Raw genomic sequence first — 144,179 nt, 5'->3', positions numbered from 1 at the left:
TTCAACTGGGCTGGCCAAAGGAAGGCCAATGATACACAGCGATGTCACTTTCCATTATCCACAGCCTTTGAAAACACACGAAGGTCACTGAATCCTGTTGTGCATGATTGGGTGCTGCTCCTATTATAAGCTACTATGATTCAGAGTGCCAGTGTGGAATAAATGTACCATTTTTTTACTTTTTATTGAGCAAAAAGAGAGGAAACTTTAAATATGTAGTGACAACGCGTATGAATTTGTAGTTAAATATTTTAAGCCTTACGGGCATTCTTCTACTGTGTCAACTTTTATTATTCTGCTCACTGGGGCCAGTACACTTTATTTCAATCATAGACCAGAGAGAGCAAGTCCCTAGATAATGTTTCCAGAATACACTGGACTGGCTGGTAATGATAAAATGCAGGCCAATAAAATGGCAGGGGAGTAATGGACTGTTAGATGCTGGAGGAAAATAACAAAGTAATAAGGAATAGAGAGGATATTGCATTGTGAATGGTGCAGAATCAAGCCAGAGGAAAAGTCTGGTCAGCTGCAATCTATACAGCTCTGTTATGGGAACATGCAACACAATGACAGGTTAACACACAGTGATAAGCACCACAGTGGCCATAACTCTGTGTTCGATCACACAGTGGTTGAACATAAATGACCTTTGCTTCGTTCTTAATAACTATGGCTCACACAACCTGTGCATGTGTGTGCACCATGTACGAGAAGGGGGAATGGTTGAACTGACTATCCTTGCACTCTAGGTGGCAGGGAATAGGGAGCCTTTTAAGCGTGCTAGACTAAAAAGGTTGCTTTGGTGCACAGTTTTACATTTCTAAGTAATTAGTTTCATAGCTAAATTCAACACTTGCAAAATAAATAGGCTGAGACTGAATTTTCACATATAGCTGACATAATTAATTCATTTTAAAGAGGTGGGAAGGGGACCCAGAGACTTTTGCACATTTGTACAATGCACAGAAATAGTTCAGTGTGTATCTTGCATTACCTGTTCACACAGTGTGGCGATCAGTCCTTCCAAGTCATGCTTTTCATGCACCACCATCTGCTTTTCCTCATACTCTTGTTCCAGCTGCATTTCCAACTGTCTGAGCTGAACAAAAACATGCACTTATTTTAATACCTTGTCAGGACATACAGTCATATGCTATACCTATATTTCCCCCAATATATTGTGACAATATTAATATTCTTAGATCTATACTGTATATTACATAAAGGCAGTTGAAATATGGGCATTTATGTTTTATTTTTTCCCCTAGTATGTTTAAATTAGCAAAAAAAGGAAGTGTGCAATGATAGCAGATGTGTGTTCTTTGCAGACAATGTGTCCAAATTTTCACTTAGGAAATCAACAAAACATTTAATTTGATTAGGGGTGCCTAAACTTTCACATATGACTGTATAGCTACACATATGTAGCATAAATATTCTAAGCCTAGCACTAACCTTGACCTGTAACTTCAATAACCAAAGGGATATGTTTTTGTCACCTAAGCAATGAAACATGGAGTATGATGACATATTCTGGACTTTTTTCTAATTCAAATGTAAATTCCAAATGGTAATTCAATTGCTTATTTACAATGGCACTTCTCATATCAGTTCATTTAATTTCAAAATGTGTATTTGCATGTGTGTGTATAATAACTGGAAAAGGTTATTATGGAATTGTTTTTTACATTTCATTTTCATTGTCTTAACTGACTGACATACAAAGGGTTCTATATAGCACCCGAAAGGGTTCAGCTACTGTTATCATGTCAAGCTTGTAAACATTTTCCACTATTTCTATTTCATGGTGCAAAGAACCCTTTAAGCATGCAAATGGTTCTGTGAGTGATCATAGTATATAATATAGATCATAATATAGAACCATTGCCATTCCTAAAGAACCCTTTTTAAGAGTGTAAAACAGGAAAACTGGACAGCTGAGATGTGGAGTAAGGTTTTATGGACTAAATAGGTCTAAATGTGTAATTGGGAATCCATTGAATTGTGACAAGAAAATATTGTGACCAACTTTTAAGACTGAACTTTGAAATTGTTTGCAGGAAGCACAGAAATATTTCCCTGCAAAGTTCTTTGAAAAACAGTGCAACAGTGGAGAATCTTGAAAGTATTACCAAGGGTGACATGTCTCTTGAGAAGAAAGGAAGCTAATGAAGACAAAGCATGACACTGAGTACTGAAACATTTGACAGTATTTTTAGTTGTTGTTACCTTTGTGTAATTTTCAGTTAAACATATCGCTGCTGTCGGATCAAAACCTTGTATCTCCAAAATGGTAACTTTATAGGCGAAGGAAAAAACATACTTCACTTTTAATGTAAGTGAATGGAACCAGAATTTTTTCCATGTAATTCTGGGCCAATTCTGTTGGTCTGTTCATCAAAAAATGTATACACAATGTATAGGGCAACAGGTATTTTCAAATTATGTCAAAAACTGAAAATTGACAAAAATGGAGATACAAGGCATTGTTCTGACAACAGCAATATGGTTTCTAAAAAACAGTTAGTAAATTTTGAGTGGAAATTAAGTGCATGAAGGGGGTATCACTTTTGCACAACACTGTACACAGTCAGGGCATTTATGTCCTGAAAATGTACACACTGAGACACAAATTTCTTCCCCTGCACTTTATTCCTCTCATCCCCTGCTCTCCCTCCTTGCTGCTCACTCGTCTCTGTGAAGACTTCTGCACATCTTCCAGCTCCTCTTCCTTGTCCTCCAGCTCCTTCTGATGGATCTGCTTCATTCTCTCCATCTCCATCTCAAAGCGCAGATGCATCTTGGGGGGAAATGAGAGAGAAGGGCACTGAGTCATCCTGTTCGAGTCAGCCGCAGAGAACAACCTCATAAACCCCAGCAGGCAGCTCATCTTGGCCGCCAGCTTATATCCATCCACAAAACCTTTTAGCTTAGTAACTCCATTAAGTGTCAAAGCGCAGCATAAAGCTCTACTTACTGTTGCTGTTTTTAGATTTGTTATCAGACTCGCACTGCAGGACGCGATAGAGCTTGCCTGCAATTCAGCAGAATGGCTTATTAATGTAAGCAGCCGTTTTTTTTTTACCATAAAAGGCAGATTTGGGAGAATTTCTGATTTCTCTTCCACAAAAGAGGAAGAGGTGGAAAAATTCTCTACCTCTCTTTAAAGTTGAGGTTAACATTTAGAAATCTAGAGTTATTTATGTCATGTTGTTACAGTATGTAAATGTATAGAAGTAATTGCTTGCCAAAAGTTTCAAATAAAATAATAAAATCTTCAAGCAAAATGTTAAGTAGCAAAATGTCTAATGCTGCAAGTGCAAATAAAAACATTTTGGCATATTTTCACATTTTCACAGGCTTAAAAACTTAAGATACTGGCATATCTGACATTTTGAGCAACATTTGTCATGTTTTTATATGCGTTAATGTTACTTGTTTCCCTTTTCTGTTTCCTGTGTCAAATGATGTAGCTGTTATTTTGTGCACTGAAGAACATAAACTTAAGTGTTGAATGAAGCTGTACCACCTTTCAGGTTTGTAGCAGCTAGCGCTAACAAGCCCATCAGTGTCATGTGGAGCAATATTTCTTGATCCTGGTCCTGGAGCCCCACAGTCCTGCACAATACTTTACCTGACTTACCACAGCCACCTTAACTCAATAATTTGCTGTAAATGAGCTGAGTAGTTGGAGCAGGTGTGCTGGGATTAGGTAAAGCACTAAAAGGTTCAGGGCAGTGGGCCTCCAGAACCAGGGTTGAGAAATACTGCTCTAGGGCTAACTTGGCTAGCCATACTGGTAATCGAAGTAAGACTATTATCTGAACACTGCAACAAGATGGCAACAAAACACTTTTGAAGCAATATTGAAACCAACTACATGCTTGACCACATGAAAAATTTGACTGTTCTTCATATTCGAGATGATATTTTTTTGTTGTTTAAAAAGTCATGGCATGATGATAAGTTTTATGTTACATTTTATGTTACATTTTATGTTACATTTATGTTACATACATTTATGTTACATTTATTGTCACATCTTATTGTGAGAGCCTCTTGGTGGGGTGCAAAGCAGGAATCCTATTGCTACCTTACTCAGTTAGACCTGAAGTAGTACCCTAAGCATATTTACATTAATAAACATGACAAACATTGCCCATAACATTGGACCTGCCAGTACAATCCTCTCTGTTCAGGTCATGGCAGGTCACAGCTCTCACCTCATAGCAGGCGTGGCTACATGTTCAGAAGCCCTGTCACTCTCCAAATCAGCTGACCAATACAATGTCAGGTGAATGCCCTCTTCTAAGACTTTATGATGTATTCTAAATGCATTCTTAATAAGAGACTTTTTATGTATTTTAATGGTTTACTTAACGTAGGACTTTGTAATAAGTATTCAGCTGTCAATACTTTTTCAAAGAATTCTGTCCAGCCATGTCTGTAGATATAGCTGATGTTCAGCAGCTCTACCTGTTCCTGCTGCTGGATTTTGGCTGTCATTTTAGCAATCTCCTGGGTCCGTTCCTTTTCCCTGCTTTCAAGCTCACGCAGCTGCTTCTTCAGCTCAGGAACAGAGTCAGAGCTGAGGTTCAGAGGCACACTCAGGTCGCGAATCTGTGCACACAGCTCCTCCTTCTGCTGCTGCAGGTGGGCCACCTCCTCCTGACTCTCCTGTACATACAAACATTTTCAAGTCCATGCTTCACACAATGCTAATGCTAATTTCATAAGATACTGTGTGGGCATGCTTAGCTTCATTCTTGATGTGCAGTTATTCTCTCTTTAAAAGGGTCATTTTTGTGTGACATACTACAACAGCCTCTATATTATAACTTGTAGACCACCTTACTTTTCTTCATCTGAAGCAGGAGCATTTTGTCTATTATAGGTATAGCACAGCACCCTACTAGTTACCATGAGCAAAAAAGAAGAAAAAATCATGATAATCGAGTGTCCATTGGCAGGCAAAATTAACACACTGCTTTAAAACAAATGATCACACATTCTCTGCATCAGGCATCAGGTTTAGTCAACATGGCTAACATAACATTGCCTGATGATAGAGTTGAAGTTCTAACTTTAAATCTATTTGTGAGAACTCATGTTGAAAGATTACATGTTAAGCAGACATAGTTTATGTTTAACTAGGATAAAGATCATTTTTGGTGAGTATGCCCAAAGGGCTTGTATTATTGCATGCTATACATTACAGCATTATTACTATTGTACGTATTTTGAATATTCCTGTTATAATCTTTCAGCTGTGGCTAAGTGTCTGTATATATTTGCATGTAATTTTTCTAAACTTCCATTATCTCGTTTTTGGAGATATTTAATGTTCACTTCTTAAATGCTTCACTGAATTGTGTTTTCAAACAGGTCTGATGGAAAAGAGTTCAGTTCCTCTTGTGCTGTTTATCTCTAGGTTGATATAGTTAATGCCGATATTGACACTAAAGTAGATTTGTGTGCATCATTGGAATAACAAAACTTGCATGGAAAACAATTATGGAAACCACCATAATTTTTGTATTTATTTTATTTATTCATTTAATCAGCTAGATTGTGGATGCTTACAGACAAAAATGCAGCAGAACAGCTACAACGTCACTGATTTAGAGTATTCTTTGTTTCAATATATTGTTTTACATTCATATATTGTTATTTGAGTCACCAAATGTAGATGTTTTTTATGTTGAACTGACTGAACATTTATCACTGTGTGATAAAAATCTCCATGCTTCTGAGTCACATAACAGGCCAGATTGTGAGCTATCCAGTTTATTTTTTTATGATTTTATATCAAAGCAGCTGATTATGGACCGTTTCCAGAGGCTAGTTTCATAATTCAGAATTGACTGAACTTTTAAACTATGTTTAAACTATGTTGGTTGTAATGTTGGTTGTAATGGATTACTTGTAATTGATTACTACTCCAACACTGTCCTTCCTCTGAAACATAATTATGTTTGTGGATAAGTGCACAACATTAAATTTCAGCAGGCCCCTCCTAAATTGAGGAGGCAATTCACAAAATCACAGACTTTGCTTATGTCAGCCACCAATTTACAGCCATGTTACCGGTGATAACACATTCCATCTCATTTTCCACTGTTTAAATCTTTAAATCTTTGCTTCTGGCCACATTTTGCAACAAAGGCACGGCAAGTACATGGGTGTTACTAGATACGGCTGAGGCGTAACCCTGAGCCATTACCTTCAGCATGCGGCGCAGAGAGAAAATCTCGCCCCCAAGAGCTGTGCACTCCTGAATGGCCTTTTCCTTCTGCTCTCTCTCGCTTTCTGCCTCCTCTAGAGCATGGGTCAGCTCGCTGTCAAATCTGTATTCACAAACAAACGTGCATGCATACATAAACACATGCACCCATGCAGATGTACAGATCCACACACAAAGTCATCCACACACAGGAGAAGGAGAAAGGGGCAAATGTATATTAGAGGAGTGCCATAATGAATGGTAATCACTTCTATGCTAATGTGACATTTCGGTTAAGGTGAAGCGACAGACCTTCTCTGCTTCCTGTCCAGCTCGTGGGCACGTGCCTGCAGGCTGTCGGTCAGCACACGGGCATCTTGCAGGTCAGAGGTCACACGTCTGCAGTGGCGCTTCAACTCTGTCACAGAGCGCTTGGACTGGTCGAGCTGGGCCTGCAGCTCTAGGACCTGCAGCAAGGGAGTGAGAGAGACACTCTCAAAAAGTCTGTACAGTGTTAAGGCGCCACCCACAGGTAGCAGTAGATAAGGAATCTAACTTTTTTTCTCTATAAAATTTTCCTTTTTCCTGTGTGTGAAATCAACAAGAAAAAAGAACAGAACATGCAGGACACGTATCAGTCAGATGCACAGTGTGAAAATACAAATGTGGAAAGAAAAATGTTGGCTTCTGTTTGTTGAGGGGCAATAAATGTACACACTGTAGTGTAATGTGACCCATGTGATGTTAGTGTTGCAAAAAGAAATATCAAAAAAAAAAAAAAAAAAACCTTAGCAAAGGTTCCAAATATATGCAACTGACAGAGGAGGTAGTGATGAGAGCATAATCCATAGTAAAGATTCTTGAGGTAGTATGCTTAGTGAAATGAAGTGACAGTTTTTAAAGGCTTGACATACAACAGAACAGTTAGGGTTAGGATTAGAGTAAATGTTAGGGTTAAGAAAAACAAAAGAGAATTTAACAGATACAAAGGTGTGTTTGTTAAAAAAAAAAAAAAATATATATATATATATATATATCATGATATATGGCATCTGGTGCCATCTGAGTTGTCACAACAGATTTAGTCCAGTAATACTTGTAGTATTTTCCTTATGTTTACACGATTTGCATATGATTGCATTTTATTTTTATTTACATTCTACACAGTGTCCTAGCTTATTTGGAAATGGGGTTGTATTACTGGACAACACATGAAAATTTGATATTTGAAAAAACATTGAGAAATGTTATTGTTTCTTGAAAAATATATGCCCATTTCAATTTTGATGCCAACAAAACATTCCAAAAAAGCTGGGACGTCATGTTTACCACTGTGTTTCAGCACCTCTTCTTTTAACAACACCTTGTAAGTGTTTGGGAACTGAGGAGACCTGAGGAGACCTCAATGTAGTTCTGAAAGTGAAATGTTTTCCCATTTTTGTTTGATATATGGTAGGATTTCAGCTGCTCAACGGTTCTGTGTCTCTTTTGTCATAATTTTCATTTCATAATGCACCAAATGTTTTCAGTGGATGATCGGTCTGGACTACAAGCATGCCAGTTCTGCGCCCAGACTCTTAATATAAAAGAGTTTTAATGCTGTTGCAGATTGCATTTTGGCATTGCCCTGCTGAAATAAGCAAGGCCTTCCCTGAAAAAGACAACGACTGGATGGCAGCATATGTTGCCAAAACCTGTATATATCATTCGGCATTAATGGTTCCTTCACAGATGTGCATATCACCCATGCCATGTGCACTAATGCACCCCTATACCATCATGATTACTGGCTTTTGATGTGTGCACTGATTACAAGCTAAGTGGTCTTTAGCCTGGAGGACATGACTTCCAAAAAGAATTTCAAATATTAATGATATTATGTACCATAGATGATGAAAAGCAAAAGTTCTTTGCTGTTTTATGTTGAGAAATGTTTTTCTTGTGTTGTTGCACTATTTGATCATGCAGTCTCTCATTGTGACCCCTCTTTTCAGTGGTTTTATCAAAGTTATGTAGCAGGTATTACTGAAATATCAGTGCTACAATATGAGTAATACCACATGTATTAGACAAAATGCAAAATGTTTTTCCTTACAATGCCAGCTACTATTCCTTTCAAAAAAATGTTCTCCACTTTACCAGTAATGGTTACAAATGGATATACAGCACTTTGGATAAAAAAGCTGGCATAAAGTATTGATGGGGAACACTAGAGTAGCAGTGTGTAGAGAGTCAATGACTATGTTTGTGCTTTTTAATACCTTGTTGTCTAAATGTTCTCGTGCCCCTTTCTCAGTCTCCAGCCTCTCCTCAGTTTGTCTCAGGCGTCTGCGCAAAAACTCCACCTCCGTCTGCGCGCACTCCAATTGCAGGTGGATCTCGCTGTCTGAACACATACAAAAACACATATACACATATATTAAAGACATTATTGGGCTTCACAAACAAATATGAGACAAATAATCCCAAAACAGTTTAGACTTTGTATTACAATCCCTGCAATCCTCAGTATACAAATTTCAAATCTATGAACACATTTAAGAGGCAAGGTCCATTATTTGGCTTTTATACTTTTTCCAGTTCACCTATTTATCATCGATTCACTCCAATTCTGGCACAAAACAATATGTCCAATGTCTAAATTGTATGAATTTGTTCTTTCATTGATTAAACAAGACTAAACAATATTTTGTGTTAAGCAGTTGGGACCATCAAGAAATTGCTAAATAATTAATAAGATATTTAAATTATCTTTGTATATTTGCATTACCTGTGGCCACTCCACTCAAAGCCTCTTTGCTCTTTGTCCTCTGCTTCTCCTCTTCTAACTGCTTCTCTAGAGCTTCCAATGAGATCTTACTCTGATCCAAACGTGCCTGTATCACACATCACAATTAATAATAATAACTATAACAATAACAATAATAATAATAATAATAAAAGTGCTTTACAAATGTCCTGTATCACACACTACAAATAATAATAATAATAATAATAATAATAATAATAAGGATAGAGGAAGAACAGAAAAATATAATAAAAATAAACAAATACTAAAAATACGGCAGAAAATGGGATATGATAATAATAATGATAATGATAATGATAATAATAATAATAATAATAATAATAATAATAATAATGATAATAATAATATTAAGTATAAAGTAAAACTAAATTTAAAATGCACAAGATAAAATATTAGTATATTAGTAATATTCCAGTAAAAACAAGAGATACATTAAAAAAAAACAGCTAAACACGAAAGTAAAGACATATGTTGTGACAGTTTAAAAAAAAAAAAACATTGATAGAAGGACACGATTGTTTATTGGTAATGTGTTCCAGATCTTTGGTGCATAAAAACCAAACACTGCCTCTCCACTCTTTAAGTTTCATATGGAGTAGGCTTGCACTGGATGAACTGAATGGATGAGGCACTCAGAGATGTATAAAGGTGCTAAAACCTTAAGAAAATAAAAAAAAGCAGTAAAATTTCAAAGTTGATTCTACAGGAAACAGGCAGGCAGTTAAGGATGCTAAACTGGTATAAAATGGCCTTGTTTTCTAGTCTGTTCACTGTTAGTTCACTGTCACAGGTAGTTCTCGCTGCTGTACTTTGCACAAGTCGTGGTTTGCTTGTTGAACTTGTAGGGAGTCCTATTAACAAAGCTTTACAACAGTCATTATCTATGTTTGAAGTCTTGAGTTATTAAACACATGAACAATCTTACATAGAGCCACTTTAATTATTGCTTACAACACCTGTAGCTAACAAACAAGCAGAGATATTCTGTCTGAAATACAGGTTTGAAAGTTTTGATTCATACCACATAGTAGTAACAGTAGAGTTTTGCTATGATTTGAATTTGATAAAAAATGATGGTCTTGTTTGGTGGAAAATGAAACACTTGGTTTTGTCATTTGTTAACATGTACTTACTCTAAAGCTCATGCAAATGCAATTTGTTGCAAAACGAATTATGTGATTGAATATTATATAATTACATAATTTCATTTGAATAGAGCAGCACAAAACGAAAGTAATAACTCAAGACTTCAAGCATATCTTTTCACAGCTTTCCCTTTGGGCTTCATTATGCAAATGAGATATATGCTAAATGGTCCTGCTAACTTTCTTTCTTTGACAGCCATGTTAGCATTCTTGCCTGGTAATTTTAAAGAGCCTGAAGTTGTTGATAAAAGAGAGAGGGTAGAGAGGGCGTGTTAGTAGAAGACGTTTTCATATGTGGTACCTGTAACTCCTTGTTTTCCTTGGTGAGCCGAAGCCTCTCTGTTCTCTCGGTGTCTAAAGCCTGGCTCATGGCCTCTCCACGAAATCTCTCATCACTCAGCTCAGACACCACCGCCGTTACCTACACACACACACACACACACGCAGCACATTAGTCTTGCCATTACCGCAATTCATCACTGTCACAAGTTGAGGACTGTCTATTCATCAGCAGTGCAGATATAAGCAGGATTACAGCTTTATGAGTTTATCTGAGCTTATGTTAATGCAGCTTTTTTTATGAGATTAATTTAAAAGGATTTCATCAGTCATGTAAGAGACAGACTCCAACACAGATATCTAATGGAGATTTCTACCATTTAAAAGCAGAAGGTTGGATTACAATGATACTGCCAACACACACATACATATACACACACCCAAACAAACCTTGGTCTCTAGGTTGTCCACAGTCTGTCTCGATTCATTCCGCTCTTTCTCAGACTTCTCCAGACGTCTTCTGAGGGCAGTGATCTCATCCTACAAATACATTATACTCAACATTTTTTACCCTTTTCAAGGCTTATCATTTCTAATGAGCATCTTAGGATGGCAAAATAAAAATAAAAAATTGATAATTTTGGTAGCAAAATACCAATAATAACAATATGACTGTGCAAGTGAGAGAGTACTCTTTATAGTTATGTGGAAAAAATAAATAAACCCCATGAAAATGTTTCTCTTATATTGACATATATGGACATATCAGTATTTGAGTTAATGGTATGTATAGATAAATGTCACGTAATAGACCAAAAACAATGGAAATTTGACTTTGCAATAATTGATTAACTGAGATGTCATTTTTATCTGTTTAAAAAGTAAATACATCCCTGGCTTTAGTAACTGGTATCGACCCCCCTTGGCAGAAAGAACTATTTGTCCACAGCACATTGTTATAGATATTCCTAGACACCTAGATGCCTAGATATTCATGAGTAAACTTTAAACTTGCCCCAGTGTTTTTTTAGATAGCAAAGGCTTCCTCTTGGTGCACTTCCCATGTCTGTGAAATTTTTGCAGTCTTTTTATTATGTTAGATGCATGCACTTTTACATCAATAGTTGGAAGAGCTAACTGCAGATCCTGTGATGAAATTTTGTGGCTCCTATTGGCTTCTTTTAGTATCTTACAGTCTCTTTTTGCATAAAATTAAAAGATGATCTTCGGACAATGGAATGATTGTTTGGATATCATCATTGGATATATCCAATATTTTGGATATCATCGTAAACCAGAACTCAAAGGCATCCTCAGCTTTCTTTCTGAAGGCTTCAGAGAGCTCTCTTGATTGAGGCATAATGATACCACAGACTCCAATAACAAAGAGCAATCCAGACCAGATATCTGAGATTTAACTGAGAAAAGTTCCTCCAAGATATTCTCTGTCAGTGTTCTAATCATTAGCACCTGATCTAGTACACTTGCTTTTAATTTGACACCTCTGAAGTAGTGATATATGGGGTGTACTTACTTTTTCTACATAAGAAAACTGCATTACTGTTCATTTCAATGACATAAAAGATGACAAAATATTAATTCTAAGTGTGATAAATTTAATTTTATTCAAATGAAGACTTGATGTATGTATCTCCAAATATGGCAAACTGTTCATGGGGTATACTTACTTCTTCACATATTTTATTTTTAGCCAAAATGCCCATTAAATACAAGTTCTTCAGGTAATATTACTGTGGACGTTATATATAAAATAAACTACTTGCATAAGTAAGGACACAGTCAAAGGAAAATAAAGGAAAGGTTTCCAAAACTAGAGTTTACCAAATTTTTAGAAGAAATAGAGAAAGAAGAAAATGAGACTCCTAACAACATGAAATGTGAGGTTTTTCTGCCCATGTTTCCACTGTGAGAAGACAACTCAACACTACTACACTGTCTGAACAGACGTGTGGCTGTCAAGTAGCTGTTACTGAGAAAAAGAAATAGAAAAAAAGAACAACAACAACAATGGGCTTGACCTCAACACTACTGAATGTTTTTAGATTACTTGGAGTGTGAGAATGACAAAAAGCAACCAACTTTTAAGAAGAATAAAGGCAAAGGAGGGACACACTAAATACTTACAAATATATAGTTACGATTTCTGTGTAATACACTGTTAAATATTAAATACTTATGTAAATTTGTAATAGTTAAATAGGTTTTTTGCTTTTTTTCTGATACTAAAAAGCATATACCTTATTGGTCTTTTTGACTGGTAAATTAATTAATTAAAAATCTCTGATTTTTGCACAGTTCTGTAATATTACCACACACATAATGCATATTGCAGACACTGGATAAAACATTTAGCTGTAAATGGAATAATCATTGACAGTTGCTTAGCAACTATAATTTACTGTTAAATAAATGCACTGCTTGATGGAAAAAATTATTATTTTTAATAATACATTTAGGTATTTAATAAATATTTCATAGTACTGCAATTTGTCAATATTTTATTTTGCATCTAACGATGTCTCTAACCTGTGGTAAAATGTGGCTTATTGATTTAATTAATAGATAAATAAATAAACAACATGGTAATGGTTGAGTACCTCTTTGGCCCGGAGCCTGTGGTCATCCCTGTTGATGTCCAGTAGAGGACGCACTTTACACAGTAGTTTCCACCAGCTCCAGCCGGCCACTGCAGTCAGAGCACGCAGGTTTCTCTGGATACAGCTCACCGCCATCTGCTGTACCTGATCTCAGAACAGCCAAACACAGCTATTTAGGCTGATTATGGCAAACACAGGGAACATGCAGATCTATCTTAGATCAATATTCCTAAATGTGGCTCTCATCTTATCATGAAAGACAGCATAACAAAAGAGATTTGCATTTTGACAACCTAGAGCATTGGCATAGTGGGCTAAGAGAGCTGGCATAAAGCAGCTTAATCATGAGCACAGGTCATGTTGTGCAAAAGGACTAAAATTGTTTTCAAGTATCATGAACAAAGCTAGGCTTTGCTACGTACTGCAATCGTGATATGCCTTGCAATAGATCAAAACACACTCACCAGTTTCACATCATTAAAGACTGACCTGCATTATTTTGATCAAAATTCCATTCTTTGGATCATGTGAATGCCTTGATGCATCAAAATACATAAAGTTGTTTGGAACATCTGAGATGGCTCAGAATGTTAGAATAAGATGTAATAAAAGTAATCAGTAAATTGCTTGAGTGTTTATTTGCATATTAGAGTTTCCTGGTTGAGTGTCATGATTGCAAAGGCCAATATGGTCATAATAATTCATAACCTATATGGCCCATTCTACCATTTCAAACTACAGTCCTACAGTAAAATTGAATAAAATATTCAATTCAGACCTTAGATTTTTTCAATGACTATGTCATGATCTGATTAAACTTAAAGCATTTACAGAGATAGCAATAAGCCTAATACATACAAAAATCACAATTTTGGGGAACCTTTTCTTTGGAGATGGCTGTAGCAAATGCTTTTTTTGTGTATTTTTTAATTATTTCTTTTATAGTAAAGATTTAGATTTATCATTAGTTTTAAAATGTTACTCCTCATTTTCATATCACTACCAAAACAAAGTGTATTAGAACCTAGATGGAACTTTATTTTATCCAGTGACATGAAAACACCCCCTGCATTTTAGAGCAGGAAATGAGCCTGCAGTGCTGAAAACAACAGGCTATACTTGTATTATAAGTATTATAATTTGGAAATATTGTTGCAGAGACAGAGATTAGGCTGAAAAACACAAGTGTATTCCTTTACTGCTTTATACTAATCACAAACCAAAACGATACTTGAACTGTTCAGCGTGCACTGCACATTGGGGTATTTATGGGAGTCCTCTCACCTTCATGCGGCGATACCTCTGACGGCCCAGGTGCCCCAAACACGCAGACTGCATCTGCACCAGCCAACTACTGACCAAACCATCTCTCTGCATGTCCAGAGACCTTAACACACCACGTTTCATAAATACCTAACACACAAACACACAACCATGATCACAAACATCAAGGAATGACTGCCACACACCATGACAAGGCCCTTTTGTGTTAATGTAGACTCTTACCCTGCTTGCACCCAAAACAATGCTCTTCTTGTCCAGATCCAGTTCAATCAATAATTCCTCCACTGCCTGAAAGCAAGAGATAATCAGAGGCCTATTGAACTGAGCGCTCTTTTGTGCTGGTAACTTTCACATCAATAAAGGGCAAAGCAATAACCTGCTTTCTGAACACAGGCTGACAACAAAGCAACTTAAGTCACATATTTCTGAACATGTCATTAAATGTCACAGATGGAAAGAAAGTTGGTGCGCGCACCTTCCTCTCATCTGGCGTGATGAAAACAGAGCCATAGCGCTTCATCACAGGAGGAGACAGGGCCTGGTAGCGGCAGCGGAAATCACTCAGATTCATATGCTCCGGGTAGCCTAAGAAAGGGTTGAGTGAGAACAGAGCACAGCAGTCACTAATAAACATCAGTGCTAAGGATTATGTGTATGGTAGCTTGACTGTCCAGTTTATCATAATAGATGGTGCTGTAGACACCTCTTTCTTTTTGGTTCCTAAAGTTAGGGTTAGGGTTAAGCTTATATAAAATGTATATTATAAATTATGTGCCCTGACAAATGCATGTGTGAGTGTAAGACCTGTGCGGTACAGCTGCAGAGCGGGCAGCAGGTGGGTAGAGTGCAGCTGGACACGCAGCACTGGAACATCAAAGCTACCGCCATCTGCTTTAGCACTGAGACACTGCAGAAAAACGGGCTGGGCTCGGCGAATCAGATTCACCAGAGCATCCTGTAAAGAGAGAGAGAAAGTAGAGAGATAGAGAGTGGAAACGAGAGTCAAGGACAGAGACAGAGTGAGAGACACAGATAGAGGGAGAGACAGTGGGGAAAAAGAATGAGGACGAGAGGAGAAAATGTGAGAGATACGAAAAGAGCAAGAGAGGAGGAAAGCAAAAAAGGTAGAGGGAGAAAAAAGTAAGAGGGAGAGACAAGGAAACAGAACAGGAAAGATAAAGGTTCAAGAATAGGAGAAAGAGAGAATGAGAACAGAGTGAGAGAGCAAGAATGAGATGAAGGATTAGAGTGCAAAAGAGACGAAGAGAGTGAGAGGGAGAGAAAGAAAATAAGAGTATGATTGTGAAAGAGAGACAGAGCGAGGAATAGAATAATGTAGCTCATAAAACTGATAAAACACAGATGGCCATTTTAGTAATGGCTAAACAGAGACGTCAAATGCGTCCAGCAGAACTGCATGGTAGATGGTTTAGCTGGGGATGGTTTAGTGTGGTCCTCACCGCCTGCAGCTTAATGGCAATACAGTGCGAGTGTCTCCTGAGAGCTGCCATGCCCCCGCTGAGTGTCTTCCGCACTGTCCCACTCCGCTCCAGAGAACGCTGAGAGCCCCCCTCAACACCCCCTAGACCACGACACAGAGGGGGAACAGAGGCCCGTGGAGCAAACAAAGCCTTTACCACACCACTGAGTGAAAAAGAGAGCGAGAGAGAGAAAGAGAGAGAGAGAGAGAGAGAGAGAGAGAGAGAGAGAGAGACTTTTAAGCATTTTTGTTGTATATACCTGTATAAATTAATGTAATATGCAACTTTTAATGTAATAATGCAACTTTGGAGATACTAGATGTATTTGTAAGCAACTGTATTACAAAAGTGACTGGAAATCCTTTTTTTCTAGACTTAGGTGTAATCTGGGTCAAAAAATTGCCCTCAAAATATTTTTTAATCTATACTGCACATTGTTTATACAAAATAACAAAAATGATTGATCTGACAAGTGGTTCTAAACTTTTGAATGTTATTATGTATGCAATCTATATATATTGCTGCATAATCTTTTTTATAATGTGTGAAATCTTTAAAACAAACAAAATACAGCAAAGGGAGAGAATAAGAGACAAATGGAGAGAGAGCACTATCCAACATGCAGCTTTGCGATAGGACAAAGTTATGTAGGTGCTCATACAGAGAAGAGTTCTGCAATATGGAGATGGCATTCAGGGCAGAAGGGTTGTTTTGGACCAGACCAAACCAGCCGGACAGGTCATAGCGGACTGGGTCAGAGCCCATTAGATGAGCGATCTCGCACTGTAGAGGCTGTTCACACTGACGCACTAAAGGTAGAAACAGAGAAAATATTGAAATAACTGTATACAGACAGATTTATTTAATATATAGGATGTATACTAAAAAAAACCTTGTGAAGTAAAAAAATCTTGTGAAGTTCATCAATGTGCCAGTGACTTTAGTATACCTCCTATTTTAAGTTTTTTTGTAAATGTATGCTGGAATTTCCCTATTATATTTTTCCTGTCTTAAGTTTATAGGAGAAGAAAAATATTCTTAATATTCTTATTCCTAATAATTTAGATGTCTAATTGTACTTTCATCATGGGATGAGTAAATAAATACAAAAAAGACCAGAGGTATAACAGTAAATGTGAGATTTTTTCATTTCTCCAGAGTGATGTTGGACTGTCTGTAATTCCTTGTATTGTGTGGTAAATTTAAGCAGCCTTCACTGCTATTTTGATCTGAGTACCTGTATCCCCGAAATACTGACATATCCTCTCAAGAACAGTATTCTCAGTAGAGCCAGGGGTAACCATCTCTTCATCCAAAACCCACAGCAGCCCACGAGAGTCACCTTCTGGCCCCCGCACCTGAACCCACACAGAGACACACAGATATTATACTGGCTCCTTTCTTTAAAAACAACCTTAAAGTATTCTTAAGGACTCAAAAGAGAGAATTATAGGGTTACCTGGAGCCCAGCTTGGTCTATAGTTTCCACCACTTCTCTAGGGCTACTCTCAGGAGCCTCAAAATCTACAGACATACGCTCCTACAGACAGAGAGCAGAAGCACTAACAATCAGCTCTCACCGTATTCCAGTATGAACAAATAAACAACAAGGGACCCCACAGGGACTTTTTTTGTACCTGTGTATATCTGTTGAGGGAATTGGTGAATGTGTGAGTGAAGCAGTGGTCCAGTAGCCTCTCCTGCAGATAGTTGTGGCAGAGTTCAGAGAACCCGGCTGCTCTGTCCGCTCCACTGTATCTGGGGTTACGCAGACCTGGAGTGTCCACCACTATCACTGAGCCAAGTGTTAACTGCTGAGAGCATAGAGCTCTATGGAGAAAAATCAAGCAAAAGCCAAAAGTTTCAAATGCCAACATGCCTGACCATAGAAAAGTCAAGACATTTTAGTTGTACAGGAGCTATGAGGTTAATGTAGCTGACATATCATGAAACTTTATACCTAACAGTTAACATTGTGCACAATGCATGCTTCAGACTAAATTCAGTCTTCAAGATGGCTGTTACTGATAGCTACTGTTTTAGCTATGTGACATACACTACATGGACAAATGTATGTGGACACCTGCCTAATTATTGAGTTTAAGTGTTTCAGACACACCTATTACTAACAGGTGTATAAATTGTATATTTGTACACCTTGTGTGTTGTGTATAAAGCACATAGTCATTTAATTTCCATAGATAAACAACGGTGGTAGAATGGACTGTATTGAAGACTTCAGTGACTTTAAATTATGGCACTGTGATAGCACACCACCTTTACCAAGTCAGTTTGTGAAATTTCTGTCCTACTAGATCTGACCTGGACAACTGTAAGTGCTATATTGCATGTGGTAGACCACAATGTTGTGTGCTGAAGCACATAGCACATAACATGTAAAAATGATCCTTTATTGCATCACTGGCTACACAGCTCCAAACTGGTTCTAGAGGCAATGTCAGTACAAGAACTGTGCATCAGTAGCTTAATGAAATGGGTTTCCATATGCAAGCAGCTTTACACAAGCCATGGGCTAGACCCCTTATCAAGGTTTGGGCTAGGATCCTTTGTTTCAGTGCAGGGCAATGTTAATGCTATAGCATACAAAGCCATTTTAGACAATTACATACTTTCAACATTGTGGCAACAGAAAGGCCCTTCTAGTCCCAGCATGACTGTGCCTATGTGCACAAAGTGAGGTCCATAAAGACATGGTTTGGTGAGTTTGGAGTTGGAGCCTGCACGGAGCCCTGACCTCAGGACCTTTGAACACCTTTGAGATGAACTGGAACATTGACTGTGAGCAAGGCCTTCTTATTCAACATCAGTGCCTGATCTCACAAATGCTCTTTTGACTAAATGGGCACAAATTCACACAGACACATGCTGTGGAAATCTTCCCAGAAGAGTGGAGACTGTTTTAGCTACAAGGGTGGTCATGCCCATGGTTTTGGAATGTGATGTCCAACAAGCTCATATACTGTAGGTGTGATAGGTAGCTATACACACATTTTGGCCATAGTATACTTATGTCCAATTTTATAGATAACAGGATGATGTACATTGTCAAAAATACAGTGGTGGACAGTAACTAAGTAAATGTAATTAGTTGCTGTACTTAAGTAGTTTTTTTTGTGTATCTGTACTTTACTTAAGTATTTCCATTTTGGGTGACTTTTTACTTTTACTCCACTACATTTCAAAGTCAAATATCTTACTTTTTACTCCGCTACATTTTGAGAAATCTGTCGTTCCTTTTGGTTTTTGTGTGAGAACCGCAAAGCATCATACCGACCCAGTATAGCACAGAAAAGTAATCTTAAACTGAAACTTTGCTTTGCGTTTGTAAAAGTGATTTCAGAGCCACTACCTGATGAAAACTGTTTACCTTCAGTGTTTTGTGCTTGCGATCATTTTAATAGATATCAGCGTCACTAATTAATGATGTTCTATTAAAAGACTGGTTTACCAAGAGAGACACTGGAGTATTTTCACCTAAAATGAGTTCAGGAAGCGAGTCTTGTTCTAAAATGATACCAGGACATCAGAGCCATAATTAATCTTTTAGTACTTTTACTTTCGATACTTAAGTTCATTTGAAGGCAAATACTTTTGTACTTTCACTCAAGTTGAGGTCTAGAGTAAGGACTTCTACTTTTACTGGAGTAGTATTTTGCCTTGGGTATCTCTACTTTAACTCAAGTACATGATTTGTGTACTTCATCCACCTCTGCAAAAATGACATAAGCGTCTTTGACATTATTTAACATTGTTGAGACTAAAAACTTCACTTGGCATTCTGGACATCCTAGATAAGTCACTGACTGTGAATGCAAGCTGTAGCAGTCTAACAAGGTTTCAGTCCTTTAGAAATGGAAAATAATGGCACGGCTCAGTGCCAGGGCTCTTTAGGAAAGGAGGCCTAATTCAAACAATTTCAGTTTGTTACAGAATATATGCTTCCATCACTTGTTAGCAACCATAAAACTAAAGAAGCAAATGTCAGACACTAAATATATCATGGCTGAATAAATACATTAGCAGTAATAGGCAATTAGATTTTTGCTGAACTACAGCTATACATACTTGCTTTAAAATAACTTTTAAAAACTTTGTGACTTCAGAAATTCATTTATTTTGAAGCAGAGGTATCCAGAGGTATCTTTGCGGATAAGATTGAACACCCCTGATTTAGAGGTTAAAGCAATGTCATTTGTTTTATGAGAGTGTTTGTGTGTGTACCTGTTAATTAGAGATACAATTGCAGTGAACAATTCCTCATAAAGACCAGAAGCCATGCCATCCACACATTGAGTTGCACTCAGCTTAGGGCCTAAAATATAAAACACAGTCATGATTTACATAGAACATTATGGATACCCTGCATGAAGTAATATATTGCAACTGTGCAATTAATAATACTATTACTTATTATGCAATCAAACACATTAGTACACCCTCAGAAATGAAAAACACAGTGGACATTGTTGTCTTAAGATAATCTTAAATCAGGAACACTGCTGGATTAAAAATATGGTTAGAAACTATGACCTTCTTGTTCATCAGTCATGTGACGTTCTCTGGTGCCACCAGTGGCTCTCTGCAGTAGCTGCCGCAGATGATGTTTGAAGACTGCAGTGTGGAGCTCCTCTCCCTCACAGCCCAGAACAGCACTAGCAACTTGTGCACTGTCAAAATTCATGAACTGCTTTCGTCCCACTGGAGAAGCAGAAGAGAAGGTGAGGAGAAAGGTATTAGATGCACAAAACCTATATTAGAACAATAGTTTTTTTCTTCTTCTAAAGATTCACTATAGAAATGGTAACAATTAGTTTTATAAACTAAAAAAGGCTGACTTATTGAATAAGGCAGACTTACCTTTGCACACCCCTGCTACACCTAAGTGGTATATTCCAGCCAGAACATGCCAAATGGCTCGCTGCTCCTCGCCTGAGAATCCAAGAGTGTTCATGGCCGCCAAGAGTCTTCCAAAATCCACCGTGGCCCTCTGCTTCTCATCCACCTGTGGACAGAATTGAATGAAAGTTATGTAAGGATCAACAACATGACATTTAAAGGATGTTTAACACAAACCAGCTTGCATAATGCTAGTTGACTGATAAAGACATCTTTGGTATCTGAAATTTCCTTTTTTAGTTTTGCACTGGAGCTCAAGGGTAACATAGCCAGCAAGTAATATAAGTCTGTTTGAGAAGTTTATTACATTAGTCACAAAGTTTTAAACCATTTAAAAATTTAAAGAAGCAAACACCAAGCATGTCTTGGTCAATCAACTATAATTGGGATTAGGGAAAATGGGAGAAAAATTGATCATAGCTCACCATTTTCCTGACACAGGTGTACAAATTTGCATAAGTAGTTATATAAGGGTTCGAATAAATACAGAACCAAAAGCCTGCCCCCAGTGTTTTGAGCCCCAGTGCAATTGCTCCTCCTGCACTTCTATTTTTATAACACTGGTCATTTTTGTATTTGTTATACTGTTTACTATATACTGTACTATTTACTATATACTTTACTGTATACTGTTTAGTATTTAAATCTCTCAATTTTTTCCACTCTTTTCTGACCTTGGTGGGGCAGTTAATGCTGAATGAGTTGTTCTCAGGCAGTTGATGCAGCTGTAGCTCTGTCCTGGAATGAAAGGACAGGACAAACTCACAAGTGTTAAAAAAAGGAAATTACATCAAACATGTCTCTGTCCTTAAAACTGTCTGAAGCTTTTGTTTCAAATCGATGTTCTCAGAAGTGCAGGCAGACTGCCAAGTCTCTGCTTGACCTTAAGGACTAACCCCCAAACAAACACTCAACAAAAAAGAGAGAATGATCTTGGAAAAATAATGGGTTTGTCTGAGGCTTCTGGTAAACATAAGAAAAACAAAACATGTGTCTCATGCAAGCATGGGAATATGTGTGAAAGACTTTTCTAAGCAGGATATAAACAGAGTCTGTTTTCAATGAAATGCTTAAAGATCATTAACAGTCACTACTGCTGTCTTGGCCATCATAACCACAGTTACATCTGGAGCTTATCCACTACAGCTGGATTTACAGAGACAAATTGAGCCTAGCCTATTATGTTTGTCATTGTCAGTCTAAGACAAAGGCTGGCAGACAGATTGTGCCAGACCTTGTCACAGGTTCCCAGATTAATATGTTGTTATGGTGGTAAAAAGGGAACCATGCTGAGGTGTAAGACCACATATTTTCCTCTGTTGTAAGCAAAGATAAGCTGATGACCCAAACATTATGACAACTCACAAATGATGAAGCAAATAGCGTTGATTTTCTCAGAACAATTGCACATGTCAAGGTCTTGGATATATTTAGTTTTAAGCAAACAGTCAATTCTAGTAGTCAACGTGTTGGATGCTGTAGAATGGGTCTTAACATCTCTGAAATGGCAGGCTTGTGGGGTGCTCCTGGTCAGCCATGGTAACTCCTACCAACAAATGGTCTAATGAAGGACAAACCACAAACTGACAAAAGGGTGTTGGGTGCCCAAGGCTCACAGATGGGTGAAGGCAATAAAGGCCATTCTGTCTAAACCAACAGCAGGGCTACTGTGTCAGAAAGCTTTAACAATGGTCATGGGAGAAATGTGTCACAACACATTGCCCCAGACCTGTCAGAGTGCTCCTGTCCACCATTGAAAGTTTCTATAATGGGCAAACAAACGTTGGAACTTGACCTTGGAATGGAATGGAATGTAATGGAAGCAATGGAAGAACATTCACGGTTCTCTGATCATGAGCATAAGGTGGATGTGCTGGAACAACAAGTCTGGATCTGCAGTGGCTACTCCTCACAACATATAACACCTAAAGATGCCATATACTGCAGGGCACCATCAGATGTCTGGTAAAGTCCATGCCTCAGTGGATAGCAGCTGTTTTGGCAGCACGCAGAGGACAACACGAGTAGTGATGTTTTGGCTCATCAGTGTAGATGCCAAATAACAATAATGAAAGAGCTTGCACCACTTCATTGAAATCACTAGCAAGTCCTTAGAGCGAGGATACTACATCAAATTATAACATTTAACACTCCATTATAAGGTTGTCATAGTTACTTGATAAACTTGATTAAAAAACATCCATCAAAATGTACCTTTTCTATTATTCAACAATAATTATCTAATAATTAGCTGGCAATTTGTATGATGATAGAGCATATTTTAAAATCTCTTACTGGTCTCTCCTGCAGTAAGAAACAGAGTCTGGAAGACACACCCAGTAATATATATTTAGAATTTTATATTTATATATTTTCCCAGTTCAGTATTACAGTTTTTAGTGCCCAGAAATACTTGGGAACAGTTATGAACATAAGGAGCTACAAACTAAACACAAGCGAGGGACATGACAAGGGGCGCAGCTATGGTAACACTGAGATAAGACTGGTGTGGGGATTGGGATGACTAGAGCCTGGCCTGGGTCATCACAATCTTAAAACTATTTTTTAAGTTTTTCAAAAAGTTAAAATTGCTTGATTATTTTTCAAAATAATGCAGAGATGACTTCTTTACTAATAAAATCATTAGAGAATGGTATACAATAGCCTGTTGTCAGTTGCCGTGCGCAGCTTCTGACACCTTCTGAGCATCTTCCTTTTGAATAAGACCGTTTGCTGTAGCTCTTATGTCTTGTGTAACCAGAAGAAAAGTAAACACACAACATGTATGGTTTATTTGTGATGTTCCTCAGCTATTTTTGGAAAACAATGCTTGAAAACACAGCACTTTTCTAGCAAAATGAAAAAATGGACTAGCCTTTTATTTTTATCCCAAATAGCAAAAATGGTGCTTCACACAAAATAGCATTCATGGAACTTTCAGAAGCACTTTGCTTGAACAGATTCTAGGAAAAAAGAGGCCCTGGTTAGACTCAGTGCATGTGCAGTAAAGCAGCCCATAGAGTTCAAGAGTGTCCTCTGACCTCATCTCCGTATTGAGGCCTGCCAGCATCTGGGAAAAGACCAAGAAGTTGCTCTCTCCCTCCGGCCTGCGGCACACCCGCCATTTCTCCAGTAGCATAGTCTGACACAGAGAAAAACATAAGCATTAAGACAATCGAAAAAAGAAAAAAAAACAGAAATGATTTGTTCAACATAAATGTGATGCTGACCTTTGGAATGTTTATATTGCAATAAGTTACAATATGCAGCACAGCAAACAGATTTTGTGTGTGTGTGTGTGTGTTGTAAATATTGCTTCAAATGAGTTTCTGTGGGTGTTATAATACAGGCATTTAACAAATTAAAAAATGCTAATCATTTCATATCCAAATAACATAAGCCTGCCTTAAATCTTACCACCAAGATGTTTGTGTTTTGATATATTGCAAGACATCACAACTGCAATGTGCAGCAATATAATCACAATATAGAACTTTTGTACACGTATTGCATTGAAGTTAACCAAAATGTTAATACATCCCTAATTCCCTCTCTACATGCATCCTTTGCATTGTTAGAGTCATTGGAGATATTTTTTTAATAGACTGATAATTAGTAGATATTTGTTGCAATGCAACTTTTTCCCGATTTCATTCAGCTGAGTTGAGGATATACCTGAAGGTGTCCTGCAGCTGCGAGGCCTTTGTGGTTGAAGTCCAGAGAAAGCACCATTGCAAATCGTGTGGAGGCCTCACTGTGCGGGGAGCTCACACAGCCGAAAGACCGCAAAACAGTAAACACAGCTTGTAGCCGCTCCACTGAGGTCACACACACAGACACATACACACACAACAATGTCATTGTTCACATGAGAAACCCAAAAGCTAAATGCACATACAGGTGCAGAATGTAACATTTTGAAGTGGCTAGTAATGGGTCCAAAATGACTAAGACTGTAGCTGACCACAGATAGAACCAGTTACTAATTGCATACATTTGTGAGGATAAGGGTTCAAAATCAAGCAAAATGCAGGAGCTCAAGAAAACAATTCTAAGTTAAGTGAATAAGACATAACAATGTTAATAAATTAAGTTCTGTCCCACTAAAGGATTCTACAAGGTGTAATTCTACTCTCAAAAAACAGAACTGAGTGAAAAAAAAACCTCCACTGTTAGCGCGTGGCGCCAAACTGCAGTCCCATGGTAAAAAAAATATAAAACAAGAAGACTGCAAACTTTAGATATTTAACAAGGATTATGTTATGATATTATAGGATACTATTTAAACCCAAGGCATTAATAGAAATAGAACTAAATATATACAGTATCTCACAAAAGTAAGTACACACTTCACATTTCTGCAAATATTTTATTATATCTTTTCATGGGACAACACTATAGAAATTAAACTTGAATATAACTTAAAATAGTGTACAGCTTGTATAGCAGTACAGATTTTTTGTCCTCTGAAAATAATTAAACTCACAGCCATTAATTCTAAATAGCTGGCAATATAAGTGAGTACTTGTGTCGATCAAAGAAGTTCATGTGTTCAGCATCATATCCAGAGGTTGACGAACATACATCGCACAATGCATCAACTTGGTCTGAATGGCCGTCTGATGATACCAAGATAAACTTCTTTGGCTTAGATGGTGTCCAGCATGTGTAGTGGCGCCCTGGTGAGGAACACCAAGACAACTGTCTCTTGCCTACAGTCAAACATTGTGGTGGTAGTATCATGATTTGGAGCGGCATGAGTGCTGCTGGCACTGGGGAGCTGCAGTTCATTGAGGGAAACACGAATTTCAACATGTACTGTGACATTCTGAAGCAGAGCATGATCTTGTCCCTTCATGCGCCGCATGGCAGTTTTCCAACTTGATAACAACCCCAAACACACCTCCAAGATGACAACTGCCTTGCTGAAGGCAAAGGTGATGGTCTGGCCAAGTAAGTCTCCAGACCTAAACCCAATTGAGCACCTGTGGGGCATCCTCAAGCAGAAAGAGGAGGAGCACAAGGTGTCTAACATCCACCAGCTCCGAGATGTCATCATGGAGGAGTGGACGAGGATTCCAGTAACAACCTGTGCAGCTCTGGTGAATTACATGCCCAAGAGGATTAAGGCAGTGCTAGATAATAATGGTGGTCACACAAAATATTGACACTTGGAGCATAACTTGGACATCTGTTCAGTTCATCTGTTCTGTTGGACATCCGCACAGTTCACTGTAAGGTGTACTCAACTTGTGTTGCCAGCTGTTTAGACATGTATTGAGTTATTTTCAGAGGACAGTAAATGTGTACTGCTATACAAGCTGTACACTGACTGCTTTAAGTTATATCCCAGTTTCATTTCTATAGTGTTGTCCCGTGAAAAGATAACATATTTGCAGAAATGTGAAGGGTGTACTCACTTTTGTGATTTGGCTTGGAATTCTATTAAATTTTTTTTCAATGTTTAATGTTTGAGAAGAGATCTTCTTGAATTTTTTAAAGTGAAGTAAAAAGATTTACAACCCCATTTCCAAAAACATTTGGATGCTGTGCAAAATGTAAATAAAAACAAAATGCAAACATGCACAGATCATTTAACCCCTATATTTATTTGAAAATATTACAAAGACAACATATCAAATTTTCAAATGTTATTGCCTTTTGAAAAATGTATGCCCATTTTGAATTTCATGTCAGCAACATGTTCCAAAAACGTTGGGATGGGGCAACAAAAGACGTAAAGTTGTGTAATGCTAAAAAAACACCTGAAGGTTAATTGGTAAAAGGTTAGTGACATCTCTGAGTAGAGAAAGAGCATCTCAGAGAGGTGGAATCTTTCAGATGTAAAGATAAGGAGGGGTTCACCACTTGTGAAAGACACTGTGTGTGGGCACAATTCAAAAATAATGTTTCCCAACGTAAAATAGCAAAGAACTTGGTGATTAAATCTATGATACATAACATTTAAAGATTTATAAAGTCCAGAGAAATCTTTGTATACAAGGGACAAGGCTGAAAACCAGTATTTGCTAGCCATGGTCTTTGGGCCCTCAAGTGGCATTGCATTAAAAACAGATATGATTTTGTAGTGGAAATCACAGCAACACTTCTGAAAACCACTGTCTGTGAACAAAGTTCATCACTCCATCCTTAAATGCAAGTTAAATCTGTGCAAAGAAGAAATCATATATAAACAGGACCCAGGAATGCTGCACCTTTCTCATTTAAGATCGACTGAGGGGAGTCTAGAAGCATCCTGTGGTCTGCCCATTCAAAAATTTGAAATTCTTTTTGGAAGTCAAAACTCCTCTGGGAGTGCATTAGTGCACATGGCATGAGTGACTAGCACATCTGTGAAGGAATCATTAATGCTGAATGATACACACAGAATTTTTTGCCTATATGTTACCACTTAAATGACGTCTTTTTCAGGAAAGACCTTGTTTATTTCCAGTGGTGGACAGTAACTAAGTAAATGTAATTCGTTAGTGTACTTAAGTAGTTTTTTAGTGCATCTGTACTTTACTTAAGTATTGCCATTTCGGGCGAATTCAAATAGTCAAATATCTTACTTTTCACTCAACTACATTTTGAGAAATCTGTCGTTTCTTTTGGTTTGTCTGTGTATAAAAATGTAACATGTCAAAACAAAAGAAGACCAATCAGGGGCACAGCGGTCACTTTGTTCTGAGCTTGTTTTGACCTATTGGTCATACTGACCCAGTGTAAGCACACGGTTCACTGTCAGTGCAGCAGCATAAAAATTTGTTTCTTTTTTCTGAATTACAACATACACACACTTTCATTTTATAGTAAATTCGTTTCAGTTAGTTTATGAACAGACACCTACAGATCAATACAGTAAAGGAAAACTTATTTGTGAACCTGAGTTTAAAGCAAGTTTTTATTCAGAGGGACTTTCAGAGCGTCTCTGTTCTACCTAATGGAAACCTTTGCCTTCAGTGTTTTGTGTCTCACAATCACATCATTTTAATAGAGATCAGTGTCAGATCTCAGAATCACATTCTATTAAAAGACTGGTTTACCAAGAGTGACACTGGAGTATTTTCACCATAATGAGTTCATGAAGCAAGTCTTGTTATAAAAATGATAACAGGACAACAGAGTCATAATTAATCTTTTAGTACTTTTACTTTTGATACTTAAGTACATTTGAATGCAAATACTTTTGTACTTTTACTCTTGAGTAAAAGTTGAGGTCTAGAGTAAGGACTTCTACTTTTACTGGAGTAATATTTTACCTTGGGTATCTCTAACTCACGTACATGATTTGTATACTTCGTCTGCCACTGCTTATTTCAGGAAGACAATGTCAAACCACATTCTGCACATATTACAACAGCTCTACAATAAAAAAAGTTAGGGTTGTAAATGGCCTGCAGGCAAGACCTGTCACCCACTAAAAACATATGGCCCTTTAGTATGATACTAAAAATACAACAAGAGACCCTGAACTATTGAGGAGCCGAAATCCTACATCAAGTAAGAATATGAAAATGTTTCACTATCAAAACTGTAGCAGTTGGTCTCCTTAGTTCCCAAACGCTTTGTTGATAAAAGAGGAGGTGATGCAGCACAGTGCTAAACATGCCCCTGTGCCAACATTTTTGGAACATGTTGCTGCCATCAAATTCAAAATGGGCATGTATTTTTGTAGTTTTCACATTTTATACATTGTCTTTGTGCTATTTACAAATAAATATAGGGTTTAAATTATTTGCATATCATTTCACTTTGTTTTCATTTACATTTTGCACAGCAAGGCAACTTTTTTGGAAATTAATTTCATTTATAAAGAAAAAACAATAAAAAAATTGCTGTCCCACATTTTCATGTCTTTACCACAGTTTTAGTCTGCAGACAGAGACTTATTTTAGACACACCCCTGCATTTTATAGCAGTAAGACTGCATCCCTGTGCTATATGTTGAGCAGTTAAATGCCATTGTTTAGAATTAAAGTCAGTTATTAAGTCAATTATAGTCAATTAAAGTGTCCCAAAGTCAGAAAATCAGTGTGTAATCTTAAAAACTGTAACTACAGAAACATATTTTCTGTAATTAATCTTTCTTTTATGTTTCAATGAAAAATATTATGATTTTACAAGTGTGAAACTGTTCAGAGCTGTGTGAATTTGCACCTGACTCTGGAGCAGAGAAGGACACTTCAGCAACTGTACTTTGTTAATATACTTCATTAATATTTTGTAAGATTTGTACTTTGCTTTTCTTTTAATTACATTTCCAACAGAAAAAAAACATTTTAAGTGCTTACATTTTTACATCATGCACTACCTGTTGCAAATCTTAAAGGCTCTTAAAGTTCAATCGAGTACCCCACATTTTTTGTTTTTTAAAGCTCATTCTCAACATCAAAGATAATTATATTTTAAAATAATTATACTTTAAAAAACCTTTAAAGGATGTGCTGCCTGCTACTTTTTACTTTCATACATTTGAAAGTTTAAATGTAGGTAATGTTTGCATTTCAAATATTTTTGTCTCCATACTTCATACTACATATAGATTTTGATACAGTCTTCATAGCCTTAAAATTACAAGTTTACTGAATTTCTAATTCTAAGTTACCAGAACAATATGTGTTTTACATACTGTTAACTTATTACTTGAAGTTCAATGCACAAAAATGTTAGGCAACCAGATTAATTACTCTTTTCAGTCAAAACAGTGAATCATTTTTTACAGTACACACAACTCTCTGTAGGGTATTTTCTTTGACTTCTGCAGCTAAATAATGTCATGCTTCAACTTAACCCAACCCTAAACCTAACAAAAAATAATTTTTTGCCTCAAATAAACCCACAACATCAAAAATGTTAATTGTCACCCTCACTAAGAGCTAAAACATGACCACAAACACATAAGCAGACACAAGGAGTACATGGTGCTGGGGGCTTGTGTTCAGCAGAGCAAAACATATTGTGAAAGAAACAAGCTGTTTCTGTAATTACTACATTATAACAGCATGCCGACAAAGCCTTAAGGGCGTGCTTTACACAGTCAAGCCATTCCACAGGCCACTGTGAAACCTCGGAAAACTCATTTCTATTTTCATTTAAAAAGAAAAGCGTTCACTTAGACTGTACCTTCAAAGAAGCCTCATTATTATTGTCTGTATGATCAGCAGTTTTAACAAGGTAATAAGCAAATAAGGGCACTTTGTGTAACTGGCCTAATAAGCTAGTAAACTAGCTGTGAAATTTTTTTCTGTATTTATGGCTGTGCTTTGCTGACTCTCAGTTCTAAATTGTTTCTCAGTTTAATTTGTTTCTAACTTGTAAAAAACAGTATTAAGTTATGGAGTATAGACATATAAGCTAATATAAATTAACGCTATCACCTGAGCGCCTCAACTTTTCTACAATATACAGTTAATGAGAGAGGACCCCACCCCCAAAGCTATGCTTTCTAATGGGAATGACAAATAAGAATATCTTTATTTTCTCAAAGCATCACTACATAAATTAGCACCCCATATCCCACCCTTCCAACAGTCATATTTACAAATGGATGCATGTATTAACAAGACATTCTTCACATGCCATTTGTTCTGAAACTGATAAAAAATGCCACAGTGCACCACTTATTGGAACAACATTATTATTGTAACAAATTATCATCGTTAACTTCTTTCTCTCTTCAGCATGCATATTTGACAGCTCTACACTGAAAAAATGTTTTTTTTTTTCTCATTTTTTTCAAACTTATTTTATAAAAGAGACCATAGGCATCTGAGCTGGGTAGATCCCACTGAATTAATGTGACCTATAGTTTATAAGCTGTGAAGTAAGCTGTGAAGAAATCATTTTGAACAAAGCATGCTAAGCGTTTTTGGTGCAGTCTGCTTGGTGTGGGATATGAAGTGGTGTAAAAAAAAAAAATTAACGGCTTACTTGATGCAAATTGTACAATGAAGTGTCATACATTGCTCCAATCTAATTGCAAGTTTGTCCAGTTTTTTGGCTCTGTGTTTGCATCTGGTGACCAATTGTTAAAGTAAATACAATAGTGTCAAAAGAAAAATCTCACAGGTGAGGCTGTCCCCTGCTGTGCCAGCTTGTTTGAGAAGTTCCTGGGCAAAGGCCTGACAGGAAGTGGTTTTCCCTGTGCCACTACGGCCCAGTGCCACCACACTTTGGTCCTTCCGCAGGCCCACCATGGATAAATAGACCCTTCGCACCAGAGCCTGCAGTGGGGCAGGAGCCTCCCAGGTGTCCCAGCGGCGAGTACGCGGTCCCTGATACAAGAGAGGAAAAGAGAAGAAGAATCATGAGGAAGGTTGACATATGCAGGCCTTCTAGTAAAAAGAAGCCTGTATAAAGCCATGCACTCAAACAGTTGTGACATAAAGGATCTTATGTTGCTTAAAGTAATGCATCAAATCTATCAAAAACTGATACTGCTGTCAGAATTTAAGTTCTAATGGTTTGTGTTAAATGCAGTGCAGTAGTTTCTAAAGAAGTGAGAACTTTGAGACTAAATTTTAAATCAATTTACTAAAAAAAAAAAAAAAAAAATCAAATTTACACAACTCCAGATAGTCTATCAGCCAAGACATGTTTGGTGTGCTGCTTCTTTAGTTCTGGGCTGCAACTTGAAGCTAATGTTGCTAACAAACAACAGAAGTCTATATCTTCCAAATTTTTTATGTAAATACATAACCAAAACATATCTGAACCTGCCCAGACTGCACATCTTTTATTCATTAAGATTGTGCAGACTTTAATTTGGACAACAACAACATGTCTGGGGTAAGTGGACAAGATTTGGTTTAGAAGTAGAATCCTTAGGAAGGTAAATCTACAAAAGCAGGATGGTGGCCATTGCAATAGAGTAACAATAAAGGGAATATGAAGTCTGAAGAATATTCTCTAATGCATTTGTTTGCTTGGAATGTTTAACAAAAGTGTTGTTAGGAAGTATTTAACTTAAACTTTGGTGTGTTGACAGCATTTAAAGATCAAGTTATTTAAGGAAAACAGTGAATTAAAGTGGTAATCGTTAATCATCGTTAATCATTAAAGCAGTGTAATACAATCATGATCTTACTTATAGGTGTGAATTCTAATTCTTGCAATCATCAGCAGAAACAATCTTTTGTTGAACAAGTACCTCTTAAGTAAGAACATCCAGATATAGGCATCAAATAAAAATAAACCAAAGTCATACCTTGCCAAACAGCGCTAAAGGAGGCCAGAGGGCCAGTAGGTTTGGCCCAGCATATGTGAAGGGCAGATTGGCTTTGGCTCGGGTGGTCAGCGTGTGCAGGACACTTGACTCATTCACACTCACCAACTCACTCAAATCCTCACACAGGTCCAACTCTGATGGGTTCACCTGGGGAGAACAAACTAGCAGATATCAGTGCTAACAGTTTGGAGGATGTAACATAGGTTTAATGTATTGTTTATTTTGTTGAAAATGCTCACCTTTTCAATTTCATACTGTGTGACGTCATGAACTGAACCATCTGTGTGGAGTCGAACCCTCACTTTCCCGTCAGGGAGTTCAGGCGTGCCTTCATCTGGCTTCAGTTGAGTGGCTGAGTGGATATATGTTCAGAATATATATATATATATATATATATATATATATATATATATATATATATATTTATATATATATATATATATCTTTGGGGTAATGTTGGTGTGTCTACAATCAATACAATTTCCAGTCAAATTGGACAAGTTTTTTTTCAAATACGTTTTTAAATATATTTCTGAGAAGACCTAAGACACTCCACTTGCACTGGGAATAAGAAAGTCAAAGTAAAAAACAAAAATATTAAGAGATATTGAAAAATGGGACTCCTAATATCATGCAAGATCTAGTAGACCAGCAAAACTGTCACCATCAGATATACAGTATTTTAAACATTTATCTGTAAGAGAAAATACATAGGTCTTTCAGTCCATCCTTCCATTATGAGAAGACTCACTGTTATCAGTTGGAAAGGATGTGTAGCTGTCAAGAAGCCATTATGGAAAAAAGGGAATAGACAAAAAAAAAGAAAAACGAAAATTAAACAAAGAAGCTGCTGGTGTTCTCAGAACAATGGACTGACCACCCCAGAGCCCAGACCTTAGCATCATTGAATGTGTTGAATGTGTTAAATTGAATGAGCTTTTCGGATGGTGTGAAGCGGAAAATGCAACCAATTTCTAAAACTAAAGTTTGGTGGTATGGAAAAATATCCCTGCAGATTTTAATGATTAAAACTAAAAGCAAGTCTCCTGAAAAGAAGCGAAGCCTCATCAAAGGCTAACAGTGGAAATGATAAAAACCCAATATTATATTTGGTTGTTGTTTCTGTAAAATGTTCTTTTAAATATATGTTTCCTTTTTTATTTTTGATGGTAAAAACTGATGAATTTGTACATAATGGCTGTTTAGGCTGGAAATAAAATAAATTAAGTGTGGTTTCTCACTTTTAAATAGAACTATAAATTCTGGCTGCCCATTTTTTCTGTACTGGTCTAAACATTGTCATCTAGTCTTGTGCTACATGTTAGCCCTTTTAAGGTTGATAATGCTGGCTAATACTTCACTCAGATATGCAACTGAGCTGCAAAAAATTCTAATTCTGCAACATGTAGCATTAAGGTTATGTGACTCCATCTGCACAAAATGTGCTAAACATTGCAAGTGAGAAAATACCAGAAATTAGCTCCACTGATGTGTAATGCAAGTGTTTGGATGTGATAGATATACATACTGTATGTACTTACCCAGGGTGAAGCCATTTTTATGGGTGTACCACACAGTACCAGCTTCATACCATACATCTCTCTGTGTGTGTAACCAAGATAGATAGATAGATAGATAGATAGATAGATAGATAGATAGATAGACAGATAGATAGATAGATAGATAGATAGATAGATAGATAGAGAGCGAGAGCAAGAGCGAGAGAGAGAGAGAGAGAGAGAGAGAGAGAGCGAGAGAGCGAGAGAGCGAGAGAGAGAAAAGAGATGAGATGAGATTACATTACATTTTTAATGGCCGTTAATGAGGCTGTCAAGAAGATACAAGCTGCAAGATAACCTGAAGGCATGTGTACTCTTGTGTTTTACTCTTGCTTTTTGTATAGACTCATATAAGCTCATCAATTCTTAAAGATTCTACATGGACTCTCAATCAAACAACACCCACTTTAACTCAGGAAGGTTTTTTTTATCTGATTAGATAGAAGGTTTTCTATCTAATTATCTGATTAGTTGGATCAAGTGTGTTATGTATAAAACTACATGATATGCAAGGCATTCTTACTCCAAGGCTGGGTACCACTGGTTTATTGCAAAGATTTACTGTGAGAATGAACAGTGATCTTCATATAACTTACCACAGGTTTCTTTGGCTCCTCTGTTACAGTCTTATCAGTGAGCTGTCCTTTTGGCTCCTGCCTCACTTTGACCTCCTCTTCCCTGATGGTTTTCACCTCCTGTTGAGTTTTCAACTGCTCTTTTGGCTTCTCTTTCTCTGCTGGCGCCTCTGGAGACTTCACTAGGCTAGAGCCACTCTGTGTGTCTGAGAGTGGCTCCTGTTTCTGGTCACTGACCTCCAGACTGCTGGCTTGGGAGTCACCTTTCTGGTCCTTTGTGTCCGGAGTGAGTATCCTCCTTGGGGAGGAGGTTTTTCTCTCAGTCATTGCTGAGTGGCGGCCACGCTCCCCGTTGACCAACTGCTCGGCTCGAAGGGCCATCTCTGCCTCAAGGATGGGAGGGGTCTGGTCTGGAAGCAGAAACTGTTGCACCAGGGTTTCACTCAGTTTACTAGGCTGTAGGGGTAGTTAAAAATGGGCACACCAATGAGGAATACATTAAAGACAACCAGACACCACAAAATAGTGCTGAATTTATGAATTACGATGTTCCAGAACACATATCTAGCAGGTTGATATGGTTGGGGGATGCATGGCAGGGGGAACATGAAAAACATAATAAATGTGTTAAAATGTTGTGTTGGACATGCAGCTTAGTTGAAGGTTTCCCAATTATGTGGGATTGTAGCAGAGGTGAAGAGTGGAACTAACTGCCCGTAAAGGGCCTAAAACATTTGTGTAATTAGGTCAACACTGGCCAGATAAATAGGTTAAATAGGTTGAAATGTAATTTAAAGGGATATTCTTCCAAAAAAAACTAATTTAATCTACTATGTTACTTGTTACATAAGACTCTGTAGCAGAGTACTGCCCCTCTCAGGTTTGACAGAATTTACAATTTTCTTTTTTGTGTTTTCAGTCAGTGCTTTCTCATTAAAATATCTACATTATGCTCATACAGCGTACAACCATCGCGAATCCTCCCCATGGCAATAATGCAATCTAACATTGCAGCGCTCATGTACAAGCTAATAAATACAGATGTGATATTTAGCTTTCTTAGCACAAATGTTATCTGAATCGTAGCACAAATGTTATCTGTAGCTGGCTGTTATGGGCATCAGGCTTCCTTATACGTTTGCTAGCTAATGGGGGAAAAAAAATCAAACAGCAAAATCAGAAGGTACATACAGAAGGGGTTTTCCTTGTCCTTAATTACTAATGATTTCTTGTATAACTATGTTTTATCACCTATCTGTAAAGCACTTTGAACTGCAGCTGGCATGAAAAAAGCTGTATAAATAAATAAATATTACTGTTGTTATTATTCATTGAGAAAATCTCACTCTTGAGATATAGTGGCATTCCTGTAGGAGGTGAGTTAGCATGTTTAACATATGGTTCAGTTATTATTATTTTTTTTTTTTTGGCCATGTAAGTCAAGCCTGATAAGTAAAAAAAAAGCTATATCATTTCATCAATATTTTAAAATGTTTTCAAGAGATGGGAAAGAGATCAACAGAGCATTTGCACACAGAAATTGTGGAATGCTTCTGGATCTAAGGATTAGCTACAGCAGGGGTGTCATACTCTTGGCTGACTACAGCTCTGCAAAGATTAGCATTTTGTCTTTTCTCTCACTCTGAACATGTTTACTATTTAAAAGAAAACTACTCAAAAACCTCAGAAAGTAAAAGTGATTTTTTTTTCCAGAATTTGTTGTTCCCTGCTTTTGCCTGCATTAGAGCTTCTGTTCTTTTCTGGAGACTCGCTTTCAGTTTTTAAAAGGCTGTTTTTCAAGGACTGCTTTCCACCTCCTCCAAAGTTCAGTCTTAGACACTGGTTTCATTTCCTGCTTCCCAAAATCCAAGCAATCACAAACACATTCAATAAGATTGAGGTCTGGACTTCGGGTCGGTCAGTTCATTGTTCTGAGAAATGTCTCAACAGCTTCTTGACAGCCACACATCCTTCCGCACCCAGAGCTTTAAGTTGTCTTCTCACAGTATCTCATCTGATGGTGACAGTTCTGGTGTCTTGCATGGTTGAGTTTTCTATATCTTTAAGGAATTCTTTTTAAACTCCGGTTTTGAAACCTCCACTGTTTTTCCACTTATTTTCATTTGACTTTCCCCTTCCTTATGCAGACAAATTATTTTATATCTAATCTGCTCAGATCTCCTGAAAAATAAATGACTTGTACTTAATGGCTGGAAATTAAATTAATTAAAGTTGGCCTTTGACTTTTCTGACATTCATGAATGTTACGTAGTTATGAAAAGTATTGAGCTTACATAAAGCCCTCAGTGTATTTGCAATGTAGGTATGGGAATATAGCAAACTAATTGTAGAAAATGTTTACATATTTATAGCTTTGTGCAAACCTTTATTTCATATATGAACAATGTGTGGTTTCCACCAAAACAGGCATCAAATCTGGGAGGTGCTGAAAGTGGATCTGCCTTGTTCTGGCACAGGATAAGCTCTGAAAATTGCTCAAAGTGAGAAGATGCTGTTCAGCTTCTCACCGCTTTCTCTTCCTTGAGCTCTGGTTCTTTCTGACGTGTCTCCTTCTCTGTCTCTCTGACCAGCTGCTTGAGGAATCCTCCTGGTACTGCAGAAAGGGGAGGGGGAGGTTGAGTGGCAGCTGCTGGCTTCTTCTCCTCCTTGATCTGCACATGGTCAGGAATCAAAGTAGCTCCAGTCAAAGGCAACTCATACACAAAATATTACTCCTGAATGACATACACAATCATTTGCATGAAAACATGGCACTATAGCGCACAAAATTTGGACTTGTTCTACCACAATCTGACATGCTGAGTATTAAAATACTATGCATGCTTTTAAACATGTTATCTTGCCTTGGGTGTGCATGCCACTGGGTTTCTTTGGTGTTCTATTAATGACACATCAAATGATATCAGGCCCCTGCTAAGGTGTTATCATCTAATACTAGAGTGCCCTTCATGGAAGGGAGGGCAGCAGACCTGTTAAAGAGTTTAAAATAAGCTTGTCTGTTGAAGAGGAGCCAGAGGATACAATGCAGTCTGCCATATTCGTTGTTATGGGCTGACCTAGAAATTACCTAGAGCACTGAGAGAATTTCAGAATTTTCATCATTCCAGTTCAGTGTAGTGTACTAAAGTGCAGCAATGAGCTGACAAAATGAAAAGCTACTGAAGTGGACAAAGAAGTACAAAACTAAACAGAACAAATAGTGTGACTCATGCTGACCTCACATACAACAAAAATGTCTATTCATTGAGACAGTAACAGGTAGTAACAGTGCAACTGATATTATTAAAGTTTAATGTGTAGTTTATAGACTTCTCATGGTTTATTTATTGTAAGATGTTCGGGCCAACAAATTTTGTTTTATATTTTAAATTGATCCAGGAATTCATAAGAATATAAGAGTAATCACGTGACTAGTGAGGTTGACCACTAATTCAGAAATAAATACAATATATATTTTGTGCTGGGAATATATTTAATTTGCTAGGGAAAATTTGCCATTAATGGTCTACCTATGTCAAAGTGGCTAGACTTATGGATGAATGTGACACTGTATTGAGAGCTCGTTGAAACTAATCTTGGAACTGGACTGGCCAAAATTAAATATACCGAATATCCTTTTTTTGCTTACTTATGTGGCTAAATTCTGGACAAAATTATATGTTGTTCAACTGCATTCAAACTTGATACTTGATGATTATGCCACTGAAGTAGAATTTAACAGCTGCCAAGCAATAGGTTGCATATGATGACTAAAATTATAGGCAATTAGTATTGTCAGTAGCCTACTTCTACAACACCAAAAAAGTACATGTATCACAAAAATAGCAATTACAGAGAGCCTGTGTATAGTAACAACATAAACAGCTCAGTAAGAAGTAACTGATTAGATGTCGGCTATTTACAGTTTTATTTAGTTGATTTCAATGTTTTATTTATACTCAATTTAATCAGTCAATTCTACCAATTAGCTAGCGATGTCACATAATGCTACCAAGCTAGGAGGATAAAGGCTAGCACATGCTTCCTCCAAGTCACCACCCCTTTTTTATACAAACACTAATGTGACGTCATTGAACAGCTCAGAACACTAACTGCTTATTCTGTCAGCTAACAGATGCTCACACTGGATATCATTGCACTGAGTAATCTTCCCACCCAGAGAGGGCAAGGTCAATAATGCTCTTATTGGATTCCCAGCCATGTATGGCTGTGGCATCACTGGAGATTGACTTGTGTGTTTCCCAAAGACAGGACCAAAGCTCAGATAGTTGCGTCACACAGATGACTATGTGGAATATCTTCTAGAATGTACAGATAATATGCCAGTGAGACAAACGTATGTACAGTGTATTGGCATCCTGTATTTACAGTCTGCTGGAACCAGACTGGTTACATTAAAAATTGGCCTTTTAGTTTTTATTTATTTTTTTGCTCTGCTGCACATTCTGATGTTTATTTTTGTTTGCCTTTGGCATCTTAACATTTGTTCATCAGATACAGAATTAGACGTATACTCCAGACTCTCGTTCAGTGGTATCCATCATGCAAAATCTCAAGGCATCATGCAGCAGCACATGCAGGCTACATGTGACACCTTCCTTCTGCTCCCAAAGTTTTAAGCGTGAGGACAGTGCCATGTTGGACAGGTTGGCAGGGGTGCAGGGCCACACACACAGTTCAGTCAGGTGTGCTGGTTGGGTGTGGTGAAGTGGAGTAATAAAATTGAAACAGTGACACTGTGGACCTGCTGGTGGAGAGAGAATGAGATACAGATAGACACACAGCCAGACAGAGGAATGGGAATGAAAAAAAGCACTGGAATGAAAGAAAACCAAATTAGGACTGTCATTATCTCACACTCTCACACACACGCACACGCACACATTAAGCCACTTCTCACTTATTATTGTGGGAAGCCTATCCCAGCTGTCATGCCATGGGCAGAAGGCAGGATACACCCTGGATAGGTAACCGATTATCAATTAAACTTAAAGTAAGAACCAGAGCCTGATGGACACATCTCTTTTTTTAAAATATTTTTTTATGTTTATATGTTTTTTGTTTTTAAATTTTTTTTTAATGTTACTTCATTTATCTTTTTCTATTACAGTATTTTTGAAAGATTTTTGTACATGGTTTGGTTCTGTTTAGTCAATTTTCATTATAGAATTGCTAATATCAGTATTTCCAGCACATAGACTATACTTGCCCCATCAAAGTTTTTTTGCCTATTTCAACGATATCCAATTTCAGTTCAATCCCATTTTAACAAAATCCTAAGAGTAGATATTTTTAATTTCTGTGACTAAGCAATGGCACATCATGTCACTGATGAAAAGCATCACTATTTTTCCCCTGCTGACACACATGTAAAAACAAAAATCATGCCTTATTGAAATTTGGATATCCAACAGCCTTCCCAAGCCCCCAATGGAACTATGGTTTGTTTCAGACCTGTCGGAATCATTACATAATTGATCATTCAAACTTTCTTGTTTCTGAGCCTTCCTTGATTTCTTTAAAGTTCCATGGACTGGATAGGTTGCAAAACAGGTGGCTTCTTCAGTCCATTTCAGACTTGAACGTTCATATTTTTCAGGTGATGCAAGACCTTACAAAACACATCCCCTGATGAATGTTTCCAGGTTCTACGACTGTGTTGGAACACTGGCCAATATGTAACATTAGAACAGCTCAGCTTAAAAATCAAGCAGCAACACCTAGATAGGTTTCAGGATACATTCCAGTGGTTGTAATGGTATTGATGATGTAAGGTATTCTTTGTATGGCTCGGCAGATAATATCAGCTGATGTATAGTTATTGTTATTAAAAATCTCATCAATAAAGCAAAAAGAATTTTGAGTTTGAGTTTCAAGTGTAAAAACACTTCTCAGTCACTTGTCTTAACTGTTCAGTTTATAGCCTGTTATATTAACGCAGGAAAACCATCAAATTGTGCTGGATTTCAGTCCTCAGTTCAACAGCTCCAGTGTACAGAGACGGCCTAGGCGACAATCTCCTTAAATGCCTTCTCACTTCTTATAACAATACATGCTGAACTCGTAAATTTGAACATAAAACTCCATCAGAGAACACAGCAAAAGGGTAACACAAGAAATACCTTTAATGAAAAAACTGCTGAGCTAACCCATAGGAAAAAAAATCTAAACAGATCTTAATATCTCAGTAATTTCTCAGTGAAATCAGATCGAAAGACGAAGATTTTAGCTGAAGTCCCCTGCTTCTGTTACTTCTCAGAAAGGCCCAGTAATCAAATGTCTCCTCTTGAATTTCAGTAGAAATCTTGATAAAGTCACGTTGTGCTAAGATTCGCCAGAACAATCACACTTATGTTTATTCACAACTAAAGACAAGAACCCCAAATTTTCTCATTCTTAGTTTATGAAATGCTGTTGAGTACTGACTATTCACAGTAATTCACTGAAGCACCATTTAACTACTTAAGTCTGTTTCTTTTTGGATTACAATAAATTGTTGGTCATAATTGTCAAAATTTTTAGCTTTTTTAAATCATTACAGTCATAAAACGTTCACATAAGGTCTCAATTCTCTCAGAGAAAACAAGCCAGAGTGTTTTTCCAATGGTTGCCAAACCGTGTGGAAGTCAGACACCGGAATCTTGTTCTACGATACCAATGACTGTGTGGTTTGTTCTTATTTTCCATTCCATGCTTACATGAATAATACATATTTACAGAGACTCAGTGCAGGGCCATTTGCAAGACATCTGAGAATGACCAACACATCCAGAATGACATTGTATACTTAACATATGAAGTCATATCTATATAAACAGTGAAGGTTACCATCATAAGCTTGTCTAGATCATTTTACCAATAAAACTGTATGATTGAAGCAACCTCTCACTAATACGGTCAACCACTGGGCACAAACAGGAAGAGTTCATACAGGATTGAACATGGAACACACATATCCACCCAGTGACAGCATAATTGCTATGGTACTTATGCAGCTTCCTAAGTAAACAGTTGCCACAGAGGCCTGATCCATGAGTTTTATTTTAGAAATCTTTGTCACTTTGGTGATAGGCTGAACTGCAACATGAAGTTGTGGACTCTTAACTGGATGACTTATATAAAGTCCCAAACAGTACAAGGGTTTTTCAACTAATCTCAGCACCTGGTCCAGGGCTTTCTGTTCTATGCTTGTTGTCAGTCAACCACATGCTACTGATCGAAAAAGCAGGAGTATTCCTTTAATGACTATTTAAGAACAAACCAAGTGAATCTTATATTAAATGTACAGTATAAGAGAGTCTACAGATATCTTATTATAGTGGGGAAGGGTAATTCTTGGCCAGATCCAAAGCTGTTGCTGGAACCATACAATCACCAGTGAGATTAAAGTGGACTACAAAACAAAGTAGAGCTGGAAACCAAGTCTGTTGTGCTGCTCTCAGATTTCAGCCTGAGTCAGCTTTGAGATATAGAATACCTCTAAGGCTGGGGAGCTCCAAAATGGCTCCACCTATGGCTTATAAATGATTAGATCATCAAGGACAATGTTTAACATAAGGGGCCAGAGAATACTGCACAATGTCAAGCTTAAACCATACTTCTAGACAAGGAAAGCTACAGGTCAGCCACAAAGAAAACGACTTGGATATTAGCCTGAGCCTGTCTCTACTATTAATAAGTTTGAAATGTCGCTTTAAAAAGTCTTGCTAAATTGAAGCAACAACCAGTCAAATTCAGCTTGAAATGGAAGACCAAGACACATACCTTGTGATGGCTTCCTTTGAAGAGTAAAACAAAAGTCCAATTGAAGTTTTATTTAATCTGAAATTTTGAAAACTGAGGCCAAGCGCAAGGAGCACAGTGTCACTGTCACTCAGAGAGAGGCACAGCTAGTCTGAAATAGAGTGCCACAGCCAGCCATCAGTACACGCACACACACACACACACACAGATAAGCAAGGCAGCTGAGTTAACACACCCGCTATAAATATCCTACAGCATGGAAGGTGGGGAATACTACCCTGTTTGGGAAACACTTTGGGTCTAGCAGAAAGAGCATGGCAAAAGGGATTTTACAAATAAAAATGTTTATCTGCTACCCACAACAATAGACATTCTTCTGAGATTTGTGCATTCTGTTGTACTTTAAACTGGACTACTAGAAATGAAAACCTCACAATTAAAGTTCTCCACATTTGTAGACATTTAAGGAGGTTTTGCCAAGAATATGAAGCCTTCAAAAAGACCATATTCTATAAAACCCCAAACCCAGCAGCTAGAAAAATTGAGCCCCAGTTTCTCTGAGCCTCGTGCTGGCTTCTGTGACAGACACACTCAGCTGTGAGAATCACAGTGGAGGAGGAGCTTCACAACGAATAGGAGGTGGTAAGTTCACACAGACAGAAAGAGATAGAGAAAACACAGCATAGAGAAGATAGAGAAGACCGAAGCATATCCACTGAAAAGAACTTTCCTAAAGCATGCCTGTTTCACATATAGCATAATAGATAGCATATGTATTGTTTTTGTTACAAAACCTATACATCATAGGCTTGTGGTACCAATCCTGAATCACGTGGGATATTGTTTTTAGTCCACGCACAGGCTTAGTTTGGGTCTGGGAAACTGATCTTACTAATCTTAACCATGATCTGAAAAAACAGCCAGTTTCTTTACATGTTATAAATTTTCCGCACACATCCCAACAACAGCAGTGTTGTCTTCCTGCAGTGCAAAGAACACCTGTGGTCTTTTTCATATCGGAAGCTACACACTTGCCAAGCCGCTTATCCTTGTCAGGGGTAGGGGGAGCAGGAAACCCTGGACAGATCGCCAGTCCATCAGTCATAAGCAACAGAAAAGATTAATTTCTTCTGTGTTTCTTCTGGTGGTATACCAGGTCTTAAATTATCATAAAAATTGTTAATTTATAAAAATGATCTTTAAAGATACACAACCCCCCCCCAATGTTGCAAACTTTAAAAATAAATGACTTGTCCTCAATAGCCATTTTGACTGAAAATCAAATAAGTGGTAGATGTACAGTACCAGGTTGATTGCCTGTAAAACATGAACAAGAGTGATGGCTTATTAAGACAATCTTAAGAATTAACAGTGTTATGTATGCCTAGATGACTTAAATGATTCCTGGAAGATGTTACTGTTTCTATAGTATGCAGTTTAAAACAGCCACTGACAAACAATATGAACCCACACTCCAGCAATACTAGTCCTATTTCTCATTCACTTCATGTCAGCATGTTTGTGTTAAAGCAGCATACAAGTGTCTTGATAAATTTCTTACTAAGAGGAGTGAATCTTGTGTAAAATCAGATGCAAAAAGAAAGTGTTCACAAGTGTTCATAAGTTCACAAAACCTTTACAGGAAACAAATACGCCGTTTTTCTAGAAATTCTAAAACATGTTTGACATTTGACCAGGGGCACACAAAGCTCTCCATGTAACTAGCCAAGGAATAGAAAATGCATACAAATATACATCTTTGAAGCATTTAAGGCATGAAGACAACAGACAAGGCAACACGGAAAATGGGCTTTTATTTCTGAACTGTTTTTAATGGGCAGTTCAACACATGTTCCTAGCTTCTCTGGGAAGGAAAAAAAATTCATTCATTGAGTATCTTCATCAATAATAATAATAATTATAATAACAACAACAGCAACAACAACAACCTTAACTGTAATACCCCCAGACAGTAGTATTTGCGTTTATTTGCGGCACAAAAAAAAAAACCCAAAAAACAAAAAAAAAGAAAAAATGTTCTGGTGACTGTAAACCGGAATCTTCTACAGCTCTGTGCTCTATTGAAACCCAGATACATGGATTCTTAGCACAGAGGGGCTAGCTCCCCAACCTGACAATAAATATGAAAGAGAGCAAGAGAATCTTGCATTAAACAGACAAAAATAATAATCTGTAAGTCATAAGTACACTATCTAAACTTATGTGCAAGATTTGAGCTGATTCTTCACCACAAATATTTGAAACTCACATCAAACCCAATCCCATCCCAAGACATTTTTTTGTTTCTATGTTGTTTCTTTTAAATAAGCCTAACTCATCTGTCATTTCACATACACATATATTTACTTCGTTAGTTTTTTTCCTATTTACTGTCCTCTGTTACTTATTTTGTCAATCATTTTGAAATCCGTGTTTGCCAGACAAATTCACCTCTACGGACAGACACACAAGCATTTGAAAAGAAGCCAACATTAAAATAGTGAATGACAACCTACCATTAAAATAAAATATAAAACCCCTGAATAAAACGTGAATATTTGGGATTGGTGGAGGTGCCACAGTCTTTAAGAACTGGGTGAGTTAAGGTAAATGTTTCTACAGGTACCAGTGATCGCTGGTAGCTTGGAGGCTAGCTACTTTTCAGTCCATCAGAGACCATCTTGTCAGGGTCTCTCCCAGCCTGCTGGATCACTTAAATTTGGTCACAATTTGTGCCCTTCCTCAACACACACTTTTGTTCACTCGTAAAAACGTACCAGTTTTGGCCTTAAAATGCAGGGAATGGAGAGGGTGAACTGTGGTCAGTGAGGGCTACGCCATAAAAGGAGTATTTCATTGGTTCAGGACAATCTTCTAATACAGTTGTTTGGCACATTTTTGTCAGCTTGTGAAGTCGGTGGTTAAAAAGTGCAGTGATAATTCAAACATCCAAACCATTTTGGTTTCAAAATAAGTCCCTTGAAGGGCTGAAAAATATCTTCCTTAAGGATGGCACCTCCTCAACACTTAAAGGCTACAAAAACAGATTAATCCCAAACCCTGCAATTTCTTAGCAAAACCCAGGGTCACATGCAAATCAAAGTTTCCGTTCAAAATGCATGGACAAGAAATCACTTTAAAAAAACATTACTGCATGGAGAAACCTGAAATATACAAAGAAAAAAAAAGGGAAAAAAAAACTAAAATTGCATTCAAAACTGCCTTTTTATGCCTTTTTACTGTGCTTATTATTAGCCAGTCAAAAGAAAAAGTACATACTTCAAAAATAAGTAATCTATAGAAATCTGCATTGTCACATTCAAAACAATATAAAAATTAAAACTATACTGAAATCAAGCATTACAATGAATGGTTTAAAGTTACCCCCCCCCCCTACCATCTCTATCCATTCACCTTCTCAAACGCCTGCGTGAATTTCCTCACTGGGCATAGGACACTGACACACAAACACACTTCTGTCTTTGATTAACAGTCTGTCTGCCTGCAGATGGATAATGCCAACACGGATCGACATATGCAGGGCGTCTCAGAGACTTCTGTTGGGGAAACACAGATTAAAAACCTTGTGCACCTCACTATGAGATAAGCCACTAGTTCTTTTGGACTTCCACACTGATGTATCTGTCTCATCCTGAGGTATGCACACTGACTGACTGAAAGTGGCCAAACGGAACCCACCCCCACTATCCCCCAAGCCGAGACATAGGGACAGAAACACAGACAGGCAGACAGACGATTCCCCATATATGCAAACATTTTCAAGAAGAGTATACTGTAGATGCACAGAGAAAGGAAAGGTTCTTATGTACAGTTGGGTTAGGACTCTTATGCTGCTCAATTTCTTTCAAGTGGTCCCCAGACTAAAATCGCCATGTTTTTGTCCATCAGACCGGTGCCACTGTTTCAAAGTCCATTCCTGAAGGAGGTCCTTTTGAATGGAGAACTGGAGATGCAGTTTTTTGGTGCTCTCATGTCATGATCCTGCACCTCTGCTGCTATATTGTGCTCCATTCTTGGAGTCCATTTCCATTCTGATATCTGCAGTGGAGCCTAGCCAGAATCAAGCAGGCTTGTTGTGAAGAATCCTCAGGTCTCTTAAGTAAAATGTTTATTTAAGTACTTTTCCTGTTGGCACTTTTTGCACTTCAGTATGTGGGTTTTTAAGGTTTGGGGCATTAAGGGAAGCAGCGAAATCGGGGGGTGGGGGGTGGGGGGGGTGATGGGAATGTTTCCTGCTGACACTTGCATGGGCCACCTGCTTTTAAGGTACATTTTTTTCTTGTGAATGAACAAATTAACACACACACACACACACACACACACACACACACACACACACACACACACACCATAGTACTGCATGCAAGCACTCACTCAGCCACAGTAACTCAATTTGGTCTCTCAGGAGCTGAATACCAAAAACTACCCTCAGTCAATCACACCTTATTTACTCTCAACTCAAGAAAGAGTGCTACTCTTACTGCTTTCCTGAATCTCCGTCACCTATAGCACACTCAGGAAGTTAGGGAGGAGCCAATTCAAGCAGAGAGGAGGGAGGTAGGGAGCGCGATGGCTAATGACCTAACCACCACAGTCCACTAATCAGCATCCATTTATGTGGTCCATTTGCAAAACATAAAACCTGTAAGATGAGTTCTGTTTAGTCACACTGTGAGTCAGCAACATTGAAAAGATGGGTCAGACAGCATATCTTTAACGAATGGGCCAATCAATAAGGTGGCCTTGGCTAATCCAAAAAGGGCCATGACAAGACAAGAGAAGGGACATCTTAAAAGCCATTTCATGAGACATGCTTTCATTTGATTAGATCTCCATATTTTGAAGGATGTAATTTCATTCAACTTCAGATGACTTCCTAAGGCAGACAGAAAGAGGTCCTACCAGCTTGCACTGCAGAGATCTCAATATTGCCCTACAACAGCATCCTACACACTGTCTTGCATGTAAGGATCTACTATCTGCATCTTCACACAGAGAGCTCTAAAGTGATAAGTTCAGCCCACACATTCACAGCAGAAGTAATAAATGGCAAAGGCATAGGATTTAGCTCCCCACAGCATCACATTTCAGTCTATGTACATGTGTGGCTGGCTGCAGGACAGTTGATGCCTGGGGGGAAAAAGCCTTGGATGAGGAGGAGCTTCACAGATGCAAAAGGAGGGGGTGGGAGTTTAGCAGGGGGAGAAAAGTCCAGAAAAAAAGGCAGAAAGTCTCAGTCTGCCCCACTTGAGTGTACATACTAGTCAACATATACTCCTAGATCAGCACTGACATCAATGGTCCTTTAACATTATCTTGGAGTGGTAACCACCCCAGCGTGTCAAGTTGCAAATGTGTGCGCCTGTAGAACAGAACAGAAACGACTGTTAAATGGTCCAGCAGAACCCTCCAGTGGTGGAGGTTCATCTTTAGAAGCCTGAATGAGCACATGGGGGAGCATTTGTGATTATAGGAACAGGTGACATAGTGCGTACTCGTGTGTGTGTGAGTGAGTGTGAGGATATGTGGATTATGGGTGGATGGGTGGGAGGGGACGAGGGGCCAATAGAGAATGGTGGGGTGGCGGTGATGGTTCACAGGCCGTTGCTATTGCGATGTGTAAGCGGTGGTTTGGAAAGTTCCACCACACCAGCCCTGCCCTTGCCGATGACTTTGGGAGCACGGCGTAGCAGTTTCTGGGCTTCGGTGAATGCCTCGTTCAGCTCCTTCTTCCACTGTACAAACTCTGGGTCACTCTGAGAAGCAAGTGGGGAAAAAAAGGACAAGCAACCACTCAACAAAATTTCAATCGTTTCTTTAGTTGCAAATGCAATTTTGCAGACAACCAATTTATGCTCTAGCATCAGTATGATTATTGCTCATGATATTACAAGATAACAACGAAACAACACTGAGAACATGGCAACATGAGAGGAAAGAACTGAAGATAAGAGGACACAATGATGCAGTGAGCACAGTGGGGGAAACGAACCTACCTCACACTGAAGGACAAACTGCTTCCCTCCTTTGATCCTCAGTAGGATGCATTTCTTGTCCTTGATCTGTGTCTCCTCCACAGTCACTATCTGCTCCATTGTCAAAAGGTTTTGCTGTGGGGAGAGAGACCAATTAGTGAACCCTGTTGAGAGAACCTTCTAATTTGTCATTGCATTACACTAAATTCCTGCAGACCTTACATTCACATTAATTTTATCTACTATCATTAGGGATGCATCAATACCTTTTTTTAATACTAAGTAGGAGTACAAGTATATATTTTTTTAGAACCTGCTGATAAAGAGCCCGATACCATACTGAGTAACCTATGCAGTAGTTGATGTACATGAGACAGTAGAGGTCTGGTGGCTACATGCAAAGGCAAACAGATTCAAGTGACCAGTGTCTATATGTCTGAATGCCACAGAGTCAGTTAACACTTCTTTGCAAGAGCAGAGCCCCCCTCACTGCCAACTTCAATTAGAATGTGGATATCAGTGAATTTTTGAGTATGGGTACGAGAGTTCATAATATCAGTCCGACAGCTGATACCAATATCTGCATCAATGCAACCCTTTCAGCGATTATTTGTGTTGGCAGAAATTATACAGGCTAGTTGTTTTAAGAAATTTACAACATTCTGTTTCTAATAAAACAGTTTGTTTTGGATTTTTTTTTAAATCTTGTGTAGGTCTACATTATCCTGAAAAAAAGTGATGCACTGAATGTATGTAATTCAAATTTGTTTATCATTTCCACATGAATGACAAATAACAGCAAAACTGATTAGTCAATCATCAAAATAATTGGTATATAACTCAATAACATGGATCTAAAAACACATCATGATCCATATTTTTTCATTAAATGGAAGGGTGTTGCCTAATTTCAAATGCTCTAATGTACAACTGATTAATGTTTATTCTTAGGCAGAATAAGAGTTGCCCAAAGTGTGCTCTGTACATACTGGATAGTGAACATGAGCTTCCATAAGTTAACCGACTCAAAATTTAGTCACTGCACTGACAAATACTACAGAAGAGAACAAAAAACTGCCAAACGGCTACCATCCAAAATAACTAGGCAAAGTCAAACAACTTGAGAAGTTACCACTATTAGTGCTAGCTTATTAGCATCATTTAACAGGCTATTGCCTTGTGGAAAGAAGTGCAAATATATGTAACGGGTTAAAACCTTACTGAACTACAATAGGTACTGAACTTACTACGCCCTCACACAGGACAGGGAAAATTCTAGAACTGTATGCATGGTCACATTTAATGTATGAAGAGAGGAAAAATTCACACATGTAGTCACTAGAGGGAGGTGATCACAAAGATGCTGGAGCTTCCATTCACACAAGCATAATGACATACTATTTCTGTATCCAAGTGTGTGCACTGTGAGAATGTGGGGAGTTTCTCTTTTGTCTGCTATCAAAAGCAAATGGTAAAAGGAAACTACTTTCTGCAGCTCAGATTCATATCAGAATTATTTTTCCTGGCTTTTATAGAAAAAAAAAAGACCACAGTTCAGATAGATTTTGCTCACTGTCAAAGGAAAAGATGGATATACAATATGTTAATGACCAAAAGTATTCTCTAGATTTCAGGGAGATGGCAACAGGATGTCAGAATAATTTGATCTTAAAAACAACAAACAAAAAACAACACTTGTACAAGCAATGTCAGTAATATGCTTGTTAACACAAAACCTTACACAATGGATCTGACAGGGCTGAATGATTCATTGTTTTGCATCGAAATTGCACAAAGTGTGATATTAGTCTTAAATTTTAAATAGGGAAATTAACCTTACAATGCAAAACTTATAAGTGTTCAAGCCACAAATCTGGAAAAAAAGGATGTTCCCAGGTCTTTTTTGGATTAGGGCCAGGAAGAAGCTTAATTTACAGAAAATAAAGATCCTTTGTCAACTCTAATCCCAATAGTCCTCTGACAGTTAATCTGCTATGCGCTAGTGGAGGGAAGAGGATGAATAATCAATTATCTCCAGGGACAGCCCTTCACTTTGGCATAAACATTAGGTTTCAGATACCACGCAACTTTCTCAAAAGCATACTGACTACTATAAACAAGGTCTGAAATGAACAAATATATACACAAGCACAAAATGAGAAAAGAGGAATTTTCTGACCCAGGGTGAAAACCAAACTGATAAACAGTAGTCAAGCCTGCACAACTAATTTCTTCTGAAATCACTAAAATCTGACTTATCCAATCTCCTTCTCCTCCTTGCACACACAAAAGCTCATAAGAAAGTCACCCTTTAAGATAAGAAAGAAACTAAATACAGGTAAGCTGGTGAAATCTCAACTTTTTATCTTCGTTACAGATCAAGGCCAAAAAATATTGGCCCCTGGGAATCCGCAGCGACCTACTTTTCTGTAAATGACTTAGTGGGCTGAGCAATGGTCTGAAATCTATTTCTTCTGGATGGGAAATGCTGGGTTTGCTAGAGAAGACAGGATTGCAGAAGTAAACATGGGATTTAAAATTGCATAAGACTACTTCTACAGGTCTTCAGAGGTAAAATGCATAACTACAGGAACACAGTTAATAACTACACAGGCCAAAGCATTTCTGGTAGATGCTAATCTCTACAGCACTGTGATGCCCCGTCTCCTGCATTTCAACCATTCTCTCCACTTGCACCAAGGCAGTGTAACAAAATACAGAATGAAAAGGGAGAGGAAGCATCAGACAGTACCCACTTACCTTAAGTCCATGTTTCTTAAAAGTTTTTATCCAAAGATCCTACAGTGAGTATAAATAGGTAGCAAATATTTAAGAGCTCTGTCTGAGACATGTACAAAGACATGCCTTCACAGACAAAAAAGTGCAGAAAGGCACAAAGACTTACCCTAGACTCGCCTTCTCCTCTCCATTCTACACGGTTGGGAAACAAATAGAAGTATCGGCGCTGCCACTGAGTCAGGAAAGGGTTGCCTAGCTTCAGCATGTAGCCGTGCATGATGCAGTCTTTACCCAATGCATAATCTAAGCAAAAGCAGCACGAAGGCTTGGTTAGTTCACAACACCCATTTTTATATAATAGTTATTATTATTGTAAAGGGGGAAAAATCTACACTGACATAAAACCCGAAAAACAGAAAACGAAAACAAAAAAAGAACAAAACAAAAAAGATGGTCTTAAAGTAAAACAATGGTGCTCTCAGAACATTGTCAATTCAAGCTCGGTTTCAATAAATACTTCTCAACTCGATTCATGCTAATGTGCCTATGCTTAAGACAAACACCATTTCAGATCATAGAGATAATTCAGCTGAATAATGTCTGTGGTGCAGTGTGCTTTTGCATAGGTGAAAAAAGTTATTTTCCTTTGATTAAACTGAATTAGCTAGCCAACTTTACCTTTTAGTTTTTGTCAGAGGAGGATGACAAGTGATTTCTGTTATTCAAGTTATCAAATCAAATAACTCCTATAGAGACCACTGCATCTCTCCTACGTGACACAAGTTGGCATGTTTACAACAGACAATATATGTACTAATGGTTAAAGTTTTTATTTTGGCTGGAGTGTTCATTTAAGCTCCATCAATGGCAACTGATGCTACCTAATGTATTAATGATTCCTGTAGGGAGCATACAGCCTGTTCCCCCTCCTTTTCAATCTTTAAGAGAGTGTGTCTGCATGCTAGTGAGACCCTCACCCTCCTCGTGGCCCTGCTGTTTGTTCTTCGCTCGCTTGCGTGCCTCAATCTTATCTGTGTCACTGTTCACTGCCTCGTACACAGTCTCGGCCACCTCTTGCTGCCAGCGTTCTGAGATTACCAGGGGAAAGTTCTTATATAGCTCCTGGTCACTGTCCAGTAGCTGAAAAGACAGAAGCAGACAAAGGTGAAGATGCCACAGAGTGAAAAAGAGAAATAAAGTGTAAGTAAAGAAAAAAGCAAAGTAATCATAATAATAATGATAATAATAATCATAAATAGTAATAATAATAATGAATATAAAAATAGTAAACAACAGTAAAGAGCAATGGCAAATGAGAAGTAGCAACAGTAGTAACAACATTGTTATTGATAGAGCACTTTACATACTAGTGGTAGCTACTTAACAGTAATATAAGAAACTACTGTAACTATTATACAAGACAATAACAGATCAAATAAAAAAATATGAAAGAGAAATAGAATTTTAAATGTTAAGACATTTTTAAAAAATGTGCACTGTGCTTGGCTATCTAATAAAAGGTGGAATTGAGGTGCACTGTCTAGAACTCTAGGATGCCTTTCAAATTATGTTGTGTTAACAGATGACATTCAAATACAGGAACACTGTATCAACCATATACTGTATTGGATAGGCTATCTGCTAATATGCCACAGTATATTACATCCTGCTTTGCACAATCTGCATATTCACAGTACCGTGTACTGCCTGTATTTTGTTTTTGTATTCACTGTAAGGCTTTTGTATTTAATGCTCTTGACTGGTCTATATATGCTGTATATATTGTTTTGCACTCTTGTTTTGCATTCCTGGAAGAATGATGTTTTGTTTCACTGTGTACTTGTACATACCTGAAATGACAAAAGTCTCTTGAACTATATATAGATGATGTTTCAGACATTTCACTAATTAAATGAGAATGAGGGGAAAAAAAGCTGTCAGGTGACCTGGGTACACATGCCAACTAAAAAGGCTAGGGCTTACTCTGTCTGTGCAACCAAATGCACAGTTGAGAAAAGACGCATGGGCCTAAGGTATGTTTGTGTGTGTCCAAGCATGTGGGGAGGAAGATAGAGAGAATGAGAAAGAGAGACAGACAGAGAAAGCACAAACCTCTGGTCATACAACCATCAACCATAACCTCTAGCAAACAGTCCTGTGTTGCTAGGCATATTTGCCACCCTCACAAAGTGCGACAAACTAACTTTTGTTCCATTTGAACTTAGCTGGAGCTCTTAGGGTCTCGTTTAACTGTAGACAAGTGTAGAACAGAAGCTGACAGTTTCTATTGCCCTCTCCCTGAGCAAAGAACATTTTTGTGGACACTAAGGCATACCAAGTAGCCCACATGCTTGGAGGGTTATTGAAGTGTAGCTATTATGTCCAGTTCTGAGTGAAGCAGCAGCCATTAATAAATAGAGAAACTGAGTGGGCCACTGGTTTGAAGTACTTTTTGGTGTAGACTTTTTACCTTTATGCCTTTGGTGTCCTCCTCATCAAAGGAGCCTATGTCGAAGGCGTCGGCAGCGTTGACTTCTCCCCGGGGAGGTATCAGTGGTGGAGAGTACTGCAACCAAACAACACAGCAGAATGGGACTTGCATATTGTCACTGAGCTTTTCAGCTCAGAAAAGAAACAGGAAAAATAAATGCTTGCAAGACACACATGAAATACCATCAGCCACTGTAGACATGTAGCTTTACCTTCTGGAGATAAACCTGCTGCCAGTCGATTCCTTTGAAGAACAGATGTTCCTTCACCTCTTGAGCCCTACAGGGTGCATAAATAAGAAGAAAATAAGAGGAAGAAAGAAATAAGGAGAGGGGGGGGGGGGGGGGGGGGGGGGCAAAAAAGACAGGCACCACCTCTAACCACCAGGTGTCAGTGCTTCAGTGAGTGATAACTACCTACTTTCAAGCATATTCACACCATAAAATACAAGAGCTTACAAGCAAGTTCTGGCTGAAAAACCTTTGTGTTTAAGACTGCATCATAAAAAACATGTTTGGTCCATGCAAGGGATGCCAGGTATCACATTCAAGCACATTCAGATACCTTGCAGGCTACATCCTCTGAAACTACAGATTTAAGTGGCTTAACTTTTTCACACACTAGTTCACTAGACAAACTATGTGTGAATACGTTTCCAGGACAAGTGGCAAATTAATAAAAATAATAATAATAATATTTTTCCAAGTGAAAATGTTGTATATTATTGTTGTATTTTAATCTAATTACCCAGTTCTGTGTAGTTACTGAGTTAATGTTTACATGACTGTGCTGCAAAATCTTCAACAGTCTTTAAATTAGCTGCTAATGTTAGTACCATAACATGCAGAGCTTTAGCAATGTTCTAAATATAAAAGTTCATTCTGGTAATATCACTTACAATGTGAACTGTGTGTCCTAAACAAGTACTTCACTTTGTTCGATCACCAGCATGGAGAGAAAGCTTTCACTAACTAATTTACTAAAAGGCTGAAGTTGTCTTTCTATTGGCCAGCTTTTTATTAAAGTTTTCCATTTCACTTTAAATGATGCAGCAGTTACATTCTTGACCTTGTGGAAAACCAACTTCAGTTGTGTCCAATTACTCAGTGATTTTCTGCTTCGACATGTTTTCTTTCTGGTGGCTGAAGGTAACAGTGTCATTCCATTGACAGACCAGACTTATTTATGTAACTATATGTACTTCAATCTGTTATTTTAAGAAAATGGTGCTAGGCTTTGTTCTTTTCTTTTGCTATCTGCTCACATAAGCACAATACAAAAGAATTCCTGCCATCTTCAGGTTGTCATTAACTCACTTTGGGTCATGTTGGACTTTTGGACAAAATTGGCAATGGAAATATTTGTTAAAATATTTTATCGGTCAACATTATCAATAATATTGAATAACAGTCTCAGCCCTAGTTTCAATCATCAATATGTGATGTGATCTTAGTGAAAACAAACAGCCTGGGGTCATCACGAACTTACCCCCGACCCTGGCAGCCCAACCTTTTCGCCACATCTCTTTGTAACAATCCTTCCAACAGAGACTTAAGTTCAGGGGAAAAAGAATCTGGCAACTCCACATTCTGAAGAAGAAGAAGAAAAAAAAAAATCATTCTTTAATAAGGTATCCTGTACTGGAATTTGAAATACTTCTTATTTTTTTTCCTCAACCAATGGTTATGGGATTGAGCAGGTCTGTTTGTCCTCCAAGGTCACCATTTTAGATGGAGACAGGTTGCCAAGTTGCAGCACCCTGGCAAGCTCCTTTCTTAAGGATGCTCTGACATTGAGTACTAATCTAGACTACTGCTCATCCTTGCTTTTTAATATACAGTGCTAGGGATTATTTGTCTAGCCCAATGTTTAAAAAAAAAAAAAAAAGAAACAAACCAAAAAAACAACACTAAATTTTACAAGTTGACTAATTACAAAACCTTGTTTATGGATGTTTTGAAACTATGCTGCTCTGGCATGTGGCAGCAATTTGGATGGAAGATTCTCTTTGGAATATATTGCAATCAAGTGCAAGTGTTTCAATTCTAACAAGGGAGCAGCTCTGTAACACTAGTGGGATAAGCCTTGTGGGAGTTGAAATCGCCTCTGGGTAAGGCTTCCACCTTTACATTTTAACCAAAAACAGTGATTAACTGGTGTAGGATAACAAAGCTACTGAACCACAGAGGAACAAGGATATCTATACAATCAACCTCATTGGTTTTGAGTTTCCCCAACAAGAGGCATTTTTGCCTGCTAGGGAAAAATCCTTTAGAGGAGAATTCAGCAGGAATCTTGGACAGGATAATTGCAATCCACCTGTACATCTTTCCTGTGGGATTGCTGCACAGCTCACGATGCTGAGCTACAACTAGTCTTGTCCAATTAAAGACAACCACTATAAAAGAACCTGGAAGGCTGAACTCAGATTAGTGTAAAAAAACATTTGCTGACAAGTCCTCCCCAGTTCAGTACAGGTCAGATGACAGTGACTGTGACAACCAAACTGTAAAATGCAAAGCAAGGATGCAAATTTGAGAGGCTGTTTCCCTTTCTGCTGTGCATAAAAGGTATAAACGAACATGTGTTTCAACAAGGATATGTTCCTACTGCTCTTCCAAAGAAGGCACTAAACTCTAGCTTCAATTCATAGCATGCATACATACACATAAAAGGGATCAAGAATGAATAAATAAGTAAATAAATAAATAAATAAACAAACAAACAAACAAACAACATAACAGTGGCTTACCATTGTAAGCGTCATGCGGTCAATCTCATGTTTATCTTTGGTCTTGTGCTGCCGGAATGGACTGTGCCTGAGACGAGAGGTGCCAAAAGGTTATGTTACTGAACACAGAGTTACCTCAACAGAGGCCAAGTACACAAGTGCAGTGACGACAGTTGTATATGAAACTTCAGTGGACAACATCAGCAACACCCCACAGCCTCAGCAATACACATGGCCATAACTACCTATGAGGACAGAGGTCTAGACCTCGATAATCTGAGCAGGATTCCCTTTTCCCGAGAACTTTTGCTCGTTCATGAGACATCTTGAGATGTTCAGGTATGCAGCACACATGCTATAGGCCAACATATAATATCACAATGGTAAAAATGTAGCTAGCTAGGAGTTTGTAAGAGCAATTAACACATTAAGATTATTAAAAAAAAAAAAAAGGCAAAGCCTGCATTTCATTTTTTGTTTGGACTGCTCGTAAGGTTGCTGGCTCAGTTTAGGCTACAGGCTCCATAAAAGGCAGTATTCGTGATCAGAGGAGAAATTAAAGTTGTAATGTGTTACTCATAATAACATATTACAACCTGCATAAAAATTCACTGTTAACCAGCATATTATTGGTAAAGTGTCATGTAGCTAACACTATTAAGAAATCAGCAGATACATTCAGCTGTGTTTTGTGCCATTAACTGTATGAGTTATGAGCTGCCTTGCCCTTAGCTAGGGTCCGGTACAGATAGCCTCTTATAACTTGTGTTTAATGTGTGCTTTTTCAGTAATCAGTGATGACAGAAATGTGAGAGAGAGAGAGAAACAGAGACGCATGCAAGAGAGAGAGATGCATGCAAGAGAGCGAGAGAGGTCCATACAAGAGAGAGAGCGAGAGAGATGCATGCGAGAGCGAGAGAGATGCATGCGAGAGCGAGAGAGGTGCATGCGAGAGCGAGAGAGATGCATGAGAGAGCGAGAGAGATGCATGAGAGAGAGAGATGCATGCAAGAGAGAGAGAGAGAGGCATGCAAGAGAGAGAGAGAGATGCATGCAAGAGAGAGAGAGATGCATGCAAGAGAGAGAGATGCATGCAAGAGAGAGAGATGCATGCAAGAGAGAGAGATGCATGCAAGAGAGAGAGAGGCGCATGCAAGAGAGAGAGAGGCATGCAAGAGAGAGAGAGAGGCATGCAAGAGAGAGAGAGAGGCATGCAAGAGAGAGAGAGAGAGGCATGCAAGAGAGAGAGAGAGGCATGCAAGAGAGAGAGAGAGGCATGCAAGAGAGAGAGAGAGATGCATGCAAGAGAGAGAGAGAGATGCATGCAAGAGAGAGAGAGAGAGATGCATGCAAGAGAGAGAGAGAGAGATGCATGCAAGAGAGAGAGAGAGAGATGCATGCAAGAGAGAGAGAGAGAGATGCATGCAAGAGAGAGAGAGAGAGATGCATGCAAGAGAGAGAGAGAGATGCATGCAAGAGAGAGAGAGAGGTGCATGCAAGAGAGAGAGAGAGAGGTTCATGCAAGAGAGAGAGAGAGAGGTGCATGCAAGAGAGAGAGAGAGAGGTGCATGCAAGAGAGAGAGAGAGAGGTGCATGCAAGAGAGAGAGAGAGAGATGCATGCGAGAGAGAGAGAGAGAGAGAGAGAGAGAGAGAGAGAGAGAGAAAAAGAGAGAAAGAGAGAAATAGTATATGAAATAAAACCAATTAGAAACTATCACACCTATTTTGGCCAATGGGCTCCTGCAACCCAGAAGGATAAACTGCTTTGAAAATGTGTGCGCGTGTGTGAAACCATCACTTCAGTTAGTGTAGATTTTAACACGTCCTTTCAACTAATTTTGAAAATAAACATTTAAACAAATAGTGACTAATTAAATAAATAGGATAACTTGAGTCAAATCACTTTATGGAAGAATAATAGAGAGGTTTAGAGAAGAATGGATGAATGGCGAAGAAATAAATGAAAGAAAATGGTGCATTAAGAGATATGGATGGGTAAAAAAGAGCAATGATTTAGTTAAATAGAAAAAAAATCTAAACCTAATACTAATATTCGGCAGTTCGTTTATTCACTATGAGTTGTAGGTTACTAAAAGTTTGATCCTAGTTACAGCCCCGGCAATAAACAGTAGCTGAAAGTGTGCTATAAATTTACTCATGACCTCTTCCAAATGGAAAAACATAGGCATTGTGGTAGTCTATTAGAAGTCAAAATGTTTTGTCTTTTGTTGACACCTTTCTGCTCTCTCTGTCTCACACACACTCGCTCTACCCTGCCTACCATCCTAGCAACTGCTGCTTCGGCTGGTTTCAACAACCCCCCTCTCCCTCACACACCCACTCCCTCACTCTCCTCTGTGATGTCTGTGAGCTGACCTCCTGGGTCGAGACCCCTGACATTTAAACTTCACTCTCCACATCAAACAGGTATGAGACATAGGGTGAAATCGGAGGGGGGGGGCAACCGAGACAAGAGACATGGCATGGTAAAGTATTCATGAGCAGTCCAGTCTGCTACATGATAGGAGCACAAGGAATTGGTGGGCTCTTACCCTCGCAGAAGTTTAAACAGCATGCAGCCCAGAGAAAACCAGTCAGCACTGCTGTCATATGCTGTCCCTTTCTGCAGGACCTCTGGTGCCATGTAGCCATGTGTACCCCTGTCAAAGCAACAGTTTCACTTTAACTGTTACACCATTCATCCCCTAGTGGCAGATAAAACTACCAACAAACGCTTGATGCATTTGTCCCAAAAAATACATCAGTATTTGAACTGATACAAAATAAAACCTGGACCACATTCAAAACTGCATGAAAAAATACATTTTATACACTGTATCTCATCTGGCTGTTTATTGATCACCCATCTCCAACCTGACCTATTTGTTTTGCCCTTCCTAAACCCACCTGACCTCTAGGTCAACTAGCAACCAATTCCATTGGTGGAATGGCTGAGAGTAAGAGAGTAGTCAGTCTTCAGACAGATTATCAGCATTATCAGCACAAACACACATACTTTATTACATAAGCAAAAGCAAGCAGGAAGGAGTGTGATTACGGATATCTTAATTCCATCTAGGTAGAATTTTTAATAATGAATGGCTAGACAAAGTTAGCAACAACAACACTCACAAAATCACAAAATCTTAGGTGTGTAACTGTCTCGTACAATTAATCTGTATTCTGTGCACTTTTACTTAAAGGTTCACTTAAATTTAAATTATAATTAGCATAGGTCTTATAGGTACTATAAAGAAAATACTAAGAGCCACTCACACACTGGCATGTGGTTTCTTCTTGGAGAAATCGCAGGCCAAGCCCAAATCAGAGATGCGAACATGGCCATGCTCATCTAAGAGGATGTTGGCAGGCTAAGGAGGAGAAATCAAAAATACGAAGAGATGAGAAGATATAGAAGAGCAGAAAACAGGTTGAAGAAGAACAGAAAAACGCTGCCTCAAGAATGACCTCAATACAAGACACTTCTGATTAAGTGTCTTAAACAGAAACACAACATGCAGAAACAGCACCAGTTTCTCAAAGCTGTATTTAAGCTGTGTGGTATGCCTGAATTACGGTTGGTATACCTTCTTGCCCCTCAGGTTATTTTTTTTATAATGATTTAAGTTAAGTGATACTTTTTTAATCCCACAACCGGGGAAATTCCACCTCTGCATTTAACCCATCCGCGAAGTGAAACACCACATACACACTTGTGAACACACACACACTAGGGGCCAGTGAGCACACTTGCCCGGAGCGGTGGGCAGCCCTATCCACAGCACCCGGGGAGCAATTGGGGGTTAGGTGTCTTGCTCAAGGACACCTCAGTCATGGACTGTTGGTGCTGGGGATCTAACCGGCAACCTTCCGGTCACAGGGCCAGTTCCCTAACCTCCAGCCCACGACTGCCCCCATACTTACTGTTCTTCCTTTCCTTTAAAATATCCTTGTGCATCTACCACGTGACCTTTTTTGTAAATGGTTAGCATTTCATGTAAGGAACAAGCACCCTGTCAAATCACATAGCTGTTTCAGATTTTATTCTATTAATGAACATTGCTGACTGCTGTAGCTGTCAAAGAACTCACATGATGCTGCGTTGGACCAAAGATTATCCAAAATCAACACACACAAGTGCAAACACCTCATTTGATTTGGGTAGCTACATGTGGACTGGAAACAAAATTAGATTTTCAGTTAACCCCTTAAATGGTCAGCACCCATCAGAGGGTCCAAGGTTTTATTAACACACTTCTACACCCTAGAATAGTTCAACCAGTTTGCATTATGGTCCTTGGAGTACCTGAATAATAAGCCTAAGTATTTAATAAGAGTGGGATTTTAAGGGGTTAAATACTTAAGGTAGTACTTAAAATTAAAATGCTTTTGTGCACCAGGACCTTTTTTAGTCAACAGATATTAAATATACGTTTTGAGATGTAGTTCAGGAAACAAAACAAAAAACAAAAACAAACAAAAAACTTATTGGAAACACTCTGGAATTCAGATTTAGACACCTCTGAGAAATTATAATTTACATAATTATGTAAATAATGATATACTTACATAATTTTTCAAGGTTTAATATCTAATATTATTTAGCAAGCTGTTTAAAATTAGTTTTCTAGTTCTTGTTCCCAGCATAGTGACTACAGTCTTACTGAAGCATTTACAGTCTCTAAAGCATTCCTGCTTTAGAACATTAATTCAAATGCACAAGTAAAAAGCCAAAGACATAGAACACTTTTCTGTTTTTGGCTGAGTGCATTCTTACTTATGTTTGAGAATGATCATTTTGGTGTATCATGAGTATTTTCAGGAGCCAGCTTTCTATGATTAGCCAGACATGATCCTGCTTACAGAGAACCATCTGTAGCAGATGATTTCAAGTGATTATTGTAATAAAACACTCCATGCTGAAGCATTACTTAACATTTTAAACACCCATAACTTACTCCACATCTCTGTCCATCAAAGCATTAAGTGGGGGATTGATCTGGATAACATAGAACCAAAATAATTTGTTCTCTCTTTGTCTGTTCTATGACAAACAGTGCAGATTCTTTCAGTGCAACGCAGACAGAATGTAGCCTAACATTTCAGTATATGCAAGACACTCTGATCAAAAGGAAACAAAAGGCCCACCTGAAACGGAACATTTTTAAAGAAAGAAGAACAATATATGCAAGCTTTGCTTTTAAGCAAAACGGTGCAGGTCAAATAGATCACTACCCACCATATAATACTTACAGACGTGGTACAATACATGCTACGTAATATTCACATTTCTTTGATCACTGTTTTCCCTTCGATTTCAACTTCTGATAATCAAACAAAGATTCTGGCATAAAGTGCCTCTGTTTGTCAGGCAGCAGACAGCAATCAAGAGGTTTTAAGTACAAATGGTATTCTTGAGCAAAAGCTATATGAACACAGTTGCCCTTACCTTGAGATCTCTGTAGACAACAAATCGATTATGCATGTGCTCCAAGCCCAAGATAATCTCTGCTGCATAGAAGCGCATTTCTTTCTCACTAAAGACTCCATGCTGGGAGAGATGATAGTGAAGATCCCCACCTAAAACACCAGATTAATTATTTTTGCATTATTTTAAACTTCATTTGTCAAAATAGATTGCTATATTTATATATCAGTATACAAATATCAAAACATCAAACAGTGCCTGTGTCTAATTCTCTGCACTATTTCTTAACTTAATGTCACTATGCTGATGAAGTTTCAGTAAACCTTTTCTGAAAGTCAAACTAAAGATTTAAATTAATGATTAATTAAACTGATAGGTCACAGAAGCAGCACACAAGAAACAGTATTAATTCATGGTTCAGCTTTGAAAGTCTGTCTACCAAGTATTTTGAGCAAAGCTAATTGTTTTGACATGCTGAGAGCATTCTAGGAATCCTCAGAACAAGCACTAACTTAATCCACATTCATTGTGAAGATAGTTCTGGAGATTTTAAAAAGGCACACCAAGTCAGAGGGTCAGCACAGCAGTGTTAATTAAAACAAGCACATGTGCATGTGAAGACTAGAAAAAACCTGCCACTGTAGAGGCCTGCGTGATGTTACATAGGAGGCCTGAGATTAGTGCCTTTATTAGTGTAATCCTATTGGGAAGTGGCATCCTGGTTAGGGGGATCTGAGGAGCAGAGCACGACTGGGCATGAGGGACACTGCACAGAGAGTAAAATGAGGAAGCCCTTACCATTCATCAAGTCCAGGATGAAACACAGCTTATCGGGGGTGTGGAAGGCGTATGTCATACACACAATAAACGGACAGTCCTGGAAAGAGTGAGAGACAGACACATGTCACTAAAATACATGCATTCTTTTTATCTCTTATCATTATAAATGGGTGTTTAAATGAGTCTGTGCTTTACCACAAACAAACAAATTAACAAAAAAGCTATGCAGATCAATCCTTATCCAAGCCACACCATGGGATGACTACTGCATTTTCAATACACTGCAAGCTGTAATATATTGATGCAGCCACACTTCAGGAGATCATGTCTGTAAACACCTCACTCACCCCTGTGCTGACCAATGACAGCATGATTCTCTCATTGAGCGCCAGGGTCTCACCCTGCTTCATCTTAATCCGCTTCTTATCCAAACACTTCATGGCATACCTGACAGATATAAACCATTTCAACTAGGTAAGAATATCCATTTTTTCAAGCTATTTAATCTCTTTAAAACGTCTTTCCAAATTCAAGGTTCATTTTGTATACTCACATTTTCCCTGTGTCTGCCTTCCTACAGCCATACACTTCTCCAAAGCCCCCTCTACCAATGATCCGATGAACGCTAAAATCGTTCATTGTTAACTAGTCAAGAATACAAGGCATATTTTAAAACAAATTACTGAGGAAAACAAAGGCTAACAAAATCCTGGTTCAAACTGCACTGACAATGAGCTGCAGTTGTTGGCTCTAGATATCAATGCCTGCAATAAATACATGAACAAACTTGCTGAATTAAACATTACAAATTTTACAAAAAAGATAAACATTGTTTCCGTAAATTTAATAGCTTCTTACTTGCAAGATTTACATGCCTGAGCTACTCATATCGTTCTTCTAATCTTGCATAGACATTCAAGACAAAACTCACGTGAATATTTAGCTCTACATTCTTCCACTGGCAGAAACGAGTGAACTTATCGCTGTGCAGAGAAAGAGGTTGGATTGTGAGAGAAATCAGAGATAAGACAACAGGACAAACTAGCTTTCGCAACATATAGATAAACATGAGAAAACTGAAAAATAGCATGTTGTGCAAATCACACTTTCACACCTTTCTATGAACTTCTGAAATATCTTCCCACGCAGACTGTCACAGATTTCCATAATGTATGGCTAAGGAGTGAAAAGGAACACAAATCATACTTGAAGCCCCAGTAAAATGACTAGAAAAATGAGTTTTCAGCATGCTCATATAATGACAGTCAGGATGTCCACATTCAGTGCAACCAGTACTGGAGATGTTATCATTAAGCAGTTGTCATCATAAAAGTCATAATAAACATATTGCAAAAATGAATGAATTACCATAAAACTGTTTACAAATTGCTCTATTTCACATTTGTGCTTTGATAAATATGTCAAAACACACATGTAAGTTTCTCCTTTATAGGCCTTCTTTACTGTATTTTTTCTTTTTTAATCAATTTTAATCAATTTGTAATTATATTAAACAGGCTAAAAGCATAAAGACTTTTCTGCAAACGCTGATTTCTTTAAATCTTAATTTTTTAAACAGTTACACCACAACCATTTTTCTGGATATTTATTTTATTATATATTTATTTTGATATTTATTTATACTTTTCTGTATAATTATTAAATACAGAAGTGGTCTAAAACTGTTACCATTAAGATATACAGATATAAATCAAATTCCTATTTTTACAAAACCTCTTAGGACACTTGCAATATGCCTCATCAATACTTCAATGTACTCTATTTGGGAATTTCAAATGACACTAGAAAAATCCAAATTTTCTATTTAGTGAAAAGGGTAAATTGACAAGATGGCCATATAAAAAGGACGAAAAGGATACAATAAATCTAGTTTAATTTTCATCAGATTTGAAAAGGAAAATAACAGTCATCTTTACAGTTGAAAGTTCAGCCCTGATCATGCAAACCATGTTGCTGATTCACAATCCAACCTACACAACATAGCAAGTCAGCTTTTAATTGCCATCTCTCACCTGAAAAAGGGATGGAGGCACCTGCTTCTTAGCCAGGTGAGATTGGACATGGTCCACTGCTGTCTTAGAGAAGGGCTGCAAAAGAAAACAAATACACACACAAACTGAGAGTCATAAACTTTGCAATATATATTAAGTATCTACATTGATTTCCTTTGCTTTCCTCTACTGAACTTCAATGTTTTGGTGTGATCCAAATATGACAAAAGACAATGATGTAATCAGTGTGCCTTTAGGCCCTGTGTGCCATTGTGTTGGTTCATTAAGCCTTGCTTTTGAAAAACCCTTTAGAGGAACCACTGGAAGCCAAAGTAGGGACACTAATGTGGCACGTGAGTGCAAGCCCAAGAAAAAGACTATTTAAATGCTGCCTGGGCTGACTAAGCAGGCCAGAAAGGCATGTGGCTTGACACAAGTTATCTTCACCAACACAAATACTGATTTACGTTAACAGATTGTGCTTTTGGGAGTGATGCTATATTCATACATGCGAACATGAAAGGAGCTCCTTCATTATGTAGCCGTCGTAAATCTGCCGGCTGCGACTTAGCCTCTCTTCCTCTGAATCCAGCTTCTCGTACTCTTTAATCTGAGAAGACAAAATGAGATTTCAGTAATCTGAAATACAATCACATGCTCTTTAATCTTACATACAGTTGACAATTTCCCATTGAAGGATAAAACATCAGTAATAGTCATCAAGCTGTGTTTCTTTCTAAAACTACTGTAGTGTGGAAAGAGGAGTAGAGTAGCTAGTTGAATGGGAATGGTGGGGAAAGCCATGAAGTCCTGATTAAGTGTAAAGAAGAGAGAGAAATCTAGTCGGTCAGGAAATAACAAAGATGGTCTTGCCTCTTCGTAGAACTTCAGCTGGGGAACTGCCTCGTCTATCTCATTCATACAGAAATCCTTGAACAGCAGAAACCCTGAAAAAAATGGCACATGATCACATTCAAACATTTCAGATTTGAAAGGCTGCCATTTTATATATATATATATATATATATATATATATATATATATATATATATATATATATATATATATATATATATATATAAAAGTTGAAAAAAATTGCACAGTCCTAAAAGTAAAACGTCATGCAATGTACTGCACCTTACCTTTGACAAATAATAGTCTTTAGGAATGGACTGCCAAATACATCAATGGCATTGATCATGCCAATTCAAACAAAAAATGACCATGACTTTAACAACAGACTGCTCAGACAATAATGAGCACCCTTGTGACTATAAATTGCACAATGCACAATGTTTCCTCTGGAAACAGAGGAACTGGTCTTGCCAATTTAACATTCTGACTGAAAGCATAAAGAACATTTAACAATATAGAACAATATTAAGTCCATCTATAGCAATTTACCCAATAATAAAATAAATGGATTTCTAGGTTGCACCATGAGAAACATTACAATTTCAGTAATTTCAGACAGCAATAGCATACACAGCCACAACAGGTGTCTGGCGGGGCGGCGACGGGGGTGGCTTGGGGTAGTGTATATAAAAAAATAAATAAATAAATAAAAGACTAGGTGCGTTGCTTGCTCGAGGGATGTGTCATAACGTTGACATTCAAATGGAATACCTGAAATTAACTGGAACCTTTAATGAGTTTCCAAAGCCTGATTTCAATCACACAGGTCTATGTAAATCCCAATGGTTTTATGTAAAGTTATGTAATGGCATGACATTTTCACTTTGTGTACTCCACCCTTATTTTAGAGAGAGAGTAAGGGCATACGACAAGCAATGTACACTGTAAAAGGACACCAAGAATGACAACAGCAGCGAACAAACCTGTGAGCGATAGTTTAGACGCTGTTGAGAGGATTAGCCTTAATCAGAAACAAGACAGTACTCATCTATTTCAGCAATCCTCCATCAGACAGCTGCCTTGACCTTTCACTTCACCAGTTCTGTTAAAGGCTGGCCCCGATCTCTTCCTCAAAGCTCTGACCACAGCGCTTTAACAGCACTCCAGCCTAACTGCCAAATGTTTGCTCTTGAGCGTAACATTTGCAGAAGTCACAAGCTCTTAAAGAACCTCAGTGCTCACGTCGCCATGATATGGTGCTTGGCTTGCAAGAAGGAGGGGAGGTAAGAGGGGAGGGTGAGGGGAAAAAAAAGGATCAAAACAGCCAGCAAATATGAGCCATTATTGTTCCCATAGCAACAATAATGGGCCCCACTTAGCAGGATAGTAGAGAAAAGGGAAATGCAACAGCTAGAATACTACTGCAAATATCATGGCTGAATTGGCCTATTTCAAATACAGCATATTTCTCCCCACCTTAAAAACAGCAAAAAAAACAATGTCAAGAGGCCAAATAAGGATAGAACAGTATGTGGTGTTAACAGAGGGCTTACTGATGTAGCTTATGGGCTACAACGATCACAAGAGGAAGAGGGCTTCAAAATGTGGTGGTGGGGGCTGGGCTTAGCGGTTGGCATGACACATCCATCGTAATGGAGGGATTAAAGGGGAGAGCGCGGCTTCCCTGTCCGGCTTCGTTGCATGCTACCTGAGGTATTAGCACAAGCTGATTGCTGCTGTTAAAATAGGTGGATAACTCAAGCACTAATTGGATCACTGTAGAATAATCTCACAGCGGATAAAAACCCGACACCCCTCACCCTTCAGGCACAGACACACACACAGACAAACACACACACACAGACAAATATGGCACACTAACACTAATCTCCACTGCACAGCATTAGAAACAACAAAGGTTCCAGAGTGTTCAATGCTAGCTAAATTGTTTTCAACAGGAAATAGAACTAATCATTGGCCTATTTCTTTACTAGGGGTACATTTTCCCCTCAAACCGTTCCATGGGTAGAACAGGCTATATGATATAGGCTAAATAGATGGAACTGACCATTTTTTAGACTGATTCAAATTCGAGCCTTAGTTTTATTTTATGTTGTTACTTATGCCACTGTCATGCACGTGCCATGAGGGGACACAGTAACAAGGCACTTTTTCCACAAGTTAACAAGTTGTTTGAACAACCAGAATTTGGGATTATTTTACAGTGAAAACTGAGACTTAACATAATGTGTACTTAGTATTCTGACTGAGCCATCAGTCTTTCATCAAAGAATGGTGAAACTAGGTGCATGTAAATGTTAGCACATTTGTGATTTAGCACTTGAGTCATGTGGGGGTAAAAACAGAATTTAACCTTTACTGTTAACATAGAAACATTTTACTTAGAGTAACTACACCCTTTTTCATTTACAGCTGAAATGCACAGCTCTGTTATAAAAATATGTACCAGCCTTGCTTAAAATATGAATACATCTTTCAAAACTGTAACAATCATTTTTATTGTGGACAGTTGCGCCTCTGCAGCGTCCCTCTGATTAAATTCTGCTATAGACGTAGATGATGAGTCTTCGTACCAAAGTACAAAGACACATCCCGGTATGCACATCAGTCAAACAATGACTGGCGATGCGGTCTGTGACCTGGATGTCAAACTGAATGAAACAGTGTTCAAAGAAATACACTTTATTCATTCAAAATTCAGTGTATTTAAGAAATGAAGATACTGGCTATATCATCAAATATGGACCTGCTGAACAGATAATTAGAAGCTGTTCTTGCAGTTTTAAGGAATGTTCTACCATTCAGATGCATCCATCGCTCGCTGCTTATCATTTTCTGGTGCCATGTTAACTCTTCAGCATCTTGAGTCAGTGGCTCATACTGTTAAGTCTCAAGATGTGCTGCCTGATCAGAAACACCTTTCCTTCAAAAACATAAGATCTCTCATTTGCAAAAGTGCTGTTTGATTCTGTCCCTCTCCATATTTTCTGGTAGCTAACGTATGCTAGTTCTAAAAAACACAGCAGCCCGGCCCACCCGGTTGCTCTCGCAGCCCCACCTCACAGATGTAAAGTGGTTTTCACATAGGTCACAAAAGATCAGTTTCAAGACTCCACCACCAAAAATGAGGTGATCATCAGCATTTTGAATTAAATTATTAGATTGATAAATCAAATTGGATTGCTAAGTTAATATTAAATGCAACATAAAACTGCTAATTTAAAAAAAGGCCATAAACATCACTTGAGTGCTCTTATTTCCATGCAAAAATAAAAGGCATTTTACTGTAATTAAATACAGTAAGTGTCAAATTTTACCTGAATTTGATTAGTTTTATATAAGTCAAGTGTGCACTGTATTGGAACAGGACAGACTGGGAGTCAGTATTTGATCAGAATATCCATGGAAATTGCAAATTTTGAAAAAGAAACTGTCAAAAGAATTCACATTTTTTACTTTCTCATGCTTGAAAAGATGTTTTAACATCTAATCACTAAATTGCTTACATCATTCCCAAATTCCTCAAAGTCTGTTAAAAGAGCACAGACTACCTTAAAATGTTGAGATATAGCAGCCATTTAACCCAACTCTGCAACAACTTTTTAGAGCTGGTTTGAGCAATGGGAGGATGTCATAAAATAGTTCATAATTTAGTTTTTTAACTGGCAAGCAAGGCAGAATAAAAATGGTTACCTAGTCAGCATGAATGACTCTGCAAGTATTAATGTTTTATTATGTTAGCCGAACTGCTAATATATGATTAGTTGATACCAAGTGTGCTGGTTAGAACGAGTCATAAAATGCAGCTGTATCTGAAATGGCCTATTACTCAATAAAACACCATAAAGGATCAACAGATGATTCTGCAATACACACAACACACAGGTACCAAGACACAAAAAATGCAGTCAGTCAGTCATCTTCATGCAAGTAGGGACATTTCTGAATTGTGATTGTTTTGTAGCAGTCTGAAATCAATCAACTGACATTCACTGAAATGATAAAAGTTCATATGTACTTAACATTTCCATGTCTATGTGACAGCACGACAGGGGGCAAGAAAAAACTCCATACAGTATAATATCAATATTTAATGTAGTATCACTATTTTATAATAAATAAATCCAAACTTGAGCTACATACCAACACACATATTTAAGCAATTAATAAGTAACACTCACATTCCACTGTACAGAGTTATGCATAAACATAGAAAAAAAAAATTCCCTTCCCCTCCTACTCCATATCTTCTCTGCTCTTCTCTTCCCCTTCTTCATTATCTCTCTGGAACTCATCTCCTCTCAGGCCGAGGCCTATCCCTACTCTAGTTTTCTTCACTTCCTGGCCATTACTGTACGTACAGATGTCTGTTTAGTGTGAGGATCGTATGTCAGGCATGCTATATACAGAAAGATTATTGGTTGTGTGTATGTGTCTGGTTTTGGGGGGGGGGGGGGGGGGGGGGGGGTTTAAAGGGGGATCCATTAAGGGTAGTGAGTTCTGAAAGAAATACAAAATGAAACGTCAAATATAACATAGCCTGACGATGTCAGGTATATCACAAATATCTGGAGTCACAGGCAGGGATGCACAAAAGACCTTTGTTTTTTTTATTAGGACTTGAAAAGTTAGGAGAGATGCGTCCAGGGGAAATGAAAGCTACTGAAGAGGGCAGCAACATTATGTCAAAGCTTACATCACCGTATTAAAGGATTAACCTTAATCCGGCTTCAAATTTGTAAAATTATGTGTGCTCCTCATGATTAGATGGTTCACATTCAGGAAAATGTAAAAACCTGACAACCTTTGAAAATGCCTCCACTTCAAAAGTATGGCAAAGACTGCGCAACAGATCTTAAAGCAATCTTGAAAATAATGAAGAAACAAATGCAATGCACAAATGATGTTACTTTTCATTTTGTTATGTAGAAAGTGTGCAAATCTTAAAGCCAAATTCTTCATTACAATTGCAAGACTGCTTGATCATCTGCACTAAAAACCTATCAGCAAGCATTTGTTTAATCATACGCTGAATTTGTGATTACAATCCATCTTTTCACTGCAGTGCTTTCAATGTAGCACAACTAAAGGCAATTCCTTTATGACATCCCTTCTCCCAATCCTTCTGGTGTCAAGCTTAAAGAATTACATTCTACACTGCTCAAAAAAACAACACAATATACCTCCAAGTACATCAAACTTCTGTGAAATCAAACTGTCCACTTAGGAAGCAACACTGATTGACAATCAATTTCACATGCTGTTGTGCAAATGGATTAGACAACAGGTGGAAATTATTGGCAATTAGCAAGACACACTCAATTTAATTCATTATTTTCCCCTTCACAGAGATACATTAACATAAACAACTACATAAACACACCTTAGCTGCCTTGTATATTTCTCTCATATGCATCTAAAATGGCTAATGGAGACTTTCTGAGGAGGAAGATAATCCACTTGCATAAGGAAGAGGAAATCAAAAGAAAAAAGCAAAAAAACAGGACTTTCTAAAACTCAAGTTCAAATGATTTTTTAAGATTATATATATATATATATATATATATATATATATATATATATATATATATATATATATATATATATATATATATATACACACACACACACACACACACACACACACACACACACACACACACACACACACACACACACACACACACACACACACACACACAGCTCAAAAAAATAAAGGGAACACAAACAACACAATATAACTCCAAGTAAATTAAACTTCTGTGAAATCAAACTGTCCACTGGACAATGACAATGGAATAGACAACAGGTGGAAATTATTGGCAATTATCAAGACACACTCAATAAAGGAGTGGTTCTGCAGGTGGGGACCACAGACCACTTCTCAGTACCTCTGCTTTCTGGCTGATGTTTTGGTCACTTTTGAATGGTGGCGGTGCTTTCACACTCGTGGTAGCATGAGACGGACTCTACAACCCACACAAGTGGCTCAGGTAGTGCAGCTCATCCAGGATGGCACATCAATGCGAGCTGTGGCAAGAAGGTTTGCTGTGTCTGTCAGCGTAGTGTCCAGAGCCTGGAGGCGCTACCAGGAGAAAGGCCAGTACACCAAGAGACATGGAGGAGGCCGTAGGAGAGCAACACCCCAGCAGCAGGACAGCTACCTCCACCTTTGTGCAAGGAGGAACAGGAGGAGCACTGCCAGAGCCCTGCAAAATGACCTCCAGCAGGCCACAAATGTGCATGTGTCTGCACAAACGGTTAGAAACCAACTCCATGAGGATGGTATGAAGGCCCGACGTCCACAGATGGGGGTCGTGCTCACAGCCCAACACCATGCAGGACGCTTGGCATTTACCAGAGAACACCAGGATTGGCAAATTCACCACTGGTGCCCTGTGCTCTTCACAGATGAAAGCAGGTTCACACTGAGCACATGTGACAGACATGACAGAGTCTGGAGACACAGTGGAGAGCGATCTGCTGCCTGCAACATCCTTCAGCATGACCGGTTTGGCAGTGGGTCAGTAATGGTGTGTGGGGGGCATTTCTTTGGAGGGTCGGACAGCCCTCCATGTGCTCGCCAGAGGTAGCCTGCATGCCATTAGGTACCGACATGAGATCCTCCGACCCCTTGTGAGACCATATGTTGGTGCGGTTGGCCCTGGGTTCCTCCTAATGCAGGACAATTTAGACCTCATGTCGCTGGAGTGTGTCAGCAGTTCCTGCAAGATGAAGGCATTGAAGCTATGGACTGGCCTGCCCGTTCCCCAGACCTGAATCCGATCGAGCACATCTGGGACATCATGTCTCGCTCCAGCCACCAACACCACATTGCACCACAGACCTTCCAGGAGTAGGCAGATGCTTTAGTCCAGGTCTGGGAGGAGATCCCTCAGGAGACCATCCGCCACCTTACCAGGAACATACCCAGACGCTGTAGGGAGGTCATACAGGCACGTGGAGGCCACACACAATACTGAGCCTCATTTTGACTTGTTTTAAGGACATCACATCAAAGTTGGATCAGCCTGTAGTGTGTTTTTCCACTTTAATTTTGTGTTATATATATATATCTTGCAATTATGAATTTGACAAGTGATTCAAAAGATTTTAAACCGTAGTATTTTTCTGTGCACCTTTCAACCGAAAAAATCTTAAAGTGGCCACTATTCATGATCGTGTCTCACTATTCCCACTATAACAGAGAAGTTTAGTTTAGTAGATTTGTTGAAATAGGGCCCAGTCTCACAATGGTTGGGATAAACAAAATGAAGCACACTGTTCAAACCAAAAACAGTCCAGACCATTTAAGAACAGCAACAGTGAAAAATAAAGCCAATAATTAATATACAATAGTGTATTTTTGGACATAAGAGAGCCGATTAAACGGGCTAAAAAGATAGCCAACAGGCTACATCGCTTTTTCATTAATATTCAGTGATATTTACAAGTTTTAAATGTCTGTTTTTGGTCAGAACTGCCTTAAATAGTATTAAACAAAGTAGGAAAATGACTGTTTGGTAGTTTTAACTTGAGGCTAACACTACAGGAAATTGCACAGAGGCACTAGAATTATCACTTAAAGAAAAAAAGTTTCAAAAAGTCTCAAAAGAATGGAGGTTATAATAAAAGTGAGTGGTGGACACACCATTAACCCACGGAAGACCGGTTGTCTGTGAGCCTTTCACTCAATGACAGAAAAAAAAAAAAAAAAGTGGTTGCAGAAAGCATGCAGATGCACCTACTTCCTGCATTGTTCATGTGTTTACACACTTAGCTTTTCGTATGCTCTATGACCTCAGACTATGAATGTAAATCAATCCATTAGGCCAGTGTTAATTCTGTTCAGATTTTTTTTACACAAAGATTTGTCTCTTGAATTTATCCAGTTTTAAGTTACACTAAAAACTAATTGAAGCGAACCACCAGAGAAAAGATACCACAAAGATTTTTTCCATTCCTTGACTACTCTCTGTTAATGACATATGATGTGAGGGTTATGCTAGTTCATTACTATTCTGTGACTCTCTCTCACTAGCGGTTTTTGATGCATAATACACAGCTTGACCTTTTGCTCTCCAGTGCTAGAGAATAAATGGCAGCCCACTGCATGTTCCTGTCAACAGCTTCTGATTCTGCAGAGCTTGGCCGACACTCAGCAATGTTACATGTGCCTGTTTCTTGACGCCTGTTGGACTGATTCATCTAATGTAGTCATGCTTAAGAGTGGTGGGACATCTCGCCAGCCAGGCAGCAATGAGCAACAGCAATCTGGAACAGAAGCTTTGGTGCTACATATTTGTATACCATTTTTAATACAATTTTAGAATTCCAGTAGCCACTCTCAGATTGGCCATCATGAAATGGTCTTGAGTAATGTTCAGCACCTAAGTCTGTTCTCTCATGCTCTCATTGTCACTGTAACTCTTCTCTCTCCCTCACAAGTTCGCATACTTACAGCCAGTGCTGGGAGATTGATATTGAAACCATGCAAGGGGAAGTGTGTGTATGAGGCAGAGTAAAAAAGAGAGGGAGGGATTGTGTGGGTAGGAGTGATGAAAATCAGACCTAAAATAAACCGACACTGTTTGCTGAGACTGCCTTGTGTGTGTGCACGCTTGTGTTTGAGTTGTGTCATCTCTTCTGTGTTACCGTGTCCTTTCATGATGTGAATGCAGTATCAACAGTCGCCCTCGCCGTGTTAAACAGTGATATCTTAACCTTGTACGTAGACAGCACGTTTTTCTTCATAATGAAGAGTGAATGTTTCCCTGTCTAAAGGCAGTAGGCTACAGGGTAATTTAGTTCCTTGTTATGCGCATGTTCTCAACGAGTGCGTAGGCGGTGGATTGTGCCTGTGTGTGTGTTGGCCTGTGGGGTGCACTCATGCTTTTTTTTTTATATGGTGTTCTCAGTACTTCTAATATTGACTGCATTTAAAATGGATGATAAAATTGATTAAAATTGATGGAATTAAGGATAGGCAACATGTGTCACCCATATCATGGTTAAATTAACAAAGAAGGAAATCTGCAAAGCAAACAAAGAAGCTGCTGATTTTCTCAGGACAATGGACTGGCCATGCCACACCCTGGTCCAGACCTCAACATCATTGAATGTGTTTAGGTTGCTTGAAACATGAGAAAATACAACCAACTCCTAAGTCAGACCTCAGAGGTGCTTACAAGAACCAAGAAAATATATTCCTGCAGATTTTACCTAAGAGAATGAAAGTTGTAATGAAGGCAAAGGGTAGACATACAAATTACTGAATTGAATTATATACAATCCCAATTCCAATGAAGTTGGGACGTTGTGTAAATGAAAAACAGAATACAATGATTTGCAACCTATACAACCTTTTCAACCTATATTCAATTGAATACACAAAAAAGACAATTTAATTTAATGTTCAAACGGATAAACTTATTTTTTGCAAATATTCACTCATTTTGAATTTGTTGCCTTCAACACGTTCCAAAGACGTTGGGACAGGGGCATGTTTACCACTGTGCTACATTTTCTTTTAACACTCAATAAGCGTTTGGGAACAGAGGACACTAATTTTTGAAGCTTTGTAGGTGGAATTCTTTCCAATTCCTACTTGAAGTACAACATCAGTTGCTCAACAGTAAGCAGGGATGTCCCTGAAAAAGACATTGCTTGGATGGAAGCAGATGTTGCTCCAAAACCTGTATGTACCTTTCAGCATTGATGGTGCTTTCACAGATGTGCAAGTTACCCATGCCGTGGGCACTAACACACCCCCATACCATCAGAGATGCATTTTTGGGTGTTGCTGATATATGGCTTTCGCTTTACATTGCAGAGTTTTCACTTGCACCTGTAGATGGAGCAACGAACTGTGTTCACTGACAATGGTTTTCTGAAGTGTTCCTGAGCCCATGTGGCAATATCCGTTACAGAATGATGTTGGTTTTTAATGTAGTGCCGCCTGAGGGATCGAAGGTCACGGGCATTCAATGTTGGTTTTCTTCCTTGCTGCTTAATTGCAGAGATTTCTCCAGATTCTCTGAATCTTGATGATATTATGGACTGTAGATGATGAAATCCCTAAATTCCTTGCAATTGCATGTTGAGAAACATTGTTTTTAAACTGTTGGACTATTTGCTCACGCACTGTTCACATAGTGGTGAGCCTCCCCCAATCCTTGCTTGTGAACAACTGAGGCTTTCAGGGATGCTCCCTTTATACCCAATCACGACACTCACCTGTTTCCAATGAACCCATTCACCTGTGGAATGTTCAAAACAGGTGTTTTTTGAGCATTCCTCAACTTTCCCAGTCTTTTGTTGTCCCTGTCCCAACTTATTTGGAACGTGTCGCAGGCATCAAATTCAAAATGAGTGAATATTTGCAAAAAACAATAAAGTTTATCTGTTTGAACATTAAATATATTGTCTTTGCAGCGTATACAATTGAATATAGGTTGAAAAAGATTTGCAAGTCATCGGATTCTATTTTTATTTGTTTTACACAACGTCCCAACTTCATTGGAACTGGGGTTGTATGTAGTTGTAGGCTAAATGTGTATTACATTTTCTTCTGGTTAAAAATAAGTAAATAAAAAAAAAAGAATAATTGTACATGGTTACAAGCACCAGGTCCAAAACTGAGTAATTTGAACATGATTCCCCAACCCCCCGCTTCCCTTTTAAAATCTCAAGCCTGGGTCTTGTCTACCAGGCTGACTGGCTCTTTTAAGCCCCACCCAGAGATTCAGGCTGCTATGGGAAGTGAAGAGCAGTGCTTCGGAGCTGCAGGCGAGGGTGTTTGTTCCCGATGATGTTTATATAACTGGCTCTGGTCTACGTGAAGGCACAGTGAAGGCCAAAAGGAGAGGGGGAGGTGCTGGGGGGCTGGACAGGGATTTAAACAGAGAGAGAGTTGACAGTGACTGGTCAATTAAGAATCCCAATCCCAGAGCAATAAGGGTGTCTGGTCGATCAAAGTACTGTCAATTAACCAGCATGTGCAAGCACATGCATGTATGCACTCGAACAGAAACAGACAGTTCTAAACAGAAGTTACCTGAACAGAAAGAACCCAAGCACTAATGTTTGAGATGGAAACACACATCTCACAAAATTCTTACTCATGGAAACTGAGTTTCCAAGCACTGGTGAAATGCATTGAAGTTTAAATCATTAATGGTCAAAGATAAATCCACACAACACTGCACTGCTTACTCAAGGTAAGGGGAACACATGTAATTATGAGACCAGTACCATCATGCTAGCTGGATTTTGATGTGTGTTTGCTCTTTGCTGCTCCTTTTTTTTTTAATTCATCCTTTAATTAATTTCATTTTCCCGGTCGCCAAGCAAACAAGGGATTTCTTCTGGGTTCCCATGGCAACCACAGTTGCTAAGCAACACAAAACTCTCCAACATCCATTCCAGAACTCTGACAGATGGAAGGAGATGGAGACGTGAATAAGGGAGGAGGAGGGGTGGCTGGAGCACAGAAAGAGGAGCTGGGGAACAGGAGGAGCGAGGGGGGAGAAAGAGCACGTGCGAATGAGTGAGGAGTTATGGAACACGGCTGCTCCTCCAGGTGTCTCTTCTTCTGACTGTCCCTGGTCTGCTTTCTTTCTATACGAGTGCTGCACAAAAGGAATGGAATCTTTTGCCTAACACTGAAGCGGCTCTGAATCATGGAATTAGTAATTGAGATAGGATAGGGAATAGGTGAGTGTGTATGTCTCTGATTGTTAAATTTCACAAAGATGCCATGTGCTTGTGTATGTGAGTGAGATCTCCTCAGCCTAAAAGCTCTGGTATGATTTCCATCAATAAAGGGGGAAGGGAAGTACAGAACGTGAGAAAGGCAGGGCAACAGACACTATTATGGGTGCTAAATAGAGAGGGGAAGACAGCAGGCAAGGGTAGACAACTGGGGAAATAAATGACCAGGTAATGAGAAGTGTGATCAACTCATATTAAAGTCCCTCTACCAATTCATCCTCATAGCTGAGTATTAAGCATCTCAAAACAAACTCTTTCCAGCACCACTAACTGTTCAACTATTCTCTTGAAATAAAATACCCCAACAGTGGTTAACAGGGAGTCCACTGTTTACTAACAATATCTAGTATAACCCAGGACTGGACTGTTGAAATCCAGAAATATTGCTCATTTATACGCAGGCCTTACTCAAGTAGTCATTTACAGACGTTACTGGGGAAACGAGTAATCAACAAAAAGCACTGCAGAACCACATCCTGATTATTATTAATGAAATTACTTTTCATTAGTAAATGCATGGTTTCCACAATGGAGAGAATACAGAGGGAGGAAATCACACAACTGAGACATAAACACATTTAATATTTAAGATCTAGACAGAGAATGGGAGAAATTGTTAAATATTTGAACATACTAAACATTGAACATTTTATCCTCTCTCTAATTGGTTTTATTTCATATACTCTCTCTCTCTCTCTCTACACACACACTATACTACACACAACACTATAAAAGTGAAACTTGGATATAACTTAAAGTAGTCAATGTACAGTTTGTATAGCAGTATAGATTTACTGTCCTCTGAAAATAACACGCAGCCATTAACGTCTAAATAACTGGCAACACAAGTGAGTACACCTCACAGTGAACATGTCCAAATTGTGCTCCAAGTGTCAATATTTTGTGTGACCATCATTATCTAGCACTGCCTTAACCCTCTTGAGCATGGAATTCACCAGAGCTGCACAGGTTGCTTGTGGAATCCTCCTCCACTCCTCCATGATGACATCAAGGAGCTGGTGGATGTTAAGACGGAGGTGTGTTTGGGGTTGTCGTCAAGTTGGAAAACTGCCATGCGGCTCAATTTCTGAAGGGACAGGATCATGCTCTGCTTCAGAATGTCACAGTACATGTTGGAATTCATGTTTCCCTCACCACACATGCTGGACATCATCTGAGCCAAACGAGTTTATCTTGGTCTCGTCTGACCACAGCACATGGTTCCAGTAATCCATATTCTTGGACTGCTTGTCCTCAGCAAACTGTTTGCGAGCGTTCTTGTGAGTCAGCTTCAGAAGAGGCCTCCTTTTATCTAGAGAAAGTATCTGTGCTAGTTACCAATAAGTTAGAGAGAAAGCTTGTCCTGAGCTCAGATACTGCTAGAAACAAAAATTCACTGTTGATACCCAGGGAAAAAGGAACAGAGTTGAACAGAGAACAGTGCGATACAATAAAATACAATACATAAGTGCAGTACAATACATTACAATCAAAACTTAATTCAGTGCTCATTTAAGTGTTGTATAAAAGAGATGTGTCGTCAGCCTGCATTTGAAGACAGCAAGTTCAGAGTGGAACATGTCCTGGTAAACCGCTGTATGACCTTGGCCACCATGCTATAGCTCAGTGTCAGGGTTTTAGCAATCTTCTTATAGCCTAGGCCATCTTTGTGGAGAGCAACAATTCTATTTCTCACATCTTCAGAGAGTTCTTTGCCATGTTGAATATCCAGTGGCCAGTATGAGAGAATTGTACCCAAAACACCATATTTAACAGCCCTGCTCCCCCATTAACACCTGGAACCTTGTAACTCTAACAAGTCACGAGACAATTTGGACATGTTCACTGTGAGGTGCATTCACTTGTGTTGCCAGCTATTTAGACATAAAAGGCTGTGTGTTCAGTTATTTTCAGAGGACAATAAATCTACACTGCTGTACAAGCTGTACACCGATTACTTTAAAATATATCCAAGTTTCATTTCTATAAATGTTGTCCCATGAAAAGATGTAATAAAATATTTGCAGAAATGTGAGGGGTGTACTCACTTGGGTGCACGCACACACACACACACACACACACACACACACACACACACACACACACACACACACACACACACACAGGAAAGTAACTAAGTAAATGTAATTCATTACTGTACTTAAGTAGTTTTTACGTGTATCTGTACTTTACTTAAGTATTTCCATTTTGGGTGACTTTTTACTTTCACTCCACTACATTTCAGAGTCAAATATCTTACTTTTTACTCCACGACATTTTGAGAAATCTGTCGTTCCTTTTGGTTTGTGTGTGTATAAAAACGTAACATGTCAAAACAAAAGAAGACAAATCAGGGGTCATACCGACCCAGTACAAACACACGGTTCAATGTCGTTGCAGCAGCGTAAATATTTGGGAACACATGCACCTACCTAAACTATGGAATTAACCTAAATTTGTGTAAACAGACCACAATATAGAAATATGTACACATATGCAGTTGTGACTGGCATGTTTCTTTTTTTCTGAGTTGATACAAACACTTTCATTTTATAGTAAATTCGTTTCAGTTAGTTTATCAACAGACACCTACAGATCAATAGAGTAAAAGTTATTTGTGAACCTGAGTTTAAAGCAAGTTTTTATTTAATTTGTAACAAAGTTAAACTTTGCTTGTTTGTAAAAAGTTGTTTCAGAGGGAAACTGTTTGCCTTCAGGTGTTTTGTGTCTCACAATCACATCATTTTAATAGAGAACAGTTTCAGATATCAGAATCACATTCTATTAAAAGACTGGTTTACCAAGAGTGACACTGGAGTATTTTCACCTAAAATGAGTTCATGAAGCAAGTCTTGTTATAAAAATGATAACAGGACAACAGAGTCATAATTAATCTTTTAGTACTTTTACTTTTGATACTTAAGTACATTTGAAAGCAAATACCTTTGTACTTTTACTCAAGTTGGGGAACTAGAGTAATATTTTACCTTGGGTATTTCTACTTTACACACACACACACACACACACACACACACACACACATACATACACATATACATACACACATACATATATATATATATATATATATATATATATATATATATATATATATATATATATACACATACATATACACACACACACACACACACACACACACACACACACACACACACACACACACACACACATATATATATATATATATATATATATATATATATATATATATATATATATATATATATATATACACACACACATACACACACGTATATACATACATACACACTGCTCAAAAAAATAAAGGGAACACAAACAACACAATATAACTCCAAGTACATCAAACTTCTGTGAAATCAAACTGTCCACTTAGGAAGCAACACTAATTGACAATCAATTTCACATGCTGTTGTGCAAATGGAATAGACAACAGGTGGAAATTATTGGCAATTAGCAAGACACACACGTGTGTGTGTGTGTGTGTGTGTGTGTGTGTGTGTGTGTGTGTGTGCTATATATATATATATATATATATATATATATATATATATATATATATATATATATATATATATATAGAGCGCAACGGTAAGAGTAAGTGAAAGATATACACAGCAGCAGAGCATCAACATATAGCAACCCAAGACAGTGAAACAAATCCTGAAATGTGACCTAGGGGTAAGTGACAGCATTAACAACTCAACACTTGACAGCCCTCTGGACAACACACAGAGTGCCTGATACAATGCTGACAAGCTGTTCCACCGCAATGGAGGAGAGGTAGTGCTAGTCCAGAACAGGAACTAGTAATCACTAGAGTGGATTAATACCTCACTGCAAGTAACTTGCAACCGTCAACATGTTCATATGACTGTGATATCACCAGGATATAAAATGTACTGGAAATAACTGCCAATCAAATGCAGGTCTACACCCAAAATCGAAATGCTGTGTCTTGATGTCTGTGCTCCAGAAAGAAAAAAAAAAAAAGCTTTTGAATTGCTCCTGCAGATAGCAAGCCTACAGCCTACATGTTTTTTTAGATTCTGATCCAGACTGGAAGCAATATGAACACACTAGGCCTCTTAAAGTGAGCTCTTGCAAACCACCCCAGTGCCGGACCATATGTTAATACAATTTGCAGTAGTGATGTATGATGAAGTGTCTATCAGAATTAGATACTTTAAACTTTTCATGACTTATCCAGCATGAAAATCAGTCTAAGTACTTCAGTACTGAATAGTCACAGCAAAATATGAACCTAATTTAAACTATAATACACCAATAACCTCAAATTAGTAATGGGTTGCAAAGACCAAACAGAAAAGTCCATGCTATCATCATAAGGTTACTAGGGGTTGCTAGAGGATGGCACTATTCACTGTCACATCTTAACAATGTATGAAGACTCTGATGGTGGCGTGGAAAGGCTAGCAATTAATCTGAGCAAACATGAGCTCTCAATGTCCATAGCATTACTAATGGTGTCTAACCCACCAGCTCTTAAAGCTCAACAGCTTTCTCATGACCAGAATGGCTTTATTAAAGGTCGCAACCTCTTTAACGTCCGTACCCTTTTAAATACGATTTTTATGGAAAATTCCTCCTCTTTTCCAGAAGTGATCATTTTGTTAGATGCAGAAAAAGCATTTGATCGGGTTGCTTCAGAATCTGCACTTCTAGGTTCCTTCTTACCTCTCAGGCTTAAAGATTTTACCATCAACCCCACAGTCCTCTCTACCCTTCGGATTTGGATTCAATTTAGGCACGACTTTATACTTATGTCACCATCATCTTTGGCTATATTGGATAACCATTTATTCCTACCCACCCTGAACGACACTACTTTTATTACCTGGCACAGCAGAGGTATTAAATCCCTTCATGATCTTTATAAAGCCGGTATTTTTGTATCTTTGCTCAGTTATCAGCTGAATTCAACCTGCCCCCTTCCCACTTGTTAAGATACTTGCAAATTAGACACTGCGTCTTCTCTTTTTTTGGATTACATCCACCTACTTGTTGGATATCCCTGGGATGACTTTCTGTCTTTAGATCCCTTTAAAAAATGTTGTATATCCAACATCTGTACGAAGCTTATTCATTTGGACCCATGTTCCATGAACAAAATTAAAAGATCTTGGGAATACGAGCTGGGCATTGTGCTAACAGACCAATGGTGGGATAAGGCTAATCGCCAATGTGTGGGTAAGTGTACCTTGTGCAAGATTACAATTGATTCAATTTCAAGTATTCAAGTATGCACTTTCTTAGACTTGATAGGATATGGTTTACTCTGAGAGGCAATACTGCTGCGTTTTACTTGAAGTGGAACCTCTTCCTTTCTTATTTCAATTCTCTTCAGACCATGCCAGATGAGTGACCCCCCCCCCCCCTTTTTCTTTTAAAATTCATACATATTTTATTATATAATTTAAAAGTATTTATTTAGTTATTTATTTTTTCTCCTCTCTATCCCAATTCTCTAATCATATACTCTCATTCATTTATTGGGTTAATTTGGCTGTTTGCTAGGTAATGTAAAATTTACTTTGGGATTGGGGTTATTAGGTGGGTGCCACTAGGGGTAAGGCGAAAGGAAAACTAAATGGAGGGAGGGTAGAGAGGGAGTGAAAGGGTGGGTGGAAGGTTGGGAAGAGAAAAAGGGGAAAAAGGGGGAGGAGCTAGGAAAAAAGAAAACATAATCCAAATTGGTCCTTTTATTCATTCATTTATTTATTTGTGTTTTTTTTCTTCTCTCTCTTCAGTCATATTTGTGAACAAACACCAGATACTGTTCAGGCCTTTTTTTTCTTCAATGGATTTGTCCTGTTTCTGTTTTCCTGATGTCTTGACTCATTCCCTTAATAAATAAATAAATATAAATAAAAAAAAAGCTTGCTGATGTGGTTGTGAGCTGTGATATTCCTGCAAACGAAATGCTAGCTTCTTTGCTTCTCTTATATGTTCATCATATTTCCTTCCTTTTTAACACTGACTCAACCATTTTCCCCAACATCATTTCTGAGCCATCACTGGTTAAACGCACACTTCTCAGGCATTTTGACAATACTGAAACTGCTACTGCTAATTAGTCTACACTACTAGCTAAAAACTGTCCAGGCTAAATCCAACAACATGATTCACACACTACTTGATACCACAATACAAGATGCAAGTTTATTTTCCACAACTTTCCAGGTTTTCCAGGATTTTTTGTTTCAGCCAAGATTATTTAAAAAGAATAACATTAATAAATAAAATTTGTAAAATACCATCATCACTGATGTTAAAATTTGACTAATATTTCAATACAACACACTATTATTACACATCAAACTGCTCTCAATATATTAATTTACATGCTGACAGAAATGTGTAAATTAATCTTTGATGCATAATTTTCCTGTTTTTTTTTTTTAAATAGGATGAGGGGATTTGTCTATTACTTTACCACACGCCTGTTGCTCTAAAATAGCAAAAATAAATAAATAAATAAAGCTGAATTAGGTGTTTAATAGGGCAAATGATAAACATACAATATACTTGAAAATGTGATGCTCATCATAATGTTCACAGAACTATGATTCATAAACATGTACTTAAACAAGTCTGCCAGAGTTAAGGAAAGCATTATGGAAACTGAAATACAGTTATGATAAGACCCTTCACATTTCTTTTCTCCAATTTTGGTTTTGAATCTGTTACAGAAAGACACTAAAGACTGGCAATACAAAAATAATAGATTCAAACCTTTCCATAAAAAGTCAAAAGAAGCACAGTACATTTATTGGTTTCCACTGGTCACATGCAAATTTCACACATTTGTCATTCAAATTGAAGCGCACGAAATAGCGGTGATGTAGCCAAGTTTGGTTTCCTGCTTCACATGTCTCTGTGCATAGATGACTCAACATCTGCAGTAGTATCAAACTTATTTTCTGTTGCAATTAGTAAGGTTTTTTTACTTTAGAAATAGTGCAGTGTGTGCACTAATATGCTCTACTTTTAACACAATACTTTGCATGCTAGTATGTAGTTTGGGACAGGGCATATCATACTGAGATGAATCTTCATCCAGTCAGCCACTGTGTTTCCTTCTCTGAGGCTCCAGCATGGAGGACATGCTCCCATGCCAGCTAAGGTCAGCTTTACAAACAGCACAACTACAATCTTTTTTCTGAGTTGAGCGCAAAATGCTCCCACACTGACATCACGCTTTTGCTAACTTTCCAGTAAGCAGTAATGTCAAGAATGACATCAACTAATTGACTACTTAATTAGTTGCCAACTAATTTGGTCATCGATTTTAGGCAACTGAGTCGAATAACCGTTGTACCCCTACTGCTAACACTGTGCACTGAATCTAAAGTAGGCTGTGATGTACACAGTAGGGCAATATAGTCTCTCTACAGTCTCTAACAAATAACCTTATCTTACAAAACAAATCACCGTTTTATCATTTACACTTTGTTAATCAATTCAGTCAAACAAAGTGACTTTTTTGTCTCTTTAGCTGGACCTACGTGCCTCCACCTATATTGTGATCGAGTTTGTGTGTATTTAAAAAGGGCTAAAATCACAGTGTATCCCTGGTGGGTATATGCCAAGGCAGAATGTTTAAAGTGACTTTGCGTCTGACAGTCACAGAGTCTAATACTTCTCTGTGCAAGCAGAGTCTCCTTCACTGCGTTTGTTCATTAGCACAGCATCTACACTTGGCTTATGCCACACAGTATTATCAGGTATTAGAATTTTGGTAACAGTAAATGTTATTTAGGATTGAGGATACAATGGTAACAATATATTAATAGTTAGGCTGAAGCCCAGCTGCACAAGATAAGTTTTTTTTTAACGTTATTTATTTTCCAGTTAGTTTTAGTTAGACAGCTAACTATGTAGCTAGTTATTTTATTATTACTTGTTTTTAATAATGGAAAACTGCATCAGAAACATGCAGGGTGAGTTATGTTCAGTTATAGTCCAGCTACAGAGAGCAGCGTGGATCCTCTACATAAAAAAATTGCTGAATTTAACAAATTGGGGGGAAAAAGTGCACAGTTCAAACTTCACAGCACACTTAAAAAAAATGGCAATATGTTCAATTCAGCAAATAAAAAGTTGTGTACCAAGTTTGTTCCCTGTAATGGAAATGTTCATTTTAGACTTCTTAATAATGTTTCTACCACAAGCCTAAAAAAATAGAATAAATAATATTGTAATATTGTTATGCAGTTTCTGATCTGCATTTTGAGACTCTTTTAGCAGGCAAATTTGAGCAAGACTTAAAAGGCATCACAGACAATTGCTCAGACATTCATTTTCAATGAGAGGCCAGCAGACAAAGCAGTGAGGGAAGTGAGCTTGAGCTCAAGAAATCACTGCTGTGTACCCAAGACAAACACGCATCCTAAAAACTTAAGCTTTTGTGGCCATAACACAGGGTCTGCCTTGAGAGCTTCCCCAATTGATGCATCTTGTCTGAGTAATTAGCCTATTAAACATGGATGGCCGTATTCTTGCAGCAGTGGTTATCAACAAATGTAATCAGTTTGCGTATCCATTAAAAGGTTAGGCACCAGAGGAAATTCATGTCACTCATTGCAGTGCTTTGTGGATGAATTATGTTCGCACAGGACAGCTAGCGTCCAAATTGAGTTAGCTAAAGCATAGCACGCACACTGAAGTCACCTGTTTTTCAAATATATAAATATATATATATATATATATATATATATATATATATATATATATATATATATATATATATATACACACACATACATACACACACACACATTTAGTTCAAATGGCAATTATTACTCATACTTCATTCGATTTTAATATCTGTATTTACACACTGGACAGACTAGCTGTGCTTAGGACTGTTGTCACTGTAACTATGGTTACCATGTGAGAGAACTGAGTGCCTTGTCAGATGCTGTCTGAAATCTTTGCCCAAGAAACCATTCTTCTCTGCAGTAAAGCTGGTTAGCTCTCATTTACTAAATGAAATGTCAACAACTTAAGAAACAACAAAAGTCAACTGGAATACTGACACTTTTCAGACTACTTAAATAGCTGTTGACTCCAAGCTGAAACAAAACACAGCTTAAAAGTGATATCTTAGATATCCTATATGTGAACCAGAGCATTACCCACATCACTGACAAGAATATGCAAGAACGGAAGAATTTCACTGCAGCCTAGTCTCACCAGGGAATTCAGACCTAGAAGTAAGTAAAGTTAATCAAAGCCTGCAGGGCTGGTGTGTTCCCATGGTACATTTAGTGTTATCGCTTTCCTCAAGGAGAGCGTTTTTTTTAATAAATTCATATAATAGGCAGCCTTTCTGATATGTACTCAAGAGTTATTTAGGTTTAAACAATCACCATTCCACTATACATGGTTATAAGTACTGGAAGATTCCACAAATTATTTGACAAGGATTTTGACAGCTTAGGTGACTAATGGAGAAATACAAACAAGGAAGCTGTCTGTACTCAGAAAGAACAAAGACATGTCTGACCATAAGTCTTTTTAGGTGATGGACACATTTACAGATTCCTTCAGAAATAGTGCACTTTGATGAGTCAGCTTGACTTAATGCAAGTTTGCTAGCAAAGAATACATAGGTTCAATCTTAGACGCTTCCAGGGCACTGTTTGCCACCCTCCTTACTATGACAACTCAATAAGAAATTTAAATAAAGCTAGAATCAGACATGCTAGGTTTGAGAAAACATTAAAATATGCAGTGCAGTGGCCCATCAGAATAGCAAAAGAGCATTCCCCTGGTTACAGTTACTTATCATTACAGTTACTTAACTTGCTCCAACAGCTGTTTTGTACTGTGCTGAAAGTTAGTAAACAGAAAGAGAGAAATTGCTGATGATTGACACAACGGAATGCAAACCCTGTTGTGCTTTGTGGGGTGTCAATGGTCAAAGCAAAAAACGAAGACCTGAAGAGGGTTGGTATCCTAAAAACCTGTCCATCAGGCTACTGAGCATGTTAATAAAGCACAGATTCAGCATATATTACTACTTATGATTTAGACAAGGCTACAGTCAGCTTCTTATTCATCAGCTCGAATTTTAAACACCTCAAACAGTGCCAAGTATCTTAGCGGCCTGAGGCACCAAAACCTATCTGCTGCACTATTTAACATTGAACGGTAAAATTTGAATACAAAGCTGGCGAATAAAAAACTGACTTCTGCTTTGTGTGATTTAGGCTATGAAAAACATCCTCCTCTATATACCTCTATTTACCACAGTCAACACTGTTTTAACTTTTCAGAGGTGGTGTCAGCTCTGTGACCTGAAGAGACTCATGAGTGATGTTGAATTGGCTTTTTTTATTACTGGACAGGTAGGTAATGTTGGTTGTTTGCTAGCTACCTACAAAAATAGGCATCCAGATTATTGCTAATGTGGTACTTAATTTTACCTTGTAAGGTAATGCAATATCTCTGGTAACTGTGACATTGTTCTAGCTGCTCAGACTAGCCACTATTCTCAGAAAACTTTCAGTACCACCGTCTGTCTCCTTTTGTAAAAATAACCTATATAAAATGTGTATCTAACACACATGGTCAATGGTGCCTAAACAGATATCTGACTGAGTGGAGGTTTGGACAGCTAATGGACACAAGCTACCCAGTTGCCGTATGAGTATTAATGTCAGTTAGCTATTGGTCATCTCTGATAATATGTACACAACCACAGCACAAACCACACTTTTAAGTGTTCTACCACTTATTTCATGCAGTTATATATTTCCACCAGAAAGTTTGCCAATTCCCAAATTTGCCAAGGTTACAAAGTGCAGCTTCTAGCTGAAAGCTGACAACTAGTTCGACATTCAAGATGAAGAAAAAAAAAAGAAAGAAGAAATTACCCTTTATTAATTCCACAACAGGGAAATTCACTTCTGCATATAACCCACCTGTGCTGTGAAACACATACACACTAGTGAACAAACACAAACACACACACACACTAGGAGGCAGTGAGCACACTTGCCTGGAGCGGTAGGCAGCCCTATCCAGTGTGCCTGGAGAGCAGTTGGGGAATAGGTGCCTTGCTCAATAGCACTTCAGTCACGTCCTGCACAGCTCAGGGGATCAATACAGCGACCTTCCAGTCACAAACCTATTTCCCTAATCTCCAGGCCACAACAGCCCCAAGATGAGTTATAACTTACACATTAATACAAAACTCATTTACACTTACCAATCCGCTGATTGAAGATTTTGTCAAAAGTGAGCTCATCTCTCTCTTCCAAGTACTTCTGCATTACACTCCGAATACTGGCAAAAGGAAAACAGAAGAGGGTCATTGTTAAAAACAAGCTAGTCACAAGATAAAACTTTACACAGTCCAAATAAAATCAGATTCTTGGGCAGCAAACTCTTGGCACAGAAACAGACAATTAAAAGTGAATCGTCAGGAACCAACACCTGGGTCACACCATAATTTATTTTCATCTCAGCACCTGCCCTGTTACAAGCCTTTCCACAACCACTTGTTCTTTCCTCTCCATCTTGTCCAAAACTCCTCCCAGTGGAAGGCACCACCGATGTGGCCTGAGAGGGTGTTAATGAGCACCACGTTTGGGAGAATGAATCAATTAGCACCCCCTCCAAGGGTTCATTATCACCCAGCCACGGCTCCACTGAGAATAAGAATGCAGGTCAAGGGAAAGGTATCCCTGACACATCTGTACATCTGGTTGCATGACCAAAGTGGGCAACAGACACTAAAACAGCAGTTCTAAAAAGAGGATTTAAATTTAATTTATGGAACGAAAAAAATAAATGTAATATTTATTAAATATAATTTGGAATATAATTAAATTATGTGGTGGGAAACTGCATTACAATTATATTTTGCAGTTAAGTTTGCACTGAACATAACTCAAAAAAAAAAATTTTGCAGATTAAAGCCTCCCGTCCTTTGGACACATTTTCTATGAAACAAAAGAACAGGAATCACAAACTTAAGACGTGTGGACTTAATAGATAGCTTTAATTAGCAAATGAAACCATGAGCAGATCTCACTCAACTCACCGTTTCCTGTTAAGGCAGGGTTAGCCTCATTGAAAGCAGTCTGTATATCATGAATATCTCTGGTCAGGTATGGAGGCTTTGGAGTGCAAATGTTAAAAATAAAAAAAGATTTATATCTAAAGCTGAACGGTAAATTAATTTACAGTAAAATCAATCTCTAAGAGCGAGATTTAAAAATCATAAGAGCTGAGAAATTCTACCCAGCCCAATGCTTGACTGCCTGTAAAGGAGTTTGACCAATCAGATCACTACATAACAACCACAACTATCAAGTCTGGCACCCACAAGTTGTCTGCATTCATACATCGTCAGAAAAAGTTATTTTTATACACATGTTCATACATACACACAAAAACACACAAGTGTGCACCAGATACATAGTTGATGTAGAAATGTGTCTCTGAATAGGACCATTAGCTATCAGCCAAGCTTTTTTCATATTTCACTAAGGGCAGAACTTGTTACACAGTATACAGAATATATAGAGTCTGTTAACATGAGAAATGAAAATGAGTAAGGATGTTTCTAGCACTAGTTATTGCTTAAAATGTAATAAAACCTGGCTGTCATTTCACTTACAGGATCATCAATAATGTTTGCAAATAATCCAGAGACTTTTGTTTCTTTTTTTTTTTTACCCAATTTTTTCTACTACTTAGGACTCCCCAAATCGCATGATGCCACCAACGCTAGGAGGATGGGGATAGCACAGGCTTCCTCCGGGACCTGTGAAACCAACCACCGCTTCTTTTTCGAACTGCCGCTCACGCAATGTCACGGGACAGCCGAATGTGCTTGGAAGAAAGCGCCAACCGCCAGAACTGGTACGTTAGCTAACAGAATCCTGAGCTGACTAGCATCTCGCTGAGTGATGGGAGGAGAAGGGCGACCAACCTACCCACCTGGAGAGAGCGAGGCCAAATGTGCTTTCTTGGACTCCCGGCTACGGATGGCTGTAGCATCACCAGGGATCGAACTCACGATCTCCTGATGATAAGGCCAACGCTTAGACCGTTGTGCCATTACTTTTGTTTCTAAAGTCAAGATATTTTTTCCATACAGTTATACCGTTAAAAATAGCTGTGTGTCTGATGCAGTGTGAATCCCCAATACAGTAATCAGTCAGACAAAGATAACTTGATAGTGTCCATCTGCAACAAGCGCAAGCATAGAACGTTTCGTTTGGTTCTTGAATTAAGTGATGGAATTCCCCATGCTTATTAGAATAGGCAAACAGCATTTGGCGAACACGGACAAAACCGTGAAATTTTTCAGCACAGATACTAGTATGTGTGCCAACCATTTTTCCATGCATAGTACAGATTAAGTGTTTAATCTACATATTTATAGGCAAGACCAGCTCACTACTCCAGTTTTTTTTTAAATTTACATTTCAGTGACAATGGTTTTCATTAGAGGCTGTTATAATTGAACAATAAATTAATTAGGAACATTTTAACTGTACAATTATATGATTTTTTTTTAATTAAAGAGCTCTGTTTTTACAGCCAGGTTTACAAGAGTAGCCTAGTTTGATAAGAACAGACTCCATTAGAAAATAATTTAATGACTGCCAGCATCATTTGGATCCTGCATCATACCTGTAGAAAGACACTTCTGTCAAGCAGGGAGAGATTGGCTGAGCGTGAGGTGGGAGATATTCTTGCCACGTGCAGAGGACACGTATTGTACGCCTTTTCTACTAAGCAAGTGCCTTCCCACATTTACATCTCTTCTCTCCCCAAATTCCTATTAGAATCCTACGATTCTAAAACACTCCAGTCCCTTTCATTCATTTCACTCTCAAACAATATTGGCAGCACCTCTTAGCCCCAAAAACACTTCCAGTCATGCTGTCAAAATCTCACCTCTCCGCCAGCAGGCTAAGCCTCCACCTGATGAGAATGTAGCAGCGCTGCGCTAGCTCTACAACTCTGCATTCACTCAGCTCTGCCCACAGATGACAAAATGCCTTTTATAACCCAACCCCTTTTCAACAGCCTGACTTTTTTTTTTTTAATTCTCCCCAATTCAAATCACTTCCAATGTCCCTGTTTATGTACTTTTTTGGAATGCCAAAGATAATTGCTTACAAGCACACCTGATTACACACCAACACTACTGAAACAAGCAACATTGATCTATTATTAATCACATTTATGCTTAAATGTGGCACATCTTGTCAGTTCTTGGCATCAGAAACATGCTAATTATAATTATCTTCAATCATTTCAATACTCATAAGACAAAACTAATGTTAAAACTGTCACTTTCAGTCTTTTTTATTAGTAATTACTAATATGGACGGTGAGGTCAAAAGCTAATGCTTTTACCCAGTCTGCATTATACTGCCTGCTAATCTCTATGGTAATCCCCAAGAACAGAGAGCCAGAGCGTCACTAGAGCAGCCTAATGACAACAGATACATTTTTTTGAGCTGCAATAACCCACAACAAAATAATATGCCATATCAGTCTCACCATAGTGCTAAGGATAATACACCAACCAAATAATGCTCAGTGTGCTGCGTTATTTTTAATGCAACAGCTTTTGCTGAAATTGTTCTCAAACAGAACTGTCTGTAATGACTGCACTTCATGCAGCATGGACTGAGTGTTTTTTTAGTGTGATTATATAAATTATAGGCTTTGTCTGTATATGATCTATTCAAATGTATGGTGTGAGTTAAAGAACAATATTTCTAAAACTGCACAATATGTGTGATGCATACCTATGAAACAAAGAGCTTTTCTAACATGGAAAAAAACCTGCTTTTATCCACTGCAACGCTACTCGATCCAAGGTAACCAACATAGCATGGCTAGCTAATGTACTTTTTTTTTTTTTTAAATCACCCTGATTTTAATGATTAAACTGTTACAGTAGTACCTTGCACTCTAATACAACTGTTTATACTTGGTACCAAAGAGTACTGATCATATATAATATAAAATAATACATATATATAAAATATACACATACACAATAAAATATATTTTATATATAACACACACATACACACACTAACCTTTGAGAGCAGATATTCCACTGCGCTCTGATGGAGCAGATGGAAAAGTGCCCAATATTTGTGGAAAACTTAACTGTTCATAGAGAAGTTTAAGTGATTTTGTGTAAACATTTCATTTCAACAGTAACCCTTCATCCAGCTCCCCTGCATCTTTGCATAGAACTACCGCCTGAACCTGTTTGCAAACATCCACAAGCATTCACAGAAAACAGTTTACAAATTTTCTTGCGTTTCCTGAATTTGAAAGCACTGGCATTCAATGTTGTTTCGCCGTTCTAACCCCATCAATGGTTCAAGAGAGCATTTCGAAATAGAAAATGTTACAGCTCAGCTACTAACATGAAGATGGCTTTCAGCATTCAAATTAGCTAACTAGCTAGCACAGCTAACTTACCTCGAATGTTCAAGTGAGCTGTCGTATTTCATTCTCAGATGGAGGATGTGATATATATATATATATATATATATATATATATATATATATTTATTTATTTACACACACACACACACACACACAGTAAGCTGAGGTTTAATCCTTGCCCAAGCAAACACCCTACACTATACCAATAAGAGTCCTTGGGCAAGACTCCTAACACTACCTTTGCTACCTGTGTAAAAATGATCAGTTATGAATGTTTTTCCATCTCCTGTAAAGGTTTCCTTTCAGAAATACAAGGTTTTGTGCATGTGTACACACACACACACACACACACACACACACACACACACACACTAAGCTCTGTGCTGTGAAAATCACAAATGGACCCTTAAGAAGAAATCAATGTCTCAGCTGATTACAAACCACTACGGATGTACCTGACATTTCAAGCTTTAAAGAGTACTAATAAATACTAACACTAAAGCAGGACTCCAAAATACAATAAAAAGCTTTGTCTGTACATGATGATCTATTCAAATGTATGGTGCGAATTAACAAAGAACGATGACATGATATTCTTAAATGGCATCCACATTATTTTGTTATTATGATCAGCCATGAAGTATAGTGACATTTATTTAATTTTTTGTGTTCTTTGCGAATGTTACTTTTTCAGTAACATGGATGTAAAAAATAATAAGGACAGTCTTGTTTATTCAGACATGGCTCAAAAGTTTGAAATTATATCATTGCTCCTGCTAAAAGGTACACTGCTCATCTCTACCAGGCTCTGGGCTCACCGCACAGTTCTAGCAATTTTAATAAGCTGTTACATGCTGTGCTGTTTAGAAATGTTTCCAAGCCCTGTCTAAGATGTATCCAGATGTCCAAAGACATGCAGATAAATAAGTGCAACATAATTAGCATTAATGTTCTTTTTTATGCCTTTTAAGCTAGTTCATGCTCTTGGCGAAAGCAACTTACAATAGCAAACAGCACGGGTAATTTTCATGAAGCAAGATGAAGTGAAATGCTTGGCTAGGGCAGACACAAAGCAATAGGTTGCTCATGAACTAGGAAACAAAAATGTTAAATATTAACTGTGCACTGTATTCTCTAGGGACGGATTAATACCAACACTAGTACTGGATACCGGCCTGATACCATACTCATTTACTTGTACTCATAAAAATGCACCAATTCAAGGGGTGCAAAGATTATTCGACTTAGTTGACTCAAATCGACATCCAAATTAGTCGACAACTAATTTAGTAGTCGATTAGTTGATGACAATATTATGCATCTTTCTCACGCTCACTAGGAATGTTTTGATATTACTGCCGCTTACAGGAGAGTTAATAACAGCGCGGTGGCAATTCAAACAGTGTTTGAGCTAAACTCAGAAAAAAGGTCATAGATGTGCTATTGGTAAAGCTGACCATAGCTGGCTATGAGAGTGCATCCTCCATATTTGTACGTGTGAAGAGGAAACTTGTCGGCTCACTGGGTGAAGTAGATTTGCGATAAGATATGCCGCATCCCACAACGCATAATAGCACACTACTATAAAAAAAAAAAAAAAGCGCATATACCATTACCACTCGATAGTTGTGCTAGTGAGCTGGTTAGCTAATGATATGCTATGATATGCTGTTGTAACAACTTTTTCAAAATTCATTTCGGCCATCAATAGATCGTTTTACTATTAAATTAGTTGTTTATATTGTTTAGAGCTGCAACAATCATCCGATATCACCTGACAGCATGTGATGTAAGTCGAGTGAACACTGGTGCGCTAATGAACAAACAACTCAACCTGGAAGTGAACAAGGATCTGCTCACACAGCAATGGGAAACATGCACTGTAATGCTAGCTTTACTGCACTGATTCCCCTTAATCTGTTTTACGTGAATGAAATTAAATATGAATGTTGATGAGCTTTGGAACTTCAACTCACCTCAAAATAACCGGATGCTAGCATAGAGCACCTAAGTTAACTAACTTCCTCTGATCCTCGTCTATGGCCAGTATTCTCAGAAAAAGGTAATAAGAATATTAAATAAAATGTACACACTCTTTTATTCATTTTTATTCTTAAAACACTGCTCTAGTTACAGCCTCATGTTAGACACAGTGAGGCATATACACTTTTTCAACAATGCTTTTAAAAAAAAAAAATCACTGATATCAGATGGGTACTTACTAGCAGACAATACACAGAATTCAGGTATCGGAATCGACAACGGAGGAGAAAAACTGGGAGTGGTGCATCTCTGTGCAAGTATATAAATCATAGGCTTTGTCTGTGCTAGATTTCTAAAATCATACAGTGTATGCCTGGCTTCAGAGAATACATTTAACTACAGTTCAACCAGCCAAAAAGACTCCAGCAAGATGTAAAACTCCATAACTGAGCTCTTGGATTAGCCTCAGATGTGATTTCTTGCTGTCACGGAACTACAGAGACTACTGTTGAAAGAGACAGACAAAGATAAAAACTACAAAACATACATTACTTACAGCTGCATAGAAGTGCTTTTCATGAAAATAAAAGCACAGCTAGCTAATGCATGTCATTTAAATTCAGATTGACTGTTAAGGTATACTGCACTTGGTTACACTAACAACTACTTTAAAAAAGCTAGCGATTCTTCAGAAATCTTTGATTGGCTGAATCAGATGCACTGGTGTTCGGTAAGGGATTGGCAGACTGGTCGATGCTGGTTAGAACTATGGTTGTATGATTAATCGTATTTTTATCATCATGACTTGACTTTCCACGATAAACACATCATTAGAGAGACGAGCAAATTACCTCGTAGAACACAACCAGAGAGATGTCATTATATTGGCACAAACCTTCAGAAGCCTAATGAACGCTACTCTGCACTCACAGGGGAGAGGACCAACTTAAGCTTTTAGCTAAAAAGCCATTTACAAAACACACACGTGCACAGCTCAAATACTACTCCACCCTGAACTATTATCCTGTAAAAATGCTAAGACTGTTCTCACACCAATATTGTGCTTTAAGTGTGCAAGACCGTAATGGCCACTGTCACAACACATACTTAATGTGTAAGTAACAAAAAAATGTATTCCTTCTTGTGTGCTTAAAGAAAAAAATAAATACAAATTTATTCGTTTTTGTAGCCTTTACAGAAATAGTTGTTGAGGTAATGCTGACTGTTTCTCAGCCTTTCAGTGCACAAAAGATATGCTTGGAGTTTTGATGTAAGTAGCTGTTATTATTTAACTACTTTTGTATTTTACACAATAGTGAGTGGTGCTTTTGTAATTTTGCATCTTGCCATTTGCTTAAAGGACACAGTTCTGTTTACATATGCAAAAAAGGTCGCGTCACATCTAGTCACTGAAACATTATAGTAATTTGTTGCATCTCATATAATCACTGTGATATATGATGGCTTTATTGAACATCACATTTTTTTGACAATACCATACAGTTCTGCTTAGAACTAAACTCTGCAGGAAAGCAGATCTCCAGCAGGAGGGCCGTAATTACAGAATAAAAACAATGTTAGCTTAGTAAGTTGAGCAAGCCCCTGACAAAAAACAAGTATGTTTTTGTCCTCCAGTTTAAGCTTCTCTGTGGCGTTGCCATATTACTGTTCTGCTGAAATTGATTACTGAAGAAAAGTGCTGCGAATCTCAACCAAGAGGCTGCTAACTGTAGGTTAATAGCAGCATCTCAGGCAATATTTGTAGCACCTTTCCCCTATGTGTGTTTAAAATTCACTCACATTTTTTTGGAAACTGGCTCTTGTGCCACTTCATCACCCCAGTAATACTGTCAGTCATGATGGCTAGGGTATACTGCCCAAAATTTCACAAACAAATGCAATAAAGGATGATACAACTGAAGTCTTCGTCTCTGCTCTACCGAATCACTGACCATAAACAATTCATTTTAAAAAAATAAATGTAACGATAACTTGAATCAAAATTCATAATGCATTTTCCTTATGTACCATGACATTTACACCCAAAACACAGCATCAGGGAGGGTCTCTGAACTAGCATTGAGTTTTCATGCAATGATAAATGGAGGGTGATGGGAGGGGGATATAAAACATTGTACAAAGTAAATAAAGGCCAATTTCGATCTCAAATTGACTTTCAAATCTAAAATGATCTAACAGTAGTAGCTGTACACAGTGGGGGTGTGGCAATTCACTGACTTTACTGACTTATCCTTTGCTAAGTATTGTAATGCAATGTGCCAATAAGCAAACTTGTACTCGACCACTTGAATTTGTACTCGGACCACTCTGCAATTAACAAAATCAAGTTTTACTAAAGCTTACACTAGTACAAACTAGCAACTGCATGTGAATTTTTTTTTTTAATTTTTCTTTTTTTTTTTTTTACATTTCCTGCTGTTTTGTGTGAAGAGATGTTCATCCGAGGTCAAGTGAAATCTCGAGTCTCTGGCGTGCGAGTTCAAGTCAGGTCTTGATTCACTGGGGTGCAAATGTAAGTTGAGATTTTAGTAGAGAATTTTAGGTGGTCTTGTTAGCAGTAGGTACTATATTTTACAAAAATAAACCCATCTGGTTTGACATGACTTCAAATAAGCCCTTCTGTCTGCAGGAAGGAATAAAGGGCAACATGCAGTAAAAACACTGTTTAACAGGAAAGAGGCAATACAACTTGAAATGGTGAGTTAGTGTATTATTTCCTTAGCACATAAGCTAGTTAGCTAGTGCAATCACTAATCCAACTGAAACTTTGTTTTAAAGGAATGTCATCTCTAATTTTACTAGAATAGCTAGGACACTAGCTAATGTTAGCATACTTGCTATGCACACCATGTTTTTCTGCATGTGGCGCTGAATTCTGTTCATCAGACTGAAGGTTTTCTATAATGAAAAGCTACTAAACGTTATTTGAAGCCATTTCAAACCTGATGCCAATGCAAGCTGCAAAACAGCACTACAGTAATGACCGTAGCAAAAATGACAGGCAAAGTCACACATGTAGGGTTAGAAATAACAGGTTTTATTGGTTTGCTGCATTAATGATCACAGTCCTAATGGAATTAGTTTTTGCAGATTTGTAACAGTAGTTTTACAAATTTCCTAAGCCATAAATCGTGTCCGAGTGAAGTCATGAGTCAGTCAACACGCCCACCGCCGTTTGTGTAGCATGCTACGTTAAACTTAAATAAAGACAGACGGTGTGGATGTTCTAGCTCTATAGGGTGTGAGGTATACAAGATGCTTGCTTTAAATTAAAATTGCGGAATGTTTCAGATTTAACTGAAAGTCTGGCACTCCTGATAAGTCTTTTTAAATTCATATAATCTACAAAGCAGTAACACCTTTAGGTCATGAATGCCATGGATTAGATATGTGGGGTGCAGTTTTTTTCAGAACAAGGTTCATTGTTCTGAAAAATTGTCCAAGTGTTGAAAAATCAACCTCTACTGAGGGAAAAAAAGTATGCTTTTGGAATTAGTAAATGTTCACAATATAACTTTGGACTTGAATAATATAGCTATTTATCTACTGGGATATAAAATGTAATTATGTATAAATATTGCCCTTTAAACTGTGACAAGATGAGCATTACTGCTTTTGACAATATATAACCTTGCCATATCACACTGCAGTTCTTTGTATTGTTTTGCAACATTTCTCAGAAGCTAATGATATTAACTAGCATGTCAAACTGCCTTGTATTATGATGCACATTGCATCATTGATGAGACAGTGATTCCCATACCTAATACGTAGTGAACGTGATGTTTCAACCACTTCCTTTCAAAGTATACAGCAGCGATATAACCAAGAGCTGGTTAACATTCACTCTCATGGCTTGTGGCGAAAGTGAGGTGAAATGAATTACTGTTTTACCTGCCCATGATATTTTCAGAAAGGAAAATAAAATGCATATAAGGAATCATCTCATGGATTGCAATAAGTTGCATTCTGCTGCTTAGGGTGACCATAATTTTCACAAAGATCACACATTAAATGGCAGAAGTGAGAGTCAGAGATCAAAAGAGGATTAGACATTCAACCAATTTGATTAATGTCATAATAGCAGGCCAAAGAGGATCATATCATCGCATAAACAAATTTGTCCATTAGTCTATACAGTGGGTTAACTCAAACTGCATTGAAAAAATCTTAAGCTCATATGATTAACTGCTGAAAAAAGGTCACCACTTCTAATGCAAAATGCTTCAGCCATTTCACTGAGTTACTGGTGGAAAATGTTACACAGAAAAAGTGCACTTTAAAAAAAAATAACAGTTTTAAAATAATCAATGATGAACACTGTCAAACTGGGAGTCTGTTGCTCACTGCTCTGGCCATTCGTTAACAACGTGCATAAAGGCCTCTGCTTTGAGCTCCACTATGTACGGCAGATACAAGACCGTACAGAGGTAAACCAATAGGTTGGTCGGTATACTACGAGCTTGAAATTAGCAATGCTTACATTTTACAAGTAAACAGCAGCATAAATACATGTTGACACGTACAGCTATAAAGCAGTCAGGTTAAAGCAACCGTTGAAGGCAAGACATGAATGTGGTTACAGTTGGCAGATGTTTGATTAATCTTAGTTAACCTACCTGGGTTCGGGTAGGATGATTTTCTTACTCGCCCGGGCCGCTGGAGTAGATTTACTCTTCTCCATCGCCATCAAATAGCTGACATCGGCGAGAACTGCTTCTAGGTCCGCCATCTTCAACCCCGGGTCGACCGAATCGATACAGAACCAGGCGCAGAAAGGTTCGGTGGGAATCAAATATGAGAAGGCGGTGGAATCAACAGCAAAATAGCTCGACGGCAGCGGCAATGCGGGAGTCCGGAGTGAGCATGGAGTCGAGCCTGACGGTTTTCCGATCTCAAAAAACAGTCATTGTGACAGATAATACAAGATTCACGCGAAGAGGGGAAAAAGACAGCGTCTCTACGGCAAGCGGCGTCTGCTGGTTAGTTGCTTCGTTTAAAAAAATGTATGAACAAAAGGGCAACAATTCCAAAATAATCGCAGTTAGATACTATAAGAGTATGGATACTATTGATTCGATTTTTCTTCTTCGGCCCCCACCCCCTTTCACATCGAGCTTACTGCGAGAACCCACCTGCTGGTTATGACTGTCAAAATCGAGCTAAGTGAGCAAACGTAAATTCACACATGAAAATATTGTTAGCTAGCTAGCTAATATAGCTAGCCTATGCAACCCTGACATAAACTGAAGTCCTCTTCTAACATCCGGATCTCTTAAATTTTGATGCGGTGCAAAAATAGCGCACAGTAAAATCCAATCTGATTAACAGTGAACACAACTATAACATCCGTATTCTTAAAAGGAAGTTCAGAGCTTAAAGTTATGCTAAAATCAAGAGCAAGCCAGCTCGCCACAAGGATTTACAAAAACGTATGGGCAACTACAATGTGCTCAAAATTTCAGTGAATTTAAAGACAAGACAATGCCAAATGTACCAGCTCACGGCAGACTAAATGTTCTTCTCCTTCCGATAAATTACTTCTCTGCCAAAGACGGAGCCAATGTTAGTTTCCTGTGGGTTACGGACCAGACCTTGCTGAAAAAAAAATAAAATAAAATAAAGGCTATGTCGAGGCGACGCAATCTGGTTAACTAGCTAAGCTAGCTCGCTAACTATCCTGTTTTGCAAAGGTAGCGAAACAGGCGTGTAAGCTGACTGGTTTAACAGCCACTACCTAAGCATTAACAGGCATTAACTGCAACTTTCACAAAATTGTACTAGCTAGCAACTGCATCTCGACTTTCAAGCCAGCTAACGCTACCGCTTCTCCATTTTCTTGGTTGACAACAGAGAAGGGTGTTGTTACGACAACTGTTCGTCCGACCAATTGAGTCCGTGAGGAAGGACAAGTAGGTTAACGTTACAAGCTCAACCAAACTGGCTATTTACAAACTAAATGCTAAAGCTCACAAGCCGCTAAGAAACCTCGCTAAAAATAAGTGACACAAAGTTGTAGCTTAAATCGTCTTACAGTTCCAACAATCTCATCACATATCGATTAGACCACAATACTCTGTAGTATTAGCTTTATAAGGCCTTTTCCTGAATGGTATGCCGCGCCAACTAACGTTTTCGCTTTATATTATTGCTTTATGACTGGCTACCTGATGGAGGGGGAGGGGGCGCTCGAAAAGGAAATTAGCCAGATAGCCAGCAAAACGTTAGCTTGCTTTGCGAGTTTCTCACAAAAAATCCTATGAAGCATGCATTAAAACGTGCCCCTGCAGGTTTGTGTTCAACGCCAAACTGTACGCTGTCAGCACACGCAAAACTGACTTTGTTAGTTAGCTAGCCAAAGCAACGTTGACCGCAGCAGCAATGTCCCTGGCTAGACAAACTTTTAAGTACTCTAAAACTACAAACTAACACTTGCGGAACATTTTCATGGCTAACACGCTTAGCTGTCTATCTTAGAAGCGACACCCGCCTCTTAGCTGGCTAGGTAGGTTAGCTAACTAACGAAACACTTATGTCTATGCTGTTGGGCTCTTACAATATTAAATTAGAAGTCGTGTCAAGGTAACATCTTAAATTGTAACACATCCAGCTTTCACTGTACATTCATCAACAAAAAAATAAACCATCTGTATATTTGCTTCTCATCTTCAAGAAACCCCCGAGTCTGCCGTTAGCATAACGCATCCGCATTCGGGTGGCTGAAATAGTCTTCCAACAGTACACAGTCGTCCGGCATAATTTATAAAAATCCGTACAATCTCAGACGATTTGCGCTTAGTCCGCTTGTATTAAGTCTCCAAAACGAAAACAATGCCCCGATATTTTGTCTCCTTATCCTGACGAAAGTAGCTATCTAAAGGACTCCGTTCGTATCTGCTTGCTTAAAGACCTCGCTCTAGCCTCCGTTCGTCGTGAAGTGGTTTCTCTACTGCTGTTCGTGGACGGGTAGCTGCGTTGGGAGCTGCACTTCCTCTCCGCGCAAACACGCTGTAAAACACGGCACTGGAGCACCGTCGAGTGGAGTGTGGGAGTCTAACAAAAAGCGCCATATTAGCTAAAGAAACCCTCGTTGTATCTTAAAACACAATACGTTCGTTTTTAAACTTAGACGATGTCCTATGTAGGTCTAAACTTGGAAGAAACTAAGAAAAACATTAATCAACTTATGCCCCTTATTTTTGCTGCTTTTCATTGATTTCCATTGTCACTAATTTAATTGATTTCGCTGATTTTTTGATGTTTTCATCTATTCTGTGTTGGCTTCATCTTAATTCTTAAACCTACTGTATGGCATGTGCTTTTACAAAGCGTGGTGTGTATTTTGGCTTTTGACAATATGGCTCCCTCTGATGGAAAATTCATGCAAGTCACATTTAAGCCAATGATTCGCTGTTCCATTCTTGGAGACTCTGTATTCTTGCAGTTTTCTGTTTCCCTCGTTCTAACAGAACTATCAGATCATCTATAAATCGGGTCTAATATGCTAAATCCGTGAGAACGTGAAATGGGGTCTCCGAGGCTGGGATGGAGAACTACTGCTTTAAAGCACAAACGTCCACAGACAGATTACAGCAGCAAGCGCCAGTTGTGGTAATGCACCAGTTCTTTGACATTTTGGAGAAAATAGTTTAGAACAAATACAATTCCAGATATTGCCTGTGGGTGCTTTCTGTATTCTGTATTTGTGTTTTATTTCGATGATGACAAACTAAAATTGAATGCCCTACTATCTCTAAGGTAGAGTAAAATATGGATCTGATGTATCAATTTTAACCTAAAGTTTGGAGCAATTGACAGAAGTTGACAAATACCAAGAGGTCGGTGAAGTTTAAGAAAGACGGTTTATTCAGCACTGGGCAATAGGGGGATAAGAGTTTTTTGAGGGGTAAGAGGCAGAGAAGGTTGGGTTACTGCTGGATACGGCGGATGGACTGGATCTGAGGAGTCTGACAGTGAGAGCCAAACTCCCTGAAGTGTTTGTACTCCCCAACGTGACGGTCACACTCCATGATGTACTGGTATCCACGGTAGCCAGGGTACTGGTAGCAGACAAAACTATGGGAAAAAGAAGACAGAAAAACAGGGATTACAAATGAAAAGCCTAAACCAAATCTCACATGCTTTACGTGAAAGCAGACCATTGGCTGCGAGTGATAAAGCAAGATCATAAGCACAATAAATGTAAGCATATAGAACAAATACTCACGCTCCAGAGTGGATGCGCATGGACCCCACTTCATTGTTGCACCAGCCCATGGCCTGCAGTGAGGGGTAGTCATCGCTTAGCTCTCCTTTACGACCCAGGTAGTTCTCCCTCTCATAGATTGTCATTCTGCACTCCCTGTGGTTCTTTAATGGTAAGAATACATGAAGAGTAAATAGTAAACAAGAGGAGAAAAAGTAAAACAGAGAAGTCTCAAAGACTGTTTCAAATCTGTTTTTTTTTTATAAGTTGCCCAAAAAAAACTATTTCCGGCATCTTAGAATAAAGCAACTATTGTTGCTACTTAGCAACCAGTGGTCGCTGGAATGACATAAATATGGAGAAAAACATGCTGTTATCAGGTTTAACACTATACAATGATTTTTAGCCGGTTAGATTGTGTAGTCAGAACTAATGGCACCTAAAAATAAAATGAGATGAGTCTTCTTGTACTGAAGAGCATGTTACTGTAAATATGCAGAAAAATTCAGAGTATGATCCTGTCTAATAACTAAATGACAAATTACAGGAATCACTGATTAAAGTAGGGAGAATATCCAGTAATTTATCACATAGTTGTCACACTCAGCATTGTTTATCAAAAATATTGTATATTTGTAATTACATGCTCAAGCTCAAGAGGACTAAAAAAATAATCAAAAGATTAAGCAGGTTCAGCTCATATCTGTTTCATTTACCTTAGAAGATGAAACGTGGGTCTATACGAAAGCTCAGAATAAAACAGTGATTGGGCTTTGAAAACTTACAGCACAGGAGATAGGCCTGAAGGAGGTCATCCTCTCAATGTGGTAAGCATTGCTTCCTCCAAAGGCATCACACTGAGGGTACTCTCCTCGCTCCAGCACAAACTGCTGGCCCTGATAAGAGGGGTGCTCATAGCCCACCCACCTATGAAGAGTTACTTATTAGAAGAAGAAGCAGGCCAAGGATTTAGCAAGGATTTTTCAGTATCATTAAGCTAGATAATACCCTTGTGTCTTAGTTCACAACTTAGTCCTGCCAAAACACATTCTACATGCAAGCACTCTTCCTTATATTTTCCTTTGTCACATAAACCCAGATTACTCAAACGGCTGCTATGTCCCATAGCTTTAAACCTGTTGAATTACAAGGATCTGAATGTACTTTAGTGACTGCACTTTAATTCCTCATGCTAACTATATAACTCCAATCAGAGGTGTCAGACTCCTATCTTGGAAGGCCACAGCACTGCAGAGTTTTGCATTCTACTTCATTAAACACACCTGAATCAATCAACAGCTAATTGACAAGGCATTCATGAGTTGCATTAAGTATGCTAAAGGAGAAAAAGGACTAATCTCTGCAGAGCTGTGATCCTCCACACTCTGACTGGTGGTGGGTATAGTGTAGTGGTTAACACTTCTGCCTTCTTCACTGTAGACTGGGGTTCAAACACCCTACACCATACCATTAAGAGTCCTTGGGCAAGACTCCTAACCCCACCTTGGCCTACCTGTGCAAAATGATCAAACTGTAAGTTGCTCTGGATAAAAGCATCTTCCAAATGCCGTAAATGTCAATTTGCAGGTTAAGATGAAATCAATGTGTAGTTACAGATTTAGTTTTCTAAGAAATGTACCATGGCAGCACTCCCAATAATAAATAACCAAATGGCACAAAACACTGTGACATGCACTTACGCTCCACTCTCTACCCTCAGTGAGCGAACACTCTCAAAGCCAAACTCCATAACATTGCAACACTCTGAGGTGAACTCATGATGGCGGCCCTGGAAGCACTCCTCATCATATACGATGATCTGGAAGATAGAGGTTGGGCACCTTTAAAAAAGACGCGCATTTTGGAGATGACTAATCAGACTGAAGCATTACTGTCATAGGCTTAATTTGCTATATGCCTAGAGATAAGCATATAGTGGACCTCTGACAGATATTTTTTTATTTACCAGACTTGAAGTCTACGAATTATATTATTTGGTAACATGACAAATTAGCAAGCATACCTTCCAGTGGCCAGAGAACTTGGTACAATGGTGAGACATCTTGGCTGTAGCAAAAATATATGTATATAAGTGTAATATAAGCAAATCATCATTTCTTTTTTCACAGATTCACATTTTTTGGGGTTTTCTTGCAAAAGGACAAATTAGTATCTCTAAGTCCCTTGTCATGTCATGTATTACTGGTAATACTTGTAATGGTAAGAAACACACCAGCATAAAACACTGTGCTAATAAATGCAAGAGGACTGCACACATGTGTGCATGGCATGGCATCTTCATATAATTAGTATACATGACTACCATAGGGCAAAAGCATCAGTAACAGCCAATGAAACAAATTACTCATAGCCTTTAAATACTGCTACCAACATGCAAGTAGATGACCAGCTAAATTAAGCCTTTGTGTCATAAAAAATTCATATGCCTACAAGCATGAACTGATTCCCTCACTTTTATCATTTGAGGGAAAAGCATGCCTTTTTGGCTAAATGAATAGTAGTGCCTGCCTGTATGCCTGTTTGAAAGCATTTCCAAGTTATTTAAAGACCCGGACAAGAACTATGTCAAGTTACAATGAGCCTACAGGCACTAGATGCTGCTCCTCACTCACTCCATCCTTGCCTAGCCACTGGGCTGGCTGCACAGTGCATTCATATAAGGGAGGTGGGGACAGAAAGTGGCTGTTGACCAGGGGAGGGGAGCCGAGGAGAGAGCGAAGAGAACTCACCTCGCTTCGATGGCCTTGGGACGTCCTGATGAGAGAGTGAAACCTGGCACGCGTGTCTACCCTTTTAAAGCCTCCCCTGGCAAAGGGCCCAGCTAAAAGCCCCGGCTCAGCAGCAAGGGAGGGGCCCGGGCATTGTGTTTGACAAAGGAGGGGTTAAATCTATAGAGCAGCAGAAGTGCAAACACCACACTATGTCCACGCTGGGGTTTCCATGGTAGCCGAGACACAAGATACATATATGCAGGACACATGTTGCATGAACATCCTGGCCCAGAAAGACTGTGAGAATGGCATGTGGAGGATGAAAAGGTGGAGCTGAGGCTTTCTCACGTATTGTCTTTGCTCTGCAGCCAAGTGCTTCAATGGGGAGGTCACGATCATTGTTGCTCTGTGAATATACACACAAGTGCGCCCCACTGAAAACAATGTCTGAGTGAGGGGAGGTTACCATTAGCCCTCCATGCTGTAACATGCATCATAGAGAGCTTACTGTAATAAAACTGCTAAAAACAAGTGATTTGAAATAACTTTCTACTCTTTCCATTTCTAGGACCACAAAACGCACATCCACAGGGATTTAGCAAAGGTTCCAAGAAAGCAAAAGGAAATTTATGGGAGGTGATATTTTACTCATGGTTTGATTTACAATGATTTTCTCTAGATCAAAATAGCATTCATGAGAAGTTCAAATACTAGCAAACTTGGCATTGAATAACCTTAGCTAGCCAAACATTTTGGTAATTTTTAAGTGAATAGATTCAAATATATGTTTAATTGTGGCTACAGTTTTTGTGCACATTTACTGTAATTAATTTCCACTTCTCTTTTTATATAAACATATAGGCTGATCTTGCTATTAATACATGCACACATGCAAAAGTCAGAAATCACCTTTCAGTCTACTAACGTCCAGTCAAAACAGCATTTAAGTACAAATGATTATTTATACCTTTGAGTAGAGTTAATATAAGAAAATCCACTAGCATAAGAAAAATGAAATAAGTGGAAAAAACTGTTTAAACTTGTATAAGAATTATTAAAGATATAATGAAAACGGCACTGATGAAAATGAGACCACCAAACCTGTAACCATCAGATAAACAGTACTCATATATTTCATCATTGAGGGATAGGAGAGAATCAAGCTCCATATTTGCTTCAGATATGAAAATAAAATGCTCCGGTTCTTCCATCCATCCTTTCACTGTTAGAGAATAACTCAATACTGTGGGGCTGACATGATGTGTAGCTGTCAAGACAGAGAAAAAGAAACAGAAAAAGCGAGGAAAACTTGCATAGAATAATTGATTGACATCACTGAATGTGTTTAGGATTACTTGGACCGTGAGGAGCAGAACATGCATCCACTTGGAGGTATGGAAAAATATCCCTGCAGAATGAGCCTGAAGTCCTCTGAAAAGAATGGAGCCTGTAAGAAAGACAAAGGGTGGATACACTAAATGCTGAAAAAATGTTATTACATTTAAGTATTGAGGCTTCTGTGTAATTTTCTGTTACATATATGTTTTCTGCTGTTTTCTTGACTTGTACTTAATGGCCACTTTGACAGGAAATTACATAAATGAAGGGTAATCTTTGACTTTTGCACGGTACTTTAGGTGCCGAGGAGCTAATAGGATACACTCTAGCTGATAAGAAGCTTTTGCTAGAATATGGCAATCAATACTAAATTGTATATGAAAATGAAAACATTAATTACCTGTCTACTGTGCTGTAATCATTTTTTGTATCAATAAATGTGTAACTGTACATGCTGTATTCCATTTCATATATTACATTTCTGTGTTCCATTTCTATTCCAGTTTGAGGATACTGCCACCTTCTTGATAAAGTGTTATGTTTGTTGTTTTTTATTTTCTTTTTATGCCATATCTTGTTATCAGTTAAATGTAGTATCCCTTGATTAAGTTTTAATATGCCCTTTTGTAACCATATTTGCTCTCCTTTTACTTGGCCTCAATAAAATATTTATACATGTAAAAGCATTGACAAATGGTCTATTGAACGTTGATTTTCATCAGTGTTAGATTTTGGACAAGGGTGAGGGTTAGGCCATGAGCTGATGTTAAAGGGTATAGTCAAGGTTTAAGGTTAAGGTAAATAAAGTTAAATGCTGTAAGTCATGTACAGTGGTCTATCTAAATAATGTTAGCCCATGTTAAACTAAAGGGTAAAACAGTATTCTTAAGAATAAAATATTAAGCTTTAGTAAATACTTAAACACACTTCCATCAGTTGTGCTATGGCTAATACTCAGCTCCTCCTACACTAGTAAAAAATTGTGTTTTAACTTAAAGTTAGTAACCTGACTGCATTCAAATTTTGAGTTCAATGAATTCCAAATAAAACCAGAAGACTTTTGATACGTTAACATGATACAATTAGAAGTTCCATTACCTCAAAATTATAAGACAAACTGGTTACTTATTTTTTTAAGTTAAAACAACAAATAATTTTCACAATGTAGATACAGCTGTACTGTATGTTTTACATTCTAGGGAATTAGTTATGTGTTCAAACATGTAACCTTATTCATGCTTCATACTTCTCCATTGCTCAATTCATGTTTTTTTTTGCAATATAACCACTACCATGCTGTCTTGCCCTCTTTTGTCTTTCCATGTTTCTGTCTGTGTCTGCCTTTATTCATTTTTCCTATGTGTCTTGTTGTTCCATGTGCTTTTGTTTATGTGGCCCATGTGCTGTTGTTCTGGTCTTTGACTCCTCCCAGTCCTGCCTGCTTGTTGTCTGTCTCACCTGTTTGTAGTCTTTAGTCCTGCCCTCTCATAGCCTCAGGTGTTTCCGGTTTGTTCCCTGTGTGTTTATTGTACAACAATGTGTATAACCCCTGGTTGTGTGCTTGGTGTTGTGTTGTTACAGGCCCTGTTTTGGTTATATATTTGCTATCCATTTTGTCATTAGTGTTCCTTTTTTGTTTAGTAACTCTTCTAGATTAATTTCCTTCATCTCTTCCAACATTACAACAGCAATAATAACAATGTATATCTTGGTTTACAGCCTTACTTAAGCATTGTATACACTAGCTTTCAAATTCTAGCTGAGCACAATAATTACATTGCAAACACAACTATGCTATACTCCACTCTATATATTGATTTCATTCAGTATATGCAAATATTGTTGCTGTCTAAACAAAACCTTCTATCTCCAAAACGATAACATTACAGAAGACGGAGAAATACATATTTTTAACATAACTCGATGTAACCAGACTTCTTTGCAAGCAATTTTTAGCCATTTTTTTAATCCATTCATCATGAAATTTGGACACAATGAAAAGGAAAATAAAGGCTTTTAAAATTATGTCAAAAACTGAAAAATGACAAAAATGGAGATACAATGTTTTGTTCTATATCTGCGATATGTTTTTAAAGTACCTACAGTGTACATTTCTGCATAGAAACATGTGAAACATGTTTTATTTTTACATTTAAAACTACTGTATTAATGCTGTTTCCATATTATTTTAGTTACTTTTGCCTCTATTTATCTAGCTTTCTTGTGATATAACTTTAATTTCTAGGTGTTGTAATTGTTTTCCTCTAAACTGAAAACTGGTGTTGCTTAGATATTCTCGCAGGAAGGCAAGTCTCATACATTTGTTGTTAAGTCACATGGTCCACCTGGTAAGTGTAGAATACAACTATAGTCTATAACATAATAGTCTATAACATAATACCAAAATAGTAATCTAAAAAAAGCAGTGAAATCAGTGTTCAAATGAAAGTTAAAATTCTATTTAATCATCTTATAAATTGTCCTTCAGTGTTTGCAACAACATCCTTACATTCTGTACAACAATGCGGCCCTTCCACAAATAGCACCACTCCAAAATAGATGAGAACATGTAAGCCAGCTATTTAAGACTTGAGATTTTCTGATTAGTAAACTAAGAGGAATAATGAACAGTTAAACAGGGTCAAATTTCTGCAATTTCCTTCAAATCTATTTTATCCATAGTATTTATTTTAATTTTCTAAATGTATTAACCTGTTCAGCAGTTATATTTTCTGTTTGGAAAAGTCTTTCAGGATCAAAAATTTTACCAAAGCAGATGCTCTTAGTCAAACTTAGAGCAGCACAGGGAGACGGCATAGGGAAAAGGATTAGTACATCCTAACCTATGGCCTACACATTCTTCTTGTCCATAAGCAACCTATGGTGTACAGCACTACCATGTAGAGGAAAGTGCCATTGTCAGGGCTTTCCATTGACAGTAAAGTGCTTACAGACAATGGGGCAGAGCTTTCTGGGCAATGGGATGACCCTATGGCTTTAGCACAAACCAACTCTGATGACGGGGGTGTTTCTATTGTATGCCAAGCCCCTCCATACTCCCCTTGCCAGAGTATAAAAGATGAGGCACAGGACTGAGGGGGCAGCACGAGCCAGCCAGCTCCGCACGGCACAGCTGTACTCAAGCAGGTAAGCAGCCAGCAAGCGCAAATGGATCCAGCAAAAAAGGGCACTGTTCCCACTCATTCTCCAGTTGGGAGTCCAATCACCCTGTGCCTTAGTTTTGAGGGCAATCATAATTCATGGAAGCAATAGATCATTTAGCTGCTCTGGATCACATTTCTTTTCTTAATTTAGGCAATGGTATCTGCCATTTGAAATATATAACCCAAATCCTATCATGACTCATTCCATCTCCATCTATATTTACTGGGTCTTTACAAGGATCAACCCTCTCCCATTTATTTGTTGGCCCACTATGGATGTTTGGAGTTCATCCATTAAGTCCCATGGCCTTTTCTACTCTTTGCTCTATCCCACAGACTCTTTTGAACCCCATCACCATGTCTCAGACTGCCAAGTCCACCTCCAACCAGGGCACTGATGCCAAGGACAAGGGAACTCCTGCCCCTGCTCCCTCCAGCAAGGCCACCAAGACTGGAGATCCCGCCATGGGTAACTACAGAGTAAGTACTTTAGTTCAAATGCTTCTGCCACCATTTTAACTAGAATTATTTTCTGACTACAATCAAGATAAAACTGTATTGTTGATTGTATCTCAGATGCAAGTTACTCAGTATCATTTATCTAAAAGAAATCCTGAACTGAAAAAGTCCAATATATGTTTGACAGGGTAAGTGTTTTGTGCATTTACATATCTGTGGACTATAGTGGATAAATCTTTACACCTTCTCCCACAGATCATGCTGTTTGACCAGGAGAACTTCCAGGGCAGGATGATGGAGGTCCAGAATGAGTGCATGAACGTTTGTGACCGTGGCATGGACAGAGTCCGCAGTATCATTGTGGAGTGCGGCCCGTAAGTTACAGACTAGATCACTTTCTATTTATGAAATGTCTCCTGAATGTTTATCTTGATAGCTGAAGTGAAAACAACAGCCAAGATGGCCATAGTAGTTACTTTCTTTTATAAATACTGCATTTTGACAGTGCTGTTTTTCATCTTGTATTTATGTCATTGTTCCTCTGCTCTTTTCTCTTATGACCTTGGCCACCTGATGACATTCCTTGTAAATTTCTGTCTTGGACTCCCCTCTCCCTGTTGTCTTTCTCTTCAGCTTTGTTGCCTTTGAGCAGACTAACTTCCGTGGGGAGATGTTCATCCTGGAGAAGGGAGAGTATCCTCGCTGGGATACCTGGTCAAACAGCTACCGCAGTGACTGTCTCATGTCCCTCAGGCCCATCCGCATGGTAAGACACAACACAATCTTTAAAATAGAGGTGGGTTATTTGGAGTGTTGCCATAAAATAATCATGAAGGGTTCTAATGGGTGGGTCTTTGCAAGTGTGAAGAACTTTTTTTTAAAAAGTTTAAAGAATTTCCATCTGATTTTAATTATGATTTATTCCTGGAACTGCATCTCCAAGCCAAGAACAGTTAGAAAAGTTTTTAAGAACTCAGCACTCTGTCCCATAAATACTTGCCTTTATTTATCTTCTCACTTTAAACCTCTTTTCTGTTCCACAATAAAGGACCCCATGGAGCACAAGATCTGCCTGTACGAGTTTCCTGACTTCCAGGGCAACAAGATGGAGATCCAGGAGGATGATGTCCCTACCCTCTGGGCGCACGGTTTCTGTGACAGAGTGGGCAGCGTGAGAGTTCCTGGTGGAGCGTGAGTATCACCAATTTGTAATAAAGCTCAACATCATTCAAGGCAGAATCACTACAAAGTTTTTCACACATCACAAGTCCAAAACAATAACTCTTAAAATGCCTCATTTTGTTATGTGAATACTGACACATTCTCTATTTCCTAATTTAGTTGGGTGGGATACCAGTACCCTGGCTACAGAGGCTACCAGTATCTGTTTGAGTGCGGCGACTACAGACACTACAATGAGTTTTGTGCCTTCCAGCCACAGATTCAGTCCATGCGCCGTGTGAGGGACATGCAGTTCCACCAGCGCGGTTGCTTCACCTTGACCGCTGCTAAACAGTGAAACAGTCCTCCTACAGACCTGTGGCAGAAAAACTAGCCTTCTCATGGCGCTTTTTATCCCCTCTCCCAAACCTTCCCTCTGACTCTCCCTGAGAATAGATTGATATAAATTGTACCAGACATCTGACTCTCTTTTTATGATGCCAATAATAAACATGTTTTGGAAAATTGACTTTCTACGCAGAGTTTTTTTTATTTAAACTATTGGTAGGCTATTCTTGTTGGGCAAATTTGATAGTCTTAAAGTAGCTTTCTTTCTTTTTTTTTGGGAAAGAATGAAGTCCAATACATTTGATCTTATATCTTTTCAGGGGCACATAACTGGAACTGAATAAAAACAATATTAAATATCATGAATCAAAAGATTTACTTGATAAACATAGTATTTAGCAAATTATTATTACCATTTGCACATGTAAGAAACATAGTTCAAGATGGGTCATCCTAAAAAACCTGCTTCAAAACATGTCAATAAATATTTGAATGTCCTAAGCATCACATAGATAAAGCATATGCTGTACTGTGGCACCAGTGTAGCAAAGAACATTTTTGCACCCATAAATGCTCTTTTATCAAACAAGTACTTCAAAGATCTCCCCAACCCAGCACTAATCCAACAGAAACCCAGAGATGTGGTAACTCAGGAGGACATCACACACATGGAGGGTCAACAAACACGCACACAAAGCCCACCCTCCACAAACACAACAACAGTTTTTAAAATAGCCTACTACATGCTGCTTGCCTACTGCTTGTACCCAAATGTATTAAGTAGTATGGACTATGTGGCCAACATGAGTTTCACCAGTATGTCAAAGATACCCGGCTGGCATACTGCTCCAGGAAAACATATAAAGAGCATCCCAAATATAAAAATATAGAGCATCCCAAAAGTCAATGTTGTGATTTCAAGGAGATGTAATTGCCTGGATATCTTTAATAGCCATGGATTAAATATTTCCAGATGTTAAAAACGGCAAGATGAAAGAAATTTATTTGCACTCATTGATGCTGAAGTCCCACCAGTTTTCTCAGCTGGTCTTGAGGTGGGTTTGCTTACTCTGTCTATTTAAGTTTAAGTTCAGCATTAGCTTTTCAGGCTTGCATGTGGAGCCACACTGCTTATTGTTCAGTCAAACTAGCTCCTATTACCCACTTCCAGTGAAATGATAATGAGATGACACTACAGAGGGAAACATGTTTACCACAAAGGTGAAACCAAAGCTTAAATTTTTTAAAGTTTATTGTTAGCTTTGAAGATAAAACAGCATCCTGCTGTCTGTATGGAATGACTTGATCAAAGTATAAAAACACTAAAAGTGGCTAGCAACAATTGATTTGATTAGCTTTGATTAGAGGGCTGAGGAAAATGGGGCAGGTCTTAAGATGGTCTGATTGGCTCAGTCCATGATGGTGGCAGGATAATCGCATTTCTTCCCTTTAGTATAGTACACAGCTTCATAGTTCAGTATACTACTACAGAAAGTAGCATGCTGTATACAGTGCTGGTACAGTGTACAGTACACACTATGCTATTTGGAACACTGACAACAACTAGTACTACAGCAGTCCATTTTTAGCCCAGAGTGTAGCACCTCACGCAGATCGGGGTGTCACAATAGTATTTTAAAGTTTGGTTTTTTTTTTACCCTAATTCTCCTTATTGCAATATGTCCACATATCATTCATTACCAATAGCTGCCATTTAAATTTTTCATTAGAAAAGAAAAGAGTTTGTATCACTTAACTGTTGAATTTGAATTTGAATGTTTTCCTGGATTTGAGCCAACAAAATGTTATGTAGCTATATGTACATTGCTTTGAGGCTGACAACAGCATACAGGTTGTGAAATTAAATTATAAAAAAAAAATCTATATTTGCCACACAAACAGCCAAAATTTGAGACTGACACAAATTTTTGGTTTCCACAAGATTTGCTGTTTCAGTGTTTTTAAGGTCTAGATGTCAGATGTTTTTATGGTATACTGAAGTACAATTATGAACATTTTATGTTTTTTACTTATTTATTTATGCAATGACCCCATTTACAGTGTTGACCATTCTTTTACAAAACTTCTGTAATTTGCTGAGGACAGCTTTCTGGGCCAAATCCTGCCTCACGCCATCGCATTAATCAGTGCTTGGAGTTTATCACAATTTCTGTGTTTTTGTTTATCCACCTGCTTTTTGAGGATTGGCCACAGGTTCTCAATGGGACTTGAAGACAAGTGGGTTCTCTGCTGACCTTCTTGACACCAGGCCATCCTTCAAAAGCCTTTGCTTCACTGTGCATGCAGATGCAGTCACGCTTGCTTGCTGTTACTCCTGAGCAATCTGACAAGCAGCAATGTTGTGTTTAATTGGCGTTAACAATTTCTCCTGATCACTGAAAGATCACTTAAATGATTTTAGCAGGTCATTTTGTGACAGGGCTGAAATGCAGAGGAAATGGGGTTTTTGTGATCCAGTTCATCTTTATAGCAAGGAATGACTTTGCAATTAATTGCAACTCATCTGATCACTCATCATAACAATCTAGAATCCATGCAAATTGCCACCATAAAAACTGAAGTGGCAAACTTTGTGAAAAACAAAATTTGTCAGTCTCAAAACGTTTGGCCTGTATATATATATATATATATATATATATATATATATATATATATATATATATATATATATATATATATATATAATTTTTAAGTTTGTTTTTCGCTAAGTTGAGTCCCAGTCGTTAGAATTACTTCGTTGATGTTCTCCTTATCATTGCAAGCCACGCCTATCTAAACGGCTCCACGCGAAGAGTCCGGCTAATATCTCCAGTGGGTGGCAGTGATATTGCCATAAAGGCAGGAAGAAAAGCACGAAGAAGGAAGGATCAGATATGGCAGCACTTTTTAAAGCTCGAAAAGGTCAGTAAATAAACAGTGGCTTTTTGAGATAACAGATCTGTTATGTGACTCACCAGCTTTTATTTCACATAGTTAACGCGTAAGTTACACGTAGTTAACGGTAGTTGTGACTGAAAACGATGGTAGTTATAAACTAGTTATAAATATAGCCAACTAAATGATTATAGGGAGCTGCACTGTAGTGCGTCTTGGTCTGAAAATACACGTAACTAATGTCAAATTCTTAGAGAATTGTTCTTTGTAGATGTAACTGCAGCATTAACACAAGTCTTTGTCTTTGGAAGCTTATAGAAATTTGGCACAAAGATGGAGGATGTTACACCAAGCGATACCTGTCTGTCAATATTGCTAGCCGGCTTATAGCAGCTGTTTCAGCTCATTTTTAATTATAAACGCAGAAAAGCAAGACATAAATACATATAGATGAGAATGCCATGCTCCTTGGCTTCCTGGGTAGATATAATTACCTCTTGTGTGGTAATATGTTGTGGGTTAGTCCACTGACTCGTCATGACCTTTCACCTACTTCCCTGGAACCTCAGCAAAAGCCCAGTGTACTGACCGAAATCATTCACATATCATAACAGGACTTTACTGTATCATTAATGTAATCATTAATTCCATGCTAGATTCCAAATTCAGATCTCAAAATGATTTTTCATCTTCAACTTGTCTTGGCCACTTGCCTTGTTCTTGTCTTAGACTCTGTAATATTTGTGTGTTTGTACAGAGACCTGTTTCGGTCATAGACCTCGCCAGATTTAGTCTCTCACCTCGACCGAGTTATATTGGCGTTTTTTTTTAACTATTACCAACGCACACTGACTCCCATTCAGGCAGCTCAAATGGGGTGAAAGGTTTGAAGGAACGGCAAACAGAGATGAGTTCCGGTGGTGTATTTTAATGTGTAGAATCAGTTTAACTATTTGATGTAAGGTTGCGATGAGAAATATCATATTGACATCTTGAATGTAGAGCTAAAGTTACACATTTTCTCACACACCCATCAAGTTCATTCTTGATGCTGCACTTTAGTGTAAGGGTAGGTGTGTAGATTTTGCCTCTCAGACTTTGTTGCTTTATACCGAATTAAAGTTGGCTTACGGTTAGCAATTCAGGTTTCATTCGGCTATAATTCCGTCAGGCAATATCTTGTACTTACAGCCTAGTGAGTTAGTCGTGATTTGTGAATTCATTATCCACTCCGAAATCCAAAATATCTCACTTTGGAGCTGTATTTTCCACAGCTTCTAACTTAAAAAGTTGACCGCTCAGATAAATGAAACCAGGTTAAAATTGACCAGGCTGGTTTGGAATTTTTTCACAGCTCGGCGTTCTTATTTACCAGGCTGGTCAGAGTAGGAACGCTGATCTAGGATCAGGTTCCTCTTGACTTCTACTGCCGAGAACACATCCCTGATCAGCGCTCCTGCACTTAGCCTGATCGTGAATATGGGTTTTGATGTTGGCTGTCAGTGCCTTGTATACAGCTATTTACTTGCTTTATGCAGCTCTATCAGCTTACTGATTTGTAAAATATTTCAAAACTTTTGTGTTCATCATATATTGGTACCCAATTACCCTTCTTCTACTTCTTCTATCGGCTGCTCCCTTTAGGTGTCGTCACACCGGATCATCTGCCTCCATCTTGCCCTGTCTACTGCCTCCTCTACTTTTACACCAACCATCTCCATGTCCACCTTTACTAACATCCATAAACCTTCTCTGAGGTCTACCTCTTCTCCTTCTACCTGGCAGCTCCATCTCCAACATTCTTTGACCAATATATCCGCTATTCCTCCTCAACACTTGTCCAAACCATCTCAACCTGGCCTCTCTGGCTTTATCTCCAAACTGCTCTACCTTCACTGTCCCTCTGATCTGCTCATTTCTAATCTTGTCCATCCTTGTCACTCCCAACGAAAATCTCATCATCTTCATCTCCGCCACCTCCAGCTCAGCCTCCTGTCTTTTAGACAGAGCCACAGTCTCCAAACCGTACATCATAGCAGGACGCACAACTGCCTTGTAAACCTTCCCTTTCACTCTTGCTGCTATCCTTCTGTCACACATCAGCCCTGACACGCGTCTCCACCCACTCCATCCTGCCTGCACCCTCTTCTTCGCCTCTTTTCTACACTGTCTATTGCTCTAGATGGTTGACCCAAGATATTTGAAGTCATCCACCTTTACGAACTCTACTCCTTACATCTTCACCTTTCCACCTGCCTTCCTCTCATTCACACACATGTATTCCGTCTTGTCTCTACTGACCTTTATTCCTCTCCTCTCCAGTGCAAACCTCCACCTCTCCAGATTCTCTTCCACCTGCTCTCTACTCTCACTACAAATTACAATGTCATCTGCAAACATCATGGTCCATGGAGCCTCCTGCCTGACCTCATCTGTCAACCTTTCCATCAACATTGCAAACAAGAAGGGGCTCAAAGCTGATCCCTGATGTAACCCTACCTTCACCTTGAAACCATTTGTCACTCCAAGTGCACACCTCACCACTGTCTCACTATCCTCATACATGTCCTGCACCACCCTAACATACTTTTCAGCTACACCTGACTTCCTCATACAGTACCACAGTTCCTCTCTTGGAACCCTATCATATGCCTTCTCTAGATCCACAAAGACACAATGTAGCTCCTTCTGACCTTCTCTGTACTTCTCTACCAACACTCTCAACGCAAAAATTGCATCTGTGGTACTCTTTCTGGGCATGAAACCAAACTGCTGCTCACTGATCTGAACCTCTCGCCTTAGCCTTGCTTCAACAACTCTTTCCCATACCTTCATGGTGTGGCTCATCAACTTTATACCGCTGTAGTTACTGCAGCTCTGCACATCACCTTTGTTCTTAAAAATGGGGACCAGTACACTACTTCTCCACTCATCAGGCATCCTCTCACTCTCCAGGATTTTGTTAAACAACCTGGTTAAAAAGTCCACTGCCTTCTCTCCTAAACATCTCCATACCTCCACAGGTATGTCATCTGGACCAACTGCCTTTCCATTCTTCATCCTTTTTAAAGCTGCCCTCAGTTCCACCTTACTAATTCTCTGCACTTCCTGATCCACTATCTCTCCCCCCGTTGTCCTCCTCTCTCTCTCGTTTTCCTCATTCATTAGTTCTTCAAAGTACTCCTTCCATCTACTCTCTGTTCACTCTCTAGTACATTTCCCTCTCTATCCTTTATCAGCCTAACCTGCTGTACATCCTTTCCACCTCTATCTCTCTGTTTAGCCAAACAATACAAGTCCTTTACTCCTTCTTTACTGTCCTGCCTCTATAAATCTGAAAAATATAAGGCTTTGACTTTGGAATACCATTTAATATACACTGCCAGTAATCATGCAAATTCACTTTAAACTTCAGAAACTCATTATATATATATATTAAAATAGGGATCATATTAGGCTCAAATCAAACCATCTGATTTGTGAATTTTTTTTGATCATTTGTTACAGTGCTGTTATACCATAAAGCTGAGAAATAGAGGCCTTTGACTTTGGAACAGTGGCGTGACATGATTTTGCCAAGTGGGCGGGTGGTGTGGTTGTCATCACCCGAACACAGTGGCCCAGTCTCTTATCAGACACTGCTTCCTTGCTGTCTTCCTGCTGTCACAGCTTGTGCTGCAATGCCACTCAATGGCCCGAAGATCACGGCCAGCCAATATTGGTTTTCGGCCTTGTCAAATCTTTTAATGATCGTATGTACTGTAGATGACGAAATTCTTAAGTTCTTTGGTATTTTGAAGTGAGAATAGTAATTGTTGTGATATTTGCCTGTGCAGTCTTTCACAGAGTGGTGAACTCCTCCCAAAATTTACTTCTGAAAGACTCAGCCCCTCTGGAATGCTCTTTTTATACTCAGCCATGTTACTGACCTGTTAAAATAACCTAACTAGTTGTGAGATGTTCCATAAGATGTTTTTAGCATTACACAAGTTTACTAGTCTTTACTGCCTGTGTCCCAACTGTTTTAAAACATGTTGCTGGCATCAAAATGGTTATACATTTAAAAAAATTCTGAGCTTCAACATTTGATGTGATGTCTTTCTACTATTTTCAATTACATATAGGGTTTAAATGAATTGCACATCACTGCATTCTGTTTTTATTTACATTTTGCACACTATCCCAATTTTTTGGGAAATGGGGTTGTACATACAACAGTAATAGACTTACTAGCTAGGTAATGGGCTTGGGGTATAATCTCCAAATCTGATCTTTATACTTTTTTATTTGAGACACATACAATACAATAATTGTTATGCACTTGTTTTGGGCATTACCTGATTTGTTAAAGTGTTGACAGATTTTACACTATTCCACAAGTTTTCTGGATAAACATCTCTACCTCCAGTTTCTTAAAAACAGGAAACAGCTGTCCTATACATACAGTTAAAATATAACTGAATAACTGTATCCACATTACACTAAACAGTATTAACTTCCTACATTGTTGACCTCCCTCACCTCTGAAATCCCAATTTAACTCATGCTTAAAACCAAATCACCGTCTGTCTTTGTTTCTTTTAGCCAGTTCATTTCACAGTGCTTGGATTGATTCAGAGTGGACATTTGGTCAGATTCATTAAAAGCAGGCATTAATTGAATGAATTCAGAGTGTATGTTGGTTACATTAATTCAGACTGAGCATTGTTTGGACTTATTCATTCAAAAATTCATTAAGTGTGGCATGAAAAATTAAATTTGAAAATTTTCAGTCCATATTTATGTTTGTAAGTAGAAGAGGATTTTCGACTACAGCCTTTCTCAGGGATACAACTGTCTGTTGCAAACAGATACATGAATCTCAATGTAGTACATGATTTCTGATGTCTCTGAATTAATTAATTAATTTATTGCATTATATGTACAGTTATTTATTAGACCAGACCACATTCATACATTCTTTTTCTCCTTGTCTTTTAGCTCTGGCCATGGCTGTGAATTATGGCACTAGGAGCTTGACTCAGCTGGCAGAATTACCTGAGCTCCATCAAATGCTGAGGCAGACATGTCGGGACTATGCAGAAAAAGAACTTGCCCCAGTTGCTGGACAGCTGGACAAAAATCACACATTTCCAGCCAAGCAGGTAAAGCACTTGAATACTACATCACTTTTTTTGTACACAGGGATTTATTCTTGAAGACTGTTGTCTGTGATATTTTATTTATTTATTTTTTAATATTATTTATTTATTTTGCAAAGGTTCGAGAACTTGGAGCAATGGGTGTGATGGCTGTGGAGGTTCCAGAAAGTCTTGGGGGAGCTGGAATGGATTATCTTGCCTACAGCCTAGCTGTTGAGGAGTTAAGCAGAGGCTGTGCCTCCACTGGAGTTATCGTTAGTGTCAATAATGTAAGTCAGTCTCACAGGGCAGGGTTTCATGTTCAGGTTGAACCTTAATGGTTCCTAGTGGTATGGACATGGTGTAGCAGTGAAAGGGTGCCAAAAACAATGCTTTTCCCTCTAAGACTGAAACATGTCATCCACTTGTAGTGACTTTGTGAAAAGCAAGTTAAAACATTAGCCACTGAAATAAATCCATATCTGTCTTCAATCATATTCTAATTTCAGTGCTTTGATTATTAATTTCTTTTTAATTCACACACACACACACACACACACACACACACACACACACACACACACACACACACACACACACACACACACACAGATGGTAGAATAACTATAACTCATTCATAATGTTTCTGTTTATGTAGCATTTATGTGTAGCCCTCCTAATTAGAGAAGAAGGGAGTTATGAATATTCCACATAAATCTGTGTAATCTATTCTATTGCAAAAACATTGTGTTTCAGTCTTTATACCTGGGCCCAGTTCTGGCATTTGGCACAGAGGAACAAAAACAGCAATGGATCTCTCCCTTTACCACTGGGGAAAAAGTAGGCTGCTTTGCTTTGAGTGAACCAGGTAAATGCATCAGCACATATATGTCTACTGACTGACTATACTTCTTATGCTGGAGCCTATCTCAGTGGTCATTGGGCGGATAATTACCTTTGAAAATTCTTTATCCCACGATGGGGGAAATTCACAGTGCTACAGCAACAACGGGATGGGCACCCAAGAAAAGATGTATCAAGAAGATAATTAATAAACAAGTCAGGTCAAAGTTTATTTATATAGCGCTTTTTACAACAGCCGTTGTCACAAAGCAGCTTTACAGAAAAATCTGGGTCTAAGCCCAAGTGAACAAGCCAATGGCAACAGTGGCAAGAAAAAAACTCTAAGATCAAGAGAAAGAAACCATGAGAGGAACCAAGGCACAAAATGGGAACTCATCCTCCTCTGGTTCACACCAGATAGCAAACAATACCAGAAAAAATTAACGTTGGACCGTTAGTATAAGGTATTAGGTATTAATCTTGTTAATTATTTAACAGGGTTACAGTTTGTTACTTATTACCATATAGACATTATATATAATACAAAAGATTATATATTTTTTTAAAAATCCTTCAGATAAAAAATATGCATTCCTACCTAATCTTTGTTTTCACTGAGATTGTGGGTTTTACCATGAGCCAAGATGACAGTGGAAGCTTGTGAAACTGTAGTTTATTTTATTAAAATGCAGTGACAATATTTCAGTAGCAATATTGTGTGTTGAACATTGTGGTACACCTTATTATATAATATATTAATGTTGGCACATGTAAGTTGTGAAGTGGAAATGTCTAGAAGCAATATCACACTGCACCATCTGGCAGTCTGACAAACAAATCTGATTTTGGTAGATACCAACACTACTTGCCTGAAACAGTTCTTCAGTCAGAACTGGAATTGTCATTAAAGATCTTAGTCCAGCCCTGGACTGGATCCATAAATGAGAAGCTAGCCTTGACAGCGATAAATGTTAAAAGCCTTAGTGAATGACAGTACCATGTTAAACAACAGTGTTTAAGTTAGCTTATTGCTTTTAGTTTTACCTCATGCTGGGATTGAAACGCACTACTGTCTGGACACACCAATTTTATATTTTAAAACAAATAGCTTCTGAAACTACCATTTCAAATTCAAGAGGTATTACTAGCCCTGACTACTCTCTTATGACCAGATGCTTTCTGTTTGTTCTGCTTTGCTGCTGAAAGGCAATGGAAGTGATGCAGGTGCTGCCTCCACGCTGGCACGTCAAGAAGGAGATGAATGGGTGCTAAATGGCACCAAGGCATGGATTACCAACTGCTGGGATGCATCTGCTGCAGTGGTCTTTGCCACAACAGACAAGAGCTTAAAACACAAGGTTCCTACCATTTAATCTCATTTTCAACTCAAGCTCAACACATCCAGTTTGTAGGTTGTATTTACTTTAGCAGTATGTTTTGGATAAACTCGTCTCACATTAGAGATCCTTTACCAGACTCCTCAGTGCAAGTGGTGACACAGGGTTAGTTTTTGTGCATTTCACATCCACATTAACCAAACTATATGGAGAAGCTGATGATACAGTATCTCACAAAAATAGTCAAGTGCAGGTAACAAAGCTAAACAAGGTTGAAGTAAATGTTTTTTCACATTTTGAGTTCTACCTTAAATGCTGTTGTAGAAGCGATTTATATAAAAAAAAAAAACAGCAAAGAGAATCTTGACTATGTTTGAGCATCAAATCAGTATGAACCTAATGCCAAGTGTTTATAGGCATATAACTTGTGCGGGAGATGGAAAGTGAGGTCATGACAACACTTTGTAATGCTGCCAGACTCTAAATAACCTCTGTTGTTTACTGTCCATTCTATGGTTCTGCATTATGTTAATGGGGAATGGGAGATGGATACCAAAAGTAAAAAAAAAAAAAACATAGTTCCAGAGTTGTTGTAGTTCACCTTTTTCATAGATAATAAAATTAATAAAGTCATTTTAGAAAGAAAAAGTCAATATTTCTGGATTGTTTGTTATTCTCAGGGAATCAGTGCCTTTCTGGTGCCTATGCCTCATCCAGGCTTGTCTCTAGGAAAGAAAGAAGATAAACTGGGAATCCGAGCCTCTTCCACAGCAAACTTGATTCTGGAGGATTGCCGCATCCCTCTTGGCAACTTGCTTGGCCAGCGTGGGATGGGCTTCAAGATTGGCATGGTGAGACCGAATAATATTAGCATTTTCTTAAATTCTGAACTCTTCACATATCTTCACTTTTTATGATTGGCCATTCAAGAGTGATTAAATCATACATAAGCAAATGTTGTTGCTATTGCACTAAGTTTCAAGGCTATGACATTTTTGTCCACATGTGGTGAATGAACCTTTTGTAGACAGATTTGTGGTGTGTTTGTACAACAGCAAACTCTGGACAGCGGGCGGATTGGAATAGCTTCCCAGGCACTTGGCATTGCACAAGCAGCTCTTGACTGTGCAGCTGATTATGCTCACAAGAGGACAGCTTTTGGAGCACCAATTGCAAGGCTGCAAGCCATACAGGTGCATTACTCTCATTACAAATGATCAGTTCACCTGTGAGTTTGGAAATATGTTAAAGGAATTCTCTAACGTTCAGTCTAATGTGTATAGCCCAATCTTAGTCTGTTGTATCTAGAAAATGGTTGTTTACCACAGTCAATAATTTTGATGCATTTCTCTGTATTTAAATTTGAAATTTGATGAAAATGTATTTGTATGGTACATTTAAAACAGGTGATGTTACAACAGTGATGAGGGAAAAACTTTCTATTAGCGAGCAGAAACAAGATTCAAAAGAGGATATCATCCTACTCTCATTGACACGGCAAAACAACAGCACATTAATATGAATAAAAAAAACAAAGAATTGACAATGAATATACAATATTGAATATGGAATAAAGAATAGAAATTAGCCTGGCAACACACAAATATTACTGCTAGGGGCCTTTCAAAGTAACAGTGAGAAATGAAATAGGGAAAACCAATGACCATTAGAAGTATATCAAATTTGATTATTATTAAATTGAAAACAAAAATGACATTAATGAAAACCAGTGAGCATTGGTAAAAGCCAGGAATAGAACAGAAAAACTGTTAACTGAAAAAACATAGAAGCCAGTGCTTAATAAATTTGAGAATTTAACAGATCCAAGATGCTACTGTAGAAGCTTTTAGTACAAAATTTACAAACCTCAGTTTCAAAAAATGTAATGTAGTATGTGAAATGCTAATATAAATGATGTTTTTGATATATTACCTTTGTAATTTGTTTATGAACTTTATTGGGCTTTTCCTTTTTCATTTCTATGTTATTGTATATTATTATTATTATTATTAATCTATTTGGGAAATTCATGTTCATTCCAAATTTGAAAATTTGGGACATTTGAGATACCACTTGTTTACCACTGTGTTACGTTGTAACAACACTGAATAATCATTTAAGGATTGAGAGACCAAATGATCCAGTTTTAAAAGCGGAATTTGTTTTCACCTGCACAACTGCATGGGGCAATCTTTGTCATATTTTAGACTCCATAATGTGCAGTGGGAGACAGATCTGGACAGCAGGCAGGCCATTCTTAGACCCACACTCTCTGATTACACAGCCATGCACTTGTAACACATACAGAATGTGGCATGGCGTTGTCTTGTTATGCTGAATTAAGCATGGACATCCCTGAAAGAGACATCTGAATGGTTCTTTGCTTCTTTGGCCAAGAGAACATAACATCCATTTCTTCTTTCTATAAACAATCTGAAAGGTTTACTTGTCAAACCACAGTATTAGTTTTCTGTGTGCTTAAGTGCATTTCAGTAGAGCTTGATTCAGAAGTCAACAGTGTTTCTAGACGTTGTTGAGCTATGGCTTCTGCTGTGCATAGTACAGTCTTTATTTACATTTATGCATGCAACAGCAAATTGTGTTGACAACTGTTCATCAGTGTTCCCTAGCCCATATGGTGATAGCTGTCATAGAAGCATGCCAGTTTTTAATGCAATGCCATCAGAGAGAACGAAAGCTTACAAGCTCGCACATGGCCAGGGTAGGGATGTAGTGGAAAACAAGTATTGGGAATATGTATTCATAAAGCAGAAATTTTTTACAAATACAATGGAGTTGTTAAATATCTTGTCGTATTGCTGTATAAATACAGGTAAAAATGGATTTGCAAGTCTCTGCTTTCATTTTTGGTTTGCATTTCACATACTGTCCTAACTTTTTTGGAATGTGGTTATAGTAGTAGACATTTTGTCACTTATAAAACCAGGCAGCTATCACTCAGTGGTTAAGAATCCAGAAGGCACTGTGACATTAATGGGTGTTATCAATTTGAAACAACTTCTGATTCATTCATGTTACAGTATGACAAGACAATATGAGATTCATTCACACCCAGAGAAAATACTATGCATAAATACCTGTGCTTGTATGCTGATGTTCCAAAGTAAACAATTAAATAATTGATTTGATAGATCACAAATTTGTCTTTTTCTTCCTTTTATGTAGTCATCAAGGTTTTCAACACTGTGATTAGTCTCAATTTAAAAGGCAGTTCAGAGATCTTTTTTCTAACACAAATCTCTACTCTCTACAGTTTAAATTGGCAGACATGGCTGTGGCACTAGAAAGTGCTCGTCTGCTCACCTGGAAAGCTGCAATGTTACGAGATGCAAAGAAACCTTACTCCAAGGCTAGTATATTCTGCTGTATTATGTTTTTATCTACTTATCACATGGACTCTCTTTGATACCTTACATGGTACAGTATGATTGTTACATAGTGATTAAGCTTCTGCATGACAATGGAAATGTGATTCAGTGCATTAGTGCATTAGCACTGTTCTGTCCCTTTTCCCATTTCCTGTTTCACTGTTACAGGCAGCTGCAATGGCCAAGCTGGCTGCATCTGAGGCAGCAACATTTGTTTCACATCAGGTATGAACTTCTCCACAGTTACATGGTGTTTAGGGCAGACAATTATATAAGAAGTGATTAACTCTTTTGTCTTATATTTTGTCCAATATGAAGGCCATCCAGGTGTTGGGGGGAATGGGTTATGTAACAGACATGCCTGCTGAAAGACACTACCGTGACGCTCGCATTACAGAGATCTACGAGGGTACCAGTGAGATTCAGAGACTGGTCATTGCAAACCAGGTTTTGAAGGAATATCAACAATAGGATGGCATTGTGAAAAGTGCTGACATCGACTTTCTCCAGTGACTTCTAACAGTGTTGTGCCTGGAATCTCCAAATGATGAACAGTTTTGCTTATTGACATCACAAACCACAAGGACATTTTTCTGACCTAGGTTATCATTGCAGAGATTTGATTGCAGAGGTTGACGAAGTGCTGTAAGACCAGCCACAGGTGATTTTTTTTTTCTTACCACAAGAGTGCAGCAGAGTGCCTGTACTTACTGCCTTTACCTGTGCTTGACTGAAGATCACCTCACAGGACACTCATGAATGAGACTGATAAACTCAAGGATTGCTTGCAGTGGCATGTACTATAAATTGGTGTTTGGTTGCACATAATGATTACTTGAATTCAGTTGACAATTTTAAAATAAACATCACAGTTTATTTGGTCTTTTGTTCATCTCAGTGAAGGACTTTCTTTGACAGCTATTCAATATAGAAAATCACTATCATTTAGTCATCTTAATTAATTTTGCGATTTCACTGTTTATTACTGTCCATTGTTAAAAAAATGTAAAGACATTTTGTAACATTAAAGACATTGTCATAATAACAACAACAGGGTAGTGCACTTTTAGCAGCTAAACACAGGCTGCCAAAAATAAGACAAGACTGCACATGCCAAAAACATAGAGCTGATTCCAAAAATAGGGCTGGCTTGACTGTTTTATATTGCTTTTTTAGCCACTAATTTAGTGAATGAAAGCTTTCTTTTTTCTCAGCACCACTTTTCCATGACCTGAAATGTAGTTGATAAACCATCAGCTTGGTGTCCAAAGTTATCTTCTTTTAAATTAGAAATATAAGGCTCATGTAGATAACATGTAATAGAGGCTTATACCCCACTAGTTTATATTGTGCAATCTGCACACTAACTGCTTGGCTAATTCATCAACATTACTCAAACCATGTTTGTCATTTTTTAATGGGGGGGTTTATACCCCTCTAGCCAGCGCTTGACACTGGGCACAATGACCTTAAGCTCAGTTGTCTTCTCCAGAGCATCACGTTCATTTGCCAAATGCAAGTCTGTTTCCAGTTAAATTCAGTGCTATAAAAACATTTGTCCAGAGGTGTAAAACTGAGGTCCAGAAAGTAAAAATCCTTCCCAGGATTTTGTTCCTACAGCCCGGCTTCTCTAGTTTAGATCAAACCACCAGCAGAGCTGTCCAAGCAATTGGAACAAAATCCTGGGAAGGATTTTTCATTTCTGGACCTGAATTTCACACCTCTGCATTTGTCTTATAGATTTATATATTGACTTATAGAAATATATAAGATTTATTATATTTTTAAATACTTGTCACACTTAATTGTTTTAAATTTTCAAACAAAATATAACACTAAGACAACCTGTGTAAGCAAAAAGGAGTTTTTGAAAATGATCATTTCAGTTATTGAAGAAAAACATTATCCAATACCACCCAAACTCTGCATGAAAAAGTAATTGGCCGCTTAGTTACTCAGTCAACCAGTAAACCACATTTAGTTGATAATTTGTTACTGCCAGAAATTTTGAAAGAAATGATATAGAAAGTTACTGAAGTATATCAGTCTGGAAAGGGTAACAAAAATATTTGTAAGGCTTTGGGACTCCAGTAAACCACAGTGAGGGCCGTCATCTCCAAATGAAGAAAACTTTGAGAAGTAATGAATCTCTCCAAAATTGGTCGGTCTTCTAAAATTCTTCCAGGAGCACAGAGATGACTCATCCTGAAAGTTACAAATGAACACATATTTCTCTAAAAATATTCATGCAGCCACAGGCCTCTCCTTGATCATTCTACCATTAGAAAGATGCTGGGTAAAAATGGTGTCCATGGGAGAGCTGCAATGTGTAAACCACTCATAACCAAGAGGAACATAAAGCCTTGTCTCGGATTTGCCAAAAATCACCTTGACCTCCAAGCCCTTTGGAACAAAGGGCTTTATTCACCAAAGTTTTTTTCTTAAATTTGCTCATGAGGAAAGGTCCTAAGAAAAAAATGGTTAAATTCATGACATTCAAGACAGTCCACTTCTAAATGTAAAAGTGTCCACTTCAAGACAGTCCACTTCAAAAGTATCCAAATGACATGGCATGGCCTAGTCAAAGACTTGAATCCCACTGAGATCTTAAACAGTCAGTTCAAACCTTAAATCTTAAAATCCCTCTAATGTGGCTAAATTTAAGCAATTCTGCAAAGAGAAATAGGCCAAAGTTCTTCCAAATTAAAGTGAAAGGTTGATATCCAGTTGTTATGAAGTATTATGGAGGCCAGTTACTTTTTCACATGGGTGACACAAATGTTGCAAACTTTTTTCCTCCATTTCCAATAAAAGGAATGATCATTAGAAACCATGTTTCGTGTTCCATCATGTTTTCCTTGACTCATATTTATTTTGTATGAGCATCTGATACTATTTCATGACAAAAATGTGCAGAAATAGAAAAAAATCAGAAGGAGGTGAATACTTTTTCACAGTCATTGCAATAATTCATAAGTGTGATGACTGCATGATGATTTAGCTGTGTAGTTTGCACAGTGCTAATTTGTGGGGTATAACTCCTGTCACTTGTTTGCTACATGTGGTCATAGCTCCAGTGCAAAACTAACCAAACTTTGAACACAAAACATCTTCGCTGGCCATCTACATTTGGGCTAGGGGAAAATCGTGCAAATTTGATTTGTTAACAAATGACTAACAAACAAACGACCACTCTTACAGTTGTAATGTGTCTCTGCCTTTGTCTCCTTTGACTCATGTAGAAATGAGGTTTCTACCCTGCTTGATTATGGCTCTAATCTAATGGCTGCATCAGAGGAAGAGGCGCCATAATTTCTTTAGCATCTCTGGGTGAAACTGTGCTGATTGTTTTGGAATCAGGGCAGAGGTCATTGTGTTACTCCAAGAAGGACAGTGAAGTAGGTCAGACATTCTGTTTAGTTTAGCAGGTCATAGTGACTGTTGCGGCCATGAAGCATACTTTAATTTTGATTTATTTTTTTACAAAACTGTAAAGTTACTTTCTGAAAAATGTTACTACCTGAAATTATAATCTGGTTAATTTAGGCAGTTTAAAACTTTTTGTACTAGGACCTTCCAGGTTAAAAGAAGACACTTCCACATTCATCTATTGTCTTTTATTGCAAAAAAATCCATTCAAAAAGACACATATGGAAATAGGCTACTGTGTACAATGTCTTTCATTAGAAAATAGTTAGAGATGTAAATCACAAAGCCGTCTATATTCGGTGTGAAAGTGGACATGAATGCACGAATTTGAACAAACTAATAATGAGGACGTCTAGCTTATCAACACAGTGTCAGTAGGTTTTTATTGTCAGGCACTTTACAGTCTACAGGCGTGTTTAGGTGAAACAATAGGGCGCTATTCACAGAGCATGCTGGGACTGTGGCAGCACAGACCATATGTAATTAGTGCGGTGGTGTACAGAGGAAAAAACACAAGACATATCAGCCCCCCTCCCACCTTCCACCCCAGTTACTGTGTGATGAATGTCACGCAAACCAACGCCGTTTACTCTTATTTAAAAACCCCAAGGAAGAAAAAAGAAAAAACAATGAAAAAACAACTACTAAAAATACAAACAAATAAAGACAAATACAGACGGAAAGAAATGAATATAATCACAAAATGAAACAAACAGACCAAATGTCATTCAAATTAAAGTGTAATATAAAGTAAAAATGAAGAAAAAACTACCCGTGTATACCCTTCCAATTACACTCTCTAGTAAAACTAAAAATATTTGCAAAATAATACATTTAAATTACAGTACAAGGCTTTCAATGCAGCGATGCAGGCACACTGGTAACACTGACATTACTTCGTCTCATTCTCCTGTAATTGGCGTGCGTTAAAACTTGGCTGCTGCTGTGTTTAAACGAGTCCGCCGCGCGCTCACACATAATTCCGCTTGTCGTAGTCCCCGTTGTGCACGGGGCTCTTGCTGATCGGGTACTTGGCCGTATATGCCGCCTTGCCGTCTTGCAGACCCGAACAGCAGAGCGCTGCGCCCGCGAGCAGCATCAGCGCGGCAGCCGCCCAGCCGATGTAGAGCGCGGAGCCGATCTCGCGCTTGTTGGCGTGCGCAACCTGTGGGTTGTAGAAGTCCGAGATGATGTTGTTGGCCATCCAGCAGACAGGCACGAGGACAAATAGAGCCGCTGCGACGCACAGCGCACCTCCGGCCATCACAGCCCAGACCTTAGTGGAAGGCGTGCGCACGCAGTTGGTGCAGCGCGCGCCAGACACCGTGAACGCTGCACCGAGGGCGCCCAGCACGGCAGAGATTACGGTGAGCGCACGCGCCGTCTGCAAGTCTGTGGAGAGCGCCAGCACTGAGTCGTGCAGCTTGCACTGCATTTGACCGGTACTCTGCACCACACACGACATCCAAAGGCCGTCCCAGAATGTCTGCGCCACCACGATGTTGCCTTCGATGTGAGCGGACACCTTCCACGTGGGCAAGCCGCACGCTACCATCACCAGCAGCGTTCCGCCGATGTTCAACCCCATGCCGAGAATCTCGCAACACGCGGACATCGTTTCTTTCTTCTTCTTTAATCGTTTGATCGTTAGTATTTAATTGAAAACTAGCCCTGCCTTTGAAGGACGAAATGCTTGCGCGTGTCAACCGATCTCAATGCCAGCTGGTCTTCAACTGAAACACACTTTCTACATTGCTCGACGTCTTATACTTTAGAGTACGGCTGTTTTCTTTCACGTGCACGTCCAAATCCATTTGCGTCGACAAGGCGCGCGCGTCGAGGCAATTAATACAAAACATAAAACAAAGAGCTAAGGCTTGGAGCCAATGAGATTGCAGCGCATCTCCCGTTGGCCAATGAGAAGTGATAGGAGTTTGGATGAAAACATACAACGGAAAAACTGCGTGGGTGAGAAAGCGTCTTTAATTTTTCCACCTATATTCCGACAAACCCGCCCAGCTGCGCTAGGACTGGCTGGTAGTACAGACTCGTAAGCAATCCGTCTAACTGCTGAACGAGGACGAGAGACTAACCAATCCCAGTACAAGAGGGTTTGCCAGAATACGGGTGGGAAAACCAGTAACTCCGCGAAGACGTTTTTCATCAGTAACCACTGTTAGCGGGAAGAAGACAATACATGTGCTGTTTTAACGGTCTTTCCTGCCATTCTTTCTTTCTTGTTTAAAAACGAAAGAAGCTTAAGCAGGTTTCCTAGTAAAGCAGGTTTTGTAAGTCTTTCTCACTTTATTACTCATACAGAGTAAAAAAGGTTTTTATTTACTTTTTGTTTCGTTTTTTTTTTAGTTTAGTTTGTGTCCACTCATTGTCCACTCTATTAGACACACACCTTATGACCATGTCAGTGTCATTGCTGAGAATGATCCACCACCCAGTAGTACTTGCTCTGTGGGGGTCCTGACCACTGACAAACTGGCTTTTAACAAATTAGCTTAACAAAAGCTAACAAATTATGCAGAGAAACAGGTTGACTACATTCTGTACTACAGAGTTCACCTGTATGGTAACCGGAGCTAATAAAATAGATAATGTAAATACAAGGAAGAGTACTTAATGAACTGGCCAGCAAGTCATTTTGAATAGTTTATATTCACCCTTTAATCGTGAATTTCTAATACAGTGTGAAGAGCAGCTGATATTTTCAAATTAAATAAAAAAAAAGAAAATAAGATACAATGTTTTGGAGACTTACTGTCACCATTATTGAGTTTTCAAAATGTATTTATAACAACCAGACTAGTAACTGATTGAATCACATCTAATTGTGTGCAAGATAATCTTTCAGTTGAAATATAAAATTTCAAAGCTATTCTCATATGATGAGCTCATGATGTGCAAAGAAGCTAAATCCCATGCAATGTAATTTGGAACTGCAGTCCTTACAGTAAGAACATAAGGTTAAATAACTTTATGTGACTTCCTATCCTTTTACGTGCTCAAGGGGTGGTAGGAAGGAAAATACAGGATGAAGGGTGAGCTGTGTCACTTTGGAGCTGTATTGTCTGACGCAGCTGCCGAGAACAGAGGAAAACAGCAGTGGGACACAATAAGTTCAGAAATGGAATAGTTAAAGCTCTGTTGTGTGAGTTGTTACTGAGGCCGTAAGTTTGAAACTTAAACATCTTTAGGCCAGTTCATTTGTTATCTTGAGATGGGACAAGGGGTGAGCTGAACGACACCCCTGAACCAAATCAAATGTGTGCGAAGTGATAGAATCTACGATGCCTGGATACATAAGCATTTGACCACTTGACACATCTTAACTACTGTAAAAATTCAATGCTGAATAACTCACTGCTAAAGAACAGTCAAGAGTCTTGTACTGACGATATCCTGAGCCATTTAATTTCATATTCATTTCCATTGTGGTCCTCTTACATTTATGTGGGTTTATGTACCAAAAGCTGTTATAATTCATTTTTACATGACCTGTATTCATCCCTTAGAATTTCAAGATTGTTCAAGATTGATATATGTAACTGTTTGACTGACTGTTGTGCATTATGCCTTGTTAAAAAAAATGAGTCTGAGCTGAAACACTCCTTATAGTGTCTGTTTGAATTGGCAGAGCTAAAGTGCTGTTGGCTAAATATGCAGATATAAAGATACATGTAAATGTACTGATTTCTTGTGACATCATAAAAAGGGAATACAAAACAAACAGGCAAGCAAAAAAAAAGGTGGTTGCATAGTTTTCATGTATGGATAAAGCAGGAAATGGCATGTATTTAAATATTAACAATGTTTACATAGTTCATCAAATGTGATCCCTTAAATATCAGTCCCATTTCCACTAGAAAATTCTACACATATGTACAGGTTCCTAAATGGGTCTTGGCTTGGGCATACACTCTGGAAAAAAACTTTAATTTACAGAGAACCTTCACATCATGGTAAGGTTCTTTAAACCCTTCCAAAGGTTCTTTACACATATCATTTACATAGATAATCATTAAAAAAGTTTTTTAGGGAACCAAAAGTTACTCTACTACTGCACGTGTCTTTATTTTTGTGAGTTTATATTATCAGTGTCAAATGAAATATAGCACAAAAATGAATGAGTTTGCTAAAGTGCAGAAGAATTGCTGACTAGCAGATTTCAGTGCTCACAACATGCTGGACCTTGTATCAACACCCTGCCTAAAGCAGGATACTTTCTGAAGGAAAGCCTTTGTTGATGCAATCCATTGTTCCCTGACAGGTTCGATGTAAGGTTCTTTCAGTGGTTTTTTTGAACGTGCACAAGCATCAGCATTGTCTGTTTTTGGAAACATATTAGTTTTTCTGCCGCTAGGAACAGATTCAGTGAGTTAATATTTTGTTTAAAATCTGGGATCTTTTTTTGGTTATGTTTCCCATGTTTTGTGAGATATGGATTGCTGACATATATGGTTTATCTACACATACACCATAACCATTTTAGGTATTAGTCAGGATTATCAAATTGGGAAGCGATTTAAAAGCACATAATCCAATGGCTGTAACAAGGAGCTTGGTTTTAAAAGATCATGTTGTTTTTGCTTGTCTGTATTATCTTTTCCTGTAAATTTATTAACAATTACCTATTTGTATAATTTGTCTCAAATTACACTGTTTGAAATGACACCAACTGCTTTGCCAGTTACCAACTGCCAAATAGCTGACTCATAGGAGACTTCAGTTTGGCTATTATAATATATTTACAGTCGGAGGAACGGTTGTAAGCTGATTGTGAGATAGACAACACCAAATTGCCAAATTATAATGTGGGAAACGTGTGCAAAGTTTACCCTAAGGGAGGTGTAATTCACCCAACATGTCCAAAGCCACCTCAAACCTTGTTTACAGATATCTGTGCATGGCATAATAGCAGCAATCATGGAGGGGGTCACTCCTACTCTTGACCTACTTTGATGGGACAGCATCCGAAAAGCAAGTAAACACTGGAAGGAAAGGGTGTTGACAACAATAATGCGATATAGCAATGGTAATGGCCAATCAGACCAGAGAACCAAAGGTTGAAAACAAGAAGTTCTTTTTGTCAGTTATTTTGGGATTTGAAATGCTGGATTGACAAAGCTGGAAAATGTTTGGGTTGTAAATAAACACTTTAAAAAATAAGTCTTATCAAGAATTGTGTTTTTGTATTGATTGCAAAGAACAACCACAACCGGAATACAACATTCGCAATTTGTACTGAGCAATTGTATAGTACAGTATGGATAGTATAGATAGATCCTTGGGTTAGAGGCTGAAAGCAGTCAAAAACAGAACAGTGCAGTGCAAGTGAAATGAGTTGTGGGTTGATTACATCACAGAGAAAACTTAACTGGCATCAATGGGAGTGACAGTTTTTCTGTAAAACAAGTTATGGAGTTATGAATTTGGTTTGCTCCCAGTACAGAATTTGCAGGTTAGAATTATATACAAATACAAATGACAAATGCAAGAAGTTCCTGACTCCTGCAGTGAGAGAAATCTATTGGCTCTGTCATGCTCTGGGGGGCATTTTATGGGCATGGTTTAAGTCCACTTGAAAATCAATACAAGTTACTCTTCTCTTTTATTCTAATCTATTATCAACTTTGTACTGTGATTACAAAATTCTTTCCTTTAAAGAGTGGTCTCCTCCAGGATGACAATGACCTCATCCACAGGGCACAAGGTAAAGCATGTGCTCTGTCACTATTTCTTAACTAACTGAACACCTATGGGAGATTTTGGAGTGAAGGGACAGATAGCACTCTCCAATATCTATTATCAAAGAACAACTGAAGGAAAAATGGTGTTCCAAATTTTCAGTACATTTGACTTGTAAAATCTATGCCGATGTGCATTCTAGCTGTTCAGGCATGGTGGCCCAACACTTTACTAAAATGCCAGCTGGTAATTTATCTCCTGTCTGTATGTATAATGAATAAGTGCAAATGGTGAAAATGAAAAATCATTGACAAGGCTCATTGAAAATATCATTATTGCTTTGAAACAACGAATGCCACCGTGTAATTATCAGCATAGTGGTGTGTTGTGAAGCACGCATTAAGAGTGGTGTGCTCAATCAATTTTGGATAAATTTGATTACTTGCCAGGCAATGGTCCCGGTGCCAGAAATGTTCAAAATATGCAGAAATGTGTGTATGAGTTCCAGAGAGAGGTCCAGATGTTTCCTTTGTTTTGGTCGCCGTTTGCAGGCTGAGCCAGGTGGCTGTGACTAAGCAAGCATTCAATGGGCTCATTATGGGTGTCAGTAACGTCAGTCGCATCATGGTGATAGGGGAGCTGCCCCAACAAACAAAACATCAAGGCCCCACTCTTTAGCACTGCCTATATCTTTGCCCATTGAGTACATGCACATAAAGAACAGTGGCAAGCCATGTGCGATCATGTGGGATGGGAGAGGATGGACTTGTATTGTGAGGATATCCTGTCTTGTCTTATTGTTTCCCTTTAGACTATTGTTCTACTTGGTTTGTAAATCCAGCCATCTAGCCATCTTCAACTCCGTTTTTGTCTATTTCAATGCTTGAACATGTCTGATATCTCTAATACTGGCCAAATGTATGAACGATTACAAGAAATCTTAACAATGGCTGGAGCAAACTCTGTCAACATACTTTAAAAACACGTCATGTCTGAACAACCCAATGTTGGACAACTTAAGTCACAGATCAAACCTGAAACAAAGGGCAAGAGAAAGCCACAGAACACTTTTACTGATTTCTTTTACTTTGATTACATAATGTAATTGTATGACCAAACCATGAGTCACTTCTGGGGTGAGGACTTATTCCTTCCGTACCCTAAGTGTTACTGAGATGTGAATATGAGCTTCCGTTTATGACTAGTACAAGAGTCATAAGGGAAGTCTCCTTTTGCTTTGTGGTTAAGGCCCCTACTTGGGCATTCTGGGCCCTATCAACTAAACAGTTTAATGACTTTAGTTAGATTATGCAGCGATGCTGCTTCAGATTTCACTAATGGCGTTTATTTCCGGAAGGGACTTATCACCAGGAAGCAGATGTAGCTAATGTCTTTCTGTATTTATGTTTTGTCACAGTTGTCAGCAGATGGCATCTCAGAAAAAAATGTGACAAGTAACGTGCCCTCATAGATTGGAACAGAAAAACAACATTGAATTTACTTGATTCAATTGTGTACATCACTTCCACATATTACAACACGTTTATTGCCAAAAACTGGACTGGCGACCTGTCCAGGGTGTATCCTGCCTTCTGCCCGATGACCGCTGGGATAGGCTCCAGCACCCCCCTGTGACCCTGATGGAGAAGCAGCTTAGAAAATGGACGGATGTTTGGATTATTGCAAAAAACAAATAAAATAAAGTACAAAATTATGCAGAATAATAATGCAGAATTTGCTCAGTGCTTTATTTCACTCTTGCTCAGAGTATGACACACTGCTAAAAAACAAACACTTACAATGAAAGCACTGTGCTAATTAGCCAGGAGTTGAGTCATTAAAAAAGATTATATTATGCCTTCATTGTCAAAGTGACTGATAAACATCTTTGCCTTGGGAGCATCAAACTATATTTTCCATATGTTAAGACAAACCACTCCAGCTCATTTGAGCTATTTACTGTTTGCTTTTTTATTTCCTGAGTCATTTTCTGCTTCAGTCATTAAGCCAACCACTCACTGAGTCAGGGACATTTCCTGAACCCATTAAGCACAATCAAAAAGATACTAATTATAGGCTGAACCACTTTGCATGCACTCATAATAACTCAATTACATTGAAGGGCAACAGACTGAATTTAATAATTGACCATGTTATGCTGTTTACAGGGTAACACTTGACACAAAAATGGAACAACATTTTTATGTATTAACTGTGTCTTTAATAATCATCTAAACATATTCAATTAAATTCAGTTTTGTGTGCTTCACAAAATTCTTCATCCCTTGAATTCTGGAGTTCAATCCGCTAATAAGCAAGCCGAGGACAACAATGGCAGAGAGAGAGAGTAAAGTTACAATAAAAAAAAAAAAGTGAGATTAATGGGCACTGAATCAAATACAAAAATTTCCATGACATAAGCCTATCACTAATGTTAAAGTTCTACCAGATGGTCTACAGACTGTGTAAGACATTTAAAGAAAGTTAGTCATGGTTGAGTTGTAACATAAGTGTTTAGAATTTGTATTCCAAAATTATTTGTAGAATATAGTATTTGTATTCAGTCAGTATTACATTTTGAAAAGTCAGTATTCAGAATACATTTACATTTTATATAGACTTTAAAAAAAAGTACCCAGTAAATTTAAAAGTACAGAATCTTTATAAAAAAGATAAAAATGTTTTTTTTTGTTAACTTTTTTCCAATCTTAATCAGTGGAGAAAGAACAGAATGAAAAGGTGGTTGGGTAGAATATCAAGGTTAAACTGAGTGAGGGAGGAATTTTCAGTTGCAGTTTCTTGCAGAGCAATGAATATGCTGAAGCCAACTCAAATGATCATCTCATAACAAAAATGCAAAACACAGGGATATATAGATTTTCTGTGATCCTGTGGCACGTTTAACAAAAAAACGGTGCCCTGATTTTATTTGGTTCATGAAATTGTGTGGGGATTGTGGAAGCAGCAGTGGATTGAAAAAGCTAACAATTCCAGAACCTCTTTCACATAATAAGTTAATTCAAAGTTAACAGAAGAATTACATGTAGAAAACAGCCAACAATTAAGATATGTGTGAATTAAGCAAAATTACAGTAGCAGCATTCTTCTCAAGTGCCTTATCAAGAAGTATTCAAGATGTATTCTAAATGTATTCTGAATATGTTACTTTTTTTTTTGAAGTATTTTTTTTTTTTTAGAAGTATTCTTTTTTTTTTTAGAAGTATTCCCCCAGAAGCGCTAATAGGAATTTTAGGCCCCTTGCTTCACCTCATTACGTTTAGCAGAACCTGTCACAACATTAAAATATGCCAACGTTTTTATAAACCTCTTGTTTTGGTTAAAGCATCATAACTTTTACTTAATTTTTACTTAAGTGCAACAAGCTATGAACATGCATATAAGCAGCATGACTGCATATTAATATACTGTATGCAACAAGCCAAAATTGTAAAGTTTGTTGATACTTAAAAGAGCTGCATCTTGGTTGTCGAAGCAAACATTTATAATGAAACATTTTTGTTTGTAATACAATACATATGCTTTGCCCAGGCCGAAAGATTAAAGAAGAGGCTAACATGTTTGCATATAAACCTCAAAACCTGATGGACACTCTGTTTTTGCTTTATATTTTTTGGCATCATCAAGTCAAGCCAAAGTCAAAGTTTATTTTTATAGCACTATACAGGTGTTGTCACAAAGCAGCTTTACAGATAAATCCAGGTCCAAGACCACATGAGCAAGCCAATGTCGACAGGTGCAAGGAATAAGAGCAAGAGAAAGAAATGTGTTGTTAGAAGTGTTAGAAGAATGTGAAGTTAGAAATGTGAAATAGGCACAATATTTGTAGGTTCCTGTTTTTTAGGGGGTCTTGGAATCATTCTAGTTAACTCCTTCTGGTGCCCCTGATTAGGAGATAGTAATGAAGGTTTGACTTCATGAAGGTTTCCCTTCAAACCTTTTATTTACTCATAAAATAAGGAAAAAGCCAATGATTGCTTTCAACTAATACATCTTTCCAAGCTCCCTTTATGTGTCAAATTATTTCTAACAAAAAGAAAAGCGAATTCTGTCCTAAACCCCCACCCAACTAGTTTCAATTGTTCATTACCAATGAAGAAACAGGGGAACAGCTTGTACAGAACAATAAATGTTTCCTGCAATGTAAAGGACAACTGCAGAGATGGCTCAGAGCAGTGCAGTGAACCCTTAATGAGTCATTGTATGGATGCACGCTCTGAACCTCGTGCTTTCCTGAGGTGCCAGTTTCCCAGCCAAAGCTATTGTGACCCATAGCTATAACTCTGTCCACTGGAGGAAACACTCAAAAGCCCTACCTGCCACCCTGGTGACCATGATGCATCCTGTGTTAGGTTCAATTATTTTGAGGCACATTCCAAAGCAAAGGGTTTATTTTTCTTTTTTCATATTGCCACATAATACAAACTATAAAAAGCACATAAACCAAACATTACCATTTATTTAAGGAGAAACATTGTCCATATATAGAATTATGCACAAGTTATTAGGCACCTGAGAAAATAATATTTAAAAGGCAATTTACCTGGCAAATATTAAATTACATGCAATAATATTAACACAATAAGTGGTGATTTTATGTAAGTCAGTGCATTTACCTAACTATTTCAAAGAACCTTTTGCATGATTAAAGGTTTCTTTGCATCATTAAATGGTTCTTCAGATTGATAGAGAATGTGTTGTATATGGTTCTATATAGAACCTTTTTAAAAAAGGGTTCTTCTATTGTTATCATATCAAGCATGTATTAGAAGAACCCTTTTCAGTGCAATATAGAACCATTTTCCAAAAGGTTCTATATAGAATCATCTACATGGATCTGAAGAACCCTTTAATCATGCTAAAGGTTCTTTTAGTGTTCATAGTTCTATATATAATAATTTTCTTTCCTACAGAACCTTTGAATAATCAATGAAGAATCTGGGGGCACTGAGGTGACATCTGGAACCAAACTTTGTTCTTTAAACCTGCTTGCAATATATCAACTTTGTGAAAAAAATGTATTCGTTATTTTTTTATGTCTTTATTTATTTACATATATTCTAATTATATATGGTGTTTTTACAAGCACAAACACACTTATTACCAAGATAAATGGTTTTAAACAATGTGCTAAGGTGGCTAAGACTTTTTTTCATTAAATCGTTAACCTCTTTAACTCCAAGGAACTGTTGGTGCTTTCGCTTAGTTACCAAATAATAATCCTTCAGATTCTAAAATTAAAGAGCCTGGAAGTGTAAAGATTAAAAACCATGGGCCACATGTAATTAGTTAGTAAAGAATACTCACTTCATTCATGCACACAGTAAACATTATTATCTCTACAGTTGTTAGTTTCTTCTGAACACTGTACATTGACAAAGTCATTTGTAATAAAATTTTAAAACACCTAACAACTACAAGCACAAATTTGTCCTGTGCTGGATACTGTTTGCGCTGCTTGTATCAGGGAAGATGTAATTGTGTGGCTGGCTAATGGAATGAAGTTAAATGAAAACTAATGTCAGGGGTTTTTGAAGTACTCCCAAATATTATTGGGTGCATCTCTGTGGTTCACATCTACCAGAGTTTGGGAATCACTTACAGTCATCCCCAGTTACTGCCAATGCCCTCAGGAGATCAAAAATTGACACCGTGATTTATGCCACACTGGACTATGAGTAGAAAATAAGGGGAAGGAATAGTGACATCAGTAGGCCCAACATCACCATACAGATCTCTCCAAGAATTAACCAGAGGTTTGCAGAAGGAAAGACCAACAATCGTGGGAGTGTGTGCAGCACAGTTTGATGAAGGAAAGGGCTGGATTATGGTGGTTTCTAACTGGAGTCAGGAGAGAACTCATCTACGTGCCCATTTCCACATGGAGCATTAATTGTTTGGCTGCTGTCAAGTAAGCAGTGTTGGAGGATGGGAAGGTGGCCAGCTGCATTACTTCACCATGTTGATACAGGATTTTCCCATCATTGTTTTCCTCCTGTTTTCTTCTGTGCTGGAGTTACATGTCAGCCTTAACAAGCCTCTGTCCTCACTGGAGTGTTTGTGTTGTTTTGTTGTTTAATTGTGTCACTGTTTACAACCTCCGGCTTTCATTAGCCAACAAAAGAATGGCTTGGTAACTGATGACTTTCAGTTTAACAGCAGAAATCAGTTGGTGGTCTTATGGAACTATAGCAAGACCACCTAGTTTTACTCTATATGTGTCATGTGTAAAATAAGGAAGGCTTGCGAATCATACAAGCCAGTATATTTGTAGGTGGAAGGTTTGTGCCAAATATGACTGAAGTGAATGTCATGCATTAATAATACTAGCCTAGGTTCTCTCTGGAGACAATCCATTTGATTATTGTATTTTCATGGTGTTGCTTGTTAAGCTATGCTATTTACACTGAACAATTTATACTTCACCACCATGAAGTATATGTTAAGCTTTGTTTGCAATGTACACTATATTTCCAAAAGTATTTGCTCATCTGGATTTACACGCATATGAAATTGAGTGAGATCCCATTCTTAATCCATAGGGTTTAATATGTCGGCCCACCCTTTGAAGCTATAACAGGTTCAACTCTTCTGGAAAGGCTTTCCACAAGGTTTATTGAGTGTGTTTATTGGAATTTTTGACCATTCTTTCAGAAGCGCGTTTGAGAGGTCAGACACTGATGTTGGACGTGAAGGCCTGGCTCACAGTCTCCGCTCTAATTCTTCCCAAAGGTGCTCTGTTGGGTTGAGGTCAGGTCAATCAAGTTCTTCCACACCAAACTCACTCATCCATGTCTTTATGGACCTTGCTTTGTGCACTGGTGCACAGTCATGTTGGAACAGGAAGGGGCCATCCCCAAACTGTTCCCACAAAGTTGGGAGCATGAAATTGTCCAAAATGTCTTGGTCCACTGAAGAATTAAGAGTTCCTTTCACTGGAACTAAGGGGCTAAGGGGCCCAACTCCTGAAAAACAACCCCACACCATAATCCCCCCTCCACTAAACTTTACACTTTACACACAATCAGAAATATACCGTTCTCCTGGCAACTGGCAAACCCACACTTGTCCATTGGATTGCCAGACAGATAAGCATGATTTGCCACTCCAGAGAACACATCTCCACTGCTCTAGAGTCCAGTGGCAGTGCTTTACACCACTGCATTCAACGCTTTGCATTGCGCTTGGTGATGTAAGTCTTGGATGCAGCTGCTCGGACATTCCATTCCCAATCACTTCCACTTTGTTATAATACCACTGACAGTGGTAGTGTAGCTTGTAAACTCAATATTTAAGGCTAATAATTATGTTGTTTCCAAACATTAAATAGAAATGTTCATGCTTATTATGCTGAACAGTTGCATTTCTCTTAATGACCTCTCATCAGGTAGCACTCACCTCTGGTTGGATAAAAATGCAGCATTTAGCTGGTGTCTCCATTATCTCACACACAACAATAGAACTTTTTTTATCATTAATTCCAGAAGTTTACATGTCAATTTAATGCTGAGAAATGACCGAACACTTATCCACATGGCATTAGTGATGTTTAAAGAAAGTGCAATTTTCTGTCAGTTAACATACTTGTTTCTAGTATGTCCAAGTCCAGTTCCCTTGACATACTACTACAATGTCTTGCACAATAGAGGCACTGAATCCATTAAACCTACTTGCTAAAGAGACGATAAGGCTATGACTGCTTGGAATGTGAAGGAGGACTGCTGCTTTTGATATAGTGGTGTACCACTCCCTTAAACATAATGAATCATCCAGTGGGATTTGTGGGTAGGAAAAACCTCCTAGTGTCTTTTGAATCCCTCACTAATTACAAAAGGGTATTAAAGGTATAAACTTTCTGACCTTTTTTTACTGTAAGATGTCAACATTTTTTATAGCGTTTCCATAGTAATGCAAAGACATGCTCTTTATTGTGTACGCTAAGATCAGCCCAATCTGATTAATGAAAGGACCCCCAGATATGTTTGTTACAAACTAGAAACTCTCCATCACATGGACATGGGAAACAATGTGCCTAAATGTACCTCCTTATTCTGGAACAGACAGTTTCCAGCACTGAGAGGAGATGCAACAAGAGGAATGAATTTTTAAAAATTTGTAAAAGTAGCTCTTGCCGTCCTGTATCACATACCTGATGGACGCTGATTCAACTGTGAGTAAAGGGAATGTGTCCTCTATAATTTCCCCCACCTTTTTTGAATGCAGTGCCTGTACAAATCTTTCAGCTGTGTCCAATATTCACTATTACCATAAATTTCCCCTTGCCCTTAGAGCTTAAGTTTCTGAACCAGAACATCATGCTACAGCACAAAATACTTTCAACAGTGGACCTGGACAAATATGAGTAAAATCAGATGTCCATTTCACATGAATACGGTAACAACATCTCCAGAAATGTGCCAGTATGTCTAATACCGGAGACTGAAAATCAACTAGTTGTTACATTGAATTGCTGAAGGAAAATGGTTAACACTCAACTAGACAATATGTGGCATAACAATTCTCTGCTGTTTATCTAAAGAGAAAAAATAAAATTCTCACACAAAGCCTCCAAGCTTTGGAATAAACTTCCTGTTAATGTTCGGGACTCAGACACAGCCCCAGTTTTTAAGTCTAGGCTAAAACTTATTTGTATTGTTAAGCCTTTGGTAATTAGCCTTCCCTCTCAGATCTAGACCTGCCAGAGTCTCTGCTGCTCTGTTAATACTGTAATATGTGATCAGTCACTCATTACAGAACTAACTCTGTGTGTTTTTCTTTCCTTTCGTTGCCGAGTTAAATAGCTGCACATCCTGTGTGTCTGATGCTGTTGCCTCTTCTGTCTTGATTGGGTGCCCACGCATGCTTGCCTTCTGGACCGGCTTGACAACCATTGAGTTTCTTGCTGTACAATGCTGTGCAATCCTCACACTCAGCTGCTGCTGCTGCTGCTGCACAATCATAAACTAATCAAATTAACCACTGCCCACCTGTTTTTCCCACTTTGTACTATAATACTTTATACTAACAATGCTTGCTATCCGGTGTCGACCAGAGGAGGACGGGTTCCCCTTCTGAGTCTTGGTTCCTCTCAAGATTTCTTCCTGTTGCCCTTAGGGAGTTTTTCCTTGCCACTGTTGCCACTGGCTTGCTCATGGGGGCTTGGACCCAGTTTTTTCTTTTCATTGTCTTTCTGTAATATTGATTGTTCTGTAAAGCTGCATTGTGACAATACCTGTTTGTAGAAAGCGCTATATAAATAAACTTTGCTTGCTTGCTATTCTTGGGGAATTTCATCTACAAATTCCACACACTGTCTTTCACATTTCAAACACAACTGAATGACTGTTACTTGGAAATTAGTGAAATTTGAGAATAACATCAGTTCCTGCCCAAGTAACAGTCATTCAGTTGTCTTTGAAACAATAGAAATTCTAAGTAAAAGGTGCAAAAGCTATTCCCACAAAATTTTCTGTGAAAGTTCTTAAGGATCCTCTTATAGGATGAAGGTCCCCTTTAAAAAGCTGCTCTGAAAAGAGTACTTGATACTGACATTTGTGCAATTCTGCAGCTTATTTGTTTAGTAAAAGTTGAAACTAGCTTACACAAGAGCCAATATGCCATACGCTTGATATCTCATCAAAAATTTTCTTGAATAAGTTAGTTGGGACAATGCTGCATGATAGAACGTATAGAGAACTCTGAAGCAAGTTTTCTTGATTATTTTTCATAGTTTTTCATTGTCCTAAACAACATTAAACTCTTAATTCAGAACAGTGCCTGATTTGCAGAATGGAGAAACGGAAATGGTTCATCCTGGAGGTTAAAAAAGGAAGTACGTGTCTAATGTGTGTTTTTCTAT

General features: G+C 38.2%; 6 protein-coding genes across 12 annotated transcripts in view; 2 read left to right on the top strand and 4 right to left on the bottom strand.

The window, feature by feature from the left end:
- Positions 1-42,049, bottom strand: part of LOC108425233 (unconventional myosin-XVIIIb) — a 61,297-nt gene extending 19,248 nt beyond the window's left edge. For 2 of the 4 annotated variants that reach the window (XM_017693756.2, XM_017693758.2), the window contains exons 1-33: positions 41,909-42,049; positions 38,743-38,888; positions 36,652-36,795; positions 34,145-34,579; positions 33,531-33,591; positions 32,229-32,341; positions 31,969-32,136; positions 30,829-31,036; positions 24,435-24,577; positions 23,801-23,901; positions 21,434-21,497; positions 20,721-20,865; positions 20,394-20,561; positions 20,085-20,175; positions 17,480-17,672; positions 17,302-17,382; positions 17,080-17,200; positions 16,504-16,651; positions 15,822-16,005; positions 15,166-15,316; positions 14,837-14,946; positions 14,584-14,649; positions 14,362-14,490; positions 13,078-13,221; positions 10,910-10,999; positions 10,482-10,601; positions 8,997-9,102; positions 8,488-8,612; positions 6,539-6,693; positions 6,227-6,350; positions 4,480-4,680; positions 2,693-2,803; positions 998-1,102 (exon numbers count right to left, since the gene is read on the bottom strand). In XM_017693756.2, coding sequence (XP_017549245.1) covers positions 998-1,102; positions 2,693-2,803; positions 4,480-4,680; positions 6,227-6,350; positions 6,539-6,693; positions 8,488-8,612; positions 8,997-9,102; positions 10,482-10,601; positions 10,910-10,999; positions 13,078-13,221; positions 14,362-14,490; positions 14,584-14,649; positions 14,837-14,946; positions 15,166-15,316; positions 15,822-16,005; positions 16,504-16,651; positions 17,080-17,200; positions 17,302-17,382; positions 17,480-17,672; positions 20,085-20,175; positions 20,394-20,561; positions 20,721-20,865; positions 21,434-21,497; positions 23,801-23,901; positions 24,435-24,577; positions 30,829-31,036; positions 31,969-32,136; positions 32,229-32,341; positions 33,531-33,591; positions 34,145-34,579; positions 36,652-36,795; positions 38,743-38,781 — 4,344 coding nt within the window. In that variant the 5' untranslated portion in view covers positions 38,782-38,888; positions 41,909-42,049. Of the gene's footprint in view, positions 1-997; positions 1,103-2,692; positions 2,804-4,479; positions 4,681-6,226; positions 6,351-6,538; positions 6,694-8,487; positions 8,613-8,996; positions 9,103-10,481; positions 10,602-10,909; positions 11,000-13,077; positions 13,222-14,361; positions 14,491-14,583; positions 14,650-14,836; positions 14,947-15,165; positions 15,317-15,821; positions 16,006-16,503; positions 16,652-17,079; positions 17,201-17,301; positions 17,383-17,479; positions 17,673-20,084; positions 20,176-20,393; positions 20,562-20,720; positions 20,866-21,433; positions 21,498-23,800; positions 23,902-24,434; positions 24,578-30,828; positions 31,037-31,968; positions 32,137-32,228; positions 32,342-33,530; positions 33,592-34,144; positions 34,580-36,651; positions 36,796-38,742; positions 38,892-41,908 lie in introns of all 4 variants that reach the window. The other 2 variants (XM_017693757.2, XM_017693759.2) reach the window with 2 other exon arrangements.
- Positions 42,050-43,682: 1,633 nt separating this feature from the next.
- On the bottom strand, positions 43,683-101,152 carry grk3 (G protein-coupled receptor kinase 3). 2 transcript variants are annotated; one of them, XM_017693761.2, is made up of 21 exons: positions 98,804-101,152; positions 87,955-88,031; positions 64,938-65,011; positions 64,573-64,674; positions 64,086-64,160; positions 63,167-63,228; positions 62,984-63,035; positions 62,606-62,697; positions 62,400-62,499; positions 62,071-62,149; positions 61,294-61,424; positions 59,121-59,215; positions 58,397-58,504; positions 55,865-55,931; positions 54,601-54,701; positions 53,325-53,391; positions 53,093-53,188; positions 51,600-51,762; positions 50,789-50,925; positions 47,905-48,018; positions 43,683-47,664 (listed from the first exon to the last, which is right to left on the bottom strand). In XM_017693761.2, the coding sequence occupies exons 1-21, from the start codon at positions 98,914-98,916 to the stop codon at positions 47,503-47,505; spliced, it is 2,067 nt and encodes a 688-aa protein (XP_017549250.1). In that variant the 5' UTR covers positions 98,917-101,152; the 3' UTR covers positions 43,683-47,502. The 2 variants fall into 2 exon arrangements, with proteins under 2 accessions (XP_017549250.1, XP_037402912.1); XM_037547015.1 differs by lacking the exons at positions 87,955-88,031; positions 98,804-101,152 and adding an exon at positions 65,903-65,999.
- Positions 99,029-111,773, top strand: crybb1 (crystallin, beta B1). Of its 3 annotated transcripts, none has more exons than XM_037547017.1 (6): positions 99,029-99,166; positions 109,961-110,093; positions 110,339-110,457; positions 110,717-110,849; positions 111,132-111,274; positions 111,425-111,773. In XM_037547017.1, exons 2-6 carry the CDS (start codon positions 110,022-110,024, stop codon positions 111,600-111,602), a joined length of 645 nt encoding a protein of 214 aa, XP_037402914.1. In that variant the 5' UTR covers positions 99,029-99,166; positions 109,961-110,021; the 3' UTR covers positions 111,603-111,773. The 3 variants fall into 3 exon arrangements, with proteins under 3 accessions (XP_037402914.1, XP_037402913.1, XP_017549072.1); XM_037547016.1 differs by having other exon boundaries at positions 109,961-110,104; XM_017693583.2 differs by lacking the exon at positions 99,029-99,166 and adding an exon at positions 109,502-109,607 and having other exon boundaries at positions 109,961-110,104.
- Positions 102,028-105,162, bottom strand: cryba4 (crystallin, beta A4). The gene is made up of 6 exons (XM_017693584.1): positions 105,141-105,162; positions 104,414-104,457; positions 104,091-104,209; positions 103,176-103,317; positions 102,412-102,554; positions 102,028-102,260 (listed from the first exon to the last, which is right to left on the bottom strand). Exons 2-6 carry the CDS (start codon positions 104,450-104,452, stop codon positions 102,113-102,115), a joined length of 591 nt encoding a protein of 196 aa, XP_017549073.1. The 5' UTR covers positions 104,453-104,457; positions 105,141-105,162; the 3' UTR covers positions 102,028-102,112.
- A 2,666-nt stretch (positions 111,774-114,439) lies between the features above and the next one.
- Positions 114,440-126,063, top strand: acads (acyl-CoA dehydrogenase short chain). Its single transcript, XM_017693585.2, has 10 exons — positions 114,440-114,514; positions 119,468-119,631; positions 119,748-119,897; positions 120,364-120,475; positions 121,657-121,808; positions 122,468-122,638; positions 122,843-122,980; positions 125,062-125,157; positions 125,345-125,401; positions 125,495-126,063. The coding sequence occupies exons 1-10, from the start codon at positions 114,487-114,489 to the stop codon at positions 125,645-125,647; spliced, it is 1,221 nt and encodes a 406-aa protein (XP_017549074.1). The 5' UTR covers positions 114,440-114,486; the 3' UTR covers positions 125,648-126,063.
- Positions 126,064-128,778: 2,715 nt separating this feature from the next.
- cldn5b (claudin 5b) lies at positions 128,779-130,434 on the bottom strand. Its single transcript, XM_017693764.2, has one exon. It carries the CDS (start codon positions 130,218-130,220, stop codon positions 129,576-129,578), a length of 645 nt encoding a protein of 214 aa, XP_017549253.1. The 5' UTR covers positions 130,221-130,434; the 3' UTR covers positions 128,779-129,575.
- Positions 130,435-144,179: the final 13,745 nt, after the last annotated feature.

The sequence above is a fragment of the Pygocentrus nattereri genome, chromosome 18 (genome assembly GCF_015220715.1).
Source record: "Pygocentrus nattereri isolate fPygNat1 chromosome 18, fPygNat1.pri, whole genome shotgun sequence".
In the NCBI taxonomy this organism is placed as follows: Eukaryota; Metazoa; Chordata; class Actinopteri; order Characiformes; family Serrasalmidae; genus Pygocentrus; species Pygocentrus nattereri.
This window is presented reverse-complemented; position numbering and strand designations above follow the sequence as displayed.

Excerpts from the sequence above, each read along its gene's own strand:
- acads (XM_017693585.2), top strand. The coding sequence starts at position 114,487 with ATGGCAGCACTTTTTAAAGCTCGAAAAG. Across the intron at positions 120,476-121,656 it reads CTTTGCTTTGAGTGAACCAG|GCAATGGAAGTGATGCAGGT; the intron begins GTAAATGCATCA and ends TGCTGCTGAAAG. Across the intron at positions 122,981-125,061 it reads CAAGGCTGCAAGCCATACAG|TTTAAATTGGCAGACATGGC; the intron begins GTGCATTACTCT and ends TACTCTCTACAG.
- cryba4 (XM_017693584.1), bottom strand. The coding sequence starts at position 104,452 with ATGTCTCACCATTGTACCAAGTTCTCTGGCCACTGGAAG. Across the intron at positions 102,555-103,175 it reads TCAGGCCTATCTCCTGTGCT|AACCACAGGGAGTGCAGAAT; the intron begins GTAAGTTTTCAA and ends TTACCATTAAAG. Across the intron at positions 102,261-102,411 it reads ATGCGCATCCACTCTGGAGC|TTTTGTCTGCTACCAGTACC; the intron begins GTGAGTATTTGT and ends TTTTTCCCATAG.
- grk3 (XM_017693761.2), bottom strand. The coding sequence starts at position 98,916 with ATGGCGGACCTAGAAGCAGTTCTCGCCGATGTCAGCTATTTGATGGCG. Across the intron at positions 64,161-64,572 it reads AGCTCCTTTCATGTTCGCAT|CCCTTCTCTAAGACAGCAGT; the intron begins GTATGAATATAG and ends TTTCTTTTGCAG. Across the intron at positions 63,229-64,085 it reads TGCCTCCATCCCTTTTTCAG|CCATACATTATGGAAATCTG; the intron begins GTGAGAGATGGC and ends TTCACTCCTTAG.
- crybb1 (XM_037547016.1), top strand. The coding sequence starts at position 109,982 with ATGTCTCAGACTGCCAAGTCCACCTCCAACCAGGGCACTGATGCCAAG. Across the intron at positions 110,458-110,716 it reads ATCATTGTGGAGTGCGGCCC|CTTTGTTGCCTTTGAGCAGA; the intron begins GTAAGTTACAGA and ends CTTTCTCTTCAG. Across the intron at positions 111,275-111,424 it reads GTGAGAGTTCCTGGTGGAGC|TTGGGTGGGATACCAGTACC; the intron begins GTGAGTATCACC and ends TTCCTAATTTAG.
- cldn5b (XM_017693764.2), bottom strand. The coding sequence starts at position 130,220 with ATGTCCGCGTGTTGCGAGATTCTCGGCATGGGGTTGAACATCGGCGGA.